This window comes from Rhinopithecus roxellana, chromosome 5 (genome assembly GCF_007565055.1).
Source record: "Rhinopithecus roxellana isolate Shanxi Qingling chromosome 5, ASM756505v1, whole genome shotgun sequence".
Lineage (NCBI taxonomy): Eukaryota > Metazoa > Chordata > Mammalia > Primates > Cercopithecidae > Rhinopithecus > Rhinopithecus roxellana.
This window is the reverse complement of record NC_044553.1, coordinates 44,825,617-44,969,795: the sequence shown is the minus strand read 5'-3', so window position 1 is coordinate 44,969,795 and position 144,179 is coordinate 44,825,617. Positions and strand designations below refer to the sequence as shown.

The 144,179-nt window shown below is 41.9% G+C and overlaps 2 protein-coding genes and 1 pseudogene across 3 annotated transcripts; all 3 read right to left on the bottom strand.

Moving 5' to 3' along the window:
* Positions 1–4,289: 4,289 nt before the first annotated feature.
* POLR2M (RNA polymerase II subunit M) lies at positions 4,290–14,973 on the bottom strand. The gene is made up of 4 exons (XM_010374262.2): positions 14,577–14,973; positions 12,166–12,813; positions 9,321–9,525; positions 4,290–7,298 (listed from the first exon to the last, which is right to left on the bottom strand). Exons 1-4 carry the CDS (start codon positions 14,687–14,689, stop codon positions 7,155–7,157), a joined length of 1,110 nt encoding a protein of 369 aa, XP_010372564.2. The 5' UTR covers positions 14,690–14,973; the 3' UTR covers positions 4,290–7,154.
* Positions 14,974–34,825: 19,852 nt separating this feature from the next.
* On the bottom strand, positions 34,826–129,793 carry MYZAP (myocardial zonula adherens protein). 2 transcript variants are annotated; one of them, XM_010374263.2, is made up of 13 exons: positions 129,579–129,792; positions 117,102–117,188; positions 103,318–103,473; positions 100,156–100,248; positions 96,075–96,188; positions 92,166–92,318; positions 89,456–89,581; positions 87,951–88,079; positions 83,451–83,530; positions 81,687–81,792; positions 59,569–59,652; positions 45,059–45,159; positions 34,826–35,786 (listed from the first exon to the last, which is right to left on the bottom strand). In XM_010374263.2, exons 1-13 carry the CDS (start codon positions 129,651–129,653, stop codon positions 35,690–35,692), a joined length of 1,401 nt encoding a protein of 466 aa, XP_010372565.1. In that variant the 5' UTR covers positions 129,654–129,792; the 3' UTR covers positions 34,826–35,689. The 2 variants fall into 2 exon arrangements, with proteins under 2 accessions (XP_010372565.1, XP_010372566.1); XM_010374264.2 differs by lacking the exons at positions 34,826–35,786; positions 45,059–45,159; positions 59,569–59,652 and adding an exon at positions 72,617–75,185 and having other exon boundaries at positions 129,579–129,793.
* LOC115897847 lies at positions 51,899–51,955 on the bottom strand (annotated as a pseudogene).
* Positions 129,794–144,179: the final 14,386 nt, after the last annotated feature.

Below are 144,179 nucleotides of genomic sequence, written 5' to 3'. Positions count from 1 at the left end.
ACATCTATAGTTTTAAATTTAGAAACTAGATTGCTGGTACTGCACTTTTTCAGTAATTTTATAAAAATGTGTTAATTATGAGATGACTCCATATTAATCAAAGAGCATTGGCCTAGGAAAGAAAAAAATTGGCTGTGTTGGAACCAGCTGCCCAACTATAGCAAGTCTCCATGCTTCTCTGTGCCTCGGTTTCTTAATTTATAGGGTTTGGAACAAATAACTAAGCTTCCTTCCTTCCCTAAAAACTGAAGATGTTAATTCAATATAAGATTTGTTTTCTGTTGCTAGCTACGGTGTTTCTAATGGCGCTTTATTCTTACCCCACTGAGAGTAACTAAAGGGAAGAAAAAAATCTTCTTTATTGAAAATCTAAATAATTGACAGAAGATATGCTTTCATTTTTACAACACAATCACTAGAAAAGCTATTTAATTCAATACAAATATATGTGGTACTGATTAGGAGAACTGATATATTTACTAGCAATATTTTTGGACAAAATTTATAAGCACTGAGCTGAGTCTCCCTCTTTTAAGGAGTATTTCTGTATGCTCTAAATAAGGACTTGATTTACAACTCTCATTCTTTTGCCTTAATAATATGAAATTTTTCCATATGAAGTTGGATCTCTCCTTAGCTCAATGTCCTAATTTCCCCTTGTCAAAATAGCTTTTTTAGGGAGTCCCTATTGTTCTCAGTTAATTTTAACACTAAATTAAAAGTTTCATATGGTGGTGATTTTAAAACATTTTACTTCATATGGCCAAAGGTACCTCCTAAACTACTTCAATCATAATTGTTACCATCGTTACAATAAGGTTTTCATATAGAATCTCTTTAAACCTCAAAATGCTCTATAAAGACCACACTTTGAAATTTTGTTCTCTTAAAACATACCCCATACATTAGATAAGGGGTCACTGACCTCATCTTACAGACTTAATAGTCAAGAGAGTACATAACTTCCCACTGGATTCAAAGGAAATAGTGGTATTTAAATCCTAAATCTAATAATCTAATGCTATTCCAGTGGCTTACCCTCTTTTTAAAATTTTTTTGCCTTTTTTAAATTCCAAGTTTTCTAAAACCATCTGGGAAGTAATAAATCATATTTAATTGTTCGGGCTTTTATGCTGTACTTTCAGAATCGCGTCTGATTTGTGGTCTGGCTCTGGTTCAGTATTATCCAACACTAGGTTTATTTCATCAGCCCAGTATCAAAGCTTCCTCACTTTAGCCAGAAATTAAAATAATAGCTTTAAGAAACTCCTCCACCCCATCCCCCTTTAGCAAGCAGCTAGCCAATAATGTGATTTGCCATATTTTTTAAATGACTATATGCTCCCCATAAAAGCTGGATATATAATCCTTTTATTTATTTGGCACAGGCATTCCCAACTTTTTTTGTGCAAAGACAGAATTATTTTTGTCCTAACAACTTTACTTTTAGTGTTACAAACTGTGTCATTAAGCCTGGGAAGGCTAAACTGCCAGATTGACCTGGTCCTCTGAGTAAAGCCTATGACACTTTATTTTCCTTATATCTCTTCTCCTGAAAAGTTGTATGCAGCTGACCATCAAGGAAGGAGGAGTGAAGATTCCAGCCGTGACTGAAATGATCACACAGCCGTAAGATGATTAAAAACAAAACATTGCAAATAAAAAAAACATCAGAAGAAAAAAGCTCTCTTGTAAAATGTCATGGAGACCTGACAAACACCCCAGAGTAATTTGAGCTCTTGTCTGGCGTTAGCACGTGTTAAAGCCTGAATGCAGCCTTGATTTGTGGTATTCACCTGCAAGGCCATGCAGTCAAGGGCCTAAAATCTTGAGTGCTGGGTTCTTTTCTTGGCTGGCTCTAAGTGACCTTGAGCAAATCACCTCAACCTCCCAGTTATAGGAAACGGAGATAATCCCACAAACTACCTTCCGCACTAGCTCACAGCCTGGCTCCCCAGAGAATGCGATGTGGATTACAGACAGGTCCTGTGAAAATGAAGAATTATCACTCCTATAGATGACTATTATATAACGAGATTAATCCTCATAACGTCTTCCACGACTCAGGTTAAGCCCCCAAGCTTTAGCGCTTCCTTCCTTCCCTAGACATAGTCACTTGAAAATCGAAGGCAAGAGTTCACAACTACTGGATTCATTCCATTTTCCCAGTTTAAACCTAAGTGTGACTTTTTAAAAAATCCTTTCTCTTCCGTTTTTCCTCAGTCAAAACTACACAATACATCAGATATTCACATAAAACAGCGTTCTCAATTTTCTATTCAACTCAAAGAAACTAAAAATAGTCATCAGCATACAGAGTAAGTGTACTTTACTTTAATCAAGAGCAAAGATCCAACTCCCCTATCTCCTAAATTCCAATATATAGATTGTTAGAAAAGTTAATTAATGACACAATATCAAACGTATTTTTGAAAATGAATGAGAAAGAATTTGCACTACCAAGGATTTTGTGTGTATGGAACATGACAAGCTGATGCTAAAATTTATATGAAAATGCAAAGGGCCAAAAATTCCCAAGGCACTTTGAAGAATAAGATGGTGGGTCTTGTTCCAGCTTTATCATTAAGCTATCATAAACAAGGCAATGGAATATTAGCACAAAAGGGTTAATGAAACTGAAGAGAGAATCCAGAAGGTAACACAGACATATACAGATGCTTGATCTATGGCAGGAGTGCAAGGAGGAGCAGCTGGGAATGGCCGTGTTTGCACTCTGTAATGCTAGCACCAGGGCTGTCCAGAAGGACCCCTCCCTCACACAGTCATGAATATCTTCCAGGTGGAATCAAAGACCTAACGTGAAAGGCAACATTATAAACCATCTTTTAACTATAACGATTTTTAAAGATAAAAGATTATCTTCATGACTTCAGGACAGGAAAAGTCCTTAAAACTAGCCACAAAAGGCACTAAACATAAAAGATAGATTTGCCATTAAAATTAAGAATTTGTCAATCAAGAAGAGAATAAGGGCTGGAATGTGGTGGATCACACCTATAATCCCAGCACTTTAGGAGACTGAGGTGGATCACTTGAGCTCAGGAGTTTAAGACCAGCCTGAGCAATATAGTGAGACCTGATCTCTGGAAAAAAAAAAAAAAAGAGAGAGAGAATGAAAAATAATCCCCCAAAAGGAGAAGACATTTCCAACAAATATAGCCAACCAAATACCAAATTTGATTGAATACCAAGGATTAGTATGCAGAATATATCCTACAAATCAGTGAGGAAAAAAACAGCTGACACAACACAATGGAAAAACAAAAAACTCGAATGGAGCCCAGGGCAGTGGCTCCTGCCTGTAACGTCAGCTACCCAGGAGGCTGAGGCAGAAGTATCCCTTGAGCCCAGGAGTTAGAGGTTACAGTCAGCTGTGACCATGCCACTGCACACCAACCCAGCCTGGGCAACAGAACAACTCTCTCTTTAAAAAAAAAAAAAAAAAAAAAAAAAAAGACTTGAATGGGCACTTTTCAAAAGAAGAAATCCAGTGCCCGATAAACATAAGAAAATGCTCATATGCCATTTCTAATCAGGGAAAGGTAAAATAAAACCACAATGAGGCCGGGTGTGGTGGCACACACCTGTAATCTCAGCACTTTGGGAGGCGGAGGCAGGCAGATCATGAGGTCAGGAGATCAAGACCATCCTGGCTAACACAGTGAAACCCCGTCTCTACTAAAAATACAAAAAAATTAGCTGGGCATGGTGGCATGCGCCTATAGTCCCAGCTACTCGGGAGGCTGAAGCAGAAGAATCATCTGAACCCAGGAGGCGGAGGTTGCAGTGAGCCAAAATCACACCACTGAACTCCAGCCTGGGTGACAGAGCGAGACTCCATCTAAGAGAGAAACACACACACACACACACACACACACACACACACACACACACACACAATGAACACCTACTATATAAACATCATATTGGCTAAAATTAAAATCTGGCAACACCAAGTGTTGATGAACAAGCACTCATACATCATGGAAGCAGAGGCGGGAATATAAAATTTTAAAGGTATGCATACCTTATAACTGAGCAATTTCACTCCTAGGTACACATTCTATGGAAACATGTTTATGTGCACAAAGATGCTCACTGAAGCATTACTTATAATAGCCAAAAACTGAAAATCTCAAAGTACTCATCAAAGTGGAATAACAGTGGTATTAATGAAATGGCACATTACACAGCAATGAAAATGAATGAAACACACCATGTGACATGAATCTTACATGCAATGTTGAAAGACACCAAACACAACATACAGTATTATTCTATTTTTATATAAGTCAAAAGTGAGCAAAACGTGAACCATATTGTTACACACATAACTGGTAAAATAATTCTTAAAAGGACAGAGGGAGAATTTAAGTCAGGATAGTTACCTCTGGGGGAAAGAGTGACTGTCAAGAGGGGACACAAGGAGATTTTGGAGTGCTGGCAGGACCTCCTCTGCATCTGGTTTGTGATTACACAGCTGTTGCTTTACCCATTAAACTCTGTTTTAAGTACTTATTTGTAAGTTATATTTCACAAAATTTAAAAGAACAAGGGAGAACCTGTACTTCCAAATATTAACACCAATTAAAGCGATAATTATTGACAAGTGTAGAAAAAACCCAGAAGGCCGAGAAATTGGCCTAAGATACAAAAGACATAAGAATTTAATATTCCATAAAAATAGCATTATGAATCAGAGGGGAAATGGTGGTTTCAGATACTGAACCAATTGGTAAACTCTTTAAAATAAAATCAAATCCCTACCTTATATAATATACCCAAATACATTTGAGATGGATTAAAAATTTCCTTTTCACCCCAAACTTGTACTGATTTAGTTAATGTATATAAACAAAATTTAAATTCCTTTTAAAGACAGGTGAAATAAGAAAACACTAGAAGAAGATAAGGACATTTATCCATTCTTGGATTACAAAAATAGTTTCAAGCACATACACAAAGGTAGACTCCTAAAGAAAACAACTTCTACACTGAAATATCACAAACTATGTTAAATGACAAGGCTAAAAAAAAGTTACAACATATGACAAAGGACGGACATTCTTAAGAACTTATAAGCCAAAAAAAGAGCAAATTCACCAGGTAACAGAAAAAATATGAATGAGCAATTCTCAAAAGAATGAATACAGAATAGCCAATGAACGTGAAAAAAAACACAACCTTCACTAAGTAATAAAAAAAATACAAATTTTAAATGTAGCCCTTTTCTGTAATTATTCAATTTGCAAAGATTTTAAGTAGTAATTTTCAATTCTGAGCATTGGATATATTGCTAATGGGAATGTAAATGAACATGATCTCTGCAGTGAGTGATTATATATAAAGATTCTCAAAAACACTTTCACCTAACAATTTCATTTCTAGAGCGGTCTCTTCTGGAAATAAGTCATTTTGTATTGATGTGATTATTTTAAGATGTTAATCACATCACTATTTACAGATTACATTATAATAAATAATCAAATTGCTGAATAGGAAATCAGTCTTAAAGTTATGGTATACCCATGAAATAAAATATCCTACAGCTATCTAAAAAGCAAGATATTTAATATGGGAAAATGTTGACAATACATAGAGCAGACTACAAAGCAATGCACATTATGATTGCATTTTTGAGAAAATAAATGTATAACTATGAATAGAAAAATAAGTAAAACCACAACATCAAAATGTTAACAGAGGTTATCTCCCTAGGTGAAAGGATTAAGGGAACTGTGTGTCCAGGCACATGAACTCTTCCATATCATCCAGCTTTCCAGAAATAACATCAAATTTTATGCTGCGAAATCATTTACTATTACTTTTAAGAACTAAAACTAATGAGACTCTTAGATCAGTATACTTTTCACATTTGCTTGAAGTGGGTGAGGACTGAAAGCAATAACTACACCTGGAAGCAAATGTGAACAGTCTTTTTCAAAAGTAAAAGTTGTATTTAATTAAGTCCCAGTAAAACATCACCATTAGCATTCGAAGTTGTTCTAATTAATATTTTATTCTTCAACACTTTTAAAGACTCCAATATATTAGACAAAGAATTTTTTGATAATGTAAGTTAATTTCTCTGGAGACAATCATATAATCCTCTAAAATGACATGAACATTTATATATGAGACTGAAGTTTCTGCAGTCTATATCTGCCTCTTTGGGGGAAAAAAAGTAAAGTACTGACAATTTTAACAACAACAACAACAAAAAAGCTTTCCTTACCAAACATTAATGTTCTGTACATGAACCTATCATCTGTGACAGCAAGGAACTCAAGCCAGGTGATGCACAAGCCTTCACCTAGCTCAGTTAGCTTGGACTTTTCCTGTACCAGATTTGCCTGAAGTAACACGAGGTTATTTAAAAAGACCTCCACCTAGGTTGCAGTGAGCCAAGATAGTGCCCCATTGCACTCCAGCCTGGGTGACAGAGCAAGACTCTAAAAAAAAAAAAAAAAAGAAAAAACCAAACCAAACAAACAAACAAACAAAAAACCTCCACCTTCCAGCATCTACTCAAAAGGGAACTCCTTCCTAATCAGAAGAGAGAGCACATTCTTCCTAAGGGAAGACAGAAAAAGGAGAAGAGCATTTGTTAAGCATTCTCCATGCATGTCTTCCTAAGTATTTCACATCCATTGTCTCAATAACCCCATGCAAACATGCATACAATTCTTTAGACTGCTCCCTTCATTACCCAAAAGAGAAGGGAACTACGTCTTCCTAATTGATTTTGGGTGCCTGGAACTAAGTATTTCACTGAAAGACATGTAATAAATGCTATTTGATAGTTAAGAATAAGGAAAAAAGCAAAGTTATCTCTTTTCATTTGGTTTAAAGAAAAAAAATATGTTCTACTATATACTAAAATATCAGACCAGTACACAATATATTGCAAAATTTTAATACCATGTGGTTAAACACAATATTCAAAAATTAAACTTTTCAAGCACATGAAAGTCATCTTCTGAAAGACAAACTAGGTTTTTTTTTTATAACTACCTTTGTGTAACTTTATAAAATTACTTCCCTCAACAATATCTGACACTGATCTTGATACTAGTTAGAAAGTCTGATGTAAGATGATGACACCTCAACGTCAGTGATTTAGGAGATTATCTTCAGAATTCATCAGAGGACCAATCGTCATCTTCATCCCTTACTTCTCGGTATCTCCCTGAAGACTCCCCTTCTGGATTATAACTCCGCATTTTAATATTCAGTCTTTCAGCTAATTTTTGCGCTGCGAGCTTTGCTTGCATCTCCTTTAAAACAAAGAGCAAAGCAAAAAGTTACACATTCACATCTCTTCCTTTCAATTTTTCAATGGGAAGTTATCCAGATCAGCGATAAGAGGGGTACTGACACCTCACTGAGTGCTCCCTTGGGCAATACAAGCCTGTTGGCTGTGCCCTATCAGACCCAACTGGGTAATGCTTCTGACAGCTACCAGCCTACTAGACAGCACCAGCCTGCTACAGTTGAAGTTACTGACCTCCATTAATATACAACATTACATTGAAATACATTCCTCTATATAAGAAATTGAGTAATCAGCTTAGCACTACAACAGTTATAAATGCAGATGCATTAGATATGTGGGCACATGCACATGTATACACGCTCACATAACAATTTGACCTATCAAATGTCAAAAATGACTAATATTGTCTAGATTTCTACAACTGACAGAACCTTCTTCCCTAATAAAAATCATGACTTCTAGACTTGGGAATTACATTTCAATGGCAAAATGAAAATTAAGAAATTAATACTAAAAAGCTGACTATTCCTCTCCAAATAAAGTCCTACAGCTAGTATCTAATACAAAGTCCAAGTAAATTTCAGACACTGGCAAAGTACCTAAAAACTGCTAAGGACTTCACCACCAACTCATGGTAGGTGGCAATGTCATTCCTAATTCCGTTCTTCCCTTTTCTCATGCTTTCTTGAGTTTCTTGATGTCTTCCTCTTTAAGCCATGAATATGGGTAAGTAAAACTGGGAGCTATTACCTCTGCCAAGAAAACCAATTTAAAGATGAAGGGTTTAATTCAACCTAAAAATATCTTAGGATGTCCAGAGACAACAAACACTTCCTCAATGCTACGGTCATTAACTAGGCAGTAATTTTAATGCACTGAGAGAAAGGAACATAGGTTTTTTTAAAAAGAGCACCTTGAAAATGCCAATCCATGCCAAGGCTTTTATGAAAAGCCAAGGCAGATTAACAGCCTGTTTCGCCGCGTTTCTTTGAGACAGGGTCTCACTCTGTCACCCAGACTGTACAGAGCGCAGTGGTGCGATTGCAGCTCACCGCAGCCTCGACCTCCTGGGTTCAAGCAATCCTCCCACCTCAGTCTCACGGGTAGCTGGGACCACAGCTGCGTGCCACAATGCCCGGCTAATTTTTTGGTAAAGATGGAGTCTAGCTATGTTGCCCAGGCTGGTCTCGAACCCCTGAACGGCCTGGTGTGATACTGGCTGGTACACTAGTACCTGACTAAAATCCAGCTAAGCAACACCTAGGAAGTGAGACAGGATACCGTTCTCCTGGAGGCTAAAATTGTTACTAAATACTTCTAAACTTTTCTATTCCCCTGTGGTCCTTCACACTTTTCTCCCATCCAATTACTCTGTATGCAAAATCTCAACATACAAGTTTAAAGTTCAATACAAAACACATGGAAACAACGTGCTACGCAAAATTGATTAAGTTGCCAAAAGCAGGAAATATTTTCTCTTCACACGGGCCTGCGGATTATGCTCTGAAGCAGTGTCTCACTGTCTGCTGGCTATACAACATTATCCTCCCACTCCTTCTATGCCCTCCCCTGTACTGCAGGAGATGGAAGCCTGGGAACTACATTTTCCTCATTCTCTAACAAGGGGTCTGGGTTACAGACCACCACTGAGAAGGTGTCACATAGGTTTTACAAGGTGAAAGGGAGAGATGCGATGCTACTACTATCCTAACAGGAACAGGCAGGTATATGAGCTTCAAGACATGAAATTCTACAATAGTCTCCCCACATTTCCTGGCAAATCACCACTTTCATGTTGAAGGTAGCTGTGATCATCTCTAGCCATTTCCTGCAGTTCTAGCAACTTTATGACTCTCTGAAAACTAATGGCATAGGTCTCTGAAAACTAGTGGCACAGGTCTGAGCTCATGGAAGCACCTAATCCCCTCTGTTCCATTCCTTCCTCCTTGAACCTGGAGTAAATTCTGGCTTATGTAAGAGGCACCAAACAAACAGACAAGAAAAAAAATAATACTCTAAATACCTCATAATTCTGTTTCTGTTGTTTCTGAAGGGCCAAAGATTCTTCTATGGAGAGCAGCTGCGTGGGCATATGATGAAGCGGTAGAAGTCGAGCTGCTGTGATGTCATCAAGATGCTGCTTATCCCTGCGCCGCCGCTCTTCCGAGGAAATAGGAGACCCGCTCTTCTGACAATGACTAGACGAATCATTGTGTCGAAAAGGTAACCTGATGAAAGGAAAACTTGTGCTATACAATCAGACTATTTTATTTGTAGACACATTTAAAACATTCACACAAATGGCCTTTACCTTAGCAATTAATTCTCCTCCAAAGGTAATAGTAAGCAGTTTACCAGTATTTATTGCTCTAACAAACAGGGGTGTGTTTGTGTGCATACAGGCTCTTTGCCTTTTCCTTCCTTATTCAAACCTTATATTTCATCTGGAGCTTTTTTTTTTTTTTTCATTTATTCATTCAAAGAACATTTGCAAAAGGGCTTATTGCCCAGTAGAAAGAAAGAAACATGTAAAGTTTCAGTGCAATATAATACCAGAGGTACTATGACAGGTATCTCAACAAAATACATTGGAACATAAGGAAATGGCCAGTTGTAGTGGGAGACAGGGAGGCTGTAAGAAAAGCTTCTAAAAACCTTTGAACAGTCTTGGAATAACTGCTTACCATTTAAATAAGGAGAGAAGTGCATCCCAGCAAGGGGAGTGAGAGAAAGTACAGAAGGTAGAGAGACTCAGCTTTTCTGGCTACACAGAAAAGACAGCCAGAAAGAAGGCTGGGAAGTAGGCTGGGCCCAGACTGCAATGAAGAGTTCTCCGTAACAAATTCAGATTTCCATCTTACAAATTTCACTCTGGGAGCAGTGGAGACTGACTGGTAGTTAAGACTAAAGGTAGAAGAGGCCACAATTATAGCCCGAGAGAGATGAGAGTCTTCACTTCAACAGAAGATGAAGAACAATTATAGAGATGAAGATCAAAGAAATAAGTAGGTCTTCATGGCTAGCAGATATGGAGATGAGAAAAATGGAAGATACCTTAGGGGAAGAAAACAAAGAACGTGGTGGTACTATTAGGGAATATGGAAATTACCTTGGAAAGAAACAGAAGTTCCACTTTGTACATGATTAAGCTGAGGTGCCTAGGAACACCCAAGTGGTCAAGTTTCACGGTTAATTGGCTATGCAAACCTCAAGTTCTGGGAAGATCTGGGATAGAGGTGGACAGGGGTCAGCCTCCAGCATCCAGGTGATACATGAAACCAGAACAGTATGCAAAAGGAAGAGCAGAAAGGACCCAAAGGACACTACCTGACCCCACCTTCCAACCTCCAAGCCACTTCTCACATGGAACCCTCTAAATCCCTGTCTATGGCCTAAGGACTCCTCAAAGCCCTCCTGTCTATGGCCTAAGGACTCCTCAAAGTCTTTCCTGTTCTCCTCTAACTATACAGAAGGCTCCCTGTCTCTTAAACTTCCTGAATTCTTGGTAGCCCTCATCACTATTCCCTTATCTCTCTCCCACTCCCAGCTAAATGACCATAATACAGAACTGGGATTAATGTATTCTTTGTTGTATTTATTGAGTAGATGATGGTTCTAGTTTTCTAAAATGTCATCCTGGAAGTGAAGAAAGACACCTCACTGTACACAAGAGATGACTTGATCACATTAATGTAGTATAATCCTGATTTTCTATACAGCAGAAATAAAATGTTTTGCAGTTAAAATGAATGCTGGGGTAGAGTTAAAGTCTAACAAAAAAGAAGCATGTTTTAGGCACTTTTCACTAGAGATTTTCTGTTTTTCAAAGAAAGGTAGTAGTAATTTAACTTTCTATTTGATGGTACATACTTGTAAATACGGTATAGGAAGGTACCTTTTGAGTTGAATTCGTTACATTTGCTGCAAGTAAATAGCAACTATTTTCAAAAAGACTTTACTTTTCCTGAAATTTCAGAAACAAATTTATGGCAAGGAACTGATAAGGAGAGTTTTTGCCTATCCTGCCTGAATCTATTTTCACAGTTTTTCAAACTCTTCTCAGCTTCCTTCCCCCTGAAACTGTTATTATGCAGCTTAACTCTTTTCCAAGGGTGTAAACCTTGGGTCCTCATCTAGCTCTGAAACTCCTTGAAGAACATAGTGTTGGATTACATTATACATGTATACATTACAGCCATGTTTTTAAACTTGAGATATAACATCAAAAAGGCAAAGGAGTTTAAGAATCTCGACTTCACTGTGTCCCCACACCTGCTGCTTGCTTACATTTAGTGAGCACACAAATAATTTTTGCTGGAAAGCCCATCAGCTCCTGCAATTGCTTTACCCTTAGTTCACAGACTAATCAAAGAGAGTACACTTTGATACTACACTAATCAGAGTTGTACACTAAAAAATGGTTCTGAAAAAAAGCAGTCATAATAAATTCTCTCCAACTCTGTTTATTATGAAATATTGGCTAAGCATCCTGAAATTTAATACTCTCCCAAGTGCTATTTAAGACTCTGTCAATTGTTTGGTTTCAAAACTAAATATTTTTCAACATGAACCTTCCACTCCAGCCAGGCTGGTCTCAGTATTTCCACAATATGTTCTTTCCTAACTACAAGTAGTTCTCATACAAAGCCCGTGGAACTTAGAGCATTCTCCTGACTTATTTAAGAGAAAAGGTCTTATTATAAGTTGCCCAAGCTGGTCTACAACTCCTGGACACAAGCTGTCTTCCTACCTCAGCCTCCTGAGTAGCCTAGAACTACAGGCAAGCACCACCACACCCAGTTTCTCTTAACTTTTTGAGTTTAACAAATTCATGTTCCTGTTATAGGCCTGTTTCCGATGGTACTTACACATTGGTTTTAAATTTATGCAGCTGGGGCACTGGATTTTTGGCTCTCATTTCTAGCACTTCCATGTAATGAGGCTTCTTCTGAATCCCACTAGAAAGGTCTGTCAAGTTCTTAGTACTTGCGTTTTCTCCTGACTGTTGTTCACCTTGGTCTGCAATGGTGATCCTCTGTAACCTGTCAATAAACAGGTTGTCAACGCTGCTGGAAGTATCTTCTGCTTGACTTGAAACACGATGCTGCGGGTGATGCTCACTAGCTTCAGATGAAGGCGGTACCCCGTCTCTGTTGCTGGAAGCTGGGCCCTTAATCACTGTGTACTCAACCTCTGGAGTCTCTCCATCACCTTCATGAGTAGGATGTCCAAGTCCCTGGTTTTGTGAGGTTGTTTTAGATGACTTGATATTATCTACAGAGGAACACCCAGGAACTAGTGATGAAGTATCAAGTATCGGGTCAGAATTCTGGGCCTTATCTGTACCCACATCAACTTCTGCAATTGCTTTTTGCCTTAGCTTACAGTCTAAACTAACAGGGTGAAACAGTTCACTTTTTCTTCTAACTTCTTCATGTTCTGCAACAGCAGCTTTCAGTCTGGCAACAGAGTCAAAGATCTTTTTACCTTTGTCGGGCAATTTGCAAATGAATTTTCTGTCAAATGGAAAAGAATACATATACATTGCAGCCATGTTTTTAACTTGACATATAACATTAAAAAGGCAAAGCATTATCTTCAAAGAAAGAAAAGCTGATTTTTAAGTCAAATATCTGATTTCTAACCGCCCCAAAACAGGAATAAAACAAATAAAATGGTCATTATCCAAACAGCACAAAAAACAAGGGAATGCAGGAAGAATAGGAAATATATGCCTCATTTGTCTCAGCAAATTAGAATTTCGGCAAAAGTATTTTAAGCATGTAATAATCACATAAGACATTCCAAGAACCAGTAGTCATTAAAATGCAATCGCCACAATTTGGGGATGGGGTGGAGTGTGGGGATGGGCCTATTAGGTTAAAACTACTTTCATAATAATACTAAGATGTTATTTCCCTCTCATTTTCTCACATGGGTACGGCGGAGTTTTCCAGAGGCTACATGACATGCGATGACATCATTGTTCTAGAATAGAATGTGTGTGTGCTTGTGTATACTTATGTTTTAAAGACTTCAGCTGTATTTCTGGTAAGTAAATAAACTTCACTAGACAGAACACATAAAATAGCTCTTTGGGATGTCAAAAATTCTTAAAGTATAAAGGAGTCCTGAGACCAAAAAGTTAATTCACTGCTATAGATTAAAAACCTATTCTCACAAGGTCAAAACACCTGCCTTGATCCCAATCAATTATTTATTTGTCCCTTTTGCTGGATGAGAGTTCCTTTTTCGATTCTCTTTTCTTTAATTATACAATAAATGGAGAGAAAAATCTTAGGTCCTTTGTTCTTTTTGACACTACATTCATTCCCACAATTTCAACTATTAGCAACACTCTACAACTGAAATTCCTATGTTTTCTATATTTTTCCAGAGTTCTCTCTTTCTTGAGCCTAATGACAACTTCTCCAGCTTTTAAGTGTTTGGTTTTCAATTAGTCAAATGTCTGTCCTGCTCTCTCCTCAACTCTGCACACCTCACGTAAAATCAACCATGGATCTATTCCTCTCCCTGAATATTCCTATTTTTGCTAGTGGTCTTCCATACAGATTGGAAAACTCAGCCATCTCTGTCAACTACATTTAAATGACTCTATGCTTAAAAGTTCTCCCAGTCTCTTCCTAGTTCACTTTCTTATAACTGTCTCGTGGGGAGCCTCTCTGAAAACAGCCATCTACTGTCTCCCGCTTTTTATTCCTTCAAACCATCTTTTGCAACAAGCTGCTAAACAAAGCTGCCTAAAAAACAAAATCACTTTTATCACGTGGCTCCCTTGCTAAAATCCGTTAAATCAACCAGTTGAATGAGGGTCGAACTTTCCCGGCCTAATAAACCCCTCTTCATATCCCACTCTTCCCATTTCCTACGGTTCCTGTAAGCGTATAATCCAGAGATGACGCTGACAATTTGTTATGGGTTAGGGGTGCGGGCGACAAAAGGGTTTAGAATGAAGACTCTTGCTTCATGGAACCAACACAGTCCCCGGGTAAATAAAACCAACGAGGGGCTACTAACTGCCTGCAACGCTAAGTAGCCGTTCAGTCCGAGCCATCCTCGCAGGCATACGTGCCTGGCCAGGAAGAGACACGGCTCTGCGGCAGCAAGCCCTCCGTCCACTCGCCCGTAGGACTGAGGCGAATGTGACTGAGGCAAGGTCACCTTCCAGGGAAGGAAACAGAGTGGGGGAGGGGAGGGGAGCGCCCAGGGAGCTCGAGCTGAAGGAGCCTGGCGGAGACTCCGCGGGACCCCAGCTTACTCGTTGCGCAAAAGTCTCTCCTGGCGCTTCAACATTTCCCGCAGCTCCACCAAACTCCGCTGCCCCAAGTCCTCGGGAGCTTGGGGCTCGAAGCCGCGGGGCAGCGAGGACATTCTGCACAGGCTGAGGCTGGCGCGGCGGCGGGCACTCGGCTTCCTCGGCAGGCCCCGCTGCTAGCGCCGGATCCGCGGACTGCGGTGACTCCGGGGCTCGAGCGGGAGTCGCCATTTTCCCGGAAGAACGGGGTCTTCCTCGAGCCGAATCGAGCTTTATTGAAATGCCGGAAACAAACACGGACCGGGAGAAGGGGGCGTCCGGAGGAGCGCTAAAGGGCGGAAATTACGTCGGAGGACGCCGGCGCCTCGGCTTGGCGCCCTTTCCCCTCGTGTGAGGATTCATCCGGTTGTCAGCAGTTCATAGGTTTATACAAAAAGTATTTGGCGCCAGCGTGACCTCACCAAGCACTATGTGTTAGTCAACAAATAGCCAAGTCCTCTGTTGTAGTTGGGGTTTACAGAGTTGGCGCGGGGGACGGAGGGACGGAGAATCAAATAATAATATAATAGTGACGTTGGGATGGGCACCTGGGAAGGTATCTCTGAGAAGTGAAATACAAGTCGAAACCTGAAAGAGGAGTTGGCCATTAATAAGGTAGAGGAGAGTGCGGGACAGGATTTGGGAGACTCCGGCCTGTGTGTGGTGCCTCCTAGCTCAGCTTAGGGACGTCCTGAAATGTTAAAAGTTGGAAGGTTCCTTAGAATCAGCGATTCTTTTCGGGGCTCAATGCATTTGGAGCATGACTTCATTTGTGGCACTGCCTCAGGCATTGTTAAGACATTTGGTGTTTCTGGCTTCTGCCTGCTAGGTGCCATGGCACTCCCAAGTCATTGCAAAAACCCAAAATGTCTCCACCAACATACATTTCCAAAGGCCCACAAGAGGTGATGAGGGAGTGGGAGCAGCTGTAGAAACTGGTTGAGGACCTTTTCTAATTTTCTACTTTGCCTGTAGAAAAACAGAGGCATGAAAACTGAAATATTCCCAGGGCACAAAACCAGTAAGTGACAGCACCAGATTTCAAACCCAAAAGCCCAGCTGCTTTTCCAACACACTAATTTGAAAATTCCCTTCTTCACTTTAGGCCTATCTCCAAATGTGCAAAATTGTTGAAAAGACTTTTTTTTAAATTTTTTCCCCCAGCTGTTGAAAAGAAGGCAGTTTAGTAAGTATTGGACACAGCTTTTAGTTTCTTGTTATAGTTCACCTACCAGAGATGCAGCCCAATGGAAAGAGTAGGAAGACATGCAGTCACAGCAGATGTCACTTGGGAGGTTTGAACACCCCCATAACCTCCAAAACCACTGCCCTCCCCCGATTTTTTTATATAGGAAATTGAAGTTGTCTCAATCCTATGTAAGATGCTATATTAACACAAGCAGCTCCGTCCCAAAGAGACAGAAGATCTAAGTAAACTCCAAAGCTATTCCAGGGAGCACAATTGCAACCATTTCTCTATCCCCCCAATCTAGTCCATTCAGATCAGATTCATTAATATATCAAAATAAGTTTTCTCTGTATAAGACTTGCTTTCAAGGGCGTTAATAACCTGCTCCAGCATTGGCTGAATGAGAAATAGGTAAGCTCCTCGAGTCAGGTGGTTGTCTGCAGTGTTGACAAAAAAAAAAAAAAAAGACCCCATAAAATATTGAAGAGATGTATTCTGTGCCAAATATGAGTGACTATGGCCCGTCACACAGCCCTCAGGGGATGCTGAGAACACATGCCCAAGGTGGTCGGTGCACAGCTTGGTTTTATACATTTTAGGGAGACATGAGACATCAATCAAATACATTTAAGATAAACATTGGCTTAATCCAGAAGGGTGAGACAACTCAAAGCAGAGCGGGTGTGGGGGAAGATGGGCTTCCAAGTTATAGGTAGATTTAAATTTTTTTCTGATTGGCAATTGATTTAAAGGAACATCTAGGTTACCGTAAGAAGTTGTGGAGACTGAAGTTTTATCATGTAGATGAAGCCTCCAGTTAGCAGGCTTCAGAGAAAGTAAGTTGTAAGTGTTTCTTATCAGACTTAAGGTATATGTTGATATTAAATGCTGTGCAGCTTTTCCTGGATTCTAAAAGAAAGAAGGGCATAATGAGGCATGTCTGACCTCCCCTTCCCATCATGGCCTAAGCCAGTCTTTTAGGTTAAATTTGGAGGACCCTGGACTAGAGGAGGAAGTTCATTCAGACGGTTGACGGGGGGCCTTCAAATTTTATTTTTGGTTACAGTGGTAAGCGCCCCACAAGCCTCCCTCGCCCCACCCCTGGACCCCAGCTGGAAGCCTTTATTTCCCCCACAGTAGTGAACTCCCCATGCGCTGATTGTGGGCCACAGGTGTCCCCAAGGCATGGATGCCTTTCTTTCAGGACTCAGAATTTTGCCCCCTTCTGTTACCCTTTTTTGGAAGGCTGTCTCTCCTCCCGTTGCCAATTATAAGTCTTGACTCAAGTCTCACCTCCTCCCTGAACTTTCCTAGGTTATTCCAAACTAAATTTCTCTTTCTTTTGAGCACAACTATAGGGCTTAAAGTTGGAACCTCACTGCATGAAGCATATTATACTTCTCTAATTGTGTTATGCATCAAGATTTCTTTTTCCTTTCCTAACAAAATTGTAGAGTCCTTTCTGTGAGGGAGCTATAATTGTACTTTTTCTTTCTCCCCTCAGGAACATAGCAGGTACTAATTGACACAATCTCCTTCTCTCTTATTTTTTTCTCTACCTTTCCCTCATATTCCTCTTTCTCTTAATGAAATGTTTCTTATATACAAATCTTAGACTTTTTACATAATTAATCATAATTACTGTGTAGATATTTTCAGTGCTTTGGGATAGAATCTTTTATACAGTATGGCTTAGGGCTTCAAGATATCATAATACAAATCTGAATTCCTACCAGCATCCAAGCACAAACTGTCTAATTTTCTCAGTAACCAAGAGGCATGGCAAGTAGAAAACATCACTGTACAACAGAAGCAGGTTACTTGCAGGCTATTCACACTTCAGAATGAAAATAGGCAAAGTATTCTTTTATAATTTATCAAACAAACAAAAAATAAGTGTCTAGGACACAAATTTTCACAGCAGTGTCTAGAGAAAGATATAAATAACAATGGAGAAATGAAGACTAAAGAGAGAAACAACGAATGCTACAGGTTATACCTGTTTGTAGCTGAACCAAACACTTGAAAGGAAATGGAGCCCGCAAACCACAGACAGCTGATCTCTGCTAAAGAATTCCAGTTGCCTGTCAAAGAGCCCATCTGTTATAAAAATGAATCTGGGCAAGTGTTTTGGGGTTTTGTTTGTGTTTTTCAGTGCTCATTTAAAAAAAAAAAAAAAAAACTGAATCACTTTTCCAGTGGTACTTGGATTAATCTCCTGAATGTTGCTCTCAGAGTAAACTAATGAATTTGGCTGCATTTGAAAGGAAGGAAAATTCAAAACAGAATTAAAGGATATTTTCATTAGTCACATGAGGTGCTGCCAAGATGACCTATAGACATCCCATTACCATGAAGCTACACAAGGACATTGTTTGAACAAAAACAAGACCTAGGAATGATTTCCACTTGTCCTTACCTAGTTGAAGATAAAAACTGACAATCAATTGTAAAATTGATAAACATAAACCTTTAGAATTTCCAGGCTGTTCTCTTCTGTTTTCCTGCATTGATGGTCATTGTTGGGGCATGAATGACCACAAAACTGGCCATGATATAGTTGGAGTTGACCAGAATGGCAGCAACAATATTTCCCATCCTAAATGTTCTTCTTACTATGTGAGTTTAACACTCCTTCTATCAACAAATGGGGTTGGTCTTCTCTATCCTTGAATCTGGGCATGCTTATAACTATAGCAAAAGTGATTTTTCTAGTCTAGATGACAAAAGGTGATGCAACTTCTACCTGGCTTTCTTGAAGTGCTTATTCTTGGAACTCAGTAAGCAAGCCATGAAGAAGCCTGCATTTGTGTAGATATTTTGGCTGTCATCCCAAGCTGAAGGTTCGGCCAACAGGTAGCATCAACCACCAGACATGTAAGTGAGCAAAACTTTGGATAATTTCAGCCCCAACTGTCCAGTCACTTCCAGCCGTCAAGACTTCCAAATTGAAGCCTTAAACATGGTGGAGCAGAGACATCTTCACTATGCCTTTTCCAAATTTGGGGTGGTTTATTAAACAGCAGTAGCAGCAGGAACTTTATCCAAGGTTAATCCCTTCAGCTATACTATGGATCCCATATGTTCTTGCTTCCTTGGAGATCTCATTCATTTGTTCAGTAAGTAAATATTTATTAAGCATCTATCATAAGCAAAATACTCTTCTAGGATCTGGCGCTATAACGATGAATAAGGCAAAGGAATTTCCTGTCACATTGAAACTTGTATTCTATCAGCACTAAGAGCCACATAGAGAACTAGTACAGAATAATGTGATAAGGAGTGACTGGTAGACTACTATGACTGGGTGACTGAGGCTGGGTTTTCTGAGGAGGTAACTTTTAAGCTGGGACTTGAATGACAGATGATCAACTGTGGGAAAATCTGATGGAAAAACATCCCAAGTAGAGAGGGAAGAGAAAATACTAAGACTGTAAAAGGAGAAGGAGCTCAGTATGTTCAAATAACAAAAAAAGGCAATGTGGAAGACTGGGGCTAAATCTAGCAGGGCTTTGTAGACCAGGATATGGAGTTTGGATTTTACCCTAAAAGAAATGGGAAGCCACACGTGGTAGACAGCCTCTAGGATGGCCCCCAGTGTCCCACTCCAATGTAATCCTCTCCCATGGAAGGTTGACTGGACTTAACTGACTCACTTCTAAAAAATATGGTAGAAGTGATGGGTATCACTTCCCAGATTAGGGAATAAAAGATTTGAAAAGACAATTTATCAGAGAAGATATATAAGTGAAAAATAAGCACATGAAAGAGGACCAGTGTTATTAGCCATTAGGAAAATGCAAATTTAAAATACTGGAGAACCTAGGCATGGTGGTTCATGCCTGTAATCCCAGCTACTCAGGAGGCTGAGGTGGGAGGATTGCTTTAGCCCAGAATTTCAAGACCAGCCTGGGCAACACAGCAAGACTCCATATCCAAGAAAAAAAGAAATAATAAAATCACAAAGAGATATTAGTACATACCTACCAGAAAGACTGAAAAAGGATGTAGTAAAGACTGTAAAGGACATAGAGCAATTGGAACTTTGATACACTGCTAATGGGAATGCAAAATAGTACAACCACTTTGGAAACCAGTTTGGCAGTTTCTTAAAATATACCATTTGACCCAGCCATTCTTCTGCTAGGTTTTTACCTAAGAAAAACAGGTAAGTGAAAGCATATATTAATACAAAGGCTTGCACATAAGTGTCATTACAGCTTTATCTGTTATAGCCCAAAACGAGACACAATTCATTAGTAGGTAAGTGGATAAACATGTTGTAGTTTGTCCATATAATCGAATACTCTGGTACATGCAACAACTCTGATGAATCTCAATTATACTGAGAAAGAGGCCAGGAAAAAAGTACACACTGTATGACTCCATTTATATAAAATTGGAAAGTATACTAACTCATCTATAGTGACAGAAAGCAGATCAGTGATTATCTGATGTTGTAGGGTGGCAGGGAGAGGCTGGCAGGAAGGATGACAAAGGGGCATGAGGAAACATTTGGGAGTGACAGGGATGCTCAGTACCTTAATTGTGGTGATGGTTATATAGGTGTATTCATCTGCTAAGTCAAAACTTACTTATTCTAGAGGTAAAAAGAGAAAATTAAAAAAAATCTTATTGCACGGTATACATTAAATATGTCCAGTGTATAGCATGTCTCAGTTATACTCCAATAAAGCAGTTAAAAGCTCCCCCAGCTTCCACCTGCCTTCTTTTTTCAGAGATACGCTTCCTAAAAGAATTGTCCACATTCTCTGACTCCATTTCTTCACCATCTTGCAAGCACCATGGATCCCTTCATTGCTGTCAGATTCAAGGAATATGTCTTAGTCTTTCCCCTTCTCACAGCCACTGACCCTGTTGAGCACTTTCTCCTTCTTAAAACTCTCTCTTACCATAAATTCCAGGGTACCAATCTCTCCAGGCTTTTAAGCACAGAAGTCTTTCGGGGTTTTGCTCTGGGACTAGAATTAGAGTCAGGGTAGAGGCCTTACCACCTGAATGTCTCAAAGTTTTCTCAGTCTCAACCTGTCCAAAACTGAATTTGCATTTCCCTCCTTCAACCCACTCTTCCTCTCTTAAATTCTGACTTACTTTTTCTTTTTTGAGACGGGTCTTGCTCTGTTGCACAGGCTGGAGTGCAGTGGTATGATGTCGGCACATTGCAACCTCAGCCTTCTCGGCTCAAACAATCCTCCCACCTCAGCCTCCCTCCCAAGTAGCTGGGACTACAGGTGTGTGCCACCACACCCAGCTAATTTTTTTTTTTAATTTTTTTGTAAAGACAGGGTTTTGCCATGTTGCTGATGCTAGTCTTGAACTCCTGGGTTCAAGAGATCTGCTCGCCTTGGCCTCCCAAAGTGCTGAGATTGCAGGAATGAGCCACCATGCCCGGCTTTTTTTTTCTTTAAGAAATTTAATTTTGCTTCCTTTACTTGGATTACTAATGTGGGAGACATTAGTGTCAATGTAGCAAAGACTGAAAGTGTTCAATTTCACACTTGTTGGGCCTCTCAGCATGAGATGGCCCGACCCCCACATGGGGATTGCTGGAGAATGAGGGGGTGGGGGTGTCATGGGGCAATGCAGAAGCATGTCCAGCCTCTATGCCTAGACTTGGCCACAGTGACAGTGGGCCAAGTGGCGGGTATGCAGGCAGCAGAGTGATGATTAGTGGGGAGTTACTACCAAAAGGGAATTTAAAGGAGAGGATAGTCAGAGATTTGGACCAGATGAGGTCACTGGGAAAAAAGATCACCAACAAGGGAGCATCATTCTTTTAGAAAAATGGAGACTTCATTGATGACCAGACTTTAGGGTTAGAGAGCTGACTGAGGAGGGGGGAAACTAGCTGTTGCTTTGCCCCTACTGTGTGCCTGGCCTTTTGATTACATTTTATTAATTTTATATAATTTTTGCAACAAATAGACCAATGGAACAGAATAGAGAACACCAAAATGGACCCATGCATATGTGGAAACTTGATTCAAGATTTAAGATTAGTGAGGAGTGAGTGAATTCTCATAAATAGTGCTAGAGAGATTGGTTGTGTGTATGGGAAAAAGTATTAATAGTTTCCTTCTTCCAATAGACATGAGGATTAATTCCAGAGGAATTAACAAACTACTATCAAAAACTGAAAAATAATGTTTACAGAAAAGCATTTTAATGGTCACAAGTTTAGGAAGGATTTCTTAAGACACATTTTACAAACTTTACAGGAAATAATTTGTAAATTAACTATATTAAGGCAAAAACTTTTGTAGTACAGAAGGGTAAAGGCTATTATACATATAAACAGCAAGCTGGCATCCAGAATACAGAAACTCATACTTTACAAAAATAATTCTTATACATCAATAAGCAAAACAAGTCAGCAGGAAAAAAAAAGGAAAAATACAAATAGTTCACAGAAGAGGAAACTGGAAAAACCGGAAAACATGCTTTAAAAAAGGATCCTCAACTTCAGGGAAATGCAAAGTAAAAAAAATATTTAAAATTCCAAACTCTTTCTGATTGGAGAAGTAGGAGCGCATGTGTTACAGAGACTGAACTGACAGAAACACTTAGGAAAGATATGCAGTCACATCTAGTAAATTGGAAGACATGCCTACTCTGCAATCCAACACACAGCCTTTATGTACTAGCCTTCCTAAGGAAACTGTGTATGTACAAAAGAAGAGGTGTGTCAGAACATTCATTGCCACGTTGTTTATAGTGGTAGCAAAAATTGAAAACTACATCAATTAAAATGAAGGAACTAAATCTATAGATATCAACAAGGTTTAATCTCCAAAACTTAAGGTTAAGTGAAAAAAGCAAGTTGCAGAACAATACCATTTATTTTAAGATGAATAACATGCAAGTGAATACTGTATATTTCTTTGTCAGATTTATTGATATAGTTTACATGTAGTAAAACCCCCCTTTTTAGTGTACAACTCTGAGTTTTGACAAATGCATACAGTTCTGCGACGACCACCATAATCATGATATAGAACAGTTCTATCATCCCCCCAAAATGTAGTCAGCCTCTCCACTGAACCCCTACCCCTGGCAACTACTGGTTTATCTTCTGTCCTAGAGTTTTGTCTTTTCCAGAATGTCATGTAAGTAGAACCATACAGTAGCCTTTTGAATCTGGCTTCTTTCACTTAGCATAATGGTTTTAAGATTGATCTATGCCACTGCAGGTATCTGTAACCTGATCCTTTTTATTGCTAAGTAGTACTGTATTCTATGGGTATAGTATTCCATTGTGTAAGTTTGTTTATACATTTAACAATTGAAGGATATTTTAATTGCTTTAAGTTACTGCTGATTATGAATCAAGTCACTATAAACCTTGTGTATAGGTTTTTGCATGAACATAAGCTTCCATTTTACTTGGGAGTGGCATAACTAGGTCATATGGTAAATGAATGTTTCTAAGAATCTACCAAATTGTTTACAAAGTGTCTGTACCATTTTGCACTCCACCAGCAATGTCTCAGGGTTCCAGTTGCTCAACATCTTCATTGACACTTGGTTTTTGTTTTTGTTCTTTGCTTTTTTTTTTTTTTTTTTTTTTTTTGAGGTGTAGCCTTGCTCTGTCACCCAGTCTGGAGTGCAGTGGCATGATCCTGGCTCACTGCAACCTCCACCTCCCAGGTTTAAGCGATTCTCCCGCCTCAGCCTTCTGAGTAGCTAGGACTACAGGCACACACCACCACCCCTGGCTAATTTTTTTGTATTTTTAGAAGGGACAGGGTTTTGCCATGTTGGTCAGGTTGGTCTTGAACTCCTGGCCTCAATGGATCTGCCCGCCTCAGCCTCCCAAAGTCCTGGAATTACAGGCATGAGCCACCGCGCACAGCCTGTTTTTGGTTTCGTTATGTTTTGTTTAATTTTAGCCACCAGCCTTCTTGCTCAAGTGCTCAGGCTGGGCTATTTAAGAAAGATTACAGAACTTGCACCAAACATTTTTTATGGTATCAATCATGTTTGTAAAGGAATGTGGAGAATGTTTTCTCCATGAACAAGTGATATGATCCATGAGACTTGAGGGGAGTTGACTGGAAGGGAAGAGATGGGAACCAAGGGTCATAAATAAGTATGAAGCAAATTATATTTTCTTTCATGGTTTATCTTGGAATCATGCATTTGAGAATGGAACACACTGATTTTTTTTCTCTTTTTTGAGACAGGGTCTCCCTGTCACTCACCCAGGCTGAAGTGCAGTGGCACAATCATAGCTCACTGCAGTCTCAAACTCCTGGGCTCAAAGGTCACTCCTGCTTCAACCTCCCAAGTAGCTGGGACTACTGGTGCACACAACCATACCCAGCTGATTTGTGTGTATGTGTGTGTAGAGAGACAGGGTCTGGCTATATTGCCCAGGGCTGGTCTGGAACTCCTGGGCTCATATGATCCTCCCATCTTGGCCTCCCAAAGTTCTGAGATTACAGATGTAAGCCTCCATGCCCAGTCACATTCTGAATTTTTAAACAAACCAAAACAATGGTCATAGCTAATGAAAAATTACTTGGGAATGGTACACAGAGGACTTTATTGAACCATAATGGCTGACATCTGTGTGTCATTTTACAAAACCATCCCTTCCAGCCAGTCCCCCAGACTGCTTTCTCACACTTTACAGGGGAGGAGACAAGAGCTAAGACCTCCTGACTTGTTTGCCTGGGGGCTACATTCACCACACTACCCCATGTGTCCCTCAGTGCAGAGCTTCACAGAGAAATGACAGGAGCCTGGCTGGTGAGGAATGAGGAACCAAGGGAAGGAACAAGGAACTGGAATTGGGTATGAGAAAAACAGTGAAAAAAGGAAAGAGAAAGGAACTGGTAAAGAGGGAGATGAAAAAGTGGAAGGGGCAATAAGAGGAATCACGTTTCTCTGCAAAGAAATCAGAAACATAAAGCTCTAAACATAAGTCCTTAGGAATTCACAGATACATTGTTTGTTTCCCTTCCAGCTCTAAAATTCTATACTTCTACAAAATGCCACATTTCCCCTCTTTATATTTCACTGTGATCCCATGGCAACAAAAGATTTTCCTCAGCTACCCAAGGGTTTAGGCTGTAAAGTGCCTGCACTCCACACTAAAAGTAAATTCTTGCATTAGTTACCCAAGTTGTTTGAAATAACGAACCAAATTTTCAGCTCGTATCTCCCTTTTTATCAGCAAATAGTAATTTAAAGCCATTTGCCTGGGCTATGGTTCCCGGGTGACAGACTATGGCCTATTAAAATTAATCCTGACAGAAGATCCTTGCTGCTTTCTCCAACCCCATTTAGGCCATTGGTTTATGAACAGGATGAACAGACGGCCCATCCCAGAGGGCTTGAGGGAGGAAGCACGTTAAAATGGCTGCCTGCATCTTTGTTTGCTCAGCTGCCTGGAAAAACTAGGACTAAGGGAAATGGGATTAATCAAGGGGGCAGTTGCCCATGGGGGAAAAAAAAAAAAATACAAAGACTGTGGTGAGAAAATCTCCGCCAAGTAAGGTTCAAGTTGGAGGAAAAGAACCCTTTTCTGTTAATACTGTCACATGGCTGAAGTGTTGTTTAGTGACGAATCTTCCATTTCAGGTCACCACTGTGTTTTATGATCTTGGTAGTGTGGGAAGACATAATTTTTAAAATTATTAAAAGTTTGGTACTCTGACATTTCATGTAAGTTTACTTTTTAATAAGCAAATGTAATGAAGATTGCTGGTTAGATATGTGACCAACTGAATTGTGATTGAATAATAAAACTTTGTAAGATTTTTTAGTATGAAAAAACTCACAAACTGTGAAAACAAAATCCTTGAAGGAGCACATAATCTTTGACACAGACTATATAGACATTGTAGCTAAGGCCCCTCCTCTCAGTTTAAGACATAAAATCTTAAACAAGATTAAAAATACCTTCCCCTCTCCTTGACTTATTTTCCTTCCCTTTGACACATTGAGTGAAATTCCACCAATAAGAAGATTATATGGTGAACAAATATCTTCCTTTGAGAAGACAAATGATCTATTAGTAATTTACATGTGAGTATTAATTAGTTCTAAAAGGCTTCTTCATAACAGCCTAGTTGAGGTGGTGACCTACACTCAAAGAGTGAAATTTGTTTAGAAGGGAAAGGGAGAAAATGGAGAGAATGTTCAGTAATCTGAGAAGAAGAACACACCAGAGAGACTATTACATCAGTGAGTTTAGGATAATAGGAAGACTCCAGAGTACTCATCTCCAGAATTGGGAGAGTATGTAGGGCAGGAAAGTAGGAAGATATAAAAGCTAAACTTTGCTTAGAATTAGTTCATATTCTATGCTGGAGGGCAGAGTGTCCTACACTTAAATGGGCCTCACTGAAGATTTTTCATAAAACATCCAGTATGTCATGTAAGTCTGGCTATAAAAATTATTTAATTCATAAACTATCAGATAAACTATGTTTATACTTCCTTTGTGATTGAGCAAAAACAGTCTGCACATATATTTATGAGAAAACAGAAAAGGAGTGAGGGAAGTAATTTGCAAAGTCACTACAGGATGAGATTTCATAAGATCCTTTCAGGTTTCAACAGGGAGGTAGTTGTCTTTTTAGTGGATGGAAAGAACCAGTTTCTGCTACAGTGTGAGCATACCATGGCTCTCACTCTTTGGAGTCTGAGGTACATCAGAGGCCATGAAATAAATAAACCAGTGATCAGCAGCAGGCTAGAGTTAGAGAAAACCAGCTAACCCCTCTCCTCTCACTAGACCTGGCCAGAGTCAGTGTCTGATCACCTTTCATTTCCATCTTACCTGAGAAAGAACACAGCTCTGAAAATCATCAGCAGTGGGGAGCTGGAGAGGAGTAAGGGATGCCCATGAAATAGATAGAAGAATTATTCAGGAAAAAAAAAATCCTCAGTAATTTTCTTCCTGAAAATTGGGAGTAGAGAATAGTCAATCATAGTGTATAGGGCAATAAAGGTAATCCAGATGAGAGAATGAAGGTGGTGGTAGTAAAATTTGTCAACCCTCAACAATGTTTTTATGGGGCAGGTTTTGTGGATCACTAACTTTGTGGCAAGTCAGTTAACTCTTCTGAACCTCAGCTTCCTCCTGCTTAAAATGAGAGTATTGAACCAAAGTCCAAGATGCCTCTCAACACTTAAAGTATATGATTCTAGTATGATGAATGTTATAATACATTCTCTGGCAACATCTGCATCTATTTAAGCTCATAAATGTTGAGAAGAAATACTTGGTATGCAGTCAAACCAGGAAGCAAGTAGCTCCCTTTAAATAAATGCTCACCCAACACTGCTGGAGCTCCAGGCTTATCAGCCTTTGCTGGACTCCCGTAGTTGTGCGTGTCTTACAGCCCTGGATAATGTTTCCCATCACCTAGAATTCTTGGACTTCATTTAATTTTTATATCTAATGGATGACAGCTCTGAGTAACTTAAAATTGTTTATAAGGTTAAAAAAGTGATGTTGTCAAAATAGTAGAAGACAAGCAAACTATTATGAATGATGTGAAAGGGCATCACCTCAGGCAGACTGAAGAAAGTTAGTATGAAGGAATAAATATCCTCTTCATAATATACAGCAAGAAAAACATTAGATAATGTAAGTCGGGGTGGCAAATTGTCGGTCTTTGGCCACATTCAAACTACAGATGGGTGTGTTTGGCAGCACAGTGTTTTTCAGACTTAGGAATTTGAGTGACTTTAGGATAGGCATGTTCTTATAGCCCAGGGAAGTATCCTCCCCTGCTCCCATCAGCTACTGGCCCCGTTATCCTACCCTTCTCACCTGCAGGCAAACTTCTTGGGTACCAGGGCATTTGAATTTGGGCACGGGAGGCAAGTGTAAATAAAACACTTAACCTGACTCTTTTATTTTCTGAGGCTACAATTAATACCATGGAAATTTCCTAGATTGCTAGTAGAAGATATATACTTGTTACAGAAAAGTGTTCTTTACCTCTGAATCTCAAAGTTTTTATAAGGCTTTCTGTGTTTTAAGAATCCTCACAAAAAGTAAGAACTTTTACATTTAAAGCAATTTTAAAAAGAATCCTCAAAAATGATTCTCAGATAATTCACGGAATTAATGTTCCTCCAGATTATAAACTTCATCAAGATTACCACCTTTTTTTAGAATCAAATGTAAAAATTGAATTTTATTTTTATTTCTACCTTAGTACACCCTTCTATGAGGACTCAGTCTTTTTGGAGGAAATAATTCCTTTTTTTAATAGTCAGATGAATAGGTACTCTAGTCAAAGGATATAATCCTGTCATTTGAAACAATTCCTAAAGAATTGTTTGCAACCATCTCAAACAACATATAGGCATAGTTTTCAAAGCTTGATTAAACACTCTTACCTATTTTTAAAAAGCCATTTTAAAAAGATCAAATAAAATTATGAATCTTTATGATTATCATAGAAAAATTAGCATCTTTACAATTACATTTTATGCTCTAAATTTCATATTGGGGATTTTGTAACCAAAAAAAGGATCAAGACAGCCCTATTTGCCCTTCCCTTTAACACCCCAAAAATGTTTACATAAATTTGTGGGCACCGTAAAGATATTTTATTTTAAGGTTGGGCTACAAAGTGATCAGTTAAGTTGTTAAGTTTTTTGTTTTGTTTCGTTTTGTTTTTTCCAGTCTGAGTGTGTTTTGTTTAGGAGGTAGCAAGTTAAGAGGAAAGGGGAGAATTAAAATATTTGCAAGATGTCATTAATCTCCAGCAAGAGCCTAGAGTTGTTTTTTTTTCCCCCCACTTCATTTCAGAACTAATCCAGCTTTCTGTTATTTGGCTCAGAAAAGTCTTAAATCTGTAACAAGAGAGTAACTTCCTGTTCTCAAGAGTATGGCTGCCAAAGAAAACATTTACAAGAAAAGTCCCAGGGCCAAAAAATTGCCTACTAATTATTTCTCAACCCCCCTCCTACCTCTAAATCAGGAAGGTGAATCCTGTAAATGCTCTATGTTAAAACTTGAAAAATTAAGAGAAAACCATCAAGAACTGCTTGCCATTTATTTATAATTTATTGCATTCAGATTATATCAAGTTTATGGCCCTTGGGCACAAATGGATGTTTCTTATATTTTGTTCGGAATCCCACAAAGATTATACTATACCTTTTCCAAAATACACTATGGAGGTTTTTCCCAGTACCTTTCCAGCTAAGGAAGAGAAGAGCAGTCACTGACATCCAGGAGCCAATCTAGTGCTCCCAACTTGGGCTGCAGTGTTGCTAGGAGCTGGCCTGACACAGCAAGGGCTTGATGTTATCCTTGGTGACCTGTCTATTCAATGCAGTCCCAAGGAAAATCCCAATAGCCCTTTTGTAGAAATTGACAGACTGTAAAATTCATATAGAAATGCAAAGGACCTAGAATAGCCCAATCAACTTAGAAAAAGATAACTAGAGAGCCTATGCTACCTGACTTTATGGCCAATGATAAAGCTATAGCAAACAAGACAGCATAGTATTCGTGTCAAGATAAGCAACTAGATCAATGTACCAGTATAGAGAGTATAGACATAGATTTATGCATATATGGCCAGTGGAAAATGGGTAGTCTTTTCAATAAATAGTGCTAAAACAGTTAGCTATCCTCATGCAAAAACAAAAAGCAACTATATTTTTCACACCATGTATTAGTTATCTAATCCTGCCTAATGAATTACCCCAAGGTTTAGGAGCACTTGCCTTCTGGTCTCTTTGCTTCTGTTCTCTCTTTTTTAGAAACTCATCTTTAGTCCCCATTTTAGGCTTTTCCTTCCCTGACGAAGTAAAATAAATTATTCTTAAATTCACATCTAAAGAAAAGGAGATACAGTTTATTTAACCTCCTGTTTATCCAGTGGCATTTCCCCCACTCCTATTTATCTTCTGCACAATCCCATTCACTAGCATTCATTAAGTCTCTATGTCCAATAAGAAGAAATCCTTGGGTTTGCAAATATTCTCAGTGCCAATACTGGCTTCCCAATAATTATTAGTAATAGTAGCAGGAGTCAATTATTGGCATGTCTCTGATGCACTGCTAGGAAATTTGTCAATGCTATCCCGTGATCTGCGCAGCAAGCCTAGGTGGGCGATGCAGTTCCATTTAATTCATTACAAATCTGCATCCTGGGGCACAGAGCCGCAGAGTGCTGCAGTGACCTGACCAAGGAGGCATTGTGATTTAATGGCAGACCTGGGACTGACTCCAGGCCTCCCACCTATGTTCTGAAATCAGACAGGTCTGGGTGGTTTCAGATAATTTTCACATATTTTTGAGTTTCAATTTCCTTATCCATGCAATGGTGGTAATAACATCTTCCAGGCAGGACTGTTACAAAGACTCAGTGTATGTGTGCTGCGTCCAGCTCAGTAACTCCTGGTATCCTTTACTTCCCCCAAGCTGAGGCTATTTTCTGGAATACTCCTCATTTGTAGATTTCTTCATGCTTATCAAGATTCGCAATGGGTTCCCTCCAAATGACTAGTGTACCCTTTATGGGACACTGCCCCTGAGAAGTTTATGTCACTGGAGAGATAATAAATGGACACGAAGATTGGTCATGAGATGTAAGAATAAAGAAGGGGCTGAAAATAAGTTCCTCTGGGATTCAGACATGGGAACAATCAGGAGGGCCTGGACTCGCTGGAAAAGATTTTGGAGAGCGCAAGGGTCTCGAGGTGCATGTCTTTGTCTTCCAGTCACCTGGCATGTGCTGGGTGAACTGAACTGGCCCTCTCAGTTTGGCTGTCAACAAGAGCACCATGGCCCAATGGAGCCTCAGCCAGGACCCATTCCTGTCACCCCCACTTCTTGCCCTGGTGACCACCCTAGAATTCCTGGAGCAGGCAGATGGCATTCACTGGGGAGAAGGTGGGTGCTCAGAGTGGACACATGGACCAGCTCAGGGTTCAGCCTTGGTTGGTGCACCCTCCAACCACTTCGCAAATGTTGATCCTCTGTCCCAGGCTATCCCTGAAATAGGGGGCATGCCCCACTCAGAGTCAAACCACATCTTAGGCATGTGGCCTGAATGACAGACTCTTGATGCTGGCTCACTAAGCAGCAGGACTTCTCTGATTCCTGGATCCTGAGGGACACTTGCTCCTTCTGAGTTCATCCTGTTTCCTGTGGGCTGCCCAGGCACTCTCTGGGCCTTAGGGAACCTCCAGGCCCACAGTTCACACCTGCATGTCCCTGAGTTCTGATATCCACAGGCAATATGCTGAAGGAAATTTGTTCACCACCTGTTCTGGGGGCAGGTCTCCCTAAAGAAACCAATGTTATATACTCTGTTTCTCATTCCTCATGTTGGCAAAAGGGAGGGTCAGGAAGTCACAGTCTCAGCCTGTTAGTGAGAATTTCAATGGATTCAAATTTCCATAGGCCATATCAGGCCATATGCACCAAAAGACTCAAAATGTGTACACCTTTTGACCAGACAATTCCTCTAGGAATTGATCTTGAGAAAATAATCAGGCAAGTGTGCAAAAACGTGTGCATAAGATGGTTCATCAGAGGACCTGCTGAAGAAAAGTAAAGACAACATCCAAAATTCCAACACTAAGGGATGGGTCAAATAAATTATGGCAAATCAAAAAATGGAATCCAATTACCTATAAGAAGCAATGGTGTAGATTATATACATAGTATATATATGCTTTTTGCTTACTTTATGTATATGTGTATATTTCTATATATAATACATATATATACTTTTTGCTTACTTTATATGTATGTATATATAAAGTAAGCAAACTTTATATATAAAGTGTATATATATAAAGTAAGCAAACTTACTATAAAGTATATATATAAAGTAAGCAAACTTACTATATATATAAACTATATAAAGTGTGTGTGTATATATATATATTTATATATATCAAGTAAGCAAAAAGTGACTACAAAAGTATGTAATGATAATAGGTAGCATCTATTAAGTGCTTATTACGTGCCAAGCACTATTCTAAGAACCATGCAGGCATTAACTCATTTACTCTTCACACCAACCCCATTAGGAAAGAACTCTCCCAGTTTCAATTTTACAGGCCCTCAGACAGGTTTGTGACTTACCCGTGTGCACACTAGTGATTCAGCTCAGGTAGTTGACTCGAGTATTCCCATGTTCTTAAAAATCACATGATTCTGCTTCTCAGTATAGGGTCACATTTGTTTTAAAAACAAAGTAAGTGGGGGGTGTGTGTGTCTGTTTTAAAAGTCTGGAAGGACTGGAATGAAAATATTAATTGGAAGCATTATTATAGGATGTTGTTTTCATTTTTTAAAAACCCTTTACATACACTGCTGCTTTCCATTTCAGTGAGATAAATTTACTATGAAATGTTAGAGTTCATTCTCCCAATTTTACATAATACCCTGCTCATGAAGAGGTTGATGAATGTCAGTCCTTTAGATGGAGGGTTGAGGGGCACTAGAGTTAATGTTGACAAAGGATCTGGAAGGATTATCTCTTAGTTTCTTTCAGTTACAGTCTGTACAATTTAGGAACTCTCTATAATAGTCTTCTTGAGTAGTTCAAGTCATGTTTAGAATTTTCCACATGTTGAAGATATATTTTAAAATACAAAGGCCCGAGCTGTAGAATGGTCCCTGGAATTCTCGGCATCACACTACCTGACTTCAAACTATACTACAAGGCTACAGTAACCAAAACAGCATGGTACTGGTACCAAAACAGAGATCTAGACCAATGGAACAGAACAGAGCCCTCAGAAATAATACCACACATCTACAACCATCTGATCTTTGACAAACCTAACAAAAACAAGAAATGGGGAAAGGATTCCCTATTTAATAAACGGTGCTGGGAAAATTGGCTAGCCATAAGTAGAAAGCTGAAACTGGATCCTTTCCTTACTCCTTATATGAAGATTAATTCAAGATGGATTAGAGACTTAAATGTTAGACCTAAAACCATAAAAACCCTAGAAGAAAACCTAGGTAATACCATTCAGGACATATGCATGGGCAAGAACTTCATGTCTAAAACACCAAAAGCAATGGCAACAAAAGCCAAAATTGACAAATGGGATCTAATTAAACCAAAGAGCTTCTCCACAGCAAAAGAAACTACCATCAGAGTGAACAGGCAACCTACAGAATCGGAGAAAATTTTTGCAATCTACTCATCTGACAAAGGGCTAATATCCAGAACCTATAAAGAACTCAATCAAATTTACAAGAAAAAAACAACCCCATCAAAAATTGGGCAAAGGATATGAACAGACACTTCTCAAAAGAAGACATTCATATAGCCAACAGACACATGAAAAAATGCTCATCATCACTCGTCATCAGAGAAATGCAAATCAAAACCACAATGAGATACCATCTCACACCAGTTAGAACGGCTATCATTAAAAAATCAGGAAACAACAGGTGCTGGAGAGGATGTGGAGAATAGGAATGTTTTTACACTGTTGGTGGGACTGTAAACTAGTTCAACCATTGTGGAAAACAGTGTGGAGATTCCTCAAGGATCTAGAACTAGAAATACCATTTGACCCAGCCATCCCATTACTGGGGATATACCCAAAGGATTATAAGTCATGCTGCTATAAAGACACATGCACCCGTATGTTTATTGCGACACTATTCACAATAGTAAAGACTTGGAATCAACCCAAATGTCCATCCATGACAGACTGGATTAAGAAAATGTGGCACATATACACCATGGAATACTATGCAGCCATAAAAAAGGATGAGTTCGTGTCCTTTGCAGGGACATGGATGCAGCTGGAAACCATCATTCTCAGCAAACTATCACAAGAACAGAAAACCAAATATCGCATGTTGTTACTCATAGGTGGGAACTGAACAATGAGATCACTTGGACACAGGAAGGGGAACATCACACACCAGGTCCTATTGTGGGGAGGGGGTAGTGGGGAGGGATAGCATTAGGTGATATGCCTAATGTAAATGACGAGTTAATGGGTACAGCACACCAACATGGCACGTGTATACATATGTAACAAACCTGCACACTGTAAACATGTACCCTAGAACTTAAAGTATAATAATAAAAAAAAAGAAATAAATAAAATTACTATGTTTTTCTTTTCCTTGCTTGTTGTAAGAGAGAGAGAAAGAAGTGAATGTGGAAGTGTTGGCAGAGTAGTTTTCATTTCTACCTTGGTCTCATTAAAACTGACATTTTAAAGTCATTGCATTTCACTTAGAAACTGCTTCTAGACCAGTTTCTCCAGGGGGTTGGGCTCCCAGGACCCTTTGCCTCTCTCTGAGTCCAGCTTCCATATTTCCTGTCCTAAGGATAGCTTTTTCCCTAAGTGCTTCTCCTTGGTGGCTGCCATAGAGCATGGTTTTTTGCTGCTAGAATAGCTCCAGTGGTGAGACTCAACCAGCAGTCAGCAGTGCTCTAAAACCTCCAGAATGACAGCAATCACTGCCTACGTGCCTGGCAGTGCCCAGTCCCTATGTGGGAATGACCTCATGTGGCACTCACATCAGCCTATCAAGTAGGTGTGATGATCCCAGGGTTTTAAAGGATAAAACTAATATTCAGAGAGCTTTGATGACTCGCCCAAGGTCCCACAGACATTGTTTAAATACAAATTTGGCTCCCAAATGCACATTTTCCTCTTAGCATGGTTCTGACTCACAGTGATTTATCTAACTGAGTTGCTTTGCTTTCTTACTTTTTTATTTCTTTGTTTTTTTGGAAGTGGAGACAGTAAGGGGTGGGAGATTTGAGGAAAGGTTTAAAAGTAAAATCCATTTTTGTACTTTGTGATCATTAATGTATCTTGCTTTTTCCACATGGTGTATTAACTAAATTTCAGAAATTAAAAAGACAGAGAGGCCCCCTGACACAGAGTCAATCTTATGGCTTACAGATGCTTCTATGGATTGTACTGTCTGGAAGATAATGTGATCTGACTTTGACACTCATTCCAGAGCCTGATCTGCTCTCTGCCCCTTCTACATGGTCATGGATGAAACACAGAGACAACATTAGTAGAAAATATATGGTGTTTATTAAACATATGTGACATAGGTTATAATATCAAAGTACAGCATGCATGACCAGATTATTCATTCGTTTAACAAAAACACCAATTGATACTGAAAACGTTTAATGATTAAATTTCCATGACATATAAAATTCTCTTTTTAAGTTAAAGTGAGAAAGAAAAAAAATCACAAGTTGAATAAATACAGTGATTTCAGCTGGTCCAATGAAAGCATAAGGCACAAATTAAACCAAGGGACTAGCGCATCTGAATGAAGCTCGTCTGGCCCACACAAGTCTCTAACTGCGGCTCCCGTGACCCTACACAGATGCTTGGGACCAAGAGGAAAGAGCACCTGCAGGCTGGGAACCCTCCCTTCCAGGTTCAAGTTTGGCTGGGTGCCCATGCTCCTTGTGGACAGGCCTCTCTGTACCAGAGAAACGCTGCCTCTAATACTTTTATGGGTAATCAAAACCTTCATGCTCTATCAAACGATCCTGGCATGAATAACATGAAACTTCAAATTAATGTCCTTTTCCCTCCCAACCAAAGTCTAGCAAATAAAATACATTGTGAGGGAATCCTCCTGACAGGATTTCAGTATCTACAAAGAAAACAAATGATGGCACAGTATAGCAGGGTATGCCGGGTGGGTGTCTGAAACGTGACCTTGTATATCCCTCTCTTACCTGCCCACTCCACCTTCACTTTCCTTCCTGTCTCAGAAGTGGAGCAGAGCCTCAGCGATTGCCGTTTCGGCTTACACTGTGTATAGGGGAAACAAGACTCACCCTTCCCAAAGGATTTCAAGCCACAGGGTTCCAGAGCCTTTGTCCATCTATAAAAAGTGTGTGCCTCTGAGTGCCTAAGTCAGAGTTTTCTTCATGGTTAACTCCAAGACTCTTGTGTATGGGGTGTAGTTCCTAGAAGGCATCACAATTTCACGAGTCCTGCCTGTTTGACTGAGAAATGAGAAAAGGCAGGTCAGGAAAACGAAACAAACCCCCCTATATGCTTCACATGTTAAGACAACTCTAGAAAATGGTGTTTACACACATAAAAATAAAAAGACGATAATGCAGCTTAATATTTCATTTAAATATTACAAACGGGCCCTGCAATGGACTTAATGTTTATGTTTTCCCAAATTCATATGTTGAAATCCTAACCCCTAAGGTGATGTATTAGGAGGTGGGGTCTTTGGAAGGTGATTAGGTCATGAGGGTGGAGCCCTCATGAATGGGATTAGTGGCCTTATAAGAGAGGCCCTAGGCCCCGCGTCATGGCTCATGCTTGTAATCCCAGCACTTTGGAAGGCTGAGGCAGGCAGATCACCTGAAGTCTGGAGTTCGTGAGCAGCCTGACCAACATGGAGAAACCCTGTCTCTACCAGAAATACAAAATTAGCCAGGCTTGGTGGCACATGCCTGTAATCCCAGCTACTCAGGAGGTTGAGGCAGGAGAATCGCTTGAACCCAGGAGGCAGAGGTTGTGATGAGCCAAGTTCATGCCATTGCACTCCAGCCTGGGCAACAAGAGCAAAACTCCATCTCAAAAAAAAAAAAAAAAAAAAAAGAGAGGCCCCAGAAATATTCATCATCCCTTCTGCTATGTGAGGACATAGCAAGAAGACACTATCCATGAACCAGAAAGCAAGCCGTCGCCGGAAACTGGATCTGCTGGCACCTTGGTCTTAGAAATCCCAGCCTTCAGAACTGTGAGAAATACATTTCTATTGTTTATAAGCTAACTAGTTTCTGGTACTTTCTTACGGCAGCCTGAACAGACTATGACAGGTTAAAAATAAAAATGTTATTTCCAGCAACCTGTAAAGGTTGTACTAGGCATCCATGGTTCAGAAAAATATGAAACATGCATTCAAGGGACTTGTCACCTGGTGGGAAAGATATATACATAAAAAAATTTCATGTACTGTGTTAGGAACTATAACAGAGACATAACAGCTGTGCTGGGCATTCTTCTTTTGCCATTTAGCCCTACTCTCCCCCTTCTCCACCCTACTCTGTGGCCCGGAAAGGTCAGCATCAAGGGGTGCCCTTGCCCTTCAAATTCAGTTCCTTTTGGCCTACTGCAAGGTGGTAGCAGGGGATCAGGGAATGAGAGGACAAAGAGGTCAGGACATTTGTCCCTTCCCAGCCAGGCTGCAGGTTGGTAGTCGGCAGCATCCCTCTACCAGGGCCCCTAGCTATAGCTCCCCAACTTGTTCTCGTCCCCTGGCTTTCTCCCCTGCCTCCTCAGGCAAGGGTGGTAACAGCTTCCACTGTCACTAGCTCCAGAGCTTGCCACTGTCCCTTGTTTATTTCCCTTAACATTGCCCAAACGTCCACAATAGTCCCTTCATTTAACTCTCAAGCCTCCCTTCCCGCCATGACCTGAACAAAATAAGCATGAAGACATGATGGGAAAATCGAGGGCAGAACAATTTAGTACCACCAGGAAATTCACATCTGGAAATTCACACAGAGAAGGTGAATCTTGAAGGATGCCTAGCATTCACCAAGTGGGCAAAGAAAGCAGGGATGGGAACTCCAGGAAGAAGGGGCAGTATGTGCAAGGCAGAGATGGGTGAGCACACAGTTTGCGGATGCAGAACTGCAAACCGTGTGCTCCTTTGGAACGACTGGAACAAAGAGTTCACAATGCAGGAGAGTGGCAGAAGATGAGGCCTGCTGGAGAAGGGTCCCATGTCCCTGGCTAAGAAGTTCAGAAGGGAACAGGGAACTACAGCAGGTTTTTAAGGAGGGCCATGGTCTGCTCATATTTTTATTCTAGTGAGATTCCTCTGGTACTATCAAGGGTTGACTAGGGAAGGATTATTCTGAAGGCAGGTCAGTTAGAAAATTCTTGTTCTTCAGGAGGTGAAAGAGAGATCATGAAAGAGAGCTTGAATTCTGACAGAAGCACTGGATGGGAAGTGGCAGGGAGATTTTAGGGAGATATTTGGGAGTTATAGTTAACAGGATTGGGTGACTAAGACGTCCCATTTCTTTTTCATCCTGGACACGTTAACTACATTTCCCAGCTTCTCACCATTAGGTGGGCCTTGTGACTAAACAGGGAGAAATGACTTCTACTACTTCCATGTTCAACCCATAAAAATCTTCCACATAAATCCCCCACGCTCTCTCTCTTCCCTTTTATGTACAGCATACAGTTGGAGAATCCAGGAGGACTCCAAAGCGCAGGCAGGGTTGCTAGAAGGAGGAATTCCTGCATTCCTGAAAGACTGTGTGGAGTGAAACCTATACCAAACTGCCTTAAACTGTGACATAGGAAATTAATCTTTACCATGCTAAGCCACCGAGACCTATGGGTTCTTTCACACAGCTACGTTCTTTACCCCAACCAACGCGATGAAAAAATGTGTACATGAAGCCTAGGAGTCGAATCCCTTTCCCCTAACTTCCCACATCCAGTCATTCACCAGGTGATAGAGGATGTATTAAAAGCATGGCAGAGCGTGTGTTTTAAACTTTGCATGTCTCCCCCAAGGAGATTCTCCGTGTTCTCCACCCAATCCCCATATACACCTATTATGGAGGCTTCTGACACCTCCATAGCTTTTGTTTTGTTTTGTTTTGTTTTTTTGAGACCAAATCTCTCTCTCTTGCCCAGGCTGGAGTGCAGTGGCATGATCTCAGCTCATTGCAACCTCTGCCTCCCAGGCTCAAGCAATTCTCCTGCCTCAGCCTCCCATGTAACTGGGATAACAGGCGCATGCCACCACCACCTGGCTACTTTTTGTATTTTTAGTAGAGACGGAGTTTCACCATGTTGGCCAGGCTGGTCTTGAACTCCTGACCTCAAATGATCCACCCAACTCAGCCTCCCAAAGTGCTGGGATTACAGGCATGGGCCAGCGCTCCAAGCCTCTATAGCATCTTCCTGCACTTGTTGCTCTACACATTTGTGTCCATGGCTAGGTATAATTTCTGTAAGGGTGAAAGCCACATCTCCATCATCTCCATGAATCCAGCAGCTCATAGAAGCCAGTCACAGAGCTATTACCTCACATATGAATTACAAAGGAAATCAAAGGTTGGAGGAGTTTCAAGAAGAAATGGGTCCCAGTGTCACCTGCCACAGAGAGCAATCCATGGAACCTGGTGATCCAGGAGGCCCCAGGGACCTGACCAGGCAGTTTAGTGGAGTGCCAGGAGCAGACGCCAGATGGCTATTTGTGCCAACTCCTGTGAAAATTCCACATAACAGAAACAGTCTCCAGTGACAATATCCTGAAAGCCCATAAAATGCAGAAATATTTATAAAGGTGAACCTTCTAGGGTTCAAAAGCAGGCTCTCATATCCCGATCTTTTAAAAAAGAAGTGAGGTATTTTATTTTGTTGATCACTAGGAAACAACAGGATTTCAAGAACAGAAATAATCTCAACCACAAAACTGAAACCCAACCATTTGCCTTAACACATTTAGGCTATTGTTAACCTTTTATTAATCAATAAAGGGGCAGTTCCCCTGGGGAAAACAATAGCAGAATCAGCAAATAAAGCTTTGACAAAAAGCTACTTTGTGTTCTGGTCTTTGCAACAGAAATACGAAAATATAAGCATTTTAAAGCACTTACTACGTGCTGAGCACTTATGACCATGGGGAATATTTTTCATCAAATTGCGCCTATTAAGACATAATTGATGAGTTTGCTGGAAACCAAGTTTCACTACAGGGCAGGAGAAAGAAAAGTCACTTTTGTTTTGGTTTTCGTCTTTTTCATTTTTCTTTGTAAATGAAGGCTAGATGACCGGGACTTGTTCTCAATGGCTTTCATTAACATATATCAAAGTTTTCAAACCAAACTCCTGAGTCTTTAAATACACACATACACTTATGTGTGTGTGTGTGTGTGTGCGCGGGTGTGAAAACTCCTGAACCCACAGTGAGTCTCCTCTCACCCTTTCCCTTTCCTTCTCTCTTTATGAAGAGATCCTTTGTCACTAGAAATTTATGGAAAACAAAGATTAGATGAAGTAGGGGAAGCATTTGAGGAGGAGAAAGTGAGGCAGAGAGATGGTATTGAGTAGATTAGACAGTCTCAGGCAGACTGGCAGCAGGAGGAATGGGAAAGAAAGAGGCAAGTCATGAAGGAAAGAACAGCACAGTATAAGTGAGTGAGTCAAGGAGCAAAATAATTCTCTGACTCAGAAGTGACTACAATATACTGAGTTTAGGTGTCTGGGAAAGCAGTGGCTGCAGCCACAGAAATACGAAAATGCGGGGCACTTCCACTGGACATTCTATGCCTGCTACTTCACTTAATCCTCTCAACAAGCTTCCAAAGGGATTGCCGCCAAAATCATCCTTTTCAAGATGAGAATCAAGGAGGGCAGGAATTTGCCAAAGCTGCAGATACAGCAGGAGGCAGACTCCGAACTCAAACCCAGGTCTAACTTCCAAGCCAGTATTCTTACTCACTCCTAAGAGGAGTGACTTTGAAGAAAGAGATGGCACACTCGGCCATGCAACGGCAAGTATGAAGACCAAGTGGACACCAGCTGGGAGTGCCCAGAAGGCTGTGGGGAACAAGGACTTGTATTCAAGAGAAGGGTGCACACTTCCTGTGGCTCAGCCACAGAGAGGAGAGGTGAAGCTGTGAGACTGGATGCAATCTTTGCAGGAAGTACTGGAACCAAGATAGAGCCATGTGGACTACCATGGCAAGGGTCTTAGAGGAGGAAAAGAAGCCATCAAAGAAGCTGGAGAAGGACAGACCACAGAGATAGCTGGAGAACCAGGAGAGAAAACTCCTGCAAGGATAAAAACAGGCTGAGGAATCCTTCCTTTCTTCTTAGCAAGGACTGTCGAATGCTACAGGGAGATGGCTCCATTCAACAAATATTAAGTGCCTAGTATGCGCCAAGCATTGCTCTAAGGAGGTCCCAGGGAGAATGCAATTAGTGAAATAGATGAAAATCCCTGCCTCATGGAGCTCGTATTCTAGTGAGGGGAGAGAGAGAGAAAAAAAAAAAAAAAAAAAAAAAGAGGTAAAACATAAGCAGGAATCACTTCATCCAAGGCCTTTATTAAATAAATAAATCATGTGATAATACTGATACCCTGCCTACGTTCCTCACTTGGTATGTATCTTTCACTTATTCGCCAAACAAATGTTTTTGAGCATCAACTGAATGCAATTTTTTTTTTTGAGACAGAGTTTCACTCTTGTTGCCCATGATGGAATACAATGGTGCGATCTCAGCTCACCACAACCCCCACTTCTTGGGTTCCAGCGATTCTGCTGCCTCAGCTTCCTGAGTAGCTGGGATTACAGGCATGTGTCACCACACCCAGCTAATTCTTTATTTTCAGTAGAGACGGGGTTTCTTCATGTTGGTCAGGCTGGTCTCAAACTCCTGACCTCAGGTGATCTGCCCGCCTCGGCCGCCCAAAGTGCTGGAATTACAGACGTGAGCCACCACACCAGGCAACTAAATGCAATTTTTTTTTTTTTCACACAAGACAAAAAACAAGTAGAGCAGCTCTAAAAGTGCTATTAGCAGTAGCACAGCATATAACACTTGCAGTTGTACAGATGACTGGGTAGGAGAGGCCATGCTATTCTATAATGAGACAAGTGCCCCATGCCTGCAGCATGCAGGGCCACTCTCAGGTCTTAGCTGACAGAGACCTTATCAATCACTGGGCCTTCCAGAGTTTTACACAGTGTCTAGAGGGAGTGTCTAGAAAGTTTAACTGAAAAGTCCAATGCATACTGAAGCACTGTATACTTGATCAGGCTATCAATCCGTTTCATAAAATCAATAATTACCACCAATAAAAAGTTAATGAAATCATCTAAGCATACTCAAATTTATTTATATTTTATACAATGTTCTACATAGAAAATCAGAGAGTGGGATTAGTTAATATAAATAGTAATAGCTATTAAGTGCTGAACTCTGGTCCAGTCACTATGCTAAAATGCTTTCATTTTTATTTTTATTTATTTATTTGAGACAGGGTCTCATTCTGTCGTCCAAGCCCCAGGCTGGAATGCAGTGGCATGATCTCGGCTCACTGCAACCCCCACCTCCTGGGTTCAAACTATTCTCCTGTCTCAGCCTCCCTAGTAGCTGGGATTACAGGTGCACGCCACCACACCTGGCTAATTTTTTGTATTTTAGTAGAGACAGGGTTTCAGCGAGTTGCCCAGGCTGATCCTGAACTCCAGAGATCAGGCGAGCCACTGCCTCAGCCTCCCAAACTGCTAGGATTACAGGTGTGAGCCACCATGCCCGGCCTATTATGTATTTATTTATATATTTTTTGTAGAGATAAGGTCTTGCTATGTGGCTTAGGCTGGTCTTGAACTCCTAGCTTCAAGGGATCCTCCCGCCTTGGCCTCCCCAAGTGCTGGGAACACAGGCATGACCCACCATGCCCCGTCTCTAAATGCTTTATGTACACGTTTTCATTTAATCTTCAAAGCAACCCAGTGAGGTTTGATATTATCCTCTTCGTTCTTATTTTAAAGATGAAAGAGTTGAGGCTTTAGAGAGATAAAGTAACTTGCCCAAGGCTGAGCTCAGCTAGCAGCTGGCTGGGCAGGGACCTGGACAGCCTGAGCCTCCCTGACTGTCCCACACTGATGAATTCCTTGTAGGAGAAGAACAGGGAGTAAGAACAAAACACTTCTGCATAACTCAGGCTTAATTCAATGCTTGTACTGGTCTAAAATATTCTAGAGAAAAAAATCTAAAAAATATTCTGGACAATACCATGGAATATTTTATTAGTTAGATGCAATTTGAAGTCCAAGTATGAACCAGGAATTTTGTTAGAACATACACACCACCATTTAGTAGCTCTCTGTTTATTACATATTTTCAAACTACTCATGTACTGCACCAAGACTCAGGAAGGCCTGGTTCTAATTCCGGCTATGTGGCTTCCAGTGAATCACTTGATCTCTCTGAGCCTCGATTCTGGTATCCATAAAACATGGGGATTAACTAGACCGGGAGTTCCAATTTGTTTCTGCCCATAGAGCTATTTATTCAAACAGAATCTTACTTGGAATCCAACAGACAAAATAGACTAAAAGCTGACTTTCTCAGGTTGTTTTGGGGAGGAAGGAGGGTCCCACAGGCAAGCCCCTCACTAACCCTCCTCATCCCCCCGGGCATCCCGAGGCCTCTCCAGGAGCCCCAGCTCAGAGTAAGGCAGTTCCAAGAAGTGCAGGTGGAAGGCCACTGCCCTGCCCTGAGTTACCTAAAGATCCCGGGCTCCTCCCCACCCAGACTTGCCTGGCGCCTTTCACATAGTAGGCACTTAATAAATATTTGCGAGGAAACGAATGAAATATTATTCTGCCTTTTCGGAAACACGGATATGTAGTTTTCATTTCCTCTGCTGATTGACCTAGGTAGTTAAACTGCTAAGATGGATCCTGGGGGAAACCAAATGTTACATTTATGGAAAAGCTGCTTTTAGACACTGAAGTGGCTTCCAAGTTCACCATGGCCATAAGTTAAGGGTCTGTCAGCACTTCCATTATGAAAACCGCTTTGTGGTTTCATAACTTAGCCATAAAAGTTTGCTTCAGGCTATACTTGGGCATACAAATTGAAAAGCTTGTTTTAAGCCAAAATGTGGGAATTAGAAAACAAACAATTTATTGGTTTCAGACATAGTTTTGTATCCGTCTTAGCCAAACAAGATTTATTATGTGGGCAATTAGAGTGGACTAGGCCACTTGGCTTTTGAAAAACACAAAAAGTGGGGAAATGGCCAAATTATTTATATTTCAAAAAGGTCTCTGAACACAATTGATCATTCTTTTTGGTTATATTTTCACCATGTACTTTGTACCACACGATGATGAGATCCAGAGTCTAATATATATAGATATAGAGATATATATATCTATATATAGAGATATATATATATATTCAACATTTTCTGTTAATTATATCAGAATGATAAAAAATGCCTTTTTACTAGAAGGCAAGCAATGTAATTGAGCACATTGCCAAAGAAAGAACCTAATGCTGCTTTTGGTAAATTCTTTTAGAATGGCAAGTGATTCATTTTAATTAACAAAAATGATAATACCAGTAATAAATACAAATTAATAAAGTAAGGAAAGGAGGCTTTATTATACAATGTTAGAACTGCTGGAGACCTAGTCAAATCACTGACTTTACAAGTCGAGAAACCGAGGCCCCACTGAAGAACCTGACTGAAGGCACCCTGCTGCTGGCTGCTAGGACAAGAACCAGGTATTCCACACCCCAGCTTGGTGATCGGCTTGTCACTATTTCCCACCAGCTATAACCACTCAAGATTCCAGGATTCGACGTTTTTCTAGACTATTATGTCCAGCAAAGCACACACAAGTGTCCCAGTCCACACAAGAATCCACCCTCCTGCACACAGGATACCAGGCATTTTGTGACCTTGATTACCTAAATCACAAGTCACATGTCATTAGCATCTTTGCTGTAAACTTGTTTTATGTCCTCTTTAGGCCGGGCACAGTTGTGAGCACCTAGAAATGGCGAGTTAGTTATCAGAGGCAGGTTACTGTGTTACAGCCTCTAATGTCACCAGGAAGAGACACAAGCGTGGAAGCAGCTTAACAATGAACAGGTCAGTCCTCTAGCTCAGGAATGTGACTGAACAAACCAGGTTATAGTTATCACATATCTGCTGATGACTCAACCAGAGCAGGTATTTATGAACTGGACCCAGTGCTTGACAATACCCTGTTACAGTACTGAGGAACAGATGAATTTTGTTCAAGGTTCAGATCCTCCCTCTTGTATATCACTAAAGCACCTTTGATGCCCCTCTCACACTGTTATATATGTCTACCTACATACCTGTCTCTCCCTCCAGACTGTACTCTGGGGCAGGAACCAAATCTCATTCCTCTCTGTGTCAAACTGTCAGACATAGGAAAGATACTAACAGCATTAGCTGAATGAATGAAGGAAGGAAGAAATGCATGCATTCACTGACAGGGCCCATCTCTCTCTAAATGGCTTCCCCAGGTCTCTCCTTTGCCTACCCCTCCACCCTGCACAATGCCCCTGTTCCTACAGAAACCAGTCAAGCCCCTCAGCAGCCACCACTTGGCTTCGCAGAAATATTTTTGATAGGAAGAATGCAATTCTGCTAAGAACAGCCCAGTAAAGTATTTTCTTCAGCCAAAGAGGAATTTGAATAAAAAAAAAAAATCAGGAAATTCCTAAATACCTGGGTAGAAGATCACAGCCCACTCCGATCTCTCTGGTTTCCACTTCAGTCTTGGCCTGGGTTTCTAGTAAATAGTCCAGCCTGCTTTGTAGTTCATTATTCTGGAGACGAGAAAAAAGGTATTTTCAGTAAGTCAAATATGTTCCCCCCCAAATATGCATAATACAATTTATATGTATTATCTGATTTTGCCCCATAACATGGGCAACTAATCACAATGTATTTACAGAGTATCACTTATGCAATAGGTGTTGAAGAAATAGATTGACTGAATCCATACAAATGGCCTTCTATGCATGTACAGACATGTGCATCCAATTTTACACAAATGAAAACAAAATATTGTAATCTTTGTTATAATCTGCTTTTTCAGCCACCAATTTGTTGTAGCTATCTATCTTTATTAGTTTTCTTTTTGTGTCAACAAACTATTTTAATTCATTAATAGTATTCCATTGTATGGATACATTATTTATTTAACTAGTCCCTTACTGATGGGCATTTAGATATTTATCACGTTTTTGCCATTATAAATAAGGTGCAGCCCAACTTTTAACACCTCCTCATTAAACTATAAAATGAGCAAGTCTGTTAATTTAACAGTAGGAAATACCTCTATAACTTAATTAGTATTTCCTAGGTGTGGAAAATTCAGAATCTCACACATATAAAGTAGAACAAGCTCCTTGGGATTAAAATGCGCATTCTGAAAAGTTTCTTTCTTTCGGGCCAGAGCCAAACATTACATAAGTTAAAGATTAGATGCTCAGCAATTGGAAATTTGCCTCATGGGGGAAGTGAAGGACAAAGAAGCAAGAGATACAGAAATGAAAATAGACAAAGAAGTTGAAGATACTGAAATGAAAATAGATGAAGTGCTGGTGCCTGAAATCTAAAGGGCAAAAACATCAAAAGAAAAAAAAAAGTTCAGAAAGAAGTGAACAGTGGTTATCTCTGCGTATGAGACTTGGGGGTGCTTTTTAAAAAGTCCTTCTATATATTTTTCATTAATGCTAGACTAAATGTTCAGGAAGCAGTGATCATATCTATCTTCCTGGTTGTATTCTCAAAGCATGGCATGCAGCAGATACAAGATAAATATTTGCTGAATAAATAAGTTTATAATTGATTTTACAATGAGTATTTTATTTGCATAACTAGAAATGAAATTGTTTGCTCTTTTCTTAAGTCGGAGCTGAAGCTGAGGCACTATTCTAAGACACTAGATAACACAACAAAGTTTAAAAGTTCTATGGAGACAGAAGCTCATTTGTTTTGAAAGAAAGAATGTGGGTTAAATATTCAGTAGCTCCCGCTCTGAAAGATTGATACCAAGGAGCAAAGTATCAGTTCTGGTGAAAATCCATGTTCTGTACAATGTAAAGGTCAATGAATCCCTTCTGATACATAAGAAATGGTGTAAAGGAAGAGAATGCTCTCCAGATTCCTTAGCAGATGACACGCTATGACAGATCAATAGGCTCTGAATCTATCACCTTATCCCCAGTATGGAAGAATGGTGCTGGCTTATTTCCAGAGAGTCATCAGCATTCATACACACACACACACACACACACACACACACACACACACACACACACACGCCCACGCAGAGAGACAGCGAGAGAAAGAGAGCGCTTCCCCAACAATGTCTGAACTCTCTAATTTATAAGGAAAGAGAAAGGCAGAAGAGGCCTGCCGTTGCTGGATGCTCCAGTAATCACATAGCCTTATCCCTTGTTAGTGTAAAGACTAATCGTGAGGATTTCACAGCATGCTGGGTCTAATACCTATAGGCAGGGGGCCTAAAAGACAAGGTTAGCAAATATGCCACAACTGATACACAGTGAAAAGTGGACAAGTGACCCCAAATCCTTTGTTCTGTTTCATGGGAACTCTGTGTGTGCACGACAGACACCCATAGAAATCTAAATAAAAAATGTATACCCATGAGAATATAATGCAATCAGTAGAAAAATTATTGTATATCTACTATATATCAGGCAGTGAAATTAGGTGAGGGGAGAGTTAGAAGTTAAAGAAATATGGCATTATTTGCAACCCTTGAGGAGCTTGGTCTTGCGGGGATACAGATAACTTAGCAGCAAATAAGAGAACAATGTGCTAAGTAACATTATAGGGGGACCCACAGAATATTAAGAGGGAACTCAGAGGGGACATCTAACTCAAAATGGGGACAGGGGTGGAGTTTCTGGAGTTAGGCAAGAGAAAGAGAGTAAGAAAAAGCAAAGGAGCTGAGTATTCCAGAACTGTGGAACACACAGGGTTGAGAAAAGGCACCTTATTGCATTACACAGGTGTGCAGAAGGTAGTTACGAAAGGCTTCGTATGCCATTACAAGAAGTTAGAAACCAATCTTACAATCGCAAGGTCAGCACCAGAATTTCTTTTAATCACCTGGCTCCCAAGTGAAAGTTGGATTGAAGGAAAATAAGACTAAAGGCAGCAGGAAGGCCACTGCAACTATTCAGCTAAAGAGTGGGGGTTGCACTTGCAGTAGAAAGGAGTATGCACCCAACACACTGATCCTGCTGCAAGTCACAGCTATACATTCTGAATAACAGATTAAAAACAACTTATGAGGTCTCTAGAGAAGTCAACAGAGACAGGCAAGTTTTGGAGATGAGGTGAAACTTGAAGCACGTGGCAAGCAGTTCTCTGTATTCTCTGTGTTTTATTGTTTTTCTTTCTGCTGGCAGCTTTGCCCTGAGAGCAGCACAGTCATGGTGGTGGCAGTACAGATATAGCAAAATATTAACAGAAAGATCATCTTTCTGGTGGAAGAAACCAGGAGAAGGATGCCAGGGCTACTAACAGTAGGGGAGAAGGCAAAAGAGGAGAGTCAGAGTAGGGGGAAAACACTAAACTCTTGTATATAGACTCAGCTCAAGTCTCTGGTAGACCACTGGACCATGCACGTCTGGAGAAAACTGAAAGAAGTTTGCAGCTAATGTTTAAAGAACTGAACTGAGCTCTGCCATCACCATCACAGACAAGCAGGATGTAGTTAGGTCTGGCTAAATTCATTGCCTTTTAAAACAAAAACCCAACAAAGCACTCACAATGTCCAACTTATAATCCAAAATTATGTGACATATAAAGAGTCAGGAAAATATTACCCATTCCTAAGGGAAAAGAGAATCAACAGACACCAATCCTGATATAACTCTGATGTTGGAATTTTCAGACAAAGACTTTAATGCAGCCATCATAACAATGATCAGCGAGACAAAGAAAAATATGCTAACGATTAATGAAGTAGTAAAAAAAAAATAGAAAATATTAAAAAAAGAACTAAATGAAAATTTTAGAACAGGAAAGTATAATACCTGAATTTTTTTTTTTAAAAGTCAGCAGATGGACTTAAGACTGAAGATGATAAAGGAAAAAGTCAGTAAACTTTAAGATACATTAATAGAAATTATTCAATTGAAAATAGATAAATAAAAGACCGAAAACAATAAATGGAGCACTGTAGAACTGTGAAGCAATTTGAAAAGCCTAACATATGGATTTTTTAATCAAAGAAAAAGAGGGCCGGGCGCAGTGGCTCAAGCCTGTAATCCCAGCACTTTGGGAGGCCGAGACGGGCGGATCACGAGGTCAGGAGATTGAGACTATCCTGGCTAACACGGTGAAACCCCGTCTCTACTAAAAAATACAAAAAACTAGCCGGGCGAGGTGGTGGGCGCCTGTAGTCCCAGCTACTCAGGAGGCTGAGGCAGGAGAATGGCGTGAACCCGGGAGGCGGAGCTTGCAATGAGCTGAGATCCGGCCACTGCACTCCAGCCTGGGCGACAGAGCGAGACTCCGTCTCAAAAAATAAATAAATAAATAAAAATAAAGAAAAAGAGAGGAAAATTAAAGCAGAAAAATCACTGTACAACATAATAGCTGAAAACTCCCCACATTCAGTGAAAGACATAAATTTACAAAATCAAGAAGCTCAGTAAACCCCCAAACAGGATAAATTCAAAGAGAACATTACAGTCAAACTTCTGAAAACCACAAATGAAGAAAAATCTTGAAAGCAACCTGTTACATACAGGGGCATCATCATTTGAATTACTACAGATATCTCATTAAAAACCATGGAAACCAGAAACAATGAGTACCAAGAGAAATAAACTGGCAACTTAGAGCTCTATGTCTCTCAATAATGAAGGCAAAATAAAGACCTTACTTTCAGATAAGAAAAACTAACAGAATGTTTTACCACCTGGTCTGCACTACACAAAATTCTAAATAAAAGTTCTTCAGGCTGAAGAGAGATGACATCAGAGAGAAAATCAGACCTTCAGAAATAGAGTATATATGAAAGAATCTAGTTTCTCTTAATTTCTTTAAAGTGCATATGATCGTTAAAGCAAAAATAATAATGTATCATAGTTTTATAATGTATGTAGATACAATACATATAAAATTATAGCCACAGGCACAGCGGTAAATGAACCTATATCATTGCAAGATTTCTACATTTTACAAGAAATGGTACAATATTATCTCTAGGTGGACAGTGAACAGCTAATGATGTATACTGCAATACCCAGAGTAACCACCAACATATTAGAGAAAAGAGATATAGCAAAAATGCCAATGGATAAATTAAAATGTTATTTTAAAAAAACTGAAATAATCCAAAAGGCAAAAAGGAAGAACAAAACAAACAAGCAAGCAAAATAAGCAAAACAAACCAGAAGCAACAAACGGAAAACAAACAATGAAATGTAGATCTAAATCCAATCATATCAACATAATTAAATATTAGTAAACTACATAGTCCAATTAAACGGCAGAGACTATAACAATGTATAAAAAAGCAAGTCCCAACTATTGTGTATAAGAGATGTGCTTTAAATACAGAGATACAAATCAGTTGAAAGTCAATGACTGGAATAACATATATCATGTAAACAGTAAATATAACAGGGTAAAAATGGCCACATTAATATCAGTTAAAATAGGTATCAAGACAATGAGTATTAACAAAGGTAAGGACCAACATTTCATATTGTAAAGATCCATTCGTCATCAAAACATAACAAAAATGTGTATGTACCTAGCAACAGAGTTTCAAATGCATAAAGTAAAAACTAACAAAGAAAAACAGTGTAAAAAACCATGGTAAGGGATTATAACACCTTTCTCTCGGCAATTATCCAAAATCCAAGAAAAATGTCAGTTATCTAAACAATATTATCAACTACCTACACCCAACTGATATTTGTAGAACATACACAACAGCAAAATATATTTTTTTCACAAAAATTTAATTGAAAATATACGCTGGGCCATAAAATAAGTCCCAATAAATTAAAAGTTAAAACTATACAAGCTGTGTTCTCTGACTATAACAGTATTCAATTAGAAATAAAAATAAGATATCAACAAAAATTTCAACTATTTGGAAATTAAATAACCTGCTTCTAAATAATCCATAAATCAAAGAAAAATCTCAAGGGAAATTAGGAAATACTTCAAACTGAATGATAATAAAATTACAGTATATCAAAGCTTGTGGGATGCAGGTGAAGCAGAGATTAGAAGAACATTTATAGCTTTAAAGGTTTATATTAAAAAAGAAGAAAGGTCTAAAATCAATGACCTAAGTTCTACCTCACGAAGTTAGAAAAAGAAAAGAAAAGTAATCCCAAAATAATTAGAAGGAAGTAAGTAATGAACATGAGGGCAAAAGTCAATAAAATAGAAAGCAGACACGCAATGGAGAAAATCACCAAAGCCAAAAACTATTTTAATTATTTTTAAAAAACAACAAAAATTGATAACCCACTATTTGGTCAAAGAAGAGAAAGAGAGACAGAGACATAGAGTGCATAAGATAGGGAGAGCAAAAGGGTACAAATAATCAGTATCAGAAATTAAAGAGACATTAAAAGTAAAGAACTGGGCATCTGTGTAGAAAAAAAGGAGTATTAATACCTTTACTTCACACAAAACCCAAAAATCAACTTAAAACGGATCATCTAAATAAAAAAGTAAAAACTATAAAATTCTTAGGGGAAACTACAGGAGAAAACATTTGTGACCTTGTAGTAAGATGATATTTCTTAGCACACAAAACACACAAATCACAACAGAAATAAATGGTTAATTTAAAACCAAAAATAAAAAATCTCTTCAACAGGGCCTGGCATGGTGCCTCATGCCTATAATCTCAGCACTTTGGGAGCCCGAGGTGGGCAGATCACTTGAGCTCAGGAGTTCGAGACCAGCCCAGGCAACGTGGTGAAACCCATCTCTATTATAAGTACAAAAATTAGCCAAGCGTGGTGGCATGCACTTGTAGTCTCAGCTACTCAGAAGGCTGAGATAGGAGGATAGCTCAAGCCCAGGAGGTCGAGGCTGCATTGAGCCAAGATTGCACCACTGTACTCCAGCTTGGGTGACTGCAAAAAATAAATAAATAATAATAATATATATATATATATATATATATATATATATACATCTTCAACAGATATCATTAAGAAAACAAAAAAGCAAGTCACAGGATGGGAGAAGATGTTCATAGTACATATATCTGACAAAGACTTGAATCCAGAATATATAAAGAACTCTTCCAACTCAATAGTAAAAACACTAAAAGCTCAATAAAATAATGGACTAAAGATTGGAACAAACACTTCGAAAGATGAAACTTACAAATGGCAAAAAGCATACAAAAAGATTCTCAAAAAGAAAAAAAGAAGCTCAGTATCACCAGTTGACAAGGAAATGCACATTAAAACCACAATGAGACAGCACTCTATATCCCCTAGCACGGCTCAATTTATTTTCTTTTGTTTTTATTTTTATTTTGGGGGCTTTCAAAGCCAGAAAACCTGCTAGACAAATTCTAAAAGAGCTATAAAACTGAATGGCTAAATTTAAAAGGTTGGCAATACTAGGTCTGGGTTAGGATATGGAGACACTGGTACACTCAAACTGTGGGAAATTAAAACACTACAACCCCTTTGAAAAACTGACGTCTCTCAGAAAGTTAAACTTATACCTCCTCTTACAACCCAGCTATTCCACTACCAGGAGTTTACCCAAGAGGAATTAAAACTATGTTCACATAATGAGTTGTACTGTAATGCTCACTTCTGCTTTATTCACAATAGCCCTGAGCTAGAAACAACTCAAAAGCATTTTGTCAGGTGAATGAATAAACTGTGATATATTCATACAATGGAATACCACTCTGCAACCAAGGGAATGCATACAACTTAGATGCGTCTCAAATCATTATGCTGAGGGAAAGAAGCTCCACACAGAAAAGTGCATGCTATAGGATTCCATTTCTAGAAATGGAAATCATACAGTGGATTCCCACTAAATGGGAATCTATAGTGACCAAAAGTGATAAAAAGTGACTCACCACCTCCAAAAAAAAAAAAAAAAAAAAGATCAGGAATTGCCTAGGGATAAATGGAAAGCTGGGTTGCAAAGTGAAACAGAATCTTTGGTGGGGTGATAGAAATGCTCTATATCTTGATGGCAGTGGTTATTTCATGGGTATACACACTGTCAAAACTCAGTGGATTATACGCTTAAACAGAAACAATTATTTATGTAAGTTAATAAATAACAGAAACTTATTTATGTAAGTTAATAAATAACTAAGTTGACAAGGTAAAAAATAAAAGATGATGAGAGCCTGAACATGGGCAATAAGAGGGGAGTTAGAGAGTGTGGGGCAGATTTAAGAAATACTTTTAAAAATTAAATTAACGGACTTGAAACAATAAAACAAGACTATCTGCTTCTTAGTCTTGCAGAATATGCCTACAGTGGAACGACAAAGAATAGCCTCAGACTGTTGCCTGGACTGTGCTACAGAAAAGATTGCTTCTGGGACTGAGAAGCAAATTGCATGGTTTTCCTGCTTTCAAACACCACCCCCTTGTGTTTATATGTGTAACGAATACCAACCCGATGGCTTGGGAGGTGCATGCGCCCTTCACGAAGGGAGAAAATGTGTAGCACCTCTGAACATTTTTTGGAAATTATGTCACGAATGTTTGGCAGTCATCTCCCCCACCATTTCCCTCAGGCCCAGGGGTGTGGGCAGCTCGGGGGCTGCAGCACTTACACAGAATGTGTTTTCCATAAGATGCATGTGGGGAGCCCGGTGCCTGGTGCTGCCACTCCAACATTACACAGAAAAATTAATAATAGTTCCAAGAATGCACAACAGACACACTGAGAGGCTCAGGTGTTACACAACACACATTAAATGCAGTATGGACAAAACCAAGACATTTGACTCCTTTCCTCTGACTTTTGAATTGAGCTGTAAGTGTAGGATTTCCAGCAGAGAAAAGTGTAACGAAATCTGTTCAGAGTTTCAAAAAGCTTATGAAGATAAATGCTTGCAATGTTATTTTAAGAACATTTTCTATATTGGAAATGGAGAATATTTCTTCTTCTCTAAAAGTTGAGCTAATAAAAAAAATTGTTTGAAAAAAAAAGAAAAAGAAAAAAGAATGGGCCTATTTTTGTTATCAGGAAGATTTTCTTTTTCACCTTTATTTTAGAATCAGAGGGTACATGTGCAGGTTGGTGACAAAGGTATATTGCGGGATGCTGAGGTTTGGGGTATGACCGAGCCCATCACCCAGGTAATAAGCATAGCACCTGGTAGGTAGTTTTTCAGACCGTTTCCCCCTCCCTCTCTCCCGCTTCTAGTAATCCTCAGTGTTTATTGTTCCCATGTTTATGTCCACTGAACACTGCATATTCTCACTTATCAGCGGGATCAAGAAGATTTTAAAATGGTTGATGAAAACGTAGTCTGACAGGGCCAGGCTAGAGCAAGCTTTTAGGAGTCTGCTGTGTCATTTGGGTTTGGGGCAGAGGGAGGAGGGAGTTCCAAATCTAATGAGTTTAAACACAGGTAAGCACAAATGATAAATCCAGGGACTAAAATGATCCATATTCTCTGTTTTAAAGAAAAGAAGAAAGGTTCTAGAGTGTCAGCCGTGACCTAGGAAAGGGCCTGTCCTTTTCTCCAAGCCCAGGATGAGGTAGAGGGTCCTCCCTTCACTGTCTGTCCAGGAGCCTAATGTGATTTCAACATTTCAACAAAGTTTTCAAACATTAAAAATGGTAATAATCTCAGAGTTGATCTTAGCCTTCTCCCTTTTTTAAAGATGAAGTACTTGAGCCCAGGCTGTTGGTGGCATGATTTGCCCAAGGTCATGCACAGATAATGGCAGAATGTGAGTCAGAACCGAAGTCTCCAAAAGGCTGAGTAATTAAGAAAGAATTAACATTTGTACTGTGCCAAGCACAATTCTAAGTGTTTTGTGTATATTATTTAATCATAAAAAATGTCTTTCAAGTGGGAGTGATTATCCCCATTTCACAAATGCTGAAACTGATGCTCAGAGGGGTAGAATTACCCGCCCAGAGTTACTCTGCTTGTAAGCAGAGGTGTCAGGGTAAAAACACAAAGCCCTTAGATATAACTGCAGAGTTATGTAATACTAATGGTGCGCTAGTAAATTTTTGAAAATAAAATCCCTAGGTTAAAAAGCTCTGATTGTGACATATGTCAATTTCTGTGATGTAAAGATCTCCTCCATAGCTAATTTCAAGTGACCAACATGACATCCCTGAATGGAGACCTGAGAAGCGATGCATGTCTTCCACTTTCATTAACCAGTATAAAGCAGCTCCAGCACAGCGCTGGATATGCCGTGCAGTCCTGAACCCATAGCTCAAGAAGGAGAACAGCTAAAATGTTCTTGGGGAAGAGCTAGGAACTAGACTGAGGACATGTGTAAGAACTAAGGCTCTTCAGTCTGAAACTAAGGGTTGCTTCTTTAAAACCAACAGCATTGTGGCTAAGAGAAGCACAGGCATGATCAATAAATCCCCAAATACTGCCGGGGCATGGTGCCAGAACAAATAATAGGAGCAATGACATCATACAAGACCATCGGCTTGTGATACTTAAACTCTAAGACTTGATATGAATCCCAAACACCTATGAATTCTACAAATACTGGGACCAACTGCTAAAAGAAGCTGAAATATTGCCAGCCTATAAGACTCACGTCCAGCCTCACCCTCCCAGGGTGCACCTTTCAGGTTGCTGCAGGCAAAGGACTTCTGGGCCCTATGGCCTGCTAGTAGGGCCTGGCCTGTCCAGGCCCTGCTCTTGTTCACCTAAAGGTGAAATTCTCTTTGTTAAATTATCACACAGCTGAGTTTGATGCCAGTCTCCAACTCTGAGGATGAGCAAAAGAGAAAGAGTGATTCATTATGGGACATAGCTATCAATCTAAAGTATTTACCAATGACAATGAAAGAGTCCCTGGGACCCAGGCAGTTAAAGAAACAGTAACACATATGGCATTTACCATGAGCCAGGTACTTTTCTAATCACTTAAGTATTAACACATTTAATCGTCATAACAACTCTATGGAGAGGATGCCATTTCACAGAGAGTTCCTATTTATCAATAAGCCCACTGAGGCATAGGACAGTTAATTAACTTGCTCAATATCACATCACTACTAAGTGGCAGAGTTGAGATTTGTACTCAGGTAGCCTGAGTATGGAGTCTGCAATTGTGCTCTTAACAAATGTAGCTACTTATTAATAAGATGGGGAGTTACCAGATTTATCTACCAAAACTTTTGTGGTTTCTTTTAGGAGGTATTAATTAGATATCTATTTAAAAATTTCTGTGTTATGTTAGAAAGAATAACAAAAGAAGATGTAAGTTAGGTCACCCCAGGACTTCAGGGCTTGGAGAAGGACTGCTCAGCATCCATGTCATAGAGCAATCAGCTAGAGAGTTGAGCAGCAACGTGTCAGCATTAGCGATCATCCACAATTAGCAAGGAACAGCGTCAGCAGAGTGTGTGTAAATTATCAACTAGTCTGAGAGCCAAAGAGGAAAACCAAGTATTTGAATGTCACTTCTAATCTCCTAGGAGAGGAGATCTCTACATGGCCTAGCTATGTATGATGAAATATTGATAAAGAATGCATATATTTTTAATAGTGCTAAAGACAATGATAAGGAGTCCTGAGTTTGAATCACCTTGGAAGAAGCCACTGAGGGTCCTGTGACCCAACCAAGAACCTATGTAACCCACATCCGCTAATCTTAGCAATTTGGAGAAGGCATCCTTTCTCTTTTGGATCTCAAAGATGATGGCACCTGTCTGGAAGGTGTCAAAATGATGTTACCCTCAGAAAATATTGAAAGAAGTAAAACAATGGCCTCAGGAAAGTTAAAAAAAAAAAAAAAAAAAACAAGAACAGAAACAATGACAAAATACATTAAAACCCATGATACTTAGTATTTTAAAATAGATTTAAGTCTAAATGTATTATTAAATCCTGTCATTATGGAACTTATTTTGTATATATTGCCTGCTGTTTAAGGTGGATGTCTGAAGTGGCCAAAAGCAATTAGCCATACTAAATTTGTATTGGAATTTAAATAATTTCAGGGAATTTAATCAATCAAATTGATAATCATTATTGATATGCTCAAAAAAACTGGTTTTCAAAGTCTTGCTTATTAGATAGACATAGCCGACACTGCCACTCACCCCCCCCCCCCAACATCCTCTGGGCATTCCTGTTTCCTAACAGGCCACTAATGATTCTTCATGTGGGGGCTTCCTTTGACCACCAGAGTCTAACTGGCTCTGCCGAGGGCAGGCCGGAACTGCCACAACCCTCTGGAGTGGGCCTCAGCCAATGACTGATGGGAGTTAGTGGATAAATGCCCCAGCTTTCTGGTCTTTTAGTAAGGAAAGCTCAGGGTCACTTCCACACCATCTCCCAGAGATCCCCAGCAGGAGTGAGCCTCAGCTGTCCCTAGGGCGACCTCCTTGATATGGCACCGCTATTGGCTTTCTTCCCTTCCCTGTCTCATTTCCCTATTCCCCTCGTGGGGCTTCCTGAGATCACCTCCCAGATAAACTATCTGGACTCCACATTTCAAGATCTGGAGCAACCCAAACTAAGGTAAGAGATGAGTTTAATACACTGAGCATGAACAAACATAGCTATTTCTAAGACTATTCCCCATGTGCAATATTCCCTTGGATATTTAAGAATAAAGAAAAAGTGGAATTTTGCAATGGGAAGAATTCAGGGAAGCAAAAAAGGAGGAATCAATTTCATCAGGAAGCCTTTATTTATTTATTTATTTATTTATTTATTTATTTATTTATTTATTTTTGTGGCAAGAGCAGGGGTTGGGGGTGTTAGTAGACTTAAAATCCAAAAGTAGACGGCTATCAATTTTACAGTTACAGCTTTCTTTTCCTCTCTTAGTTGTTGATTGATTATATGCTTTGTATCTGCATGTGGAAGCAACCGATAAGGGCTGGAGTTCTAGGAAAGTTTAGACATTAGCTTCTGACTGTGGATGGCTGTGGTGTTTATGTGTAACTGGTGTATGATGGATATACTGAGCTCACCGATTTCCATGGCTATTGTTTGGTGGAAATTACTATCTAACACTTGAGAAGCTTTGATTAATGGCAGCATCAAAAGGTAAATTTGCTGAAAGTTTTGACCAGCTTTTGGGAAGAGATTTCTCATACTTTTATTCTTGTGTTCTTCTGCTGGACAGACACCAGCTAACAATATTGACAGCTTAATGCAAAGTATGATACCCCAAGGTTTATGTTCAAAACAATGTTTATTGACACAAATATATTTGATTTCAATTTTTGTTTAAAAAAAAAAAAAAGAATCTACCAGTAGGAGAGCTTGCTTTAGCAGCACAGCCAGAGGTGGGCGTGGGGGACAGTCTTGGGGGACCTTCTGCCTCTCCTGTCAGCATGTCTTTCCTCTCTCCTGTGACTGCCCTCTCTTTGGACACATGGGCTTACATGGGCTTCCACTAGGGCACTCATTTTCTGACTCTTACTGGGGAAGGTGTGCTTCCTCCCACAGGTAGCTGCAATTTCAGGAAGGAATCTTAGAAACAGAAATGTTCATTCACAAGGCTGGCGCTGAGCCAATGACTGTGGAGGGGAAGACAGGAGTGGAAATGGGGAAAACACCCATTTACTTAGCTTCAAAAAAGACAGAGACTCTTGGGTTTTGAATCTGGTACCAGGCCCCTATGGGCCACGAGGGACTTCTGGTTATGACTGCTGTAAGGCAACCTCTCAAAAACAGAGTAAATGAAGGCCCAGCTCACTACCCACTCAAACATGGTGGTTCAGAGCTCAGGCTCTGGATCCGGGCTTACCCATCTCTACTGTAACTTTGGGCAGACTTCCTAATGTCCCCAAACCTCAGTTTCACTATCTATAAAAGGGGGAAAATATCATCTAACTCAGAGGGCATCCCTTTTAATAAAGAGAGAACAACAATAATACTTTTAAAATTATTGAGTGCTTAGTACATGCCAGGCACCTTCTATACATTCTCATTTCACTGTCACTCACATGTAGCACAGTTATGATCCCTCCTTTATAATGATAAGAAACTTCCCCCAAATCACCCAGCTGATAAGAAGCAGATCCAGGGTTCACACTTGGGTAAGCTGGATTCCACTCTTAACTTCTGTGTTATACAGAACATATCCAAAGTAACTAACAGTGTCCAACACACACCCAGGCTTAATCGAAGTTCTCTCTTCTCTTTTTTCTTACTTCATCATTGTCTGCCAGGCTCTCTCACTGGGGAAGGACTATAACGAGGAACACAGACAAGGACAGGTGCTTGGCAAACCAGCTTTTCACAAAGTCTCAAAAGGCAAAGGCTCAATGCCAAGCTCTTAATAAAGAACCTTTAGAGCAAATAGATTTTGACTTCTCCTTCTATTAATACCTTACCTTGTGAGGTTCTTCCAACCCCATAATTTTCTTCTCTGGAACCTTTACAAAATCCCCAAATGACTTTCAAAAAGCCAGAAAGTCAAGAATACTAAGCATCTGAAAGTTTCAGGTAAAATTAAGTCCCCTCTAAAACATCTTCACTCGGTGTGATAGGACAGCATTGCATTTAGGAGTCTTTCAGCCTGGCTCTGACATTTATGAAGCTGGGCAACCTTCAGCAACACCACCTGTCATCTCTGTGCCTCTGTTTTCTCATTTATTAATACAGAGATAATAATCTTAGTCTTGCCTTTCTGAAAGTTGCAGAGAGAATCACGTGAGGAATGTACATGAACATATCTCACAAATTATAAAGCACTGGACAAATGTAGGGAATTATCAGTGCTAATCAACAGCGTATCAGGCTCGCTAGGATGATTCTTTAATAAGAAAAAGTAGAACCAAAAAGCAGAAGTGAGCAGCAACTGGAATGAGGAGAGTCCGATGGTAAAGGGAAAACAGCTGTCAGAACCTCATTTTCAAGGCTGGCACTTAACCCTCAATCAATTTTACAAGGCCGGGAAATAGCCATATTTTTAATTAAGTGTTGGTGGTAGGCTTAGCAACATAAAATTTAATGGTAGGGAAGACATCAACTTAAAAGAAACACAGATTCTTACCTCTCCTTCTAAGAAAGATATCTTTTCTAAAAGCTGCAGTATTAAGAGCTGTTTCTGTTGCAACTTTTTCTTTAATGATTCAATCTAGAAAGAAAGGGATGGAAAATTGTTAACCAAAAATATATAATTGTACAAGTACAAGTTTATCAACTGGAATAGATGCCTTTAGTTTTCATTTATTCTTATGTTTATTTCTATTTTTCCTCATTTCCAGTGGGGCTGGATGGTTTTCATTGAAACAGCCTCCACACTGATTCTCTGTGTTTCACAGAACAGTATTAACACGAGACGCTCCATGACAGGGATTTTGTGAACAGGCGAGGTTGGGGCAGCAGATATGATTCTGGAGTCACAGCTAATCAGCTTTGATTAATCCAACATTTCCACACTGATTTTGCTGTGTAACCCTTTAAAACATCCAGTCGATCTTCCAGAGAATGTGCTTTGGGAAATATAGATACAACTCTCCAAAAAATGATTATTCAGCTTGAATTTATAGGGCAGCCTGCATTTCAAACATTTGGCTATATTATTCAATACATTCATATTTGTTCAACCAAGTGTCAAAAGTTGGTTTGAAAAAAGGATCACTAGAAGTCTCATTAAAAGTATTGAAATTCAGAGGACTGAAGACTCATGTGGCCTGGAGTAAGCAAGAAAGGCTTCCTAAAAACACCCATCTTTGTTTTTATGATATATTGTATCTTAAGACTACTCTTTGCTTTCCAATCATGTCTCCCTAGAAAAACCATAGCTTCCCTGAAGGCAGGAACCAGAGTACTCTGTACCAGGCCATGTTATGCATAATAATGGGAACAGTATGTAGGGTCATTAATAACACATTAACTTTCCAAAACTCTTGCATATTAAATTTTTGTGCTCACAAAATAATTTTTAAAAAGCACTCTCAGGCCAAGCACAGTAGTTCACTCCTATGATCCCAGCACTTTGGGAGGCCAAGGGAGGAGGATTGCTTGAGCCTAGGAGTTTGAGACCAGCCTGGGCAACATAGTAAGACCCTGTCTCTACAAAAAAATCAAAAAATTAGCTGGGTGTGGTAGTGTGTCCCTGTAGTCCCAGCTGCTTGGGAGGCTGAGGTGGGAGGATTGTTTGAGCCCAAGAGGTCAAGGTGGAAGTCAGCTATGATGGTGCCACTGTACCCTAGCATGGGTGACAAAGTGAGACCTTGTATCAAAAAAAAAAAAACAAATTTTAAAATCCTTCTCAGTGCAAAATGACAACATTCCTATGGAAGTGAATCTAGCAGTATCTAGAAAAAGTACATATGCATTAACCCTTTGACTCAGTAATTCCATTTTTAGGAATAGATCCCAAAGATACACTGGCCAAAATATGAAATGATATGAACAAAGGATTTTTGTTATTTTAGGAAACACAAAACAGAACTCCATCAATAAGTGACTGGTTATATAAACCATGGTATGATGGAGGTCTGTGTAACCTTCCAAAAAATGCAGATCTCGAAAACACTGAAGAAGTATATTTCAAGGTAGACAGTATACTCGCTTTGATGTAAAACAGGTGGGGACACATGAATGCATATTTATTTGCAAAAGAAACACAGCAAAAACAAAATAAACCCTAATTATTAATAAACAGTTACCAACAGGGAAAGGGAAGAACTTAGGTGAAGGAGAAAGAATAAGTTATTACATAGGTTTATGTAATAAATATAAGCCTAGTTACATAGGTTTAACTTTGAAAGCATATTTTATAGATTCAAAAAATAAAATGAAACCAAAAAGAAAAAAGTGAACCCTAAAATCTGAGAACAAATTGAAATGAAGAAACGATGTATATCACAAATTGGTAAGAAGTATTAATTCAAGTGTTGTTAGAATACAGTAATTTGACTCAATATTCTCAGTGGATTATCAAAGATAAATAGAGCTGCAATCTCTCATTCACTGGGAAGATTGTTAGTGGTAACACTGAAGTTATTTTGAAACCATTTGATATATAATTGTAGTATCATCATGTTTGGAACCAAGATTTTTACTGTAAGAGAAAGCAATACGAGTATGAAATCAAAGAAGTAAACAAAGTTTTGTTCAATTTAAAATGACAATATCAGTACGAATTCATAATGTTTATTTTCTTTTGTAAAATATGTATCCCTACTCTATCTACTGAGAAAACTTGGAAACAATAAGAACATAATATGTCCAGATTGTGGTCTCTAAATAGCATTCCCCACTGAAAAAACACAGGACATCTTGGTGGAATGGCTCATTTCAGGGGACAAAAAATAAACTAGATGAACCTGAGATACCCTGTTATGCCTGAAAACAAGGACATGAGGTGTCTCCCCTTGGGCCAAGGATGGAACATTCTGAACATCAAAAATAATAATGAGTGTAATTGAGTAAAACACATGAAATATACAGATATCAAAGAACATAAATATTATATTTCTTTAAAAAAAAAAACAGTAACAGCTCACTGAACTCCAATGGATGTAAAAAAGGCATCAACTCCTTACTGGAAAGCAGTTTAGAGGAAAAAATACAGCATCTATCTTGCCTTCTTTGTTTAAACTGCATTTTGAGATTCTAAAAAACCCTAGTTTATGAGGAAAAGTTTCACTTGACAGAATAATTCCAGTTAATCAATGGTCAAGGAAAGACAAAATTAGAAAATCACAATTTTGCAATTTCTATGAAATAATGGCTTTAAGCATTCATCATCAGTAGCTGATGAAGAAACATTCAACCATGTTTTGGGTTGTCACCTCTTGACTCCATTATCAGCCTTGGCATCACCCAACGTGGAACAACCAGACATTCTACACCCCAGAAGTGATATACGATGAAACACACACATCACCCATGAAGTGTTCTTGCCTTTCCGAAAAGTTGAAACTTGATCTAATCAACTTCTAGAGCTAATAAGAACACAAAAAGTTGTATCCAGAATGTGAACATTTTTACAAGACAACTGACTCAGTTCTTAGGTAGGAATAAAAGTAGTTGGGAGAGATGGGGGCAGCAATGCTTTAGCTTAAGAGACTTTAGAAACATAACTAAATATAAACACAATGTATGCTGATTGGAACAAAGCATCAGAAAAAAAGACACTTTGGAAAATGTTATTACAGGTTGGTATTAAATAATAGCAAGGAATTATTAATTTTGTTAGGTGTGATGATGGTGTTATAATTATGTAAGAAAAAGTCCATATGTTCAGAGATGCATGGTGAAGTGTATAGGAAACATATGCAGAATGTCTGGGATTTGCTTTAAAATACTGCACAAGAGGGGAAAAAAGAGGAAGGAGTAGATAAAGCAAGTATGGCCAAATGTTGCTATTTGCTGAACCTGGGTAATGTAGAGGGCTTCATCAATTATTCTCTCTGTTCTGCGTGCATTTGGCATTTTCATTATCAAATATTTTAAATTTCACATGGTGCCAAAAAAATGTAATCCTCTGACATGAAAAGTAAACCATACAAAGTAGAACAGAAACACCCATAAGAAAAAATGTCCAATGTTAATAATAATTAAAGACACTACCAATTAAAAACAGTAATGGGTTACCCTTGACTACCTATTAAATTTGCCCAAAACTATTGACTGAAGAAATGAGTGTTGGCAGGGCTGGGAGGGGCAGCTCCTCTCCTGTGTTGCAGGTGACTTTGTGAATTAGTATGACCTTTCAGGCAATTTAGCAATAAATATTAAGAGCCATAAAGCTGTTCATACCCTTTGATCCACTAATCCCACTCCTGGGAATTTATCCTAAGGATATAATTCAAACATACGAAAAAGCTCTATATATAAAGATGTTCTTGCTCCCATTATTTATAATAGAGAGAAAATGGAAATAACCTTAATGTCTAGCACTAAAGGAATGGGTAATAAATTACAAAATATCAATTTGATGGAGTATATTACACAAACACTAAAAACAAATATACTGCAAAATGGAAAGTTTACAAAAAGCCTCAAGGGATAGAAAAGCAAAAGTTTACAATGATGAAAGTAAAAGCTGGAACAGAAGTTGGATAAAATGAAATACTTCTGGGGTGGTGGTAAGGTTAAAGTTTGTTTTGTGTAAACTTCCTTCCATTTTTGTAGAAATAATTTCCAAAAAATACTCTCATAGTGTGCCTTTTTCTTTCCTTTTTATAGTATTAAGATTGTTAACGTTGACTTTTAAAATCTTTAAATGAAAGGAACTAAAAGGTTCCAAGAAAGTCAGGGGTAATATTTAATCAAATGATATAAAAAGTGATGTTAAATACACTCATTTCACGATCTCTGAAGAAATCAGAGTGGCTTGTGAGGCAAGGAAAGCAAGAAAGGTGGTTTTAAAACACCTTAATGAGCAGCTCATAGTAAGATATTGAGAGGATCCTACTGGTCACTGTCCCCTAGATTGTAGTTTAAAAAATAAATCAATGGTAAATACATCACCTAGAGAGAGTGCTGTAGGGAGAAGGTCTCTGGAATTCTCATGAGAGAGCAGAGGGCTGATGCTAGCCTGGAGAGACACCTGGTTCTGGGGAGAAGGAGCCGGACAGGAGTAGGATTTGAGGGTGCCGTAGCTTCTAACAAGGCTCACGGTTTTCAGCAATGGTGCTCCAAGAAGCAATTATGCTATTGTGCTAAATGAATGCTGTCTGTGCAGATTAGCTTTTATCCTGGAACATTTCTTACAGAAACATCTTTTCTAGTATATCCCGTGATCTGAATTGACTTGTTCAGATAAGAGCATAAAGGATGCTAAGGCTGGCAGAGTCAGTGCACTGCTGGCCCCAAGGGGTGCCAACCTTGAATCCTAACTTAGTCTCCCCAGTGGTCTGCCCTGAAGAACCTCCCATGCCTTTCCCAAGTGATGCACTCAGCTTCTAAAATAAGTAGACTCACATGCTTCTGGGCTTGATTGCCTCCCAGGAACATCTGACTCTCAAGCCTTTGGTTCTTTTTTCACAATCTTTAAGTCACACACTTGTGTGGCTGGTATTATTTCTGACTACTAACTTCAAAGAACCTTGAAATATTGTCTTTTGTAGCACCTAGCACATGAAAAACACTCAAAAGGTAGCTACTATTATGTGATTACTGATGTTTCTCCTTCCCTAGACTGTGAGCTTCCCAAGAGTAAAGACCTTGATCATCTTTATATTCTCAGATAACAAATGAACGAATCAACGAATCCATCCAGCTACTCCTAAACAATCCATCCCATAGACTTCAGGGGAAAAACTGTCTGGAACAGACACCTGGAGTCCCAGTTGGACCAAGATGATCTTGCTAAACACATGTCCACAGAGCAACCCCCAAATCAGGAGTTACTCCAAAATCCAGGGTACCATATAGCTGATATGCAAGAAATCCATTAGGCACCTTTGCTCTCACTTCTTGATGCATTACATGTTTAAGTTTGACCTTCAATTTACCCTTCACAAAGCTGCATTTAGTTCTAGCTGTCACCAGGTGGTGGTAAATGACGCAACTCACCAGGCTCCAATCAGGGCATTAAGAACTGAGAAATTAGAAGCACTGATTTTCTGGACCTCACCTATTTGATTTATGCAAGAACAGAATCTTGCAACAGCTAAATTTAAACATGAAATAGTAGGCCCCCTTACAGAACAAGGGGAAAAACACATTTTCATAAAATCTGGGACCTTTTAACTGATATTAATAGAATTTTTTCTAATTTTTGTTTTGATGAGTATGTTTCTTTGTAACTCAGACTGAATATGTGAATATGTGCCTTGCAGCCCAATCAATCATGCAGGATGTTAGTGTCTAAGAATACAGGCCAGTTTGATAGTTAAGGAGGGAGGGGAAACAAAAATTCTTTTAATTTCTTAAAACTGATCATGGCTTCCCCCCCCGCCACATTAGCTACAATCGAGTCACCTGCATAGGTGGTTTGAGCTAAGTAATCATCCTTAACCATGGTCACATGCTGGAATCTCATGGAGGGCGCTTTTACAAAATACAGATGCTCTGGCACCAGAAATGCAGAATATCTCACTCTCTCAATTAAAAACCCCCTACACTTTTAATGTTCAGACTCACTAGCATGGCACGGGAGGCCCTTCCGCTGTGCTCCCTATTTTCCCACTTTCATTTCATACCCGTACTGTCCCTACAATGAACCCTGTATTTAGGACACTCCATCATCTCAGCCCTGCATGAACACACTATGGTCCTGCCTCCAGGACTTTGCACACACAGGCTGGTGTCTCCATTAGGAATGCCTCCCCACCCTCCATCCCCTTTTCCACCAGAAAAACTGCTGCTGTCACAGTCTACCCACAGTCACCTCCCAGGCCAGTGCTTTCCAAGTCCTCCAGGCTGGCTTCGTGTCCCCCTCCTCTGTGGTAGCTCAGCCTTTGAACCTACCCCTGTTAGGACACATCACGGTTACTGCCATCCTCGGTTGACTTCTTTCCCTTGTACTAGACCCCAAACCCACAGGGAACAACTGTTTAGTGCATCAATTATCTCATATAAAAGATAACTTCTCTCAGGAGCTGAAATCACCCTTGCCAATCCACACATTTCAACAAAAACTGCTTTAGAAACAGATTGCTATAGTAAAAAAAAAAAAAAAAAAGTTCCCCCAATATGTTTTAAAAAGAGCTTATATGTCAACCAGACCAAAGTGAAATTGTATAAAAACGTAGTATGGTTCTGGTATGGATTCAGTGAGGAATCCATAGCTGGAAGTGGTGAGGCTTCTCAACTTCCTGGAATTTCTTTCCATTAGTAACACGTAGGACACAGTCCATTTCACATCAGAGGACAGAAAATGAGATGGCTCTCGCATTGCAGTTATGTGAGTAGCACTCAATTGTGCAAGACTCATGAAACGTAACTCAGTCTTGAACTTGGGGACTGTGGAGAGAAATGAATGAAGAAAACACAGCAGCAAGTAAGTGTTAAATATCGGACAGCACTTGACACGGGCTGTTAATAAATTGTGCTTCGGGGTATTTTCTTTCACCAGGTGGCAAAGGATAACAAACACGAAAAATGCCTTATGTAAAACAGGAAACACACCAAACCAGAGCATATAAAAGGTGCACATCACTTTTATTATGTACTGGGAGTGTCATGTGTACAATCCACTCCCCTCCTGTCCCCTCTTACTGATAATAGGAGGAGGTTAAAACTGATGGCATACTTAAGAGTTTCCCGCTAAGACAAAGAAAAACTAGCCACGATGGTAACAGAAAATGTCACACCAAAACTTAATCAATCTCTTACAAATGAAAGACTAGCCAAAAGAGGGGAACCATTAAAATAATTAATTGGGAGTCCATTAGGCTGAGGTGGCTCCAGTGCCTTGGGTTCTAACCTAAGCAAACTGAAACCCAGCTCAGAGTGAATGGTCATGGCTTAGGAAGATGAAATTTAAAATTTAACCAATCAGAAAACACCAACTAGCCTTTAAATAGGGTTTTTTTTTTTTTTTTTTAACACCGCGTCTCCCTCTTGTAACCTAGGCTGTAGCATAGTAGTACAATCATAGCTCAATGCAACCTCAAACTCCTGGGCTGAACAGGTCCTCCCACCTCAGCCTCCCAAATAGCTAGGATTACAGGCGTGATCAACTGTGCCTGGCTAATTTTTTAATTTCTTGTAGAGACAGGGTCTCGCTATGTTACTTAGGCTGTTCTGAAACCCCCAGCCTCAAGCAATCAATCCTCTTGCCTCAGCCTCCCGAAGTGCTGGGATTACAGGTGTGGCCTAAGTAGGGACTTTCTGCTTTAACCAATCAAATATTTTCCTTGTCTTGTTTCCATAAATGCCTATAAAAGCTTTCCCCTCAAGCGCCCTAGGTGAAGCCCTCAATTGCTTGTGGCCTAGTGCTGCCTGCTCAAATAAACTCTTTAAAAACAGAAAATGAAAAACAAAACTGAAATGGTTACATTTAATCAAACTGCTTAAATCCTATAAGGAAAATGGAATTCAATATTTTAAATCCACATGAAGTTTATTTTATTTGAACATTTATTCGACATTATTGTTTATTTTATTTAAAATTTGTTTTATTTTGTTTTCATTTTAAATGAATGAAGTCTGAGTGAGCTCTAGAAAATTCCATCCCTGACCCAGTCAGTTCACCATTTCCCTGGATTTCTATGGAGAACTTCAAGCTATTTCCTTGTGAAATTTTCAAATTTTCAAATAATGTAATGGCATAAATTTCCACTGAAATAAACATTTTAAATTATTTTATTTGTTTATAATGTTTTTTTGTTTTATATGAAATTTGTTTATAATGAAATTTGTTTATAATGTTTTCATTTCATTTTCATTTCATTGTTTTCAAAATCAGAGTGTCGGGGCTGTGTGTACTTGCACACATCGCAAAACTCAACCACAGGTTAATAAATACACCAAAGCTCCCCAACTACCATCCCCAACACCCCTGCTTCGTTGTTCCTTCTCATGGGCCCTCATTTATAGACATTCTCCTTAAAACAGCTTTAGCAAAAGAATAATTCATTTTCACACTGAAAACTTTATCAAAGATTTATAACTGCCAATCAAAGTATCTAATCAAAATGAGATTACTAGGGCTGTGAATTCTAGGTCAAAATACAGCAACATGATACTTTATTGTGAGTTCTTACAGCCTTTTCAAGGGAAATTTACGCCATTACATTATTTGAAAATTTGAAAATTTTACAAGGAAATACCTTGAAGATCCCCCTTATTGTTTTCAAAACCCCTAGAAATCCAGGGAAGTGGTGAACTGACTGGGTCAGGGACAGAACCTTCTAGTGTTCACTCAGGCTTCAGCCGTTGTCTCCCTCTGCCTGCTCTTTTCCTGACAGTGCCGTGTCTTTAACCCAACTCTTGATCCCTCTATGATCTGGCAAACCATTGTTTCCATTTCCCTTACAAAAGAGGAATTGTGTTTGATCTCCACAGACCCACTGTGAATTGAGAATAATTGATATTTTACATTCTTCCTCTGAAAAAAGTGTTTTAGGTTTGCTATAGCATTCCTTAATTCTATTTTGGAAGTCCTGTAACATTGTAATTTCATAGTTATTGTATTTTTAAAAGTGCCTTCTCTTTGATAAAAGCCACCACAAAATGTAAGAATAAAAAGAATAAAGCTCAGCCTCTTTTTAACAAAAAAAAAAAATGCATAGAGAAATATGACAAGATCAGAATCTGCCCTGCACTAATGCAGCATGAAAGAAGAGTTTAATAAGGATGAAGAAAATGGTACATTATCTCATTTGGGGGGGAGTAAAGGAAATGAATTAAGGCCACAACAAAACGAAACTGAAAAATTGCTAAATGAAGCACTGAGTGGGGAAAATGAAAAATCAATGAAGGAATGGAGGGGAAAAGGTACATTTTTCATCTTCATGATGCTTGATTGGGTTTGTGGAAATTCATTTTCAATTAATGTGTCTTGTGGCATTCAGCCAGGCTAGATATGAACATGGCACATATTTTAATCAATTTTTTCCTATTAAGTTTGAAGTAATATATAATAATAGAACCACACCATTCAAAAGGATCGGTTGCAACTGGCTTCTGAGGTAAAATAATGTAATTTGGTTTGATTTCTATCTTATATTAAAGATAACCCAACTTCTCCTGAAGGAGGGGAGGAGCACTCTGGCTCCCCCGGATACCTAAATATGACTTGGCTATACAAATGTCCGGGAAGGATGGTTAAACTGCTTCCCAATCTGGGCATGTTCTCTGAGAAGGAAGAAAGAAGGAGTGTGCAAGCTGCAGGAACTTTGCTGGGTTAGCTCATGATTCTCAGAAACAACCCTATGTGGTTATCCCCTCCAGACCAGGAAACTGAGATTCCAAGACTTTCATCATTCATTCATTCCCTTCACAATCATCCAGATGCTGATAGGGCTGAGATTAAGACCCAAGTAAGTGTCTGTGAGGGCAAGGCCCAGGCTGTCCTATTCACACCACACCCTATTCAGAGGTTTGCTTGCTTCCATCCTCCCTGTGATGACAACCTACAGCTGCCAAGCTGTCCTGGAGAATTGGCAGGGCTGGGAAGAAGGTTGACATGTGATATCGTCTGTCACAAAGGATCTGCTGGGGCCCTAATTCTTTAGGCTGTTCTTTTTTTCCTTCTATGATTCAAGAGGAGGCTGGTGGAATGGAGATAGGAAAGAAGCCTATTTACCTCTGTGCTTTTCTTGATGAATTCAGTTTCAGAGACAAAACATCAAATCCTCAACAGGAGTGTCCAGGGAGAGAACTGTTTTAAAATCATGTAATACATATATATAGAAGCCCCTAGCTCCACATCTGGCACAAAGATGATGCTAAAAAATTGCATTTTGAAAGCTCTTCCTAAAGTTCAAGTGCATGGAAAGTGAACACTCTCTGGCACTAGCCAGGGCTCTCCTTGGAGCCTTCTTGCTGTCCTCCCTGCTCCTCTCCCCTCCTATTCACCCAGCACTCACTGGCCAGAGGCACCACTGTGGAGCTCAGATCTGATCAGGCAATGGGGAGCCATTGAGGAATTATGAGCAGAGTGATGAAGGACATCCTTCTTGGCTTGATGCTAATAAACCATCACAACTGGTGTCGACCTATATTTCTAGCCTCTTCATTTCTCACTCCTTCATACCATCCAAACTAGATGAATGCTCTATGAACTCACCCTATACTTTCTGGTCTGCATGTTTTTGCTTTTATTTATTCTATATCTTGTCTGACATGTCCACCCATTCAATCCCTGCCTGGAAAAATCCAACCCATCCTACAAGGCCTGGTCAAACACTACCTCCTCCCTAAAGACTCCACCCACATCAGAATTAGTTTGTACTGGCAGGAACTGTGCTAAGCACATATCAGTCAATTGTTATAACTACCTCTGGAGGAGGCAATGTTATGACCATTCCCATATTATTGATAAGGAAACTGAACCTTGCAGAGGATAATTTGCTCAAGATACAAAGCCTAGTCAGTAGCAGAGGCAGGATGCAAAAGCAGACTGAATGTACTCAAAGCCTATGAACTTAACCACTAAGTTTCCCAGCTTCTGTGTTCCCAGCACCTATGACATTCTGCCTCAAGTTCTAATGAGTTTAAATGTCAGCCAGAAGGTTCTCTGAGAGCAGGAACTCATGTCCATTTGTGTACTCATGCTCGTAAGAGGCTCCACTTAAATGTGTACTAACTGTCCCATAAGCTCCCCATAAATGGTACCTGGCTTCTCCTCATCCTTATTCCCACTCTTAAGCCCAAGGAATGAGTTTCCTTCAGTCTTGAGCAGAGGGGCAGGAAAACAGGATTGTTCAAAGACAATGGCACAGGGGAAACAACTCCAGCTTGACGAAAGTGACATGAAAAAAATCAGTATGGTAATGCTATTAGAGAAACAAGCTTTCTGTGAGCCAAAAATAAAAGGAGTCCTATTCATATGATACACAAAAATAAATTCTATATGGATCATTATTTATTTGTCCAACAAATATTTATTGAGCAACTATCATTTGCCAGTGACTATCCCAGGTGTTAGAGATACAGCCACAAACAAAATACATGCAAGTCCCTGCCCTCATGGGACTTACATTCTAGTGGAAAGAAACAGGCAACAGATAAAATATACATGCAAAACAGATAAATAAAGTGCATGACATATTATTGGATGATAAGTGCTATGGAGAAAAACAGAGTAAGAAAGAAGATAGAGAGAACAGATGTGCAGGTGGTAACTGAAGACCTAAAGATGAACAATCAAACTTCAAAACTATTACAGAAACTACCTTTACATCAAACAAGACACACAACACAGCCGAAAAGATTAACTTTACTTCTGCCAACATTAAAAACTTATATATTATAAAAGATACCACAAACAAAAAACGTTGACTAGGAGAAGGTAATGGCACCCAAATCATTTTTGATAAGTGATGAATTTGATAAGATGTAGAGTTCCTACACGTCAGCCGGAAAAAAGAAAAACAACCTAACATAAAAATGAGCAAATCGTATGAACAACCATTTCCTAAAGGAGGAAACGAATGGCCAATAAGCTTAAGAAAAGTTTCCCAACCTCACAAGTTTCAATGAGTAGCAATCAGGCTGGCGCAAATTAAGATGAAAACAATGAGATGCCATTTCCTAACTGGCCAAAATTATAGTCCACACAGTGCCAAGTGGTGGTGAGCATTTGGAAAATATGCCCTCTCCCATGTGACTGGTAGAAATGTATGGGCACTGTGGGCAGCGATTGGGCAATATCAAGAAAAGGTGAAATTGTGCCAATCCCACGCCCTAGCAATGCCTCCTCTAAGTACACTTCCTAATTAGAGAAGCCTGGAGACATGTTGGTATTGTTTGTAAAAGAATTAAAAGTGTCTATCAATAGGATAAATAAGTTACAATATATTCAAATAAAAGGATGTTAGCCATTAAAATGAATAATCTAGATCTATATGGAATAACAGCAAAAACAAAACTGAGAAATAAGCCACAAAATATGTACAATAAAATTTATTTTTAATATATAAATTAAAATGTATGTAAAATTTAAAACACAAACTAAGTCATACACTAATTTTATATATACATACACACAGTAAAACCATTAAGGCATGGCCCAGCTAGAGACCAAATTGCCTCTGAAGTAGAAGAGAGGGTGAAAGAAGGAAAAGGAATAGAATTAGGGAGGGGTAAAAAGAGAACCTCTTCTTTATCTGTGATGTGTTCTTTTATATAAAAACAAAAATCACACTTTGGGAGGCCGAGATGGGCAGATCATGAGGTCAGGAGATCGAGACTATCCTGGCTAACCCAGTGAAACCCTGTCTCTACTAAAAATACAAAAAACTAGCTGGGCGAGGTGGCGGGCGCCTGTAGTCCCAGCTACTCGGGAGGCTGAGGCAGGAGAATGGTGTAAACCCGGGAGGCGGAGCTTGCAGTGAGCTGAGATCCGGCCACTGCACTCCAGCCTGGGCCACAGAGCGAGACTCCGTCTCAAAAAAAAAAAAAAAAAAAAAAAAAAATCAGGAACAAATGTGTCAAAATGGCAACATTTGTTAATCCTAGAAGAGGGTACATGGGTTTTTGTTTTTTATCATTCTCTACAACTTTTTGCAATTTAAAATTTTTTCCAATTAAAAAGTAACACAAAAAAAAGAACAAAGGCTAGTTTTGGAGTCACAAATCTGGGTGTGGAGTGCAGCACTGTCATTATTTGCTGAGAGACTGCCAGCTACTTATTTTTTAAGACTCTAAGCCTCAGTTTCCCAGGCTTAAAAAACTGTGCAAATAATACCTTCCAGAGATGAGTGACATGGGAATGTGATATCCATATGCATAGCCTTGGAATGAGAGAAGCATTCGTGACTGGTAGTGACCTGAAACATGAATTACTTAGCCTCACATAGTGTCTATGGCCAGAAACTGGGCACCAGGTGTCCAAGAAACAGTTCAAAGTCAATTAGAACAATTTCAATAAAGAGAACATAGGTTCAACAACATTTCCAAAGAAAATATCTTTTCCCTTGAAAAGACAATTTATACTGTGAATACAGTAACCAATACCTGTCATAAAGTAAAGCTGTTTTTTTAATACATACAATACATACAGAAAAATGGCTGCCACAATTGTGCTCTGATACCTTCTAAAAATTGACATTTTAGATAAAGTGTCTAAGATTTTAAAATAAATAAGTGAATAATACCATGTTTAACACTAGAATTAGAAACTATAACATTGTCATTTACGATAAATCACTCCTGCCTCAAACTTTTGAGTAGCACCTCCTTTGGGTGGGGTGTGAGTGGCCATGAGACAGAGCTACAGCCTTGGAGTCCAAGGCTAAGGATCCAGTTAAGGGAAGAAAGCGGTGGCGGGGCAGGATTTGAGCATATGACTCAGGTTTGACAAGGAGTAAGTCAAGTTCACCTGTATCACAGTACAGGCAGGAAAGAGGTGAATTGAGGGGCACACAGCAAAGGCAGACAAGAGCAGGTTGAGGTAGGTCCTGCGATGCAAGGAACCCAGATCTAAGAAGATCAACAATGAGCCTAGGACCCAGTGCCAGGGCCAAGTGCAGGAGGCGTGGAGGGCATCCACTTAGAAGGCACTCTCAGGCTATGCAGTACTCCAGGAACCTCACTCACTATCTGCTCCAGAATAAGGCCTGCCTGGCCCCCAGGTACTGTTCGTAGCCCAAAAGAGAAAAGAAACTCTAAAAGCAGAAGAAAGCACACTACCCTGAAAGCGGGACTCACATAGGTGACCCATTTGCTCTAAAGGTCATTGCATTTTCTTAATTATTTCCTTTTTAAAAACTTGGTAATGAATCAATGCTGCTAGAACAAATGCCAGTTACTTAGAAAAACATTACAGCAATAAAGGTATCCCGCAAAAGCAGTGTAGGTAACAACACTAAGCTAACATCCAGATGAGATTCTCAAATCTGCCTCTGTCTCTCTAGTGGAAGTCTGAATACCCAGCATCGTATCTGGGGATCTGTGTCTAAACACAGCACCGTGCACAGGTGAACAATATTAACAATTAATTACTAATGCAGAGAAGTGTTCATCTGCTTCTTTCCCATCCCCTCCCTCCTTGCTTACGCTGGGCAGAAGCATCTAAATGAAAGCAAAGGCAAATATTAGCAAGAAAGCATCTTCGTGAAGGAGCAGTAGAGTGGAGAACTAGCCAACATCTGAGGGACACTGGGCCTCTGAACGCACTCACTCCATGAGCCCAGTCTCCCAGCTTAAGTAGACTCATGCCACCCATTGCTATGACTGCAGCTACTACTGCTAGTTCTCAGCAAAACTGTCATGTTCTGATAAAACACCAATGCCTGCAGCAATCTCAAGAGAGACCTCTGTAAAAATAAAGCATATATGAAGGATGTTTCAGTTCAACATATTTCAGTCACATAGATTTCTCTTTATCAGATACACTCCTTTTCGTGAAATTGGTTGAACCAATTCAGGCAAAATGCTGATGGTGATAGAAGCAAGCTAAACTCCTCTTAGAAGGGTCCTAAGATAAGTATTGATATCCATTCAGAAAGGACACCTTCAGGGCCACCTCCTATATACAAATAGAACCAAACCACACGGACACCTGGCTGCTTCTGTACTTTCTGGGGGGTGATCTGGTGGGAGCACTTCCTTCCCAGAGCACTAACATTCTTCAAGCTCTCTTCCCATCTCCTTAGCAGATGTCTTTGGCAGCTTTTCCGTAAGTAAGGATTCATCTTCCAAGCCTCCACCTGGAACTTTCTGAAAGGTTTTACAGTAGTCTTTTTCATTGCAGTTCCTTCTTCGATGTCCACTCAAGTTCCTAAAAATATTCTGTGGATCTGTGAGTTCTCTTGACTCTGCAGTTTGAGGCTGTACAAGTCAGGGTGACAGTATGTGGGTGTTTTCACAAACAAGAGCCCCACATGGTCAAATTTTCCTTTCAATAATATGTCCTTCCTGTTTTGTTCATTGGCTCATCATAGAAAAATACCACCTCTTTCCAGCAGAGAGTGTACAAGTGTTCTTCTAATCACGAACAATAAAGGAATCGCTTCCAACCCAGAGCAGGCTACCAATTTATCATCTTCCAAAGAGCCGGAGACTAAATCTGGAGAAGAGCTCGTGCGACATGATCTGGAGACAGTTCAATTGAGTGGATTAGGTTTGTGGGCTCGGTGCTATGGCTCCTTTCCCCTACCCCCATTTGTCTAATTACAAATTATGAAAAGTACTTGAAATTCTCTAAACACAGGGCATTTAGCAGAAGTGTGCTTTCATGTGTGGCACATTTCAGCACGCCACACAACAGTTTTAAATTAAATCGTGTGCCAGCAAATGACTGAACCACGTAAAAATGGAAGATATCTGTGATGAAGAAAATTTAAATTTTAAAAATTGCTTTTTGTATAAATATTCTTGTCAAGAGACTGATGGCTAAGCTAGAAAACAGCACAGAGCACAAAAGAGCAGAGAGAAGTATACCCAAAGATTGAATGTGGCCAACAAAACTCCCAAAGGGAAAGATGAAAGGCAGCCCTTTGCATTGGTCAGGAAATCAACATAGCTACTTTTGCTTTTAATTCACTTAACTTTAGGTATACACAGCAAGAACCCATTTACTGGTGGTAATAATAACAGCCACTAATATTTACTATTTCTTATGATCCAATTAACATGCTGTGCATTTTATACATGTCATCTCATTGAACTCTTACAAAAAATTGGGTAGATACTATTATTAACCCTATTTTATAGACAAGGAAACTAATAACTTTATTAGTTATAAATAAATCAGGTTTGTCTGATGCTAAAGTCCATGCTCGTTGCTATTTTTCTAGGCCATCTTTCGTTGTATACACATAAAGGTCTCTAACTGCAGGTGCATGTGGATTTAGGGACTAGTAACGTAAAGCCTTGTCTGGCCAACTGGCTAGACAGCCAGATACTCAAAGCCTCAACTCTCTGAAGAGTTATTACTCATCTATTCTCCCTGATCCAGTTTGTTTCCCCCAAGGAACTGCTGCATTATGACTACAGCGTCACTCTTTAAAAAAATCAAAGAGATGACCATTAAATACTTTCGAAAGCATTCCTTAGGAACACAATAATATTCTGCTTTGCCTTGAACTTGAGAAGTGGTCGTTGTTAATATAATTATTTTACCAAGATTTTTTTCTTCTCTTTCTAAAGGGATACCATGTGGCCAAGTATAATGTCTTCTTTATAGACAGAAGTGAATAATTTAAACCAGGGCGAGGCAGACATGTGCATACATGCACAGTTGGAACAGGATCCATGAGAATCACTCTTAGTCTCTGTTCGTGGTAGTCCAGCTTTCAAGGACTTAGGTGGATTGGATTCTGTCCCTTTAAGTTTCTATTATCTGTTTAACAAGTGTACCTCATCCCACCTTAGAAACATCTCTCTAGATGGGTCTAAATGGCCTTTGGGAAGTTTGTATTATCTGGATACCACCAGGCCAGTACAGCTATTAAGATTAGGCTGTCAGGCCAGGTGTAGTGGCTCACGCCTGTAATCCAACACTTTGAGAAGCCAAGATGGGAAGATTGCTAGAGGCCAGGAGTTGGAAGACCAGCTGAACAACATAGCAAAACCCTGTCTCTATATGAAAAATACTAATAATAATACAAAAATTAGCTGGGCGTGGGTGCACGTGCCTATAGTCCCACCTATTTGGGAGGTTGAGTGGGGAGGATCACTTGACCCCAGGTGTTGGAGGCTGCAGAAAGTTATGACTGCACCACTGCACTCCAGCCTGAGCAATAGGGCAAGACTTTGTCTCTAAAACAAAATTAAAAATAAAAAAAGAGTGAGCTGTCACAGAATCCTCCCAGGATCAGGGGATGGCAAGAAGTGAAGGTCCCCTGACAGTGCCCAGAGAATCACATACTTGGACCAGCTTTCTCACTTCTGTGCTCCTGGTCCCTGGTGACTGTCTCCCTGGCTTGCTTTCTGTTGAGCCCTTCCTATGCTGAGTTCACCAGCAGCTTCCTACCTCAGGCATAGGAGCTTCTGAGGGATGCTGGCCAAATGCATGAACATGAAACCCAGCAAGGAGAGCCAGGCCACTGCTCTGAGAATCCAGGATAGCAATTCTCAATCCTGGCTACATATTAGAATCACTTGTAGAGTTTTTAAAACAAAACAAAACCCAGGGCTCAGTCTGCCTCCATCCCATCTGCCAGGTTCAGGCATGTCTTAAAGCTCCCCAGGTGATTCCAATGAGCAGCTTGGGTGGCGAAGCACTGAGAAAATCAATTGCTTGCACCTTTGCACTTATTAAACATCTCAATTATAGCAAAGTGGGGTAGAGTGCGATTGCTTTCAGCAAAAGAAGTCTAAAGAAAATGCCTCCTCTGCAAATGAAAAGAAACTCCCTTCAGACCCTGTTGGAAGAAATATTTCCTATATCACAAGTGGCAATGGGAAATCAAAAGAAAGACATGATAAAATGAAAGGATGCCTAATGGCTGTACTGGGTAATAGCTAAAAACAAAATCTCTTAAGAAATTACTGTTCCTTCAGCTGAATAATATCCCTGCCCATTGGTAAAAATGTAAACCCACCCTCTTGGAAGGCAAATAATTTATTTTTTCCTCCAGACCACTTTCCCCTTGGCAGGAGAGCTGCTTTGGTTGGCAGCAGGCGAGCCATGGTGATAGCAGGTAAAGAGGGTGTAAATGACTCTATGGACCGAAGAAGTCACACTCAAAGTTGTGTGAGCAGAGGGGCATTGTGGGGGCCTCAGGATGCTCTCTCACTTTTTACTCCTCTCAGCTCTCCTGGTGCCTTTCCTGGCAATCTAAAGAATGCAGCTTGATTCGAGACCAAAGACCAATCCCAACAAGGCTTTTCAACAGGATAATAAAGCCCAAAGGCAAGACTACCCTGGAACTCGGGTGATACCAGTGGGTAAGATCCATGCCAGCAGGGCCCATGTCTGCATGACTCCCCACTGTGTACCCAGCCCCAGCACGAAGTGGGTGCCAGTGGGTATCTCCTGAATGGATGACTGAATTAATTTCCTCTTGAGGGCTTTTTCTTTCCAATCCCTCGGCATTTCTCTGTATTTTCTGACTATAAGAGGCACACGTGGGGCTTTTTTGGCTTTGTTTTTTCATTTTTATCAAAGCCAGAATCAGCTGGAAGAACTAGTAATCGGGGAGATCCCCAATCCCCTGACATCCATGACAGAAGGAGACTTAATTCAGTAGAAAGACCTAGCCTAGTGAGAGGTACTTGGCCCCACATTTTACAGAAGATGCTTTGCGTTGTCTTCTCAATGAACTTGACCCCGTAAGATATGTACTAATCCTTCATTTCAAAAGGGCTCACCCCCACCATGAGCCCTTCCTACATAGTACAAGTCCTACTGTCTCCCACCATAGAAATCAAGTCATTATTGAGCTAAGGATGACAAAACCTGGACCAGCTACTTTTTATTATTTGTTATCTTATTATTTATTATTACTATGATACAAAGATATTCCACTGAGGTGAGAAGAAACATGGTGCTTAACATTTAAGGATTCCCAAGGATCTCAGTAGTAACACCTGGACATTTTGAGCTAAACAAAAGAAGCCCATCATCTAAAAAAACTAAGTTTCCTCATGGACATTATGGTGAAAATGATACCAACAACGGATGAAGGCGAGACTCCCATCCATGGTGAAAGTGAGGCTATGATGAAGACGAGCTTCCAGACCCAAGTGAGGGAAGAAAAAGGGTCCCTAACATCCACTACACTTAAAGGCTGCCTATATGCCTGGGGAGCCGGAGTTCACAGATGAAAACATAGTTCTCTTCTAGAGTCAGATTTCAAGATTAATTTCACAAGTGACCAATTCAGTAGTCTGGATTTTTCAAAATTTGCTCCAAGTGAGCTGAAGTGATTTAGTTACGACTCTGCTGATTTTGCTCATTATGCAACATAATCATAAGGCTGAGCTCATAAAAACAGGCACAGCATAGTAAACAGTAGAGAATTCTTTGTATGATGAACACTTAACTGAAGTTACCAGACTTCCTCCAAACAGTCTTTAAGGTTATATAGAACACAGAATTTGTGGAGGAACACTAGAGAACTTCTAAATCAGCTTCTTACTTTGTAAGGAATGTACTCATGATGAAGGGCTAAATGCCTTATCAATGCAGCCAGGACTAGAAATATTTCCTTTGCTTTGAATGAAGAGCTGCATTTTGCCTCTTTGAAAGCGTCACCCAGTGGTTCTGGCCTGGCCTTCTTTCACAATACAAAACAAAAACATATTCCCTTATGTTTTCTAAGATGTGAATTCAGCTCTCATCCCACCTCGGGCATGTCTTCCCCAGTTCCCTGAATTACTCGGGTTCTCAACTCTTTTTCAACCTGGGCTTGCTCTTCTGAATGTGCTCATCTGTCCATCCTCCTTGACCATGTTTCTAACTTCTTAAAAAATGTATTCACATAAATGGCTATAGCAATTGAGATTTTTTAAGCTATCCTTTTCTTATATAAGTTAATGTAGTATGCTGGGCAAACACAAACTTTCTAAATCAGGCAGTAAAAATTATTAGGAATAAAAAGTGTCTCTCTCTTTTTTTGTTCATGTTGGTGGTGGTGGCTAAACAGCCCCTAGGGGGTGCTAACTCTGATAGCATCCTAAATTTTAGCTGGTGATTTCATTCCAATGACTGCACCTTCCAGACCACAGACCACATCAAAGCTTACAGAAGCTTATCTGGAAGATATGAAACCACAGGTAGAAAAAAGTAAAGCATGGACAGTGATCTTTATATGCATCCCTATACACACACACATTTGTATGTGTATATACATCTCTATGTGTGTGTACTCCTTCACTTCTTTCAAACTGGTATGTTAGTTATATTCTGGAAGTAGGTTAGGAGAATTCTAAACTTCTTTGAAAGCGTCTTTTAAAAAAACAAGTGTCTCTGATTCTGGTACAGCCTTAACCTCTTACAGGTAAGGGTTTAAATGAATCAGAAGCCAACCAGTATGAGGTTTTATTCAATAGTTCTCTAATGATCGGATACAAGAACGACACAGACACCCCCCTGTGGTGAGGTGGGAGAAATGTAGTACCCACAGTTAGAGACTCACGTGGAGGAAAATAAGGGATGCCCTTGCCCCAGGCTTCGTGGGTGTGAAATTCAAAAGCAGAAAAACTATGCGCCAACAGCCAAGGCTCACTGAGATGCTAATTGTGGCAAAGCGATGCTTTTCCTTGGAAAACACACTCCTGACATCTACCTAATGTTGACGATAGGGCAGGATCTCCCTCCCCCTTACTGTCATGGGCAGTGCTCCTGCCTGGATGCACAAAAGGATTGCAAAGGTGCATGCATGGCTTCCTCTGCTATTCCACTGCTCCCCCAGAAACTTGTGTGTGAACCAATATAAGATGTACATGATTCAACACAGTATAACTGCACTTCTCATTTACGGACAAACTTTTATTTAATGTGTATGTCTGTCCCACACACAATAAAAAAAGATGTCCCTTCCCATTCTCACATTTCTCTGACCTTAACCCCACAACATTAGTATCTCCAATATATTAGAGATTAATAAAATAGATATATTTTTAATCTTCCATTTATCTGTAATGTACATGATTAAAAGTAGATATGCTTTTAATTTTAATAATTCATTAATAAAACATAACTTTTTAAAGTAGTGCTTAATATAAGGAAAATGTTTTTTCATTTTTCTACTGCCAACCAAATATTTAATTAAATTGAAACCTTTTCTTTGCAAGTTAGAAAATTAGACTCAAGGGAATTCTTATAACCCTATTAGTACTAACCGCTCTTTTTCTATCACATTTTTCCATCGGATTATTCAATTGAGCAAGAAGAAAACTACAATAATATGTGATTAGCTTTATACCGCACGGACTTTCTTCTTTGGAACATCACCACAAGAGAGGCAGATTACATTGACACAAGTTAAAAAAAAATTGTTCCTCTTAGAGAAATACAAAAGTTCAACTTACCCATTTTTTTCATTTAGAAAAAAGAGAATAGTAAACTATGCCCATACAGTAAATGTATAGCTTGGTTTCCTGTTACAGAGACAGGAGAGAAAGGATGGTGGTAAAGGAAAAGGAAGAAGAAACAGGAGTGGGAGAAGAGAATGAGGAAGGAGGGAGAAAAAAGAGAGAAACAGACAAGGAAAGGGAAGGAAAGATACACCCAGAAAAGGATAAAGGACAAGAATGGCAGCCGAGAGAGAGAGAGAGACGGATGGCTATGGAGGCAGTGCAGGGACCTGGGCTAAACTGACCCTTCCCATCACCCCCTTGGGTCCCCTGAGCTGTGGGTACTCACGCAGGCTATCACTGTCCTTTGACAGTGGGTGAGTTTAGGAACTGCACTTTTCAGCTTTCTTAACTGTAATCCTTTGACCTGAGGAGATCCCTCTTTTAGGGGCATCATCACCAGTCCATGGGGGACATGTGGGGAAATCCCACTGCGGGCCTAGATGGCAGTGGCCCAAGCACCTCGGCTTGTGAGCCACAGGAAACGGAATGGCAAGGCAGACTTGTTCTGGGGATGCTTCCCCACCACGGGAAGCAATCCCAGGTCTGTGACCTTTTACAGATGCTTACCTCCTCGACCATCTGCTTGACTTTCTTCTGCTGGCAATGCACCATGTCATCTAGGTGTCTGATCCGCTCACGGAGGCTGGCTGATGCCTCCTCCAACTGCTGATACCTAACACAAATAGGAGAAAAAAGCAAATGAGTCTTAAACCAAAGCGGCAACAGCAGTAGCAACAGTCACAGCTTTAAAGAATATCGCCAAGAGGGCCAGGCATGGCGGCTCATACCTGTAATCCCAACACTTCAAGAGGCCAAGGCAGGAGGATTGCTTGAGGCCAGGAGTTTGAGACCAGCCTGGGCAACATGCTGAGACCCTCATCTCCACAAAAAAATAAAAATAGAAAACATGTATCTTTTGAGGAAGGTTTGGTTTAAAAAAAAAAAAATGTAAACTTAAAAAAATTTAAAAATACTGCCAAGAACAAGGAATCAAACCCTAAGATCCATTCTTCTTACTTTGTGTGACGGCCACACGAAGCAGTGCGATTACCAACAAACTACTACACCCAAGGAGCACAGGATTATTTTTCAAGTTCCCATTTGCAAGTTTTATCCCATATAATGACCATTATTTTCCAGGGACTGAGAGATCATTTTTTTTGCACCATTTACAGATATGAGAAGCTCTCTGTTTAGGGGTTAATAAAATATTGGAACATCCAGTAAATTACTTTGATGCGGGGACAGGAAAGAAGGGGTCCAGCAACACAATAAAATATCTGAAATCAATGGCAGAGTACCAAAAAGTGTGGAATCACAGTTGCTCCACATATCCTTTATTTTTGGCAAATGGGGGACAAGTTGAAAGACCTTCTCTACATCAAAACAGAGCAAGCCACATCACAAGACATTTCATACTTTTGTTTTACAACAGCACAAATTATTCTCCAACATTGCTTGGACTCTTCAATTCTCTGGGGCCGCTGGGGCTGAGCACTGCAGGAAGGGTCTGGTGGTCTATTTCCCGTGCCCCATCTCTGCCTCAGCACTATGTTAAAGATTAGCAAGCCTCATATAACTTTGAAAACTCTGAAATTGCAACTGAGGAAGGAAAAATGGATATTTTTTCAGCACATACCATTTGGCAGGCAGCAAGTCCAACAGTTCTCTTAACAATAGTAATCTAGTGAGATGGGCACCGTTAGCACCATCATACCCGTTCCCCCCCTTTAAAGATGAATTTCCATGTTGCACAAGCAAGACTCAGGGAGGTTAAGTCACTTGCCTGAAACACTCAAATCATCTCAACCTTGTTTTCCTTCACTAGAGACCCCTGAATGGCCTCTCTGCCTTTTGATTTCTAGAACAGACAGTGTACTATACCACGCTTTTCATGCAGAGTTTTATATACTCACAGCCAGAGGACAATGCAAGGTTTTACTAAGCAAAGTTTGGAAACAAAGAAAGATGTTTTAAAATTAGTTTCCAAAGCAAATGGTATTAGTCACAGTTGATGAGTTTTCTCATCAACAAGGTGCATCCTGTGGAGTTCAAGGTGATGGAGAACATTAATAGACTGAACTTCTGCACTTGTAAAAGTATTTGACATGTTCTACTACACTAACAACCAGCCATGGTCTGCAAGATGTGGCTGGAGGCTTCCAAAGAAACTTGCTCCATATTGGAAGCTATCAGCCCAATGTCACGTATGCTTAAATCTGTAACAAGCGACAACCACACAAATGAAAATGCAAGGGTCAAATGAGGCCATAAAAACACAGCATGTCCACAACCTAAATCCATTACAAGACGAAAGGCATTACGTCTTACCTTTCCTTGTCAGAATCAGTTAACTCCCCAGACATTTCTGTTTCATGTTCTAGGAGTTGAAGTTGCAGTTGATGACGTTCCTAAAACAAACAGAAACTGATATTTTAATCAATGGATCCCAAGTGCGACAGAGAATGTCTATTTAGCAATTCTAGCACTAGGGAGTCCAAGTTTATATGACACCCCCTGGGTTTTTACACACCTGCTCAGCAAAGCCCAAACAACGCTCAAAACTGCCAAGTCAGTTGCTGTGTATGTATAGATATATTTATGGGTCAGAGACAAACATCCCAAATAAAACCATTCACGATTTATTTTCTAAAAGTATTCCATCGGCCCAGGCTCAGTGAAAATTTACAGCTCCAAATAACGATAATCAATACTTCAAATTGGTGGCTTGTCATACTGTAAAATTCTTTATTATTTTCTGAATCGTCAAGAAAAGAGGCTCTGGAATTCTGGCAATATCCTATATTCTAACCTGTGGTGTTTACACAGGTGTATTCACTTGTAAAAATGTGTTGTGGTCAGAATAATGGCCCTCCAAAGATGTCCATGTCCTAATTCCTGAATCCTATGTGTTATCTGACATGGAGAAAGGAACTCTGCAGATGTGATTAAGTTAAGGATCTTAAAATGGGGAGATCCTGGGTTATCCAGTTGGGTCCTTCTAAGGAGGAGGCAGCAGGGTTAGAATCAGAGGGAAGGAGCCCGGAAGATGCTCTGCTACTGCCTCTGAAGCTGCAGGAGGGGGCCACAAGCTGAGGAGTACAGGTGGCCTCCAGAAGTTAGAGAAGGCAGGGAAGTGCACTCCCTTCTAGAGCTTCCAAAAGGAATCCAGCTCTGCCAACACCTGGATTTTAGGACTTCTGACCTCTAGGAATGTAACATAATACATTTGTGTTGTTTTAAGCCACTAACCTTGTGGAAATTTGCTATGGTAGCAATAGGAAACATACATGCACCATGCTGTGCACTTTGTACACTTTGCTATATCTATGTATATTTAGAAGTTTGCCCAGAAAAGGAGTCTGGAGTCATTTCTTTGGACAAAGCTGAAAAATGTTCATAAAGACATGGTGCCCGTCATAACTGAAATTGCACTAAAAATACATTGCAGATGTTAGTGTAACAAATGTCCTTAAAATGGAAGTTTACCAAATCCCACTCACTAACTGGGAGATTATTTTACTTTAGGTCCTTCTCTGAGAACTAATGGTCCTCATCTTTATGTTCAGAAATTCTACCCTGCAAATTCTTACTAGTTACATAAATTCCAAACCTCTTTTCTACCAAATTATTAAACGCAAATCCTTTGAAAATTTAACTGCCACAACTTTGAAGCTAAGCAGTGCTATACAAAGAGGTAGGCCAAAGGGGTGGGGAAAGAGTCCACCTCAAGCAGGAAGAGTGTATCACTGAAATATTTAAAATAACAAAGGTAGATCAACTTTGACTGGGGTTTTGTTACTGTTTTTAAATCTCTACAGCAAATGCACATTCTTATGGCCTGACCTGAGCAGAACGTTCCTCCTGCCCCCATGTGGTTGGAAGTTTTACATTAGCCCTGAAATAACAGTGATAAAAGCTTTCACAAGTGAATGCCTCCCTCCAAAAAAAAAAAAAAAGCTGTCGTAAAGTAGAGCAAGGTCTAACTTACAACAGCACACTTACAACATTCAGTTTTTTTTTTTAATTGAGGCACAACAAATCTTAAGTGTACACTGCACAATTATTTCTTACATTTGTTTGTTTTTTTTGGGGGGGGGGCGGAGTCTCGCTCTGTCACCCAGGCTGGAGTGCTGTGGCCCGATCTCAGCTCACTGCAAGCTCCGCCTCCCGGGTTCACACCATTCTTCTGCCTCAGCCTCACAGGTAGCTGGGACTACAGGCGCCCACCACCTCGCCCGGCTAGTTTTTTGTAGTTTTTAGTAGAGACGGGGTTTCACCGTGTTAGCCAGGATGGTCTCCATCTCCTGACCTCGTGATCCGCCCGTCTCAGCCTCCCAAAGTGCTAGGATTACAGGCTTGAGCCACCGTGCCCAGCCTATATTTCTTACATTTGTAAACATCTGTGAAACCACTGCCCAGATTATCTGTTCCCCAGAAGGGTCCCTGGTAGAGAACACTCCTTAAAAGATGTTTACTGATCAGGAAAAAAAGGTGTTTGACATACAATGCTCAACAAGAGAAACAATAAACTAAGGTATATGGCAGAGAAGCCATTCAAAAGCACATGGTTTGTCCTTGAGCAAAATCCAAAACCGAGAGCAGGATACGTACACTGCCACAGCCCTGCCTAGGGACATGCCGTTCACGTAGTGTGAGACAGGGGTTTGGCCAGATTCCTGCTCTCAAAGATTTATCCCTGGAAAGGAAACAGCATAAATTGGCCTATCTAATCTCAGCTCAATAAATACAGCATTTCTCTAGCCTACATGGAAAGGAAGATTTAGAGAAAGGACAGTAAATTTCCAATCACTAAAGAAGAAGCCAACACCACTTGAGGAAGGTTTTGTGTTTCCTAAATGCTGGCAGGGAGGGCTGGCCTGACCAGCCTCCTGGCTCTACCCATTCACCCCACACGAGGGCTCCATGCGAAAATCAGTGGGGAAAGACAAGAAACTTGCAGAACCTCAAGAGTACAATGAAGATAAGCATAAAATGGGTCAAGCTAAAAACAACCTGACTCTGAGGGTAGACGCTTAGGCAACCTTGTAACAAAGTAAAAATCATAGCCACAAATGATTGAACCCTTACTATATACAAGGAACCATGCTTAGCACTTGGCGTGGATTTTTCTCATGTATTGCTCACAAAAGCCCTAAGAATAAGAAGTACCATTGTCAGCATTTTACAGAAATGGAGACTGAGTTTGGAAAAATCATACCCTGCTATGCTGCTTACCTTGCTTCTTTATGCTGCAGAAAAACCTGCCACCCAGAGAGACAGCATCCGAGTTAACTGACATCTTCTGCTGTTGTAGGACACTAATGTGGGAGGAAGCTCACCCAAGTTCTAGAAAGCCCACTGTTGCCCAATCTTCACCACTACCCACTCTGGTCAATACTACTGTTAGTCCTGACTAAGCCAATCATCTACTCTTCAATAAAAGATGGGATTCTGTTTTCCCAGGGGGTAAAAGCAAGATTGTAATTGACTCTTTAGTTTGCCCGTCTCTCCGAAGTAAAAAGCTAAAGAGCTAAAAAGAAGCACCCAGTGAGCTCTGAAGCTCCAAAGTACTGAACTTAATGCAGTTCCCATAGTGGCGACACCTCGCCTTGTTAAGGGACAGTAGAGGGGCTTATGCTGCAAACACCATGAGGTCAGGTGACCTCTTCTCAGAATCACATGAAGCCTGACAGTGACCTTCCTCTTGTTGCCCCTCCTCTGCCTCCATCATCAGATTGGAGATTCTCCGCATCCCGAATGAGTCACAGGGTGCTAATAATGTGAGGGTCTTGGCAGGTCACTGCTCTCTGCAAGCTCATATGCAGCCAGGGAGCCATTCCCAGAAACCAGCCACAGCCTCAGCCCTGAACTCCTGGGTCCAGAAGTCACTCATCACCTGCTAAAGGTCGCCCATCCTTTCTCTTCCTTCTCTTCCTTCCTTTCCTCTTTCCTTTCTCCCACCACTTCCTCCTTTTCCTCCACTTCCTGCTTAATTCCTGGCCTCCTCCCTTTCTCTAGAAAGGCTTCATTATCCTAGCTGAACTCCCGCCTTCCTCAAGTCCCCCCACCCCACTCATCAGCCTGCTGACCATGCCTAGAGAAATGGGGCCTCCCCACTCCCTCAAGTCCCCAGCGTGTCAAGGAAAAGCCAACCCTTGAGACACATGCCCCAGAAACAGCAGGGTTGCTGTGTTGATGTAACACCTAAATAGGGCTTGATAATTCAATGGATAAGCTAAGTTCACGCCTGGGACAACAGCAAAGTGAGGCTGCTAAAATATTAATTTTTCTAAAGAATTTCACAAGTAAAATTTTTAAAAAGCATCAAAATACTTACCATGGGAAAAATTAGAACTTTTTTTTTTTTTTGAGACGGAGTCTCGCTCTGTCACCCAGGCTGGAGTGCAGTGGTGCGATCTCAGCTCACTGCAACCTTCGCCCCTCCAGGTTTAAGCAATTCTCTGCCTCAGCCTCCAGAGTAGCTGGGCTTACAGGCGCCTGCCACCACGCCTGGCTAATTTTTTTGTATTTTTTTAGTAGAGACGGGGTTTCACCATCTTGGCCAGGCTGGTCTTGAACTCCTGACCTCATGATCCACCCACCTCGGCCTCCCAAAGTGCTGGGATTACAGGCATGAGCCACCGCGCCCGGCCAAAAAATTAGAACTTTGTTGGACTTTCTTATACTTTATTTTATAGTTTTGTCTTTTTTTTTTTATCCGCAAATTTGGGAGGTGAGAGGAATCCATATCCAGGGCTTCTCGTACCTCAGATGGACCTGCAGGGAAAAGTTTGGCAAGTGGGGAATAGGCCCAACGCTGTGTCCTACCTTTTCCATGCGCTCGATCAGCCTGTCCAGCTCCCCGATCCTCTGGTCTTTCTCCTCTAGGCTGATCTCTGCCGCTTGCATCTTTTTATTGGCTTCTTCAATCGCTTTCAGAAAACTATTGGTTTCTTCCTGCAAAAGAAATATACTCTCCTAAGTACAGGCTTGGAGTACCGAGGCTACTCATCAGAATCCAAGCAGCTCTGGCCTTCTAGATCATGATTTCTCTTTAAAACATGACCTCGGAACCTGAAAGTGTCTCACAGATCATGAACTCAACCTCCTGGTTCTGGTTCTTACCTATGAATAAAGATACATCATGTGGCTGGTTAATGGGCCTCACTACTTTTTTCCCCCTTTTTTCCCTTGAGTCTTTATGTCCAACAGGTGTGAAAAAGGCCTATAAATGTTTAATAACATTGAGTAGTTACTCGGAATGTCATTGTATTTGCCAGAAGTGTAAAGGGAATTAGAACCAGATCTGGAATCGAATGTAGAATTCCCAGATCCTTCTCCCATAATGCAATGCATCAGCTCATTAATAACAAGAAAACCCAGTGAATCATCAGAACATGTATTAAGCCTCTAAGGACACAGATGAGCCAGACATGGGGTCCCTGCCTTCAGGAACTTATAATCTCCTGGAAAAGCCAAGATGTGAGACAAACAGGCCCACTCTAATGGCAGGTATAAAAGAATTCCACAGTAAAGGCAGAGAGAGAGTGAGCTTCCTAAGGACAGATAACACTTCTGGCTCCGTGACTGGGAGAGACTCCATGCATGGAGAGTGTGGCATTTAAGGCTTTTAGGGAGCTTAGGCAAGATCAAGGACAGGGAAGGAGGAAATTTCAGGTAGAGAGAAGCAAATGGAGGGAGGAAGGGAGGGCACAGCTGCAGGCAAGCCCAGGATCTGTTTAGATGCTGGCAACTTGTCAGATGAGCTAGAAAAAGGTGTGTATTTAGAGACAGAGACAAGGGGCTATTCTGAGCAGGGACGGGGATGAATAAAGGCAGAGGGGGGCCGGGCGCGGTGGCTCACGCCTGTAATCCCAGCACTTTGGGAGGCCGAGACGGGCGGATCACGAGGTCAGGAGATCCAGATCATCCTGGCTAACATGGTGAAACCCCGTCTCTACTAAAAATACAAAACACTAGCCGGGCGAGGTGGCGGGCGCCTGTAGTCCCAGCTACTCGGGAGGCTGAGGCAGGAGAATGGGCGTGAACCCGGGGGCGGGGGGGCGGAGCTTGCAGTGAGCTGAGATCCGGCCACTGCACTCCAGCCTGGGTGACAGAGCAAGACTCCGTCTCAAAAAAAAAAAAAAAAAAAAAAAAGGCAGAGGGGAAGATGGGAGGGGAGTGAATGAGCAGATGAATAATTCCTTGATCCCTTACCCATGGCCTAGCCCACTAACCCACCTCTAAGAATAAACACTACTAAGTAAACATCACCACCAATAATGAACCAACAATTCCCGGTTAGTTTACATCGGCAGCTACAACACACACACCAGAAGAGCCTCCTTCTCGGCACTGTGCTTCCTCTGTTCTTCCTGCAGCTTCTCTTCATACTGGCTGTACAGCTTCTTGGTCATCTCTCGCATCACCTCGGCATTGGCTTCTTGGGACGATTCCACCTACAAAGAGACTCATTTCAGAATGGCAGCTTTGGCAGGGCCCAGGGGAGCTGGCAGCTTCCACTCTGTGCATTTCGTGTGGGGATTCACAGAGGCAGTGAGCCCATCCACCGAGTTCGACAGCAGAGACGCAGCAAGACCTAACAGGGAAAGGGAGGAAGAGGGGTGAGCAGAGCCACAGAAAAATAAAAAGTGACATTTCACATGAATTTTGGGGGCATGCTCAGGACAAAGGTATCCTCCACATGAGTGACTCTTTCAAAAGGTAGAAACTCTAAGCAATCTCATTCGTTGGATTGGCCAAGCCAGTTTCTAAGTAAGACCAGCTAAGCTCAAAGGAGAAATCTGGACTCACCCTTTCCACACCTTTGTGCTTTCCTAAATGTTGCTTTTGGAAACATTCCAGCCTATCATGGGGAACACTAAGCTGGCACCCCTAGTGCTGAAGCAGGCCTGGCTTAGGAAGTGAGAAAAAGTCAGTGGAGTTGCAGGTGGGCAGGGCTTAGGTTGGTAGTGGCTGGTGCCTCCTGTTTGCCAGGCCACGTCCTCACACAGACTTCCCGCCATTGATTTTATGCTGCAGAAGGTTTGCTCTCATCCCCTCCTTCCAGATTATTGCCTGTTGCAGACAGCTGAGTTTGCTGCGTACCTAAACTCTGGAAAAGGGAGACATTCTTCAACCTCAATAGGTTACATGATGTTTATTTCCAAGATGTGACAAGTCTCTCTTGATGCCCTTGACTTCTCCCTTCTCATCACTGGGCAAGTGTTGGCACCACGAAGTCCCAGATTGAAAAATTCTGAACAGAGCTTATCACCAGCTGAGAGAGACCCTGTGTGCATGTGCTCCATTTGCAGTGCACGCACAGCTCGCTGGAAGGCCTCTGTCCCTGAAGGCCCATTCACTCTGCCTCCAGGTCATGTGACATATCATGAGTTCCTGAAGCTTTTTTTTTTTTTTTTTAATTTGGGGAGTAAAATAGGAGGAGTAGGAAAAACCTTTTTAACCACACTGTCAAGATGAAAACAAGCATCAGTCTCTAAAACAGGCAACTGTGGGCTAGAGTGAAAGGCTTGGACTCCAGGGAAGCAGCCAGATTGCCAAGCAGCCTAATGATGTCCCCAGATGCCTGGTGACAGGCCACCTCTGGAACCAACAGGACTGAACCAGACCCACACATAGAGTAGACACTCAATAAATATTTGTAGAATGAATGATTGAATAAATCCCTTCAGCTGAAAAAAAAATACTTAAATCAGTAATTTCAGGCTTTTTTAGCAATATAAATCCCCCCCCCCCCGCACCCCCCTGCAAACTAACTCTTACTGAGAAAGGCAATATATGGAAAAGAAGAGCTGCCCTGTTAGAAGTGAACATAGAGAGGAAATGATCTGCCCTACGGCTGTGGCAGGCCAGGGGAACTGGCAGCAGATCCTGAGGGTGGCAATACAGAGACCGGGCAGCACACCAGCAGCCCCTCCTCCCCACCCAGCCCACCCCTGTGAAGCGGCCCACACTTCCCAGTTTGTCTCCCTAACTACATTACCAATAGTACCACCTTTCACTCCCTCACATATTCTACTTTGAGCAATAAACGATGTGGATATACTACCCATACTATAGCCTGAGTCTGTGCTGAGCAAAATTTTAAAACCACAGACTTACATACAAAGGAATTCATCCAAGACATAATGTATTAAGTGCCCTCCAGGAGCCTTTCATGGATCTGCTCCTGTCACTGGGTAGGAAGTCTATCCACGGTTTAAATTTGGGAGGGGCACTAATGCCTCTAGGGCACTAGAAGTCCAGCTCAGGAACGCTCCCAGCCCAGGGGGCCAAATGGGACACTCCCCCAGTGTCCCTAGTCACTCACCAGTTTTCTTCTTGAGAAGGGGTCACAGCCCAAGTACCAGCTAATTGTGTGTCCCTCAGCTCTTTATTGTCAAGCCAAACAGAAAGGCCTTGGGACCTCAAAGAAAATCTGAACAATGAAGGGACAGATCTCCAAGGCTTCTGACGTCCCAGATCTGTGGGCATCCCAAGCGTCTTCTCAGTAACATAACAGCAGCACCACGGTGAGTGTCTAAAGATCCCTTGAGGCCACTGGAGGCCAAGAAAGGCATGCCCAATGGGGGCATTTATGAAGCACCCCCAATCTGGGCCAAGCACAGTGGCTCATGCCTGTAATCCCAGCACTCTGGGAGGCCAAGGCAGGCAGATCACTTGAGGTCAGGAGTTCAAGATCAGCCTGGCCAACATGGTGAAACCCCGTCTCTACTAAAAATACAAAAATTAGCTGGGCGTGGTGGCCCATGCCTGTAATTCCAGCTACTTGGGAGGCTGAGGCACGAGAATTGCTTGAACCCGGGAGGCGGAGGTTGCAGTGAGCCATGATTGTGCCACTGCACTCCAGCCTGGGTGACAGAGCAAGACTCTGTCTCAAAAAAAAAAAAAAAAAAAAAAAAAATCCAGTGAAGAAGAGAATGGAAAAAGGAAATGGAAAAGCTGAAGATGGGAAGAGAAAAGGGAGAAGGAAAGAGGAGAAAGGTTCACAGAAAATAAATCCAGGCTTTTATACTCCACCTTCATTTTCAGCAGCTGGTTTTCAACTTGCGCTACCTCCAACTGCCTCTGCTTTTCCCTCAGCTTGTCCATGGATGCTTCATACGTCTGCTGCAGATTTCTGATTTGATCCTTAATGTTGCTGTTTTCCAAAGTCACATCCACGAGGGTTTTCTGTGAGGATGAAAATAAAAACAAAACCAGATCCGGTGGCATGAAAACACATGGGCTGCACCATGCGCTGGGAAATCCCCTTATCATTAACCACTGGGGTAGCTGTGCTAGGCTACAGCAGCTGCCAGTCTGGGACCCTGTGCTGTGAGGGACTGCGGGTCTCCCACGGTGGCCAAGAGGTCTGCCCCTGTAGCTTGGTGGGATTGAAAGCCTCTCCCAAACCATCCTATAGTTGCTGCCAACACTATTTGCCACTGCTTAGGATGGATGGAAATGTATTAAAATGGAGTCCTTCCAAGGAAAAGTGTTATAATACATCATTTCACATGGGGAAAAAAAAAAGCCTTTGAAAACAGTATAGTACAATCCCATTTTGAAAACTATGCATAAGCATTGGTTCAAACACATGTTTATGCACTGGGGGGAAAAAGACTAGGAGGAAATCTGAATGATAGTTTCACTATGTGATAGGGCTATGGATATCTTCTTTCTTATTTATTTTTTCTGTATTTCCCAAATTGCCACAATGAAATCAGAAAACAAAATACGAGCTTTATAGAACAAAGATATTTCTCTTTGTTTTTCTTTCTTTTTTTTTTTTTTTGTTTGTTTTTGAGACAGAGTCTCACTCTGTCACCCAGACTGGAGTGCAGTGGCGTGATCTCGGTTCACTGCAACCTCCGCCTCCTAGGTTCAAGTGATGCTCCTGCCTCAGCTTCCTGAGTAACTGGGACTACAGGCACCTGCCACCACACCTGGCTAATTTTTGTATTTTTAGTAGAGATGGGGTTTCACCATATTGGCCAGGCTGGTCTCGAACTCCTGACCTTGTGATCCACCTGACTCGGCCTCCCAAAGTGCTGGGATTACAGGCGTGAGCCACCACACCTGGCCTCCTCTTTTTCTTAAAAGAGCTATCCCTTCTGTGCTTCTAGACTGCCTGCCAGGATAGTGACAACATGACTGAGAATACTCGCATACCTGCAAACATTTCACCTTCCTCCCTTAGGCAGAGAGGGGTAGCAATAAAGAATTACTAAGGAACAGAATTTGGTAATGCAGGCAAGTGATTTTTGCTATAGGCCACACTGAAGCAAGGATGTTTAAATCAATAGTGTTGGCTATGCGTGATGGCTTATGACTGTAATCCCAGCACTTCGGGAGGCCGAGGTGGGAGTTCAAGACTGGGCAACTACAAAAAAAAAATTAAAAACCAGCTAGACATGGTTGTGTGTACCTGTAGCCCCAGCTACCCAGGAGGCTGAGGCATGAGGATCACTTGAGCCTAGGAGGTTGAGGCTGCAATGAACTATGATCACACCACTGCACTCCAGCCTGGGCAACAGAGCAAGATGCCATCTCTAAAAAAATAATAAAAAAAGAAAAAGAAAAAAAAAAATGGTGTTCCTATTTACTGCTTTAGTTTCTACTTGGTTAACTCTCCTTAGAGATAAACAGCCTCCATAGAATCCCTGCCATTGGAAAGGCATCCTCTACTATGTCTCCAGTCATCTAAAACTTCACAGTACAAGACGTGAAAACCCTGGTGTTGGGCACTGTTTCTAACACCTCTGTGCTCTTGTCTAGATGATCAGTCTCTGAAGCTTCCTCAATTCCTCAGCCTCTACTTTGGACAATATAAGCCTTTCACTCCTAAACCTACTTGAATCAAGAAAAAGAATTTCTGAAGGAGGTGATTAGATACTAAAGGAGATACTGAAGCCATTTGGAAGCACGGAGTCACAGAACATTTGAGCTTCAAGGGGCTTTAGAAACCACCTAGGCCAGCTACCCACTCCCCCAGCCGCACTGGCTTCACAGATTCTACTCTTGTATCCATAAAAAAACCTACACTATGGCCCAAGAGACCAGGATTCTTCTAATCCTGGCTCTGTCACTAGATAGGCATCTTGCTCATGTCATTTCTCTCTGTTGGCCTCAGTTTGTTTATTCATAAAACAAAGGGATTAGAGATCCTCTCAGTACTTTCTAGCTCTGACATTCTATGGAATCAAACCAAGGGTGTGGTCTCCCTGTCAATAATAATGAAAGTGGGTAGAGTGGGCCAGTGGAAGAGGCTGGGATCTTGAATAAGGAAGAAGCCAGCTACCTTCAGACTTGGTCCACCAGGTACCCGAGTGGTCCTCAGCATCAGTGATGCTAACACTTCATCAGCCCTCTTCCTCCAGCAGGTTGAGTTTCCTGCTGTTAGATGGCACCTCTTTCTCCTTCTGCTCTCTCTGTCTGTCTGTCTGTCTGTCTTTCTGTCACTTTCTCTCAGTGGTTTTAGCTATAAGGCTCCTTTGGCTGTCCAGGACTAAGATCCTGCACGATAACTAGGAATCAGTCAAGGTGCCTGGGTCAGAGTCAAACAGCTGGCCTCTGCAGTAAATGCCAGAGTGTTAGCCAGATAGCAAAGCAGAAGAATTGCCAGAAAAGACTAGCAAATATATATATATATATATTTTATTTTATTTTATTTTATTTTTTTTTTTTTTCTGGGAAGAAAAACCAGAGATGTAGTAAAAATACCAACTAAGTCTGAACTCAGGTGAGATAAAGCCCTTGCTGGTGGGCTAGGAATAAGACGGCGTCTGACAGGGGAGGAAAGGGAGGCTTGGCAAGCCCCTTGACCACAGGAGGAAGGGAAAACAAAGGCTACTGAGCAAACTAGAACCAGTGGTGCTTGGCCTGAGGCCAGGGGAAAGCTGGCATACACTCAAGAGAGCCAGGAAAAGGGTGGGACTCAGAGGCCCCACCAGAAATGGGCATCCCAGACGAACCCAAACATGAGGCCACCCAGACCCACTCCAGGACAGTGGCCAAGCCTTGCTGTTGTCACTGCTGCCCATACCAACTGTTATCAGAGAATTAGGGGAAGTGGAGAATCCCAAAATGAAAATTTGTTTATCTGATAAATTACTTACATAGAACCAGAAAGGATTTGAAATAGCTTTTGGAACTTCTGAGAGGAGGGTAAAAAGATAAGAGCCAAATAAAGTTGGAGGAGAGGTAAAAACTATTGTTCATGTATTTGGAAATGAAGTCCAAGGGAAGCTATTTCAAACACATATAATGCTTAGTTTTGAACATTTTCAAGTTAATTTGCATGTTAGGGGACTTGTAAGAGTAAGAATGGGAAGCACTTGAATGGCTTCTAGTAAACCAAATCGACCAAGAACACAGTCCCTCAAAGTGAGATAATAACATGAATTTTCACAAATATAAGATACTGGGTCTTTCTGTTTCCCTGTCTGCTACTACAAGACATGGAATATCCATGATTCTTTCTGATACAAAATAATTTCTAATTATAAAAAAGTGGTTACAAGCCTTTTTTATATTGCTTGCCATGAAAGAGTACAGATTGTCTTTGGTGAAGTCTGTGTTATTCTGTGATTAGGTGGTGCTTCTTGTAGCACTGGGGCTGGAGGAAGAGGGCTGATGTGCGGGGTTAGGCACTGATGCTGAGGACTACTCGGGTATCTGGTGGAGCAAGCGACATCTCTCACATTAAACTCAGGGTCTAAATTCCCTTTTCAGTGAGAGCAAAACCAAAGCCTTAAAGTCTCAGATTGGAAATGCTTCATTCAATTTCCTTCACTATCTTCTGGGCATAAGTCTTCACAGTGGTTCTGCTTAAAGAATTCTGAATGATGAGCTGAGGACGTTCTGTGACTTATTTTTCTACAAAGGCACAGGCCCCACTCTTGATTAAGCTGGGTTGCCCTGTCATAGCAGTAACCAGATGAGTACCTGCAGGCCAATGGAATCCGACGCCAAGGCTGAGTTCATGGCATTAAAACTATCCAGGGCAGATGACTGGGTTTGGATGTGATTCTCCAGATACTCCTGCTGAGCATGGGAAACCTGGACAGATCAAGGGGACAGTCATACAAAGTCAATCCCTACACGTTCACGACAATCTTCAGTTAGGCTGGAACTTTCTTCAGTTAGAAGCCACATCTACTTCAACAATACCTAAAGTAAAGCTTTAAATTAAAAGTCAATATCTGCATGACCCAGAGAGTAGAAGGGCAAGAATCATCTTCCTTTGGAGAGTGTTTACCCACAGACCCTTGCTTAGCCCTCTCAACAACACTGTGCAGGACTCACAACGTTGTCTTTTGCAAGGAAGAAAACAATCAGAGAGGTTGTGTGATTTGCTCATTGTCAAAAAGCTCAGAAGTGGCACTCCTAGAACTAGAACCCAGTTGAAATAACTTCTGCAGCCACCTTGCTGTTTGTAGTCACCATAGAGAGAATATGCTTTGGTCTTACTCAATTCTCAAGAGTTGTTTTTGTAATACCAGCACTTTGGGAGGCCGAGGCAGTCGGATCACCTGAGGTCAAGAGTTCGAGACCAGCCTGGCCAATGTGGTGAAACTCCATCTCTACTAAAAATACAAAAATTAGCCAGGTGTGGTGGTGCACACTTGTAATCCCAGCTACATGGAAGGCGGAGGCAGAAGAATCGCTTGAACTCTGGAGGCTGAGGTTGCGGTGAGCCAAGGTTGCAGTGAGCCGAGACGGCACCATTGCACTCCAGCCTGGGCGACAACAGCAAAACTCCATCTCATTTAAAAAACAAACAAAAACAAAGAGTTGTTTTGTTGCTGTTGTTGTTGCTGCTATCTTTGTTGGGTGTGTGTGTTTAACAGGTCTGAGTCAGAGGCCAGTCTTGACCTAGATATTGGCAAGAGGCTAGATATAGTTAGGACTGAGGGTAGAAGTCTCCAGGAAGGCCCCCCATATGTCCTCTGGGAGCAGCAGGAAGCAGCCCTGGCACAGCAGAGCAGGAGGTGCACCCTGGAGAGTGGAGACAGAATTGAAGCAGCAGACCAGGCCCAGGAGCATGTGGCAGCTTTGTGTTCAGCAGTGTGTTTCAACAGCAATCATTTAGCAATCTTAATCTGGCTAATATGTAGGATGGCTTGGAGAAGGAGGAGACCTGCAGGCAGAGAGACACGGTTTCTGGGACAATTCTAGCATGAGAAAATGAGGGTGTGTAGGAGATGGTGATGGAAAGCAAGGAGCAGAGTCTTGTTTACACATCTATTGCAAATCCAATTCTTTGGCTTTGATGACAGTCATTGGTGTCTGACAGTCATGGCAGAATGACTTTCCATAAGCAGGTGAGAATTTCACAAATGTCCTCCCACATGCCAGTGGGAATGAGCTGGGTGGATAAATTTACATAGCTCCACTCGTATCATCAAGGTAGTAGGTGTTACTTAAGCACTTAATCTCACAGCCCAGCCATAAATTGAACTCTAATGCATGACTGTTGTAACTGCCCTTCTTCCCCACAGATATTAACTCTTACGGAAGGTATGTCATATAGACAGGGACTTTTATCTTTGAGATTATTAATAACAAATTTTTTTAAATGTCCACAAGCACTAGCTTGGCTAAACTAGAGGAAGGTTATTTTTCTTAAATTTTTGAGTAGGTAATACACTCACACGGTGCAAACATTTAAAAAGTATAAAGTTACTTTTATATTTTTATAAAAAATTACCACCCTGCTCAGTTACCACCTACCCATTCCTGCCTCCCAATTAGAAACAGTAGTTCGTTACTTTCTGGATTATCCTTTTAGTAACTTTTTGTGCACACACAGAACAATCCTGATATGTTTATCTTCTCTTCCTGTTTTATACAAATGGTAGCAAATTTTTCTTGCATCTTGCTTTTTTTCACCATCTACATCTCTCTGTATCTCCTCTTCAAGGGCTTACTTGCTTTTTTTTTTTTTTTTTTAACAACTGCATATATTCGTTGTAGAGATACATAATTTATCTTACTTCCCCCCCCCCTTTTTTTTTTTTTTTTTGAAACAGGGTCTCACTCTGTCACCCAGACTGGAGTGCAATGGCACAATCTCGGCTCACTGCAACCTCCGCCTCCCAGGCTCAAGCGATTCTCTTGCCTCAGCCTACCAAGGAGCTAGGATTACTACCTGCACCGCCATGCTCGGCTAATTTTTGTATTTTTGGTAGAGACAGGGTTTCACCATGTTGGCCAGGCTGGTCTCGAACTCCTGACCTCAAATGATCCACCTGCCTTGGCCTCCCAAAGTGCTGGGATCATAAGCACTAGCCACCGTGCCTGGCCACTTTCCCCTTCTTGATAGACATTTAGGTTTCCAATTATTTTACTGTTACAAACAATGCTGCAATAAATAAGTCTATCCTTACGTCTTTCCTCATATGTGAGAGGAATAGAATTGCTGGGTCAAAGGATCTAAGCATCCGTAATTTTGATCGATAATGCTGAATTGTTCTCTATAAGAGTAAGAGCAAATTGCATTTTCATCAGCAACCCGCTTGTTTGCCCATAGGCCTGTGAACAATGTCCTGCCCGCCTCTTGCACTTTGGCGGGTCTAATAGATAAAAATTATATCATGGGATGGTTTTAACCTGCATTTCTCTTACAATGAGGTGAGGCAGAGCATCCTGTCATACACATAAGAGCTCTCCATCTTTCCTTTAGTATAATTACCTGTTACAAATCTTTCATCTGTTTTTATGTTGTAGCCTTTCTCTTCTTGATTCGTGGGGGATCTTTAAATATTCAGAAAATGAGCCTATTATCTATGACATGAAGGACAAATAATTTTTCCCGGTCATTTGACTTTGACATTTTTACCAGCAGGAGTTTCTCATTTTAAAGTTGTCAAAGTTATCAGCCTTTCCTTTCATGGTTTTGAAATTTTATGTCATAATAAGAAAAGGCATTCCCTTACCCCAAGGGTATAAATGAATTCACACATATTTTTCTTCTAGCACTTTTGGATTTTATTTTTCACATTTAAATCTTCGATACATTTGGAATTTATCCAGGTAGAAGACTTCCAACAGCACGTAGTTTTCCTAATAGCACATATTGACTAGTCCATTTTCCTTCGTTTTTTGAGATGCTACATTTATCACATATTGGGGTCCATTTCTGGAGTATTTTTAATTGATGTTTGTCTATTTATGTGCCACTACGATACTGTTTCACTCTCTGAGGCTTTTTCACTTTCTTTCAACATTTAATAAGGCTACTCCCTCTCATTGCTCTTTTTTCTCATTATTTTCGCAACTCTTTTTATTTATTTTCTATATAAACCTTAGAATCACCTACTCCACTTATAAAAAAAACAAAACCTGTTGGTCTTTTTACTGGGTCATATCAAATCGGTACAGTAACGTGGATCTTATGATGCTGAGTCCTCCTTTCTAAGCACATGGTGTTTCTTTCCACTTATTATAGTTGACTCCTAGGTATGTGGTATTTTTCTGTTGATGATATTTTGGAAATTTTTTGTACATTGAAACATGTTTGTATATATTAATTCTATATCCTCTGTGTGTGTGTATATAAAATTTTATACCTTGCTACAAATAATGAATTCCTTATTTGTTCGTAGTAGTTTTTCTTTCATCAGCTCATGTTCACTTGGGCTTTCCAGGTATACAGTCATATGGTTTGTAAACAGTGATAGTTTTCCATCTATCTGTGCCATTTCTAAACCTATATGTTTATTTCCCTTGTTTGGCTAGTATGTCAAGAACAATGTTAAATAATAATAGTGATAGTTGGCTTCCTTGTTTTGCTCCTGACTTTGGTGGGAATGCTTTGAACATGAAGAAGATTATTCTTGCCACAAAAATGTCCCTTTAGGTAATATATTTCATTCTGTGATAAAATTTCCTCAGTTTATTTAAAATATAATTCTATTGATAAAGAACACTAGATACTCTAATATCTTTAGACACTAGCAACTGAGAGACCACTCTGAGCTCTGCCATGCCTCCCTATCTCCAAGCAACTGAGATAATGACTTACTGATAGTTCCTGGGTGAGCTGTCGAATCTTCTGCCTCATCTCACCATAGTCTCCATACATTCGCTTTCTCACTTTTTCCAAAGTGGCTCTCACCTGTGGCCCACAGAGATACTAGTTAGAGATAAAGCTATAACATTTTCATACAAGCTTTCCAAAACTTTTAAGAAACTCTAAAGAAAGAAGGAACCCACATAAAAATACTCTTAAGAACAAGACAGGAAACTAAGGGAGGTCACCCCCAACAATTAGTTAGAAACTAGATAGAAATTATCCAAATAATTTATCTGTATTATTTTATTATGTATATAAATATACATAATAAAATATATAGGCATGTATTAATATAGAATATATTAAAATATGTTAATATGATATATTAATTACATATATTTTTATATAATTACACATAAATATAATAATAAATATTAATTAGCCAAATGAACTCTGAAGAAAAAATAGTTTGTTGAAATTCACCTATCACCCTCAAATTACATTTGGGCAAGGTTTTGCCCTTTTCCCATCACGTATTTTTACAAGTAGAATGTGTTTTAACAGACTCATGGCTAAGAGGACCAAAGAGACCAAAAAGCAACCTCTAATTTTCCCTCTCTCTGCTCTGACTGCCAAAGAGCAATTAAATATCTGGAATGGAAGGAAGTAAAATATGAACCCTGGAGAGCCCATAAATTGGAAAGTCAGTTCCTCAAAAATCACCAATAGCACACAAGGCAGTAAACATAACAAAAGTTCAAGTGATCCCCAAAACACTTGTTTACACAAACGCTGTTCAAGTTTCTCTACAGTACTACTTTCAGAGGCCTAGCAGGACCTCAGAAACTTTAAAAACACAACAAAAGACCTTACAAACAGTCCCTGTCTCCTCTCTTCTTCTGGTGTCCCTAGGATGGGGAAAACACTCAGGAATCCTCAAATACGGCAGGAAGTCTCAAGGGAGTTTTCTCCAGCACACTCCAGAATTTCTCTTTTAGGAAGGGCCTAAAGGCAGCAGTTTGGTTAAAATGGAAGTGTTTAGGACATAGTATTGGAAGGCTTAATTTTGAAGCACATTGTTTTAAATTAGACAGCATGTTTATTAGGGGTTACTGGATATTGGTGGAGATTTGGTGGAAAGGAGAGTCAAGACCCCAAGACTTCTTGATATGAATTCTAAAAATAGAGTCTACTTTCTTGCCATTAACTACAAACATTTTGGGAAAATGAGGTTAAAAGTACAACTTTTCATTCTAGGCAGGCAGAACGGCTTTCACGTGTGGCCCTGAGCTGGCTCTTGCACTGCTCCCAGTGCTGAGTGGGTGGAATCTTGAGCTAAAGGCAAATACTGCAACGACCAGGCCAGGGATGATACCGAAGCCACCTGTGGCAGGAGGGACCTGAAAGTTAGTTTTAAGTTGCAGATCACAGTGGAGGGTGGTAATTCCAGGTCATTTGACTTTGGCACAAGTCATCCACGACTCAGGATTAACTAACATCTCCTGTCTTTGTCTTGGGCAATCTGGGACTCAGGACTCTGTTTAGAAGGTTACTAAGAGAGGAGCCATGCATGCCTCTGGAGCATTTAAATGAGGAAGGTCTATGTATTTCCTTGAGAAAAAAATACAAGAAAGTTAAAATGTCTGAGCTATTCTTAACAGGAAATTCAGGAATTGAATATTCTGAATGGTTAAACATTATGTCTGGAGGCCGGGCACAGTGGCTTACACCTGTAATCCCAGCACTTTGGGAAGCTGAGGTGAGAGGTTCACTGGAGTCCAGGAGTTTGAGACCAGCCTGGGCATCATGGCAAAATCCCGACTCTACAAAATATTATCTGGGGCTAGTGGCACGCACCTGCAGTCCCAGCTGCTTGGGAAGCTGAGGCAAGAGGATCACTTGAGGCTGGGGAGGTAGAAGCTGCAGTAAGCTGTGATTGTGCCACTGCACTCTAGCCTGGATGACAGAGTGAGACCTTGTCTCAAAAATACATAATAAAATAAAGTTTTAAAATTATGTTTGAAAGCTGGGATAACTAGGAGTTTGAGGTTGGTGGCTGTCATATACATTATGTATATGCATGTTAATTTTTCTGGCTTTTCCTCATACTTTCTGCTAAGCATTTATTATTTTTAAATTCAACAAATGTTCCTTTTAAAAACTCACACAAAAGCTAAGACATCATGAGTTTGCATCTTATCTGAAAACCCACAAAATAAAATAGGGCTCACAGAGCTGTGTTTTTAACCTTAGGTATCAAAGCCCAGTCAACCCCCACAACTCAACCTGAGGCCTGAAGTATGCACAGAGTAAAAGTGACTTGCTGGGCCAGACACAGAGCTGGAGCTCGAAGCAAGGACTGCGAGCTCACAGGCCCAGGTGAGTCCCTGGCCCCACGCTGCCTCTTATAAGCACTTTCTAAGCCACTGGTCTATAATGTGAGCCCATCAGTGTCAGAGCAGCCCATCTCCTCTTCCATATAAGCTGGGTGGTTTGGTCAAGAGGGGAATCAGTCAATCTAGGAGAACAAAGGATGGAATGAAAAAAAATGAAGACAGAAAAAGAGAGAGAGAGAAGAAAATACTCCAAAATGTTAACAGTTGCTCTGGTTGAATGGTGAGATTATGAGTGATTTTATTTTCTTCTTCATACATATTTGTATTTCCCAAATTTTCTCAAAAGAACATGTAATTTAAAAGATAGGAAATAAACTATTAAATACAAGGAAGTGAAGGGCATTGATTGACTTGGTTGGACAAAGTCTATTGTGGTTGACTTCCTAGCATTTGTTTCAACCCAACTGATTGGTCTGAATCAGCCACAGTCTTCCTATTCCTTTTGCCAGGGATGGATTTGGGACTGTTAAGTGTAATAAAGAAAAACCACTCAAGAGCCTCCAAACCCTACATGGAAGGAGGAAGCCATCTGCTCTCCTAAGTATACTTACCTAGTAACATCCATCCAGCAGAAGTTCAACCTTTCCTTCCTTGCAGATTTACATCTGTACTTAAACATTACCATGAAGATACACAGAAACATTTCCAGCCAAAATGATAACATTAAGAATTCTTTCAAAATACCTTATTACATTCACTTCAATGCTTCCAACTCCATCCTCTTGCATGCTACAAAAAGAAAACAGATGGGGGCAAAAACTCTTAAATGGCTCACATCTTTGATGTAGTTCATCTCTTCTTTCAGCTGACTCGTGGACCACCCATACACCACCATTTCTTTCTGCTGATTTTGATCTGATCTTCGCACCACACCATAAACAACACCCTGAGGAAGTTTCCTGGTAGGTTCTCCATTGCTCAGGTCAAGATGCTAAAAGAAAGTAGGAAAAGAGAAAAAGAATAATGACTCTTTAAGCCTCACACAAACAGTTGTAATAATGGGCCCACTATGATTATACATTACATAGTGTATAATCATACACTATGTAATAATTGCATAGTGTATGATTATGCAAATTGTGCCCAGCACTCATTGCCTGGCAGTGGAGATGGAGGGAGCAAAAATCCCACCTTGTCTCTGTTCACCAAGTTGATTTGGCATAGGCTTGGGCTGCATTTATCCCGGAGGAAGAGCACCCTTTGCTGATGTCTGTAAGGGCCCGTCCACTCACCTAGGGGTAATTGCCACAAAGATACCAGATGGACTTGTGTTGTCCTAGTAATAAGAACAAGCATTTGAAACCTCATGCTCTTAATAATGCTGTCTTTCCCCTTATCCCAGCTTCTCCATATGACTCCAACCTCATCACTAAATACATGGCCTACAACGCACAAGGTTGAGGCTGGCAGTCATCTAGCAGCCAAACTGTCCTCTGAGGGTAGGGCTGGTCCTGGGGCCAAGTTCTGAGAAAAGGGGGTAGTGTTAGTACATAACCTGTTGTGACCATTCATGAAATATTTCTGAAAAGCCAGGAAGAGATGGTGCGACTGCAGCCCAAAAGTATCCTCCCAGTCCTGTTGGCTGGTTCTTAATTCCTTCAGTTAAAGTTTTGGTCATTGTTGAAATGCAAATACCCTTGAGAAACAGTAACATCTCCAAGCCTTAACACGCTTTTATAGATGAAGGCTTAGCAAGCAGGAAAGGGGTATATTAAGATTTGTTGAGCGCCTACTATAAGCCAGAAATATTCCTAAGCACATTTAATGTTCGCAACCACTCTGTGACACAGCAATTGTCCTTTCTGAACTTTCCACTTCATAGCTGAGAAAACTGAAGTTCAAAGAGGTTAGGCAACTTGCTTATAGACACACATCTACATTCAAGCCTGGCTCTGTGATTCTGTCTGACATTAAGCACCTCCTCATACCGCAGGTTATGTTTAGACGCAGGGGGACAGAGTAGGGGCCTTCACAACATGGAAGGGACAGAAGTAAGAAAAAATCCAAGATCAAGAACTGAGACTTCAGACAAACTGGTCTTCTCTCAATTTTCCCTGGGGTGGACCCAGGTACCTCGACAATCCCACAGCACAGAAACCCAAATTCCATAAGGGTAATTCTGCTCTCCTGCTAACTTTTCAACTGCCTTTACACAGAGATTCTTGCCATGTATTAAAAGAAAAAAAAAAAAAAACGCTTTTTTTTGAGACGGAGTCTCACTCTGTCACCCAGGCTGGAGTGTAGTGGCGTGATCTTGGCTCACTGCAACCTCCACCTCCCAGGTTCAAGTGATTCTCCTGCCGCAGTCTTCCAAGTAGCTGGAATTACAAGTGTGTACCACCACACTAGCTAATTTTTGTATTTTGTTTGTTTGCTTTTGAGACAGAGTCTCACTCTGTTGCCAGGCTGGAGTGCAGTGGCGCAATCTCGGCTCACTGCAACTTCCGCCTCCTGGGTTCAACCAATTCTCCTGCCTCAGCCTCCTGCGCAGCTGGGACTACAGGCATGTGCCACCATGCCCAACTAATTTTTGTATTCTCAGCAGAGACGGGGTTTCACCGTGTTGGCCAGGATGGTCTTGATCTCTTGACCTTGTGATCCACCCACCTCAGCCCCACAAAGTGCTGGGATTACAGGCGTAAGCCACTGCACCCGGCCAATTTTTATATTTTTAGTAGAGACAAGGTTTCACCATCTTGACCAGATTGGTCTCAAATTCCTGATCTCAAGTGATCTGCCTGCTTTGGCCTCCCAAAGTGCTGGGATTACAAACATGAGCCACCGCACCTGGCCCACAAAATATTTTTTAACACACAAAACTTTAATTTGCATTTGGAAATCATTCATTGTGGCAGAACAGTAAGTACTTTATGATCCCATTCATTCAAAGTTTGCAAAATCAAAGAAAGGTCTAGAAAGCTACGTGATGATGATGAATCTTCCAGGTCTCTAAGGAGGGAACCTTGGGTGGCATGGGGGAGCTAGAGATCAGGATGGACTTTTGCCATTTTCTTTATACCTTTCTATCTTGCTTGTTTTTTGTTTTGTTTTGCTTCGTTTCAATGTAAGCTTTTTAAAAAGTAAGACAATATAACAACCATTGCTTCTCGCCCTTCTTCCCACACTTGGAAAGAGATAGATGCAAGGGGCTGTGATTCCTTGTACTTGCTTCTGGTAAACACTTCCCCCTGAGTCCCTTACAGCTGGGTCCCAAAAGCACCGATGCTACCCTGACATTTATGCTTAAGTTTGGGTAACTGAGCTGTTAAATAGTTTGCAGCAGAGTCACAAGCTGGCATTAAGTTATCCCCAGTTTACCGGACACATAACCAGGAAGAGGAAAAGCTCTAATGAAATTCCCCAAATACCAGGAAACAAAAGCAAGATCTTTCAGTCACAGACTCCACGCAGTTCCTCAAAAACAAGCCGATTACGACACAGAGCTTTGGTGAAACGCATCTCTGCAAAGCAGAGGCTTTCAGAGGTGAACTGGCTTGTAGGAAAACTCAGATGGCTGGACACAGAGGATCCTGCCCCTGGCCTAGGCAGGGAGATGAGGCCGCCATGGAGCGGGGAAAACACAAGCAATGCCAGGAACAATGAGGTCTGTAGAACACTCCTGAGCAGCCCAGGTCTCAAAGTTGTACACACAGAAAGAGATCAAGATACACTGAGTGAAAAATCATAAATTTCAAATTTTTGTTTTTTAAGACTGTGTGTTTGTGTATGTAAAACTTCTAGAAAGATGGAATCCAGATCTCTAACGACAGTTTCCTCAGGAAAATGAGATTTCACTTTTTCCTTCATGTTCTTTTGTGGACTTTGAATGTTTTTTGGCAAAAAGAAAAAAGCATTATGTTTGAATTGATCATTTGTGTAAATGTCAGAGTCTAAATAAAAGGGCCCCGGGAAGGGCATGGCCCCAGGACTCTACCCGCAGTGGAGATGGAGTCCTCTCCATGCCAGGGGAGAGTTCTCCTGAGGCAGCCCAAGGAGCTGATGGGCCCTGACAGGAAAAGTGAAGAAGAACGTTACTGAAGAAAGAGGAGGGGGAAGAAATTTGTTGTCAGGTGATTTTATTATATATAACATATAACATACATTGTAACATATATGTTATATAACATATATATAATGTAACATACATATTATATATATAATATATAATATTTTCTTTAATCCTCACAGTGACCCTACTGTGTAAATAGTATGACTTCTCTTCTTCCAGGGTAACAGCCTGCAAGTGCCTGCCTATGTCTTTCCAAATTGGAGCTCTTTTTTCACTACAGTGCTACAGTCAGGAGAGCAACTGGAACTCACGTCTCCATGTGGTATCCCAGGGTCTCCAGTCGTAGGGAAGCCAAGAGCCTGCCTTCAGGTCTCAGGGCCATTTGGAAAAGGCAGCCCTAGGGTGGGGGGCCCTTTCCACTGCCCCCGCCCATCCCCAACCCCACACCTGCCTCACTGTCTCCCTTCTGTTCCTTTAGGAGCAAACCTCCTTCTTGTTTCAAGGTAATCACACGTGCTGTTCCCTCGATCTGCACTGCTGGGCTCAAATGTTGCTTCCTCAAGAATCAAGAACGCCTTCCCTGACCCTTCGGACCCCTGAGGTCTTCTCGGTCCACTCTCACAGCGCTTCCCCACAACACTCGCCACAGCTGCAGCCCAGCGACTGTTGGGATATGTCAGTATCCTTGTGTGGGGAAGGCCTGCTTCCCTATCAACGGTAAATTCCAGCAAGTCCAGGGCCCAGTTTGTCTTCTTTTCCACCATAATTCCCAGATCTAACAGTGACTGACATGCAATGGTCTCTCAATAACTATTTGCTGAATAAATAGGGAACTTTAGAAGTTGAGAGAGGTCTGGGAATTACTCAGGGTACATAAATATGGTCCAAATGAAGTGAATACCTGTTATTCTTCTTAGATGGAGGAATAGACAGTTAGTTGATGTTTACCCCAGTCACAACATGTATACCCAGAAAAGCTGCTAGGAGCAGAGATGGCTATCATTTTTATAAAATGTCAGCATGCTTTTGGTCAAAAACTGAACACAGGAAAAAAAGAAAAAAGCTGATATGCTGCGCAAGATGTTTGGGGCTAAATTTCTCTCCTCTTGTATCCTTTAAAATACCTCTCAATAAGAAAAGTATTACGTTTTAGGCAGAAGAGCATTATGATGATATTAAGAAACAGGCTCTTTTAGAGAAACATGCTGAGATACAGATGATGTATATTTATTTCCTTATACAGCATGGATGCAGATGAGGCAGGATTGGCCATGTATTGAGGTAGGTGGTGCTGGGGAAAGGGCCAGTGACTCATTATACGATCCAGTCTCATTTTGTATGTTTGAAACTCTCCAAAATTAAGTTTTTTAAAACCTCCTTATGGCCAGGCACAGTGGCTCATACTTATAATCCCAGCACTTTGGGAAGCCAAGGCAGGCAGATTGCTTGAGCCCAAGCGTTTTGAGACCAGCCTGGGCAACATGGTGAAAATCCATCTCTGCAAAAAATGCAAAAATTAGCTGGATGTGGTGGTGTGTGCCTGTAGTCCCAGCTACTTGGAAGGCTAAGGTGGGAAGATTGCTTGAGCCCAGGAGGTTGAGGCTACAGTAAGCCGTGATCACACCACTACACTCCAGCCTGGGTGACAGAGCAAGACCCTATCTCAAGAAAATTAAATTAAATTTAATTTAAATTAAAAATCAAAAGCCTCCTTATAATTCTACTTGGTATTAAAAAATCAAATTTTAAAAAATGTACTCTAGACGTATTAAAAGCCTCCTGGGCATGGAACAATACTAGACAAAATCTGCTTGAAAATAAAAGGCCTGGCCAGGCACGGTGGCTCATGCCTATAATCCCAGCACTTTGGGAGGCCGAGGCGGGTGGATCACAAGGTTAGGAGATCAAGACCATCCTGGCTAACACAGTGAAACCCCATCTCCACTAAAAATACAAAAAAAATTGGCCGGGCGTGGTGGCGGGCACCTGTAGTCCCAGCTACTCTGGAGGCTGAGGCAGGAGAATGGCATGAACCCGGGAGGTGGGCTTGCAGTGACCTGAGATTGCGCCACTGCACTCCAGCCTGGGCAACAGAGTGAGACTCTGTCTCAAAAAACAAAAGAAAATAAAAGGCCAAATAAATGTGTAGAATAAAAAGAAAGTTATTACAAAGAAGGAAAATTGACTGAAAGGGCATTCCATACTCTCAACACATACACAAAATCTCTGGATTAAGCTGTTCCCCGTGAGTGTTCACAGCTTAAAATCTACCCATACTATGGCTGACCTCCCTAAAGATACATCTGGTAGCCAGTGCCTTAGAAAGAAAGAGCAGCTACAGAAAACTAACTCAGCCTAAATTCCTCTCCTAAGGGATTTACTGGCCATCGAAGAGTCTGGGTTAACAAGGCCAACGATATTGTCCAAATCTTAAATGAGAATATAGGATCCTACAATGCAACAAGCTCCACAAAGGCAGGGACTACATCTGCCTTATTCACTGCTCTATCTCTGGTACCCAGGATAAACAGACGCTTCATAAATACATTTTGAAGGGAAAAAGAAAGATGGAATATTTGGAGTATAGTCATCTTTGACACTGAGGATTAATCAGTGCAAAACAAGAAAATCCCTTGGTCAATCAGGGTTCTTAGGGGAAATAAGAGCAGAAATGCTGCTCAACGTACATCAAACTGACAATAGCAGACTAACACAGCCAGTCCCCCGCCCCACCAGCCAGGATGGGCAGCTGGTCACACATCCTGGCTGCCAATATGATTGAGAAGGGCCATAACGTGACTCGTGTGACTTCCAGACTGGAAGCCAAGTTATTTCTAAAACTTCTGACTTCAGACTTCTTTTCTCCAGCCAGAGGGCAGCAGCTAACCCAGGACTGCTGAGCACAGAGCCACTGGGTTCCCTGCCCATCTTGCAGGCAGAGGCTGGCACTTCAGGAATGTGCTCTGGCTTGTCCAACCTGTGTATCTATCTCAGCAAATTATTTGGCCCAGGTCATTACTCATACTTGACACTGTTTTGCTTTCTTGGACAAAAATGAACATCACCTCTGAGCCTGAAGGGCCTTTCCAGAGCCTGGGAAAGAAATAGGGAGAAATGGGCAGCCCCGTATTCTCAGAAAAACTGAAACCTTCGGCTTATCAAATACTTGACCAGGCACAGTGGTGTATGCTTGTAGTCCCAGCTACCTGAGAGGCTGAGACAGGAGGAATACTCGAGCCCAGGTGTTCAAGGCAATCGTGTGCTATGATTGCACCTGGGAACAGCCACTGCGCTCCAGCCTGGATGACATAGTGAGACCCTGTTTCTAAAAAATAAAACTAATTTAGTTAATTCTGACAGTCTCAAAGACTGAATAGTGCTCACTTCCTCAGTAAACTCAGGAGAAAAGATCACTTTCAAAGCTTAAGATGAGAAGGAAAAGGAAAGCTTCTAGCCAAGTAGAAGTCCCAAAGAGAGTGGCATTTGTAATGATAGCACCCTGACAGGAGTGCTAGTGTACAGCTAGTGTACAGCTTCGATGCAGACTAGTGTGCAGCTAGTGTACAGCTTCAATGCAGACAGTAGTTGCTTAGGCCTAATAACCCCAGCGGAAAAGGGAAGAATACATGGGAGAAAAAAAAAATCAGGAACTGCTTTTCTGGAACCCATGGGTATAGTACACACCTTAGGTAACCTTGACTGATACAATGTAAATATCCTAAACAGAGTTTCTCTGATAGGAGAAAGCATGCAAGTCAATATTCCCATGGCAACATGGCCTGTCACAGACCTGAGCTGGAATTGCAAATCCACTGTCTACTAGCTGTGTGCCCCTAAGAAAGTTATTTTCTGTACTTTAAAGAGCTTCAGGGTCCTTAACAGCAAAATGGGGATCATACCACCAATTTCAGTGGGCAGTCTAAGGAATACACGGAATAAAATACACAAAACACCTAGTGTGCTGATAGCATACTAGTAGATACCGGGAGTTTCTAGTATCAGTGGTGTGAGTTTTTAGTATCTGGGTTCCTACTCAACTCTACATGTCTATCTGAATGAGTCTGTCTGTCTGGCCACCCTCTTCTTGGTCTTTTTGCTGTTCTCATCACAGTTGTCAAATTGACTCTGACAGCGTAATAGTCGCCCCCAAACAGTCCTTGGTTTCTCTTCATGGGGAGTGAATCACAAAGTCTCAGAAGGTTAGAAAAAATGGAAAAGAGTTGTATAGTCCAGTGGGTTTTCAGACACTATTCCCAGCTCCTCCTCCGTGTCTGTCAAGGTTGTCAGGTGAAGAGTTGGTGGCCTGCTAGAGGCAGCCAACATAGCCCTGATCTTATTTCAGCTCCACCCGCTGCACCTTGACTGCTTTACTAAGAGCACTTCCACATTTACCAACGTGAATAAAGGAATGTGTGGAAAAACATTGGCTCTAGACTAACACTTCTATTTGCTAGAAGAAGCAATGAAGACCCCTAGAGATAACCTACTGGCCCAACCACCACAGGGGTTCATGAGGAAGCCGCGACTCAAACCCTAGGTCTCTCCCCATCCTCCAGGGGCTGTTATCTCTGAGGGGCATGCAGAGTCCCTGGTGTGCTGTCACAAAGGGCAGCCCAGCCCCCACCTGAAGCTCTGAATCATGGCAGCACACTCGCTCACTTGGCAACAGCCTGCGAGGTTGTATAAACAGTCACACCAAGGAGGAGAACTCAGCAGGCTTATTCATCCAAGGCTTTTAAAGGAAAGAAGACTATAAAACCTACTGGCAAAGACTTCCTCCTTTTCAACATTTTATTGGGTTATGAAAATTCCCAACTCTACATCCATACACATGCATCTGCTCTCTCTCACTCAGCGTTCTCAAAGGTCTAGAGAGAAAACAGATTCTTTAAAAACAACAGGTCACTGAAGGACACCTCCAAAGTGGGGATGTCAATAGCTATTTAAAACAGTATCTGCCTCAAGCTATTTTATCTATTCGCACAGGACTTTACCATCATAAAGACTCAGAAGCAACTCAAATCAGATTCCCTAAAATTCAACTGTGCAGTGAGGCTCTGATTCAATATGCTAAGTCTGCAATAGCTGGTGTGGGTTCTGTCTGTGTGTGTGTGTGTGTGTGTGTGTGTGTGTGTGTGTGTCCCTGCATATACACATAGGAATCTGTTGCGCATGACTATGGATAAGAATATGGATACATAAATTCATAGAGTTTTTTGAAAACAATAGGTACTTAATTTCAAAACTATTTATTACCAATTTTAATTTGAATGTTGGCATGTTTATAAACCTTATGTACTACATTTATCAATTTCTCAACATGTAATTTGTGCCCATAAACTAATCAGCACCCTCCCATATTAATGATTTTTAATGTTCAATATTTGAATAAAAGCCCACGGCTAATTCATCTGAGTTGTTAGTATCATTCAAGGTGATTTCCTCAAAGAACCTAGTTATGGGTTGAATAGCGTCCCCCAAAAAGATACGCTGGAGTCCTAACCCCCAGTACCCAGGAATTTGACCTTATATGAAGAGCAGGTCGAGCTAAGATAAAGCCATTAGACTGGGCCCTATTGATGTCCCTGTAAAAAGGGGAAAATCTGAACACAGAAACATGAAAATGTCATGTGAAGATTGGAGTGATACTGCCACAAGGCAAGGATCACCAAGAGCTACCAGCAGCTGGAAGAGGCAAAGAAGAACTCTCCCGCTAGAGCCTTCGGAGGGGGCACCACCAGCACCTTGATCCCAGACGTCTGAACTCCAGAACTGTGACAGAATACATTCGGTTACTGAAGCCATCTCATTTTTCATGCTTTGTTGTGGCAGCCCTAGGAAGCTAATATAAAATTCAACCATCATAATCAACAAGCATTCATTAAGCACCTACTATGTGCAAGGCAGAGACCTAGGTTTTGGGAAGAGAGAATAAAACGACTCAACCTAATTTCTCTGTGTGTATGTGCCTACATATATGTTATACACAAATTTTGCAAAAAATATATATGTATGCCTACGTGGAGTTCTTAGCAGTACATGGCTAGGTGCCAAATGAAAGGGGAAGCCTGGGTGTCCTGTAGGTTAAGGGAAGAGTGACCACAGCACATGGAAGTCAGGGAAGTTACCAGAAGGGAAGTGGGCCTTTAGCTGAGCCTTGAAGGACAGGGAAGACTTGGATAAACTGAGACATGGCAGGGAAGGGACTCCAAGCATGGCTAGGGCCTCAGCAAGGGTTAAGAGGAGGGAAGAGATGCTATGTGTGTGGAAAATAAAGTCAGGAAGGAGGAGAGGCAGGACAGGCAGCTTCAGGCAGGAGAATAACTCCAGAAGGTCTAAGGGGGTAAAAACAAAGACCCAGGGCCACTGAGTTTGGCATTCAAAGGGAAGAGATTCAGCGTTTAGTCATTACCTCTTTAATCCATATGACAAACCAGACACTGTGGTGGGTATTTTGCATATATTAGCTCATTTACTCTTTGAAACCAAACATCGTTGTGTCTACTTTAAGGATGAGGAAGCTGTGCATTTGGGAGCTCATCTGTGGTCAGCAGAAAGCAGTCTCGGGGCAGTTGATGTCTCCTGAAGGACTAAAAGGAACAGGCAGCCAGGGGATCTGCCTTAGGGGTAGGAAACCTCCAAATACACCCCCACAAACCCTTGACTCCATCAGAAGGTGCTGACCCTGTTGTAATTGCATCCAACAGCCTCCAAATACACCTTTGTGTAAATGGGCAAAATATGCCATCCACAACACACCTACATTGGGAGTAATTCCTCTCTCCAATGACTGGAGAACAGCAGACGAAAGAATGGCCCAAATGGCAGGAGCCTCTATGCATGGCCAGCTGTCCCATGACACTGTGGCATTCCTGCAATATTAAACACCTCCCACAACAGTGTGAAAGTCTGAGGAAGGCCCAGGCTGCCCTCGTCATTTGCAGCTCCAACAGGACCCTGGAAATCCTTAAGAAGTCTCACTTCAACAGAAGTCAATTGGGCCATTTACAACTTTCTATTCACATATCTGAGCCAGCTCCAATCCCCTGGCCTTTGCACACAGACAACCCCTCTTCAAAGGAACCAAAGTCATGTGACCAGGTAGGGTCATCCAGAGTTTTGGCATCTTGCAATTCCATGGGTTCCAAGGAGGGGAAGCCATGTTGAAACCACATCCAAGGAAGTGGCCCCTACAGAGTCTCCTTGCCGGTGCATGGCCCTGGCCCTCAGTGACTCATGCCAGGAACCTGGCCAGGACATGGTGATGAAATCACTCAGAGCAACCTCCCAGTTACCCCTAGAAACTTCAAGGGCAGACACCACCCAAGGACTTCATCCCTAGGGAAACAACAGCCCCACCCTCCTCCCCTCTACCCCAGTTCTTCTGCAATGAGTCACCAATGTGTCACACACAGGCACTTAGACTGCACGCCTGGTCCACCTGGTGTAAGAAGTATCCTGGTGCATAGGCTATCCCAGCAGTGCCTGTCCTGTGCTCCTCAGGGCCTTGGAGTTCTCAAGTATCCACAGGAAGGTGTCTGGGGGCTGAGGGGTAAAGGGAGACTGGGAGGACTCGGGCCCCCATTAGCACCACTTTTGCTTGGTTTGCATATGAGGGTTCAGTAAAACATTTTGATTTTTTTTCAAAGAGGGTCCTATTGACAAGTTTGAAAAGCACTATTCAAGACAAACAGGCAAACTGGCACACAATTTGTTGACTCCATTCAACACAGCTAAACACACGAGGCTCCTTCTGTGGGATCACTTGATTCTTCTTCAGTGGTTACAGACCCTCCAGGGTCCTCCAGCACCTAATACCCCAGTTTTGGCACTCAGAAAACTTTCACAAACATCTCCCAAGGCATGAAGCTTGGGTCTAACTCCAAAAGACTATATTCCCCAGTTCCTCTACCATCTGTACCAACAGGCACAACCACCAGGCCCTTGTCCTGTCCCTCACTCCAGCTTAGGCCACTTCTTCAAAAAGTGTTCTAAGCAGCTCTGAGCACCTGGACACAGCCCAGGCCCATGTCTTGGACCAAGTCATCAGCTCTAAAAGGGATAGGCAGGGAGAGGAGCAGTGAGGACAGAAGGGGACACTGCCTAGTGACAGATGTCCCCACTCAATCCTGTTCATCAGCAGGTGTGCAGCAGCTGAAGCCTGACCACTTCCACTCTCTGTTTAGGACTTTTACTCCCAAACTTTGTCTTTGGAGAATGTTCGAAGTTACACAGAAGCTGAAAGAGCCACTCAGCTACATAACCATAGTACCATTATCACAAGAAAAGTAACATTTATTTAATAATATGTAATATATAGTGCATATAAAAAATTGTATAGCCATCCCAGCATATATTTTATAGGATTTTATTTATTTATTTTTTTATTTTGCCAAGATCTAATCCAGGTTCACTCATTACATTTAATGTTAGGTCTCTTTAGTCTGTTATCTGCAACAAATTCTCATCTTTTTTAAAAATAACACTGAATTTATTGAGGGATTCAGGCCAATTGTTTTGTAGAATGTCCCAAATTCTGGTTTTCTGTTTCCTTATTATTAGATTCAGTTAAACAAGTTTGGCATGAATATTACGTATGTGATGTTGTGCACCTCTTAGCTGAATCACCTCAGAAGTCATGTAACATCAGCTCGTCCCACTATTGGTGAAGCTAGTTTGAATCACTCAGTTGAAATGCTGGCTGCCTGCCTACTCCACTGTGAAGGTACTGTCCCTTTAGAATCAGTAATCCGTTGGGGTGATACTTTGAGAGTATCCTACAATAATTTTTCACTAACTTATTTTTGCATCTATTGATGAGTATACCTGGAGGTTACAAAACAGATTTTCTGAACTGATTAGCTAGTGTTCTATCAAAAAAAAAGGAGCCTTCCCTTTTTTATCCTCTCATCTTGCGCCTCTACTCCTCTTCTCCAATTATTACTATAAACATAAGGATTTTTTAAAATATTCATTGTGTTATAACCCACGACTGTCATTATTCTGTTTGATGCTCCAGTTGTTCCCATTTTTGGCCAGTGAAAGCCCATTCAAACTGGCTGCTAGTCCTTCTCTAGGATACTAGGACCCCATTTGTCTCTGAGTGGCACCTTATTTTCCAGAGGTCCCATATCCCCCTTATTTTTTCCCTGCTGCAGAACTAGCTGTTTTTCTGGATCTTTTTAGTGGAACTCATCCACTCTTTGTAGGCAGATCAGCAATTTTACTTCTTCTCACTTTCTCTAGTCAGAACTTCATTTTCCTTTCTCCCTACTTCCTTTCCCTGGCATTCATCACTTGCATCAGCACAGGAGCTCTCTGTCCTTGGTAGAAAGTGGGAAGGAGACGGCAAGGACAGACAGAGGCCTATGGTAAACTTAGGGACAGTATCAAACACTTCGCTGTCAATGAGAAGCTTTCTTTTTTATAGTTGACCACATTCATGGTTAACCCCAAAGCAAGGCTTGTATTTCAAGAGGTCACTATGTCATGACTCCATTTATGACATTTATATCGTATCATTGTATTTTATTTTATAATCATATAAAATACATGCACAAGAAAAAATACTGCCTACTTCCTGGCACCCCATCCCTTTCTTTTACTTTGTCTCCATCAGCACTTACCACCTCCTAACCTCTATAAAATGTACTTAATTATTTTGTTTACTTTCATTCTTGTCCCACTAGAATGTAAGTTCTATGGATGACAGATTTGGTTGACTGCTTTGTTCACTACTATACTCCTACTGTCTAGAACAGTGCCTGGAATGCAGTAGGTGCCCCATAATTATGAATGAGTAAAATGGGTTGGCCAGGACCACAGGCCTAGAGGTCAGCAGGACCTCCTCTTTATCTTTCAAGCCTCCTACTTCACTGTCACCTCCTAAGCAGTCAGTTATTTCCTTCTCTGTGTTCCCAGATTCCGTCTGACAGGGATGGATCCTAACACCTGAAATATTGTATCATCATTGTCTCACCCAGAAAACTGCAAATTCCTCCAAGGCAAGGACATACTTATCTTCTTGGCCTCAGGACTTAGCACAGGAGCCGGCACAAAAACGTTTGCGGAATGCCTCCTACCCCCAGCCAAGAAAGTGCCCTTTCGCCGCACCATGCTGCCTGCCAGGCCTTCCTCTCTTCTGCGGGAGCAGGGCCCCCGGCTGCTGCTCCAAGCTGCTAAGAAAGGCTCCAGCCCCGCCAGCTGCTCACAATAGGCCCTTTGACGCAACTGGATTGGGCTGTTTCAGAAAAACCCACATTCCCTGCCATAGCACCTGTCACTAAGGCCAGTGTCCCTGCAGCTTCAAGGCAACACAAAGCCACAGTGTTCACCAAGAAACAAGAGCAGGGCACGTCGCTGGCAGAGCCAAATGGGGAGAGCTCTCTGTCTTCTGGGAAGACGGGAGATGAGGTGGGAAGGTTGAGAGGGTCTTCTCCTCAACAGAGGCGCAAACACTCAGCCTCTGGGAATGGCCTGGTTAGGAGATGGGAGAGTGGGTTAAGGGTAGAGACTGGAATTTTCAGGGCTTTGCCTCAGAGATGCCTTACCTGCTCTTTTCTCTCAATCTTCTTTTCACTTTGCACAGGAACTGGACTCTCAGGAGGTACGGTCAGCCGTAGTCTGCAAACATTTGCCTAGAAGAGAGGGAAAGGAGAGGCCAGTTAGGAGTCAGCATTTGGGGCAGAAAGAGCCAGATGACCTTGGGCTTCTCACAGCCTGTTTCCCCTACTTTCAATGGGGATCATTGCCCTGATCATGCAGGAGCCATACAGGAGATAAGGCCAGCCTTATCTTCACAGTACCAGGCCAGCTTGGTACAGCACAGGTAACCACCACCCTGGGGCTCAGAGAAGGAAACTACCACATCACTTGATCCATTTCAAACATTTCTTTACCAATGGCTCAGGTTCCATAACAATATGTATAGAATGATCTCATTTCACAAGTATAGGCAAAAATATAGCTAGAGGGACAGAAGCCAAAATATGCACAGCGGATATCTCTATTGGGATGGGAGGGTGCTTTCTACTTGCCTATATATTTAATTTTTCTATAATATACATGTACATGTTTAATCACAACTTTTTTTCAAAAAAGTCCACATACCCATGTTCATAGCAGCATTACTCACAATAGCCAAAAGGTGGGAGCCACCCAAATGTCCACTGACAGATGAACAAAATATGATTTATACATACAATGGAATATTACCCAATATTAAAAAGGAAGGAAATTCTGACACATGCTACAACATGGATAAACCTTGAAGACACTTTGCTAAGTGAAATAAGCCAGTGGCAAAAAACAAATACTGTATGATTCTACTTAGATGAGGTACCAGGAGTAATCAAAATCATACAGACAGAAAGTGGAACCGTGGTGGCCAGCGGGTAAAAATACAGGGAAAGTTAGTATTTAACGGGCATGGAATCCCAGTTTGGGAAGATGAAAAAAATCCTAGAGGTAGATGGTGGTGCCATTTGCACAAGAGTGTGGATGCACTTAATGCCACTAAACTATACACTTAAAAAGGGTCAAAATGGTAAATCTCACAAGTACGTTGCTCCAATTAAAAATTTTTAAAAAGCTGTCCCTGTTTACTTAATACAGACTAAAAGCAAGACAGTTAGCTGGAAAGGCATAGAAGAAGAAAATGTAATGCTTATGAGTTAGTAAGATATCTGACCCCTTAATTAGCTATACCAGCATATTTGTCACCAGTCACTGAGATCCTCATGTCAGTTTATTAAAGGTTGCCAACAAAGTTCACTGAAATATTGCATAAAGGTTCCTAAATGATTTTTTAAAGTCTAAGTTGTACCATTTCTGTTAAAAATAAAAAAGCATTACACCATTCAGGGAGAGAAGCTACAACTTGTGTGATTTATCATATTCTGTTGACAAAGGGTGACTAGGAGCAAAGTCATATTCCTACTCAACCGCGCGAAAAATGGACTACTATAATCTGTAGTACAAGGGGACAATAACAGTAATAATCATAATAGCTAACCATGTATAGGAACCTTCTAAGTGCTTTATGGGTATTTATTCATTTAACCCTCACCACAAACCTATGGTAATAGATTCTCTTACCTGCCCCATTTTGCAGATAAGTAAGCTAAGCCTCTGAAGGGTTACATGGCTGGGAAATGGCAGAACTGAGATTTGAACCCAGGCAGTCTCTGGGGCTTACATTCTTAGCTCTTATACTCATGGCCCCCATCACATGCCTGAAATGCCATATGGGCCCGGTTCATGGGAGTGCTGTTTGCGCCCTAGTATAGATTGAATTGCATCCCCCTAAAATTCATCCATTGAAGTCCTAACCACTTTCCTGCCATCTCAGAATGTGACCTTATTCGGAGACAGGGTCTTTACAGAGGTAATCAAGTAAAAATGAGATCATAAGGGTGGCCCTAAATCAAAATGACTGGTGTCCTTATAAGAGTGCAAAATTTGGGGACAGACACACATACAGGGTGAACGTCATATAAACATTAAGACGACCTGTCAACAGCCAAGGAGAAGGGCCTGGAACAGATAGTTCCTTCATAGACCTCAGAAGAAACCAACCTTGCCAACATCTTAATTTTGGGCCACTAACCTCCAGAACTGTGAGACAAGAAATTTCTGTTGTTTAAGCCACTGGCGTTGTGGTAGTTTTCACGGCAGCCCTAGCAAACAAACCCTTTCCACCCCCGCCCCAGTCTGGTTGGCAGGGTCACAGATCTGCACTGGTCCACAGGGTGGCCTCTGAGCAAAACTAACCTGCAGCCTAGAAGCCCAGAGCTACAGGGAACGTCAAACACCTCTTGAGTTCAACCTGCCCACCTATGAAGAAACCCAACACCCAAAAATGTACTTGACAGGTGGCACCAGCCTGTTCATTTTCCATGAACAAGTTAGGGATCCCAGGTTTGGGATCCATGTTAGCACTTCCACATATACCACTGCCGCCCTCCGAGGCATTGCACTTTGCTACCAGGCACCTCTAACTTCCTGATCTGAGCTTACACCAGAATTTCTACCTAATGGACCCAGGGTTGTCCTTGGACTACAAAATAATTCCCCTTTCTCTAGACAGTCTTCCTGTCCCTTGAACCTCCTTTCTTCTGGACGAAATAACCGAAATAACCCCAGTTCTTTAAATCACATGACTTGGTTTCAAGATCCCTCTGCATCCTCATCCTCCTCTTGGCAAGCATCATCCCCCAGGGGACCCCGGAATCAGATGTGGCCTGACCCCCACGGTTATCATTGTCTCTTGTGCGGCCAACTTTGCAAGCAACCTTCAAAGCTCACCGTCAGTCATGTTGGCCAAAAAGAAACCAAGCCATACTACCAGGTAGCTCTCTTTCCTGATAGGCAACAGCACTGATGGGAATCTTGACTCTCTCCAGAGAAAGGCAACCCTCTGGCTCCAGGCCCCTCAGACTGGTTTCAACCATTTGCACAAGCATCAAAGTGTAACTCAGACCATATAGACAGTCCAAACCTGTGGTGCTCAACAATCTCCTGTTAGGCTGGGTCTAGTCCATGCATAATTCTGCAAGGAAAAGGAAGTTCTTTTCTCCTGCACCACATCCCATACACACACACACACACACACACACACACAAGTGTGCACACATGTACATATATCCTATGCGCACACACACACACACACATACACAGGCACCAACATCTACTATCTGTGTGTCTATGGGAAAGTTACTTAATCTCTCTGAATCTCAAGGGTAAAATGGGATAAAAGGAGAGTGTCAAATAGTAAGCCTCTATGAATATTAGATATTTTTATTTTGATTTGATTATTTATTTATTTTGAGACTGGGTCTTGCTCTGTTGCCCAGGCTGGAGTGCAGTGGTACAATCATAGCACTGCAGCCTCAGTTTCCTGAGCTCAAGTGATTCTCCAACCTCAGCCCCGCAAATAGCTGGGACCACAGGCATGCATCACCATGCCTGGCTACTTTTTTATTTTGGTAGACAAAGAGTCTTACTATGTTGCCCACGTGGGTCTCAGACTCCTGGGCTCAAGCAATCCTCCTGTCTCGGCCTCCAAATGTGTTGGGATTACAGGCATGAGCCACTGCACACAGCCAGATATTTTTACTATTATCTAGATGTTATCATCATACTATATGCTTCAAAATGAAACAGACCTGCTTAGCCTCACAGCCCTGTTTCCATGAAAATAACAATTTGGTCAATGAATCAGAGACATTAACACTGTAAGTGATGACTTTTGGTTGGTTGATTATTTTAGAGGGGTAGTCCTTAACGGTCATAATTTTCAGAAAGGGGACCCCATGGGTCCAATCACTCCAAAGTGAGATGGTCCCTCCCCTGGCTTGAGCCCATTCTTCATCTGCCCATCTATATTCCTCAACACGCTTCCTATGATGGGCTGGGCAACCCTTATATGAGGCTCTCACACTGAGCAATACCCTGAGGTATACAAAGCCACAAGGTAAACAGAATGCATAAAATAAAATGAACTTGTAAAATAAAACATATGACTTCAAAGACAGTTGGCAGTTGCATCAGGTGCTTGAGGCTACTGCAGCACCCTGTTTAAAGTTTACTCTTGTCAACAGAGGTGCTTTATCAAAACATTAAGGAGCACAGCTGGTTTTTCTTTAATAAATACTGACCCACTGACGGACTGGCTGTTCAGGAGCAATTTAAACCCAGCTTAGAACGGGATTACACACATTCCTTACAAGACAGCCAAATGTATGGTCATGGGGAAAAAAGAAAGTTGCAGAACAAAACATTAAGAATAATCCTATTTTTATTTTTTAAATATTCCCTGATAACTTGTGTAGATGTAGGGGGAAAATATTCTTAAGGAAACAGATTTCTGTGTTGGTGGCAACAATGTTAAGTATATGTAAATTTTTTATTAAAATATTAATAGTAGTAATAGTAATAATAAAGACTGGGAGAAAATCTGTCAGAAAGAGACACATCCAGAAAGAGACTAATCCTTCCACAGGACTGCTTCAGGAGCGGCAAGAGGCACATTCTAAAGGTCTAAAAGGTACGCTGAATCCCTAACAGAAGCACTAAGGACAGTAACCCCTGAACCACCCATAAAGTTGACTGAGTGCAGTCTACCTCCCTCCATTCATTCACTTTCAGCAATCTCCCCATGGGAAAATCTCCCCCTGAGTAACATCAAGGCAACATTCCTTACCTCGGAGCATTTTACGAGGCTGATCTCCATGGTCTCCTGAAACTCAGATACACAATCTCCAGAGCTGCCGCAGGCTTGGCAGTGACTGAAGGGCAGGTAGGGCACTTTATTCCCAGGGGTTCCCAAAGCAGCTGGTTCAGGGCTTGTGTTGCGAACAATGCGAAGAACTGCATCCTACCCTGAACACCACTGCTACCTGACCAGCTGTCCCTGGGGGCAAGGGTCTCTTCCAGGGGATCAAAGCAGGAAGCTGGACTCGGCGTACTTTATTACTCAGTTACTGAGCACCCACTACTTCTGAAATACTTTTTAGGGACTATGAGGGTACCACGATGGCAAAAAAAAAAATAGCTGTTCCCCCAAGGAGTACATAATCTAGAAATATACCCAAACAAGGCAATCAAGAACACTTGGAATAACCAATACAAGGTGTAGAGAGACAGGATAGCTTTGTGGTTAAAGCACAGTGAAAATGCACTTCCTGGCTTCCAATATTGGTTCTGACACCTACTAGCTTTGAGACCTTTGGAAAGCCACTTAGTCTTCAGTACTTCCATTACCCTAGTTGTAAAACAGAGCTAACAATACTGCACCCTGTTAGGAAAGTTGTGAGGATGAAATTAGCTAATGTGTGTAAAGAGCTTACAATTTCTGGCACACATTAAGCACTCTCTAAGCATTGTTTATTATCACGGGAATATAGGAAGAAGAACACTAATCTTAATGGGAGGTGGGAGTACAAGGGAAAGTCCCTCAGGATACCATTTGAGCTGGGTATAGAAGGACAGGAAGAATTTTTCAGGTCAGTGAGGTTTGGAGAACCCACCATCATAACAACAACAGCTATCAGGTAAGGCGTTCCAGTCTGTGCCAAACGCACAGAAGCTGGCAAGTTCCAAGAATAAGAACCTAAGCCTGGGTAGGACAGGAAAATGAACAAATAGGTAGGGGCTGAGCTATCAATCTACAAATGCATGATAGAGAAGCACTGGCTCTAGTCAGAAGACAATAAGGAGCCATTCAAATCTTTGGAGGAAGAGATTAACATTCAAATCTGAGTTCATTCAATAATCCAACTGGTCATTTTCAGTGCCTCCTGTGTTCCATGCACTACAAAACGGATGGAAGGGAAAACACAGGGGGAGTGATCAAGCAAGCTTTGTACCATCACCACTTTTATAGCCCCTACCGTGCTTAGCATAGTATCAACACATGATGGACACTCGCTCAGCATTGGGTTTTGTAGTTTTTTTAGGTTGAACTAAAACAAAGTAAGACTATACCTGAAACTCCCTGGAGTGCCTTGCACTTTCTTGAAACCAACCCCCCTGGGAAGGATAGCAAGGAAGGGACAGGTAGCATTCAGGTTTCCTCCACAAGAAAAAGCACAACAAAACCCTTTTTGGCAACTCAGGGCCCCTGGGGGCGCTCCGTCAGTGCCCCAGAGACATGGGTCCCCTTGGGCCTCGTTTCTGACCCTTTTGTGGAGACGGATGGCCTGGGTCTCACTTAGGGGGTACTCTGCAGATCCAGTATCATCACGCTCTCAACTTCGGGCAGCTGAGCTCACCCAGGGAAAAATATCCTCTCAAATAAAAAGGGGGTGGAGAAGATGACTCAGGGAGGTGACATGGGTTTGCTAAACAGTTTACAGAGATGGATTTCCCTGAGGAAATTAGCCGAGTGTATTTACATTTCTCTCAGGCCTGTTCCACTTTGTGACTGTGGGTCCCTGCCCAGCTCCCCTTAATGACAAAAGGTGGGGCCCTTGTAAGTGTGGCTGTGGGGAACAGACCCCAGACTCTCTGCTCAGCACAAGTAGCAAATCCCAGGAGCCCGCAGCAGGCTGCATGCGGAACAGAGCATGCTCCATCTAGATTAGACCTCTTGGCTCTGCTGTGGCCCTGAACTTGCAGCCCAGTTATCTACATCAGGGTGGGGCAAACTTTTTCTGTAGAGAGCCAGACAGTAAATATTTAGGTTTTGCAGGCCCCTGTAAAAACCATTCTTAGCTCAGAGGCATACAAAACATTCCTGCTCTCTGTGGCTGTGTTCTGTATCAGGCACACAATGTGCCCCAAACGCCAAGATCCAGAAAGAAAACACAGGTGGATGAGGGCACACAAAGATACCAGTGTGACTTGGGAGTGTGAGGACTCCCCCGCCCTGCCCCACCACCACCCTGCCCTTCATCCCACAAGGCCCAAGGGTCCTTTCTGCAACACTGTCCCAGGAGTGTCTGCATTTCCAAGAAAGCTATAGAAGAGAGTAATGCTTAAATAAATAGTCTTAGCTTGCTGCATATTAGAATCACCTGGGAAGCTTCCTTGCTTTTCTGTACTCCCAGAGGTTCCCAGTGAATTGGTTTGGGATGAGGCCTCGACATGGTTATTTTAAGCCTGCCAGTGATTCTGTGTAGAACCGGTTGAGAACCACTGACTGAATCAAAGGGATGAAGCTCCAACTGTGCAGCAGGATGAGGCAACTCGAATATTTGGAGGACTTCCCAGAACTGTCAGACTCCTCACCTGGGCCAGTATTCCCATGTATTTGTCACCTGTTTCCTGCCCAGGTGGGTCAGAGGTGATGGGATGGCTTTAACCCAAAGCTTCTCTTCCTGTTTTTCCATTTGCCCATTCAATGTTAACCGTGGCTCCTGCAGGACCTGGTGAGATTTCTGTTTTTAAGTGCCTATTCCACCAGGTCTGGGGACGGGTGGTTCCTAAGCCCTGTCTTCCAGTAGGTAATCACAGGTGACACAAGTAATGGTGGCATACACAGGCCTCTAGAGGAACACGAGAAAGAGGGTTCAGGGTTCAGGGCAGGCTTCCTGGAGGAGACAACCCTTATCAGAGGAGAAACATAAAGAAAAGCAAAGAGGCAAGGAACAGCATGGAAAGCTCGGGGGAATGGCAAATGATTCGGAACATCTGAGAAGAGTACATATAGGGAGGGGAAACAGGACAGGCACGGGCCAAACCAGAGGGCCTGGATGCTACCCTAAGGAGTGTGAACTTTTTCCTTGCAGTACCAAGGAGGCTCTTGAAGCAGAGGAGTCAGGAGACTAGATGTAGCATTTTAGAAAGATCACCCTGGCCTTTAAGAGTGAAAAAGAGCCAGGAGTGTGGTTGACACTTAGGAACTATCACTCACCAAAGAGGGAAAGAGGTAAACACCACTGTATTGCTCTTTTGTGTGCTGGAGAAATACTGGAACTCCATAAGGCCATAAGGCATGATGAGTGCTGAGAAGTATCTTGGGTTGAAATATTTAACATGGTCTCTAGTTAGTCAGCCCTGCGCCCACAGCTCCTTGAACTCAATTAGACAAGAACATTTGAGGCTAATTGACTTGAAAGCTTCCCCAGTGACCAGGGCTTGGTGACACCAGCCTCCAGGTCTCTTGTTCACATACGGACGCACGGCATAGGTAAACTACAACAGGGACCTCATACACAGCACTCCATCAGTGCCCCAGAGACAAATGGGTCAAAATCACATTCCACATCCTTTGTGGAAAAGCCATGGGATCTCCATAAATGTCTAGGAGAAACCAAGTTTCCTTACGAGTCTCCAGAATTCACGTCTGTTCATCCTATATCAAACAAGGCAAGGTGAAAGAAAAAAAGCATAGAGCTGGGCACCTTTTTTTCTGAGCCTACAACTGTCATTTTTGACCAACAGAGGTTTAAGCCCTGCCCTTAGCCCAGAGGACGCCATGGTTCCAAACCCTCACAACTTAGCCCATCAGGGGCTGGCTCAGGAGGGCCCTGTGTGCAGCCAGCCTGTTTTCTGGGTGCAGCAGGATCCACCTCCCCTTCCCCAATGAATGCTGCAGCCAGCTTCCTTCCACCAGATGCCAAGGGTCCCACAACATCTGGGTCCCTTCCTCAGAACCTGTGGGATGATAGAGAGCTTATGTGCACAGACGTTCCTGTCTTCTGAGAAAGGGGAGTGCAGTAAACACCTGTCTGATCATTCAGAAGCCAGCTAAGGAGAATTCTTTACTTTCAGCCAGTCAGGCAGCAATGGGACATAAGAGAGGGGCACATTAGCCAAGGAACAATGACTAGCAGGCCCATTCCAGTGTTTAACAGAGGAAGCCTTTGCCAAATAGAAAGAAATATCAGCAAGGGCAGGCTAGGAGATAGTCCTATCCTGTGACCTTGTTGGGTTTTGTTTTGTTTTTTTCTGTGCCAGTGAGGAGTCATGATACCAGCAACACCAGTCAACAGTCTCTTATTATCAAGAGAGCAAGGTGCTGGAGAAGATCCTTGACAGGTCTATCATTCCACAGCCCAGGAGTGGAACAGCTTAGCCAAAAATACTCGGCACTAAGTATCGTGCCGAAAGGTCGGTTGTGTGGCTGGGTTGTGTGCTTTGGGGGGGAGCCACAAAGCAACACATGCCTTCCCCACAAAGCACACAACCTGGCCACACAACGAACCTTCCATTTCAAAGGCCCATTTAGCAAGACTAACTGGCATTTATAAAATTCCTTTCAAAAGCATGAAGCAAAGTCAATATTTTTAAAATTGTTTCCCCCCATTCCCCAAGGTCATCTTCTGGCTGTGGTTATTCTCCAGTCAATTTGTCTTCCTGCTGTTGCCATAGATAAAACTATTTTTAGTGCACAACTGGTTTGAAGGGAGTTTTTTTAATTTCACAGCTTCTGCTGGTTGGCATCCATAAATGCCTTTCAGAGCTTTGTTTATCAGCTGACAGAAATTACTCTCTCCACCTGTTTGTTTTTTTTTCCTTGAGAGATGATTTCAGATAAGAAGGAAATACAAATTGCAGGTGGCAGCCATTGAACAAAGGCTAGCTGGTAACAGTCCAGTCAGCCACATAACCCTTGGCAGCTGGCTCACAGGAGTCCCTGCTCAGTGTCAGCTGTCACCATCACTTCTGGTTGGCTTGAATATCTGGACGCACACAGACTAGTTTCCCCTGCAGTCCCAAACTTGATGAGCTCTTTGGATGAACCAGAAATACAATTTTAACGGCTAACATGTTCAAGACCATCACTTGTCCACCATCAGAGAGGAATAACAGAACAATACAGTATTTACTGAACAACTTTCAACTTCAGGTACACTTCCAATGATTATTTGGTCTTCAATTTTATTTTCAGGACATCCTGTTCCTGCTTTTCTAAACAATAGGCATTTTGTCCCAAAGCAGGTCCAATTTGCCATCATCATAAAGTAGTCATGTGTCATTTAACCATGGAGATGCATTCTGAGAAATGCATCATGTGTGATTTTTGTCGCTGCGTAAACATCATAGAGTGCACTTATACAAACCTAGATGGTATAGCCTACCACACACCTAGGAGATATGATATAGCCCACCATTCCAACACCATCATATATGCTGACTGTTGTTGACCGAAATGTGGTTATGCAGTACATTACTATCTATGCCAAGTATTCCAGTGAGATGGTTATTTCCTCCTTTCAGGATCCCAATAAAGTCAATTCCCCTACAAATTCTACTCATCCTGCAAGATTAAACTCAAACATCGCCTGTAGGTGGGGTGCGGTGGCTCATGCCTGTAATCCCAGCACTTTGGGAGGCTGAGGCAGCTGGATCACTTGAGGTCAGGAGTTCAAGACCAGGCTGGCCAACATGACGAAACCCCGACTCCACTAAAAATACAAAAATTAGCCGAGCATGGTGGTGTGCACCTGTAGTCCCAGCTACTCAGGAAGCTGAGGCAAGAGGACTGCTTGAACCTGGGAGGTAGAGGCTGCAGTGAGCTGAGATCACACCACGGCACTCCAGCCTGGGTGACAGAGTGAGACTCCATCTCAAAAAAACATACCTGTAGTGAGGGCCTTCCCCTGATGCCTCAGGAAGAACCTTTATTTTAGCTTCTACAGAACTTTGTAAACTCTTCACTTCACTATAACCATCACCACTTTGTTTGATGTTAGTTTGGGAATATGTCTGCCTCTACAGGTAGAGCGGACCCCAATGCCAGCCCTTTACCACACAGAAAAAGGTTTATGAATGTTCAATAAATCAATTAATCAACATCTCACAGCTTCCCACCACACACACAATCCCCAGCACACACACAGATAGTACCTGTAACATCTGCAAATCATGAGCAGAGCTAGAAACCATAAAGTTGGGGGGAACCCTACACCCTTTAGATAGCTTCTTTCCAGAAACAAGTACCAGTGTACTCAGGACAGCCCTGCATGGCCTGAACCTGAGCCCTGAGTTCTCCAGTCCAAAATATGTCTGCCATCTTATTCAAAAGGCAAAGTCTTTTCAAGAGTGTCACAATGTGCCCGACACCAAAGCACCTACAATTAAAGAAATACTCCAAAGGAAATGTTTGACCAAAAATCTTCAGAAATGTTATCTGGGATACTAGTCACTTTTGCATCAATCCACCATATTAGGTTAGGTACCCCAACTAATCCCCAGCTCTGGAAGGGAAGTTACAGAGAATTTCATGCAATTCATGCAGTCTGGTTACACATATGATCCTCTCAGGGCTCAGGGTTAGCTTTTCAGTGACTTCATTCTTTCTCAGTTGCAATTGTGTTCAAATTGAGAAAGATTTCCATAGAAAAATACAAACACCTAACTTAGAGTAAGGCCAGGACTGTGGTTGGAAACCCCCTTGGACCCGATGTGGATCTTATTCTATGATGCTAATGATTGGGCAACTGGAGTTCTGTCAGTCTTGGGCGTGAGCCAACTGATGGATTCTGAGGCGTGTGTGTGTGTGCGCGCGTGCATGCGTGTGTGTACACAACCTCAGTGTCTGGTGAGTGCACACACACCCCCCTCAGAATCCATCAGTTGGCCTATGCCCAAGAGTAATACATCTTTCTTCTAGAGCTAAAGAAAGACAGTTTATAAGGTGACCACCGTCACTCGCTTAAGACATGTAAAAGCAAATAAGCAGGTCCAAGACCTGCACGCAGACGGGAGGACCAGTGGGGGTTTTGCTTTGGACTTAACCACCTGTTTAAATCTTGAGGAAACACGATTACAGAAGTCTCAGAGTAAAGAGGTACCAAATGGCAAGTATTGAAGATCATGATAAATGGAAGAACTAAAAAGCCACAAGCCAAGCCCCTGGCAGTTGCTCGAAGGCATTGACCCTGTTAGAAAGATGGAGCACTTCTTTTATAGAGCATCTGGAGAGATGGGAAAACATGGCACAAAGATAAAAAAGAAACAGCACTTCCAAAGGGAAACCTTCCCTGGAGATGCTGTCCCGGGCTTTCAGTGCTGCCATTGTTGTCACTGTGCTAATATTTAAGTCAGAAAGAAGTGGTTTATATAAACCGGAGTCCCACACAGTTGGGCTCCTGGGCGGCCGGCTGCTGTTCTGATTTGCACAGTGGTGCCCGGCTTGGCTAACCCCACTCCAGAATTACCCTATCACTAGTGGACACAAGTGACGCCGTCTTTCTTTTAATTAATGGAAGAAGGAAAGTTTGAGTTTTAAATACATTCTTTATTTGGGGTCTCAAGGTAGGGACACTGCACAAATGTCTTCCTTGATTTTTAAACTGGTGCCACCAATAAACTCGGCTTGACAGAGAGGCAGGAAGGAGAGGAAATCTCTGGGAATTCCATAAAGTCCCCTAAGCCGTCTCCTGCCAGCTGGTGGGCCCCCTGAAACCACAAGAGGGAGAGTCACTGCCAGAGCCGGCACAGGACGGGGGAGTTGAGCCCAGGGTGGGGCGTCGGGGCCAGGTGCTGGCTCCCGAGTTCTCCCATCCCTAGTCCCCTCCAGAGAGGGCGGCCGGGATGGGGGAACTGGACGGCGGCGGCTCCCGCCCCCAGCTACTCACCCTCCTGCTGGGCGCCCCGGGCGTCCTGGCGGCGCCGCCCGAGAGCAGGGTGACCGTGGACGTGGAGCGCAGCATCCCGCAGCGGCGGTCGGTAGCGGGCTGGACGCCGGCGTTCCTCCCGGGCCGAATAAGCGTGCGGGGCCCGCCCTGCGCGGGGGCGACGCGGGACGACGCCGGCTACTTGCAGCTCCAGCTGCACCGGGAAGACCCGGGGGTGGGGCCGGGGGCGGGGCCAGCCCGGGGAGGGGCGGGGCCGAGCGCGCTCACCCGACCAGTCAGGCTGCATTTTCTCCCGAGGGCGCCGACCCGGTTAAAGTTGAGCACCATCCTCTCCCAGGGTGCTGCGCCCTCCCAGGGTCAGTCCCAGGGCAAGAAGGAGCCCTGGACAGCCTAGACGCCCACACTCTCTCTGTCCCCCGCAGAGTTGAGGTCCGCCTGCTGTCTGGTGGGGATGAGTTTGCAGTCTGGTGGGGATGACAGGTGCCGGGCTATGGTAGAAGAGGAGATCCGTGTATTACGGGAGCACACAGCCAACCTCAGAGGAGGTGATGACTAAGCTAGGACCTGAAATGCAAGTAGGAGTGGGCCACACTGTCCATATTTATTCAGTGATTACTATGGGCCTGCCTGGCGAGCACTTTGCATGTGTTACCGCATTTAATCCTCACCAGTGCCCTTTGAGGGAGTCACTGTTGTTACCCCATATCCCCATTTTGGAGATGAAGACGTTGACTCACCTAGGGATTGAGGAACACACCACGTGCCCCACTGGCCTCTCAGTGGCAAAGGTAGGATATGAATCCCCCAGTCTGTCCCCAGTGCCTTGCTTGTCCCCTCTGCTGTCCCCGAACAGAGGGAGGAGGGAGTCCCAGGTCAAAAGAACTAGCACGCACAAAGATGGAAGGAAAGCATGGGAAGGTATAAAATATGTTTCAAGAATTGCAAGTATCACAGTGCACAGGAAGAACAGTGAAGAAGCAGTAGAAGGGAGCCGAGGAGATCATGAGCAATCTATGTGCTTAGTTGGAAATTTGGCCTTTATCTTGAGGACAAAGTGTTTTTCAGCAAGGAAAGACACAATTTCTGTCTACTGGTCCTTCAAAGCCCAGGTCAAGCACTGCCTCCCACTGAGGTCTCCAGAAACCCCTTCCCCAAACACTCATGCTCAGGAACTTAGCAGCTCCGTGGGCCCGTGTCTTCTGTTAGAGTTACCTATGTGCGTGCCTGTCCCCTGTCTTTCTGGAGGGCAGAGGCCAGGCCTTGACCCTCTCTGAATGCCCAATGGCACCAACAGGGAAGACGCTGAAAAAATGTTGCTAAACAGAATTACAGATGATCCTGTGGAACTCACTCCATTTGCAGATGAGGAAACTGAGGCGAGTGTATACAAGTGACTTTCCCAAAGTTGCACAGCCTGTTCTTCACCATCCCCATCATCATCCTCACAGCAGCTGTGCCTGTGTCCTAAGTGCTTTGTACGCATTTTCTCAACCAATTCTCACAATGCCCCACAAGGTGGGCTACAGTTATTGCCCCTGTTTTGCAAATGAGGAAACTGAGGCCTGAGACATTAGGTTAATTGGTGAACAGCTGAGACTACACATCTAGTCTACTAACCCAAGTCCTTCTGCTTTTCTGCTACACTTCTCTCTGCATCCTCCCATCCACCTACCCCTTCCGAAAAGAAAATTGTTTATGAGAGGTTTCTTCCCATTCCACTTCCACGAAACCCTCTAATCCACCCAAGTCTTTTCCATATTGTTAACATCCTATTCACACTGTGTTATAGTTCTTTACAAAAGCAGCAGATGGCTCACTAGCTTGTGAGCTCTGTGTAGGAGCTGGATCTTGTTTACATCTCTGCCTGTCCAATATCTAGAGCAGGTAATTGATGTGTGGTAGTGCAGAGTAAATGTGGAAAGAATGAAGAAATGATATTACAGAGTAAGATTTCAACTCACTCATAGTCACGTAAAACAGAAACTAAGATCCTTGCCAACCCAGCTCCTAGGGTGGGCCAGGGACTCCGAGCAATTTGGTAGCTGAAGCAACCAGAGGCCCAGGGTTGTCCCAGCCAGGCCATTTCCCCAAAGCTGGCTGACAATCGCCAAGGGCTGTGGGTGGTGTGTCCAGGCAGATGCCAGGCCCTGGCTTATGCCACAGCTCCTCCCTAACAGGCCAGCACTGGGAATCTGGAGTCATAAGGAACTGCAAGAGAGAGAAGAGTGGGGAACCCAAAAAGTGGGAAAGAAGGAAAATGGGAAGACAAGTAGAACTGAAATCAATGGAAAAGTGGATCTGGAGTGGAGAGGAAGAAGTGAAAAATGAAGTCACAGTCACTGGTTTCTATTAATAGCTCTGAGAGAAGACGATTTTTTAAAAAGATCGACTCTTTTCAAAAGAGGAATCAAAAGCTGAGAGCTTCTGCCCAGTCAGAAGTCCTCTGGAGTCTACAGTACAGAGAGTGGGGAAAAGGGCCAGTGGGAGGGAAACAGAGATAAGGGTCTGGTGTGGAAGGTCTCCACATGCCCTTGCAACATGACTCATCTACTCCAGACCCTCTGAGCATTGGTGATGAAGGGGTTGCTAGTGTTTGGGCTGGAGAGAACAGGAGCTATGACAAAATGTCTTCGCTGTCATCCTTTTCTATCCACAGAAATAGCCACATATGCCTAAAATCCGCCCTAAATTTCTCCGCTAAAGCACAGGTGTATAGAATTTCCAGATGTCTGTGTAAGCACCCTTCATTTTCTTGTAATCAGTTACTGAATTTTATATCTTTCTCCCATCCCAGTTCTTAGAATTATCTTTCATATCCTCTAGGCCTCTGCTTCTGAATTGTCTTTATTGCTTTCTGCTAAACCCTTTCCAAATTCCATTGGCATCTTTAGTTGAGAGACTTAAGATAGAACCCTTTTCTCCAGCAAAGTCCTGAGCAGCAATGACTCATTATTTCTTGCACAAATGATCAAGAGTTAAATCACTGGACAAGAGCACAGAGTAGATAAACCCAAGCAATGATAGCCTTCCTGATATTTTGTGCCCTCTTCACTCTTATGTCTCTAAAGCTTCCCTTTCTTTCTCTCCCATTCAGCTGTGACAGCATCCCAGAGTCCTGGCATATTCTCCCATTCTGCATGCCAAACAGACCAAACTTTCACAATAGAAAAAGGACACATTTCCAACCAAGGACAAGGGCAATAAATTACAAAGCCCCTTTGGATAAAGTAGAACAAGAAACACCCCATATTCACAGGTTGCCCGAGAAACAGGGAACGGGGCCTAGAGATAAGGAAGGCAGGCTGAGAGGAACCCAAAACCCCAGCCAAGTCACCCAGATACACAGCAGTTATAAGCCTGTCTAGACACAAGGGCTGGAACCAGTTGCTGATCCACCCTGGGGAATACAAGCTCATTGGAAATCATTCTGTTGGCTTGCAAGTTAACCCAATGAGCAAACAGGCAACCGGCAGAGTAATAATAAGCCAATTCATGGAACAAATATGTACCAATCACCTAGTATGTACTGAGCACTGAGGACTGAGATGAGTAAGACAGCCCCTGTCTTCTAGGAGTTCACAATCAAACCAGGAAGAGAGACGTGCACTTAGCAAATAAAATGATAGTTAACACTTTTATATGGCACTTACAGGGTTCACAAGACTTAAAATGCACCAGCACATTTAACTGTCACAGCAACTCAATGAGGAAAGAATTGTTATGTCCCTTACTTTGCAGATGAGAAAATGGAGCAGCAGGGAGGTTAAGTAACTTGACCACGGTTCCAGCACTAGTAAGTGGTTAAGCTAAGCTTCAACCCCAGGCAAGATGGCTCCAACATCTGCATACTTGACAATTCACCTCCTCTACTGGGATAGGGGATAAAAACAAAAAGGAAGTAGTCAGTCAGGTGAGACATGTGAAAAGAATTAGGGGCCTTGCTGAGCAGCACGGGGCAAGAAGCATCTTTTTTTGTAGCCCATGTATTTCCTAGAGTAATTTACCCCAAAAGTTAGTGACCGGTCAGTAGTTGTCATTTGGACAAATTAAAATATGAGTAGTAACTGTATTGAAATCTATACCAAAAATGAAATAGATAATCTATAAAAGGGAAATTCTTTTCTGCTCTTTTCTTTAAAAATTAAGAGTCCTGAAATATTTTGTGTGCATATTCAAGGAGAACATCTGATATGTCTATTTATGCAATGACTGTCATTTTAGGTCACCCTCTCCCAGAAGCAGATTCTGAGCCAAGGACTCCTATGTAGTTGATCATTAGTGAGGTGCTCCCAGGAGAAACCAGGAAGGGAGTGGGAGACCCAGGGAGGGGAAGAAACAAGCAAGGATGCAACCTTAGGTAAAGTTTGATTCAGCCTGATCCACGGGCAACTCTGAAGTGTAAATTGCACCTCATAGTTACTTCTGCCTCAAGACAAAAGAACTGGGGCATTTGTACTCTATACTAGTCGGTCATTGGCTAATGGTTCCCTGGGTATGGGGATGGAGGGTGGGGGAGGTACATGACCTTTCTGGCACTTGCAGCACTCCACAGGGGCAAGGAAACTGAATATCCTTGGAAAAATCCTCTGAAGGTCACAGGTACAGACAATTAGCATCCAAGGATGTAAAAGCTAGGGAATGGACACACAGAGCAGGTGAAAGTTGGCCAAGGAGATATGCATGGGTATCAACTGTGTCCACTATAGCTATATATTATTTCTGTATACAAATCAAGATATAAAGGTAGATACTGGCCAGGTGAAGTGGTTCACGTGTAATCCCAGCACTTTGAGGGGTTGAGGCTGGTGAATCACTTGAGCCCAGAAGTTCAAGACCAGCCTGGGCAACCAAGTAAGACCCCTATTTCTACAAAAAAATAAAAAAATTAGTCTTGCATGGTGACAGGCACCCATGGTCCCAGCTACTCAGGAGGCTAAGGTGGAAGGATTGCTTGAGCCCAGGAGGTTGAGGCTGCAGTGAGCCATTATTATGACATGGCACTCCAGCCTGGGCAACAGAGTGAGACCCTGTCTCAATAAATAAATAAATGTAGATACCAGTGGGTATGTAATATGTCACCACTTAGAGTAAAATCTCTGGGACAATGGTAACCATAAAGCACTGTATGACCCACAGAGTCTGGTACAAAACAATATGGATATAGACAGAGAATCAGAAGAGAGAACATTCATCTACTGATTGAAGAGGTAGGATGCAAACAACAAACAAGCTGGAGCCAGGAGCAGAATCTGACAAGATGAAATCTGGCGGGAATAAATTTATGATCCTAACCTTGGGTCCAAGATCAAGAAGAGCACAGGACAGGACTTGGCAGACCCGGCTCAGCAGCAGCATGTGCTACAGACGCCTATGGAACTCAGCATGGCCAGTAGCTCCACAGAAGCCCACCCTTCTGTGCCCTAGAATATCTCATCTGATTTCGCATGGGATTCAGAGGAAGGCAGCTACTCTGTGGTGCTGGCCCAAGCATGCCAGAATGTGGCCTTCAGGTCTGGGTGCTGTGGTTTAAAGGAAAAGGGAACACCCAAATGATTTCAGAAGAACATGACCCAGAGGGTATAAGAACTTGTCACTAAATGATGGGAGATTCAAGTGATAGACCTGGGAATATTGTCCCTAGAGAAGAAAGACTGGGAGACATGTTAAGTGACTTCCCTTCTTGAATGTCCCTCACTGTGGCAGAGAGATTAGACCTTCTGTGTAACCCAAAGTGTAGGACAGGTGCCAGTAGGCAAAAGCTGCAGAGAGACAGAGTTCAACCACAATGTAAGGAACAACTTTAATAGTCAGAGCTAGCCAAGGGAAGGCATAAAGGAAAGAAATTGGAAAGGGTGGAAATGATGGGCAGGGATACCTCACACATAGGCATGGAATTCCCCAAGCCTGGAATGTGTCTCTGCCAGTGGTCACCAAGCCAGACTGCACACCAAAGCCACCTGGGGACTCGCTAACACTGCACCCTGGGTCCCAACCCACAGTCATTCTGATTTCATGGATCTGGGATGACACCCAGAAAGCTATATTCTAATAAGCTCCCCAATTTTTTTTATTATGCCATCATCCAGCATTTGTACTGGGCCCAGGTCTGAGACTGCTGGTGAAGACAACTCATCAAGGATGACTAGAAAGGACTCAAGCTCAGTTGGGAAAGGGGCATAAAGTAGATATATTTATTCCCTTCAAATTCCAGAGGTCTGGGGCCTTGGGATTGTGGGATTCTAGCTGACAAATCAGAGAGTCCGTCTGATGAACACTGTTTAATAGAGAGCATGGGCTTTGGAGCTAAACTAACATGCATTTACATTCAGGCTGAGAAGTCTTGGGCAAGTTATTTTCATTCTTCAAGTCTGAATCTTCTCACTTGTGAAATGGGGGACAACAGCAGCACCTCGTAGGGTTGTTGTGAGGCTTGAAGGAGATCATAAAGTACAAACTATATGACTCTAGTAAGTCATAGCCCTTAACAAAACTGAAGTCCCTTCTAAAGAAAAGCAGGAATTGCCTGCTCATTTTTTTGGTAATGCTGAGTATGAAAGATGACAGAATACTTTTTTAAGTTTGGAACAATTTCTTCAAAGCAAAAATATTGAGTGTTCCACGCCAGTGTTAATATAAGACATTTGGAAAAGAATAAAAGCCCTTCTTTTCCTCTATTTGATTTGCTTTATTAAGACAGATTAATATAGAGAACCAACCTATTCTTAGCATGTAAGAAAAGAATTACATAACTTTTAAACAAAACAGTATTTAAATTTTAATCGTAAGAAGATCAATAATGCTTCCTAACATTATTTTTCTGCCTTTAGGCCTCTAATGAACTCATGTAAACAGGTTTCCATTATAGCTTCTGTGACAAGTATAAACTTTACCATAAAACATAGAATATGAACCATTTTTCTCTAAATTCAATTTACTCTGTCCTAAGTCACTATCGGCCCCACTCCAGCTGACAGGGGTCTTTCTGATACGCCAGTAGTGGCTTCAGGCAGGGTCTCTGTTTGTGGCTGTGAAGATTGTTCACAGCACAAAGGCTTTGGGCTAAAAGAGCTAATATTCCCCCTGACCAACTATGCCACTGACACCATCCCTATAAACTCCATAAAACTAATCTGGGAAGAAGGGAGGGGAAGAAATGCAAATGAGCCAAGCTTGCAGCACACTCAGCATTCATCATAAGACCAGCTCGCTGTCTGACCTGCTTCTTCATGGTTGTTTGGTGCCTATGACCTCAAAATCATGTAGATCCTGTTCCAAGATTGTAGTTCCACCTCACTGCTCTCTAGATAACAACTTGAATATTATCAAACCTTAAGTTTTCCATTTGAGATATTCTTCAGGTCCTGCATGCCAGTGAAACTATGGATGTCAGTTGGCCTGAAGGACCCCATGAAAGTGGACTTACCAAAGAATGTAGTTTCCATATCCTGATTATTTCATCCCCCTTACCCCAACCAATAAACGACCCCCATTTTCCAGCCCCTCATCCTCCATTATCTCCTTAAAAGCCCCAGCTCAGAACTCCTCGGGGAGATGGATTTGAGGGTCTCTTCCCATCTCCTCACTCAGCATTGTGATCATTAAACTTTTTCTCTGTTGCAAACCCTGCTGTCTCAGCATATTGGTCTGTTACTCCACAGTGGGTATATGAACCTGCTGGTCCTGTAATACCCCCAGCTTGGGGCTATGCTCACTAGAGGAAGGGATGCCATTTCTAATTCACACAAAGTCATAGGGGCTCATGGTTTTCCTGCCCTGGATGTGTGGGGCTTTGTTATTTTTGTGCAAGATCCGCACCCCCACACACACAAAATACTCTGTTCCTGCCCATAGCCTTCCCCAGCTCAGTTAATGGGGACTCCTTTCTTCTAGTAGCTCAGCCCCAAATCCCTGGAATCACTCTTGCTTCCTCCTCTTATTCTCATACCCTACATGTTATCGATTGGTTTTACCTTCAAAATATATCCAGAATCTAAACCCTTTCAATCATGGGGGCTTAAGCCACCATCACCTCTCCCCTAGATCCTTGCAGTCCTAACTGGTCCAATAGCTTCTGCCCTTGCCCCCAAAGTCCATTCACAACACAGACGTTAACCCACACTGCTCTGCCCAAAGCCTCCAGTGGCTTCACACGTCTTCAGATAAAAGCCCAAGTCTTGGGCATTTGTTTGTGTTTACATCCCCTAAGTGAGACCCAAGTTTGATGAGGCAGGGGTTTAGTGTGTTTTGTTCATTACTCCAATACCAACATCTGCAACAGTCAGTGCCTGGCACAGGACATGCAGTAAATCATTCTTGGGTGAATGAGTGAGTGTTCTTTAGCCACATCCCCAGTACTGCAGCATGTTCAGATCAGTCCATCCAAGATCCTAACACCTCTGCATAGGGGATGGTGTGGGCTCCATTACTCATTGGACCTGAAAAATACATCTACTTTTGGTCCAAACCTCCCTCTAATCTGACTATTTCTGCCTCCCTCACTCAACAGCATGTCATCTCAGCCTTTCCTCTTCAAGAACAAATGTCACTAATCTCTCAGTAAGTTGGGGTTTCAAAAATCAAAAGAAACTACCGATTTGGACCTGTGTAAAAGGCCCTGTAGCAAGGGAACAGAAAGGCTTGGGGAAAGAGGGAGGCATAAGGAAAAATACCTACACCAGTAGATACAAGGTACGACTTAATCACTCCATCAGTTGTGTAGTGACACACCTCAACACTTTATTGCAGTCATTCATTCCCATGTCCTCGGCACTCTCCTCTAATGGGAGTGAGTGCTTGATGTCAGAGGCTACTCATTAATTGGAGCCGACACATGTACATCCAGAGACACCCAGTCATCGTGCTGGGTGCCAATCCCCAAACCCTGCTTCACTGCAACCTCAGAGCAGGAGTGGAAGGAGGGACTGGGAGGCTGTGTGCTTCTGTCTCCTGGATTCAAGCTCTGTCTCTGCCTTCTCACAAAAACACCCCATCAGCACCCTCTCAGTCAGCATCACTTCACTGCGACCTCTTCTGATAGCCACTCAGCTCCCATTGTCCCTGTCAGGCAGGGAAGATACTCTAGTGTTGTGATTACTCCCATTAGAGCAGATGGGACAGGACCAAGGTCTGCTCAGAGGGGCAGGAAGGGAACTTCAAGATCTACCCCAGCTGTGGGGGCTGATGGGGAAATTGAGTTTAGCTGAGAAATGGGAGGGAGCTATTTAAGCAACTCCCAGTCATAGTCCCAACCATCAGTCAGGAACAGGGAGTTTAAGATTAAACAGCTGCAAATTCTGATAGGTGGGCTGAGACCTGCAACAGAGCCAGAAGAGACACTAGGGAAGTCCAGGGTGGGCTGCCAGGGAGGTGTGGGACTTCAGGCACAGAGCAAAAGGTTCAGGATAGGATGACCAACATGGTCCGGTTTTGCCTAGATTTTCTGTTTTAGCACCGAGTCCTCTGTCTCAGGAAGCCCCATCAGTCCCAGGCAAACCAGAATGCTTGGTCATCCCAAATCAGAGCAGCCAGCAAACATACAGGAGCAAGACCAGACCCTGATATGAACAAGGGACGCTGTGACACATGCAGAACTGTGACTCCAGAATAGTGGCCCAGACAGAAAGCCCAGGTATGAGGACCAGGACAGAGGAGAGAAACTGGACTTCAAAAGAGGTGAGGTTAACTCTTTTCAAGGAGGTTAAAAGGCATTCCACTTATTTAAAAAAAAAAAAACTGTAGTCAAATCAAACTGGTATAATCTAGGTTAAACAAAAGTAGGCAGGTTTAAGACAGTACATACTGCCCTAATGTGCATGGAGCATCTTCAAAAGAAGAATAACTCTTCAGGGTTTTTCCAACTTAACTGACCACAGGGCCCTCCCAATCCCATGGAATACCTGCTAGAATGGAGCTCATAGGAGGCCAGCAAAATGCAAGCCTAGATGGGGAGAGATACTGCTTAAAGCAGCCTTTCAGGAATGTGCCTTATCTGGAAAGAAAAGCTCGTTCACACGGAGACTGATTAGCTGGGTTAATCATTGTCAAGCTAGAGAGTCAGATGGAAGGACAAAGTCTCCATTTTAGACCTCATGGCCAAAGCGGGGCGGTGCAACCTCCAACGGAGGGATGGGTCTGGAGTCATCCATTTGTCAGAGATTAAAGTACTGAGGCTAAGGACTGTCATTTGTCATACCAAATGCCTCAACTGACATCGGCTTACCTGGTGATCCTCTATTCAGAGAAAGGAGGGGCCCAACTAACCCAGGAGTGGGATTAGGAGAAGTAATTTTCCCCAGCCTATGCCCGCATTAACTCTGAATGAGTGCAGGAAGAGGGCATGCTGTCCTGATAGTGACTTCTGTGGCTTCCGCATTTATCTTCATCTCGATTGGAGGAAAGCAGCTGGATCTGATCTGGTGGGAAGACAGAGGATGCGCAGAGGGTTCTGGAACAACCCTGAACCTTGACATGCCTGGCGCTGGCAAGGCAAGCTCACTGGGTGCATGGCCTTGAGGAGAGTTGCTGGAGTATTTCTAGGAATGTGCGTGGCAGCCTCCTTCAAGAGCAGATTTGTGCTCCTCGGGACAAGCCACTGCAGGAGAACAAAGGTGGATAAGACCATCAAGGGCTTAGGTTTACAGTTCTCAGCATGTATGGCATACAGACCTATCCAAGGAGTGGTGGAAAGAGCATCAAATGCAGGCCAGGGAGCCTGGGCTCTGGCATATCTGTGTTGACGTAAAGACATCAGCCCTCTGGGGCTTTACACTCCCCCATGATAACTGAGAGCCTTTGAAGCAGATGCTCTCCAAAGCTACCTTTTAGCTTTGACATTCCCAAACATTGTTAAACAATGTGATTCCCAAACATTTCTTTGTTGTTCTTTATTCAGGTTATTGACTGTTATTTCCTCCAAATCTTAAGTAGTTTACTCTTATTATAGGTCAAGGCTCTGCCACTGGGCAGAGTTGCAGGTTAGGTTCCCAAGAAAACTAAATACAGGTCCTCTATTGGATGTTCAGATCGAAAGACAGGAGGAGCCACCTGCACCCAGCCTACATCCTACACCCTAGTAACTGGGACGATTTCGACTTTCCAGAATGTGCTATGGGTCTCCATGCCTGTCTTAGCTTGTGTTCCCTGGAACACAGACTCTGAGGTGGGGACTTGTGTGCAGAAGGGTTTTTGGGGAGTACTCTTAGGACACTTCCTGTCCTGCAGTGAGGATGGCAGGACTGGTAGAGGGAGGAGCTGAACTGTGAAGCAGTCACACCAGAGGCCTTGGCCAGTCCCATACGGAGCTCTGGAGCGGGATAGCTCTTCAGAATTGTCCTCAATGTGGGAAAGGGAGCTGAGCATTTGCACCCACCTATTAACCAGTCCCTGGATTCAGGCTTGCCCTAGGGAAGGGACCTAAGACTGGGGAGGCAGCTCACTCCAGTCAAGGGCAATTCCTGTAGGCCATTGGCATCCTCCATCACTCCCTGCAGCTGGGAGAGGGGGTTGTGGGCAGCACGCAGCAGCATCTACTTCAGTGTCTTTGCTCATCTTCTCCCTCCACCATGCCCAGACGCCCTCCCCTCCCGTCACTGCTGTTGTGCCTCTCCCAGCATTTCACTACTTTTTGTGGAACCAGGAAGTCCTCAAGGATAAAACTGCCTTATGCATCTCTGTTGCAGCAGACTTCTACATCTGGAAAGTAGCAAGAAGGAAATAGAATGTACTGAATGGATGAGGTCTCTGCATCAGACTATGGGTTCAAATCGCACAGCTACTCATTACAAGAGTAATCAATTTCCTTCCCTGAGCCCCAGTTTCTCCATCTGTAAGATAGGGGAAATTTTCACTGTCTTTTAAGGTGGTTAGAATTAAATGAATGATATAAGTTAGACATCTGGCACATGGCAAGTATTTAGTTAAGAAGATGAGCAGGGAGGCTGTCTCCTGTAGCCTTTTCTCACTGGCCTATTGGGGAAGATCTGTAAGGGGAGGAGGAGTCAGGGAGGAAGAAGCTGTGGGCAGCTGTGATGATGAGTGGGCATCCTGGGGGAGCCGTGGGCCCTTAGCAATGTAGGGGCAGGGGGAGAAAGGGGGCCAATCACCTGGGGAGTGTAGGCTGGGGGTGTGATCACCTGACTATGGACAGCTGAGAAGGTCCTAACATGGGAGGGAGGGAAGTTTAGGGGAAGACCTGAGGGCAGGCTCAACCCAGGCGGTGAACCTGTGTCCTGTTTCAGAACATCGTGTCTTAGCCCTTCATCAGACATTATCTTCACAAAGATCTCTGAAAACACTCACTCCATGGTGTTTACTATCTTCCCCAAACAACGTTCTCAGTGAATAAGCAGACAGACATATCATAAATGCCAGGCGTTTCCTCCCTCTCCCGTTTAGACTTCAGGACAATGCATTTATCACTGTTTTATCATATGGGCCACCACGTATACTTCTGAAAACAGAAAGCAGCCCCCATTCGAGGGGGCTAGAGAGCCCAGCCGCCTGTATCCTGTCTCCTATGGGGCCGGATACCCCACTGCAAGCCCACTTCCACTTCCTCCATTCCCTTCCTCAACAAAACTATCCAGAAGAGAAACATTTTCCTGTCCGGAGTGGAGAGAGACCTTTGTCCTGCCTACGTGAGGGTGAAAGGGGAAGGCACCCTGTGACTGGGCACTTCTGACTCTCCAGCCTTCCTCGCAAATTTCAATGAAACCTCCTCAATCTGACTGTTTAACACGATTATATTCAGATTGTGGGCATTTTATATTAAATGTTATGATATTTTGCTTAAGATCCTACAGACTACAAATAGATACACACATGCCTTGAGTTAAAACTTTACTTAGAGTAGTAGCATTTGTCATAAATACTTGACTAAGATGAAACCTCCTCAGTTCAGCTGGTTCAGCATATCATTCTGTTTGGACAGTTTGAAATGAAGGTCAGAATAGACCCTAACTTCAGCCAACTAAAAAGTTGTAGCCTTTCTCACTGGCCTATTAGGGAAGATCTGATTATTCTGTTTCAGGAAGAGGAACGGGAGAAGGAGTCAGGGAAATAAATTGCACTACTTTGCAGAATTGCATAGCTTCCTTCCTTCCTTCCTTCCTTCCTTCCTTCCTTCCTTCCTTCCTTCCTTCCTTCCTTCCATTCTTCCTTCTTTTACTTCGCCATCTCTTCATTTACTAACTCAATGGACATCCAGTTATTGAGTACTTTCAATGTGTCCAGTATTGTCCCAGGGCTGTAGGAAATACAAGGATGCGTAAGAATCACCCTTTGCCCTGGAGAAGCTTGCAGCTGGGAGCGGGGCAGTGGAGAAGAGGGGCAGGGCTGCATGAAAGAATTATGTGTTTGTAGACCTAAGAGGGTAGTAGAGAATGTGAGACAGACAGAATGGCAGGGACGGGGTTGGGCTAGCCCCACACTCATAGTTCTCGTGGTTGTCGTGTATTTTGCCATTACATTTTATCCTGAAAGTGCTGGGAAGCCACTGAAACATTTTAAGCAGAAAAGTCCCATGAGACAAGACTGTAAGTGGCACCACCAAACTATGAACGAATGAGGGGTGAAGGTAAAGAACATGACCTATCCATTTTATAACCCAGGCATCAACATGTGGCACAAAGGCTCCATAAATATTTGTTGAAGCATCAATGAATTCATGAAGATGTTTCAGAATAGCAGGGGAGATGTAATTTCTGGAGATAAGAGGATAGGAGGGATTGGGACCTTCTGAAGTCTGGAAAAAGTTTGTAATAATCACAATGGGAATCCAAGAGATAATAAGAAAATGATGGATAAAATGACTGCCAAGCTGATCAACATTATTAGCCATCAGGGATATGCAAATCAAAACTACAAGAAGACACTACTTCACATACATGAGTGGCTATAATCAGAAAGATAATAACAAGTGTTGGTGAGATAAGGAGAAATCAGAACCCTCCTTTGTGCTGGTGCGAATGTGAAACTGTCTGATCACTTTGGAAAACAGTCTGGCAGTTCCTCAAATGATTACATATAGACTTAACATAGGTCCAGCAATTTTACTCTCGGGTATATATCCTAAAGAAATAAAAACATAGGTCCACTCAGAAATTTGTACACAAATGCTCGTAGCGGCATTATTCATAATGGTCAAAAAGTAGAAACAACCTAAATGCCCATCAACGAATCATTGAATAAGCAACATGTAGTATGTTCACAAACAGCATGTTATTTAGTCATGAAAGGGAATTGAGTACTGATATATTCCACAACATGGGTGAACCTTGAAAACATTATACTAAGTGAAGAAAAGCCAGTCACAAAAGACTATATATTGCATGGTTTCATTTGTATGAAATGTCTGTAAAAGGCAGATGCAAAGAGGGGAAAAAAAAGTATATTAGTGGTTACCCAGGTCTGGAAGGACTTCTAAAGAGTATGGAATTTATTTTTTAGAATCATGAATATGTTCTAAAATTGATTGTGGTAATGGTTGCACAGTTCTGTAAATATTCTAAAAACCATTGGTTTGTACACTTTAAATGGGTGAAGTGTATGGTACGTGAATTACAGCCCAATAAAGCTGTTACCAAAAAAAAGACACAGTGATAC

What these genes read in the sequence shown, in the direction of transcription:
- POLR2M (XM_010374262.2), bottom strand. Translation starts at nt 14,689, where the DNA reads ATGTCCTCGCTGCCCCGCGGCTTCGAGCCCCAAGCTCCCGAGGACTTG. An exon ending in CATAAATTTAAAACCAATGT is followed by an intron (nt 9,526 to 12,165) that starts GTAAGTACCATC and finishes TCCTTTCATCAG; the next exon opens with GTTACCTTTTCGACACAATG. An exon ending in AACAGAAACAGAATTATGAG is followed by an intron (nt 7,299 to 9,320) that starts GTATTTAGAGTA and finishes TTTGTTTTAAAG; the next exon opens with GAGATGCAAGCAAAGCTCGC.
- MYZAP (XM_010374263.2), bottom strand. Translation starts at nt 129,653, where the DNA reads ATGCTGCGCTCCACGTCCACGGTCACCCTGCTCTCGGGCGGCGCCGCC. An exon ending in CGGATTCCATTGGCCTGCAG is followed by an intron (nt 92,319 to 96,074) that starts GTACTCATCTGG and finishes TCATCCTCACAG; the next exon opens with AAAACCCTCGTGGATGTGAC. An exon ending in ACCAGCTGCTGAAAATGAAG is followed by an intron (nt 89,582 to 92,165) that starts GTGGAGTATAAA and finishes GTCTCTTTGTAG; the next exon opens with GTGGAATCGTCCCAAGAAGC.